We start from the raw sequence: 118,159 nt of genomic DNA, 5'->3' as shown, positions 1-118,159 counted from the left end.
GTCTAGTCATAGTCTAGTCATAGTCTAGTCATAGTCTAGTCATAGTCTAGTCATAGTCTAGTCATAGTCTAGTCATAGTCTAGTCATACTCTAGTCATAGTCTAGTCAAAGTCTCTTCTTCGAGAAACATGCATATAGAACTCATAGAAGAACGAGTCCTTTATAAAGGATTTACGAAAGCTCTTTAATACCGAACAACAAAACCAAAGAGTCCTCTCTGCAAATGTGTGTGTTGTATGTTTTTTTAACTAAACAACAAAACAACTGATAAACTGTTCACTGCACATATGTATGTGTGCATTGCAAAAGCGGAAACGGATGTCCCTAAGCTTAAAGCAGTGTTCAAATTTCAATATGGTTAGAAAAAATAACAGTAGTAAGAAATAGAAATTATTTTTAGATATACAATTGAAGATTTCTATAGTGTAAATACGAACTAAAATTACAACTAAACATACTGAAATATACATATTCTTAGACATATGCATACATTTGATATTTTCGAGTACACACAGACACATGTGTATATAAATATAAAGAAATAAATACTAATTTGCCAAGGAAATGTGTGGGAAGAGCTTGCATAAAAATGCAAGTATTTTCCATAAAAAATCCCTTTAGGATTATGTCACACTCATGTCCTTTTTTTCTCTGCATACAAGAGTATGCTATTATGTTGTTGGTTGAATTATTTATAAACTCTTGTCCTTTTAGTCATTTTAATTAGCTTGACATTAAATATGCGTGTATACATGCTGGCGCGTACATGCTTAACAATATTCAATTTATTTTAATAATTTTTCTTTTTCCCGTTTTTTTTTTTTCGTTTTAGGTTGCACTATGTGACAATCTTGAATTACCCTTTCGGGATGAATCATTTGATGCGGTTCTCTCCATAGCAGTGGTCCATCATTTTGCCACCACCGAGAGGAGAGTAAACGCCTTAAGAGAATTGGCACGCATTTTACGTATTGGTGGTCGTGTTGTTATTACTGTTTGGGCTTTAGAACAACGTCATAGACGTTTTGAATCACAAGATGTACTGATACCTTGGCAACCGCCTAAAAATCGTAATTTCAACTATTCGGATGAGGAAGATGATGAAGACTTTTTGCCTCCATATCATGCATATACAGAGGATTCAACGAATTCCAGTCGTTCGGCTGGAGATGGTGATAGTTCGAGTTTGTCTTCTTCATCACCGGGCGAATCGTGTTATAGTTTCGTTCGTAGAGCCATACAGGTAAGTTTTAGAGAGTTATTGAATCTCTGAATGAAATTATTAGGCTTTAGTTTTGTTGGCTAATTTCTAGGAAAGAAGTTGGATCATTTGAAACATCGATGTAATTTCGGATCATACTGATCGACCGAAATAGTTGAAAGTTGTCATCACAAGTAGAAGTTTTAAGATCTTCTGTTGTATATAATTTCTGGAGTATATGATCCATTTAGAAAATCCCAAAACCACTTCCTTCCAAACATTATTAAAATTTATGATCAGTTTAGAACCAAGTGTAGTGCAGACATAGACCTATTTCATAGGACATCTAAGCAAAGGAATAGTTTTGAGTTTAGTCTGATGTTTTTTTATATATTTGGATTAGGTTTGGACCAGCCCTAGTCCGTTGCTAGGTACTTTTTTCAAGCGTATGAAAAGTTGTCTGGTTATTAAACAGATCCGATATCGAAGATCTGGAAACCTCGATCGAAAACCTCAATAGAATCTTAGGAAATTTTATTAGAAATTTCGTTCGCTTTCGAATTTGGCCCCTGAACTTCGATTCAACTTCAGATGGCTTGAAGGAATGATCAATTGCAAAAATTTTAAACTTTGGTATAGAAGAGTTTTGGGAGAGTGAAAATGCAGAGTAAAAACCAAACCACAATTTAATTTTCTATAATTTCAACAAATTCTTCCCTTATCCTTTTTCAGAAACTAGCTGGTGGCCGTAAACATGCCTGGTTCCTTGACTCCTGGACCTCTAAGGATACTAAAAACGACAGTAGTTTAGATTATGAAGATGCAAAAGATTTACCCATAGAATTGCGTCGTTTAGAAGACTTTGAAGATTTTACAGATCCACCGTTATCGGCGGGTCTTAAATCTCGCAGTCTAGGTAGTATACTCAATCCACCACCACGACAAATTGTACGCTCACGTTCAAGTGTACCAAGTCTCGGTGGTCCATTACTGCATGTCGATAAGAATACAAACGCTACACAACTCTTAGATGCTCATGCAGCCGGACAAGTAGTCAATGTATCTTCCGCCAATTCCATTAATCACACAAATGGTCATTCACCCACAAATCATACATTAATAAATACTAATAGCTCTACGACTACTGTTACCACAACACATGCATCATCGAATCTTAGTCGCCGTCCTAAACTCATTAAGCAAAAACAATCTCTTTGTGATGAAGACTATCAACTGCCAGATATGCCATTTCACATGTTAAGTCAGTATAATGTAAATACGAATGGTGTCACCAGTACATTGTTTGCCAAACAGCAATCGCTGCCCGGGCAAAATTTGACCACCCGCCAAATGCGTAAGCAGAGTTCATTGAATGAAGAACTAATGGCTGGCAATAGAATACGGGAAAAGGAGCGTGTACGCAAGAGAATACAAAAACAAATGTCGCTCAATGAAGCATTTCTCTGTCGTTCGGCCTTGTTTTCCAAACGTTTGCAGGTCATACGTGAAGGTTTTACCAGCAAAATTAAAAGTTCTACTGGTAGTTTGGAAAGAGTTACTAAAACGGGCATAAATAAAATAATGCAAAATTTAAAAACCACACCAGAAGAGAAAACGCCCTCAGCGGCTCAAGTTAATAGTAAAACGCCTAAAGGTAAAATATGCACACATGAGCATCATCATCATCACCATCATTATTATCAACAACAGCAGCACTCTCCTTTGGTGAGTAATTTTCAAACTCATCTACATCATTTGCTGCATCGCCAGAATACCGCCAACAAGTTTTCTGGTCCCGTAACTATGTGTAAAAGTTTGGACTGTACCACCACGGCCTGCTATTGTCAGACCTATCATCAAGCCTGCTCACAATGTACCAATGCAGGTGATGAGGAAAAGGCTAGAAGACATTCCCGAGAATCGGGTTCAGACTCTTCCAAAGATAGCAGTTTACAGTCGGACACTAGCATAGAGTCCGAAGATAGTTTTGCCTCGGTTATATTTATACCCAAACCCGAGCAGCATCAGCAACAACTGAACTATCAGAAACAACATCAAAATTCCAATTCCAGTTCGAGTAATTCCTCGTCCAGCAATGGCGGTGGTTGTCATGTCCACAAAACGTGTTGCCAGAGTAAGTGCGTATCCTCTTCCTCCAACTTGGGCCAGTGTTGTAAATTAGATATAAATGGTCATCGTATATCATCAGTGCCAACATCTCCACTTATAATGCCCTGCCCTCCCACACCCGCTCATTCGCCAGCAGCGGCCCAAACAGCCGTAACTTCCCCGCCCCAATCAATGCCTGCTGTTATAGCAGCCATGGCCATGTTTACACCTCCCGCCAAGAGTAATCTACCAGAAAAAAGTGCTGAGGAACAAAATTCCTTGAATAGTGTTAACAAGACTAGATTTAATTTCGATGAAGCTCATATAAAGCAACAAGAGTCCAAGGATTTACAGCAGCAAGAAGAACTTAAACAAAAGCAACAGCAAAATAATCAAGAAATTAAACCGGAACTAAAAAAAGAACTAGAACAACCAATTGAAATAAAAATCACTAGACAAATAATTAAAGATTTGCCACCCATACCGAAGTTCCGCAAACAGCAATCTTTACAAATAACACGGCAAAGTTTTCCCATAGTAAGAAGAACTACCACGGCTGGTGGTGGTGCAGCCATAGCTACCATACCAAAACTAATGTCATTAGAACTATTTAACCCGGCTACGGATGATTTAGATAGTGATTCTAGCGAACCCTCTTCACCCGACTCGGTAGATAGTGTTATAAGTGCGCCCAGATCCAGTAATTTGACAACAGCTCCCAGTTTGGATCAGGCCAAAGATGTTACACCCAATGAGGAGAAACTACCAGAATCAGAAACTAAAGCTGAAGCTGAAGAAACCGAAAATGAAATGATAGTTAATGATGACAAATCCGATATATTACCCAACAAATATGGCGGAGGTATGCAAACGAATCAACCACAAGATTGTCAAGAATTTGCTGAACAATTAAGTGCCCAATTGTTGCGTGAATTGGAAGAGAAAAATAATAAAGCCGAAACAAGATCTTTAGAAGCTAGTGAAGAATTCTTTGAAGATCCTTTCTCACAGCCACGCAAACGTAATGGTGAAAAAGATTTGGCCGCCTTAAGGGATGAGCTAAGAGAACGTAGACTTATGTTGGCTAATTTATCAACACAACCCAGCCTTAATCAATCGCCAAATTCTTCCTCTACATCATCGCTCTCCTCACAGACCAGAAGTTTTACCATACACGAAGAAGATGAGGACGAGGATGAGGAGGAAAATGAACGCAGCTACACTTTACAATTATATGAAAATTGTAAAATATCGAAATTTAATTATAAAAGACATTTACACAATAATTTACATCCCGAAACGGCTTATTTGCTACAAGATGAAGATTCCTCCATAAAGGATGATGAGGAAGATGGTTTAGAAGAAATTGAACATGATGTTATACTCGAAGAAGATGAAGACGAGGTAGAAGCTGAAGAAACTTTAACTCAACAACAACAAACGACCAATCAAATTAAAAACGAAAAATCTGATTCTCTCGACGACAAGGAGGAAGAAACTACAACAACGAAAAAGAGTTCGGGCGAAGAAACTACCATAACAAATAATACAACGACCACCTCTACTAATACCATGCAAAATCGTAATCAATCGACCGAATCTTGGGAGCATTCAAATAGCTCAACCACTTCACTTGATAGTCCATCACAAGGTGGCGCCACCACACACCATCGCTACTATCACGTCTTTCGCGAAGGTGAACTTGATGCATTAATCAATCATCATGTAGCCAGTTTGCATATAGTATCATCGTACTATGAACGTGCCAGTTGGTGTGTGGTAGCTGAAAAAGTGCAAGTATGGACAATTTGAGTGGTTGGTTGGATAGAGTTTATGAATTTAAAAGATAAAATATATACATACTACTAATAAATTTATAAAACTAAAATCGCATTACATGGAATCTATGTATACTTATTAGAATATTTTCTTTTTTTTTATCTTTTGGCAAAATAATATATATAGTATATGCTGTATGTAAATAGTACGGATATATAGCAAAAATTTTTAAATAAAAGCTCAAATATATACAATTCATATATATAGATTTATATACTCATTATTTAAGAATCAAAAAAAAATAAACATTAAAGAAGTATCATTAAGATTAATGTTTAAATAAGATGTTTTTTTCTAGTATAAAGTCAATGCTGATAAAGTGTTTTAATATAAGATTTTGAAAACGGTTTGAAAGTTCTATTGTTCTATGTTCAAAAGCTTTTTCTGTTAAAGTCTTTTTTATGTACTAACTTAACAATAAGAATTGGAAAATGATTTCTATGAAAATTGGTTTTATACAAAAGGTTTCTTATGAAAAGCGTTTTTGTAAAAAACTTTTTTTTGAAAAGCGTTTTTGTAAAAAAAACTTTTTTTGAAAAGCTTTTTTTACAAAAGCTTTTGTATGAAAAGACTTTTTTTGCAAAGGCTTTTTTATGAAAAGCTATTTTTACTAAAGCTTTTTTATTAAAAGCTTTTTTACAAAAGTTTTTTATAAAAAGCTTTTTACAAAAGCTTTTTTAAAAAGTTTTTTATGAAACGTTTTTTAAAAATTTTTTTATGAAAAGCTTATTACAAAAGCCTTTTTACGAAAAGCGTTAAAAAATAATTAATTTTTTATGAAAAGCGTTTTTTCTATTAAAAACTTTTTTATGAAAAGCTTTAACAAAAATTAGTTAAATTTGTTATGAAAAGTATTTATTCTATCAAGAGCTTTTTAACTATAGCAAAAAGATTACTTTAAAAAACGTTTCTTACAAAAGTTTTTTTTAAATATTTTATTTCAATATTTTACGAAAAGCGTTTATTTTATTAAAAGCTTTTTAACTTTTGCAAAAACAATTGAAAAAAGATTTCCTTGAAAAACGTTTCTTACAAAGGCTTTTTTTAACAAAAATATTTAAATATTTTATAAAAAATGTTTATTTTATTAAAAGCTTTTTAACTTTTGCAAAAACAATTGAACAAATATTTACAAAAGCTATAAAAATATTAATCTTTTTTGGAAATCTTTTTTTTTATTAAAAGCTTTTTAAAACTTTTTGTATTAAAAAAAGTTGTAAAAATTCTTTTAAAAGAAATATTTCTTAAGCTTTTTTAGGAAAAGTTTTTTTTTAAGATTTTACACTTCCTTTTTATATAATACTTTTTTTTTACTTCAAAAGCCTCTTCATGCTTTAAATGTTGTTTTGTATGAGTAGATTAATTGTATGAAAACTTTTCTGTAAAAAAGCTTTTTCAAAAAAAATTCTTCTTATCGGTAGCTTTGTTATGAGAACTTCTATAGTGGAAAGTTTATAAAAAAATAGTTTTTTATGACTATCAATTGTATTAAATCCTTTAAACAGTTTTCTTCATTAAAAGCTTTTCCTATATAAAACTTCTTAAAAAAATCGTAAAATTCTTTTAAGAAAAAATACATATAGAATCAATTGTATGAAAAGCATTTCTGTTAAATTTTTTACAAAAGATTTTTTGTATAAAATCATTTGTATGAAAAGCTTTTCTTTAAAAAATTGCTTTTCTTTAAAAAAAAAGAAGCTTTTCTTAAAAAAAAAACTTCTTTTATAAAAAAATAACTTCTTTGTATAAAAGCATTTTTCTTACGGAAAGCTTTTTGGTATTTAAGGTTACAGTGAAAGCTTTTATATAAAATGTTCTTTGAAAAAAGCTTTTTTTTTAAATCAGCCAACTATCAAAATCTTATATTAAACAAACTTATAAATTAAACAAAAAAAACAAATAAAACTTTTCTCAATTTAAAAAAACTAATCTATAAATTGGACCAATTAATTGGTAAATTAAAAAAAAAACAAGAAAAACTAAATTACAAATTTAGAAAAGTTTTACACGGCCATCGAATTTCATTATAAATAAATCCATGGCAAAACTAAAATTTAATATAAAAGTAATAAGAAAATCTTCACTAAAGTTCATGCCTTTAAAGGAATGACTTTCAAATAACTATAAGTTTAAATATAACAAAAAGATATATTCAAAATATACATATAATTAATATATTTAGGAAAAAGAATTATCTAAAAGCATAATTTAAAAAAAAAAACAAAAACAAACATTTTAAAAAGGTTCAAAAAGGAATTGCAAAAAATTTTAAATTTTTTTTTTAGCATATAAATAACATTTATTTAAGTAACTAATTAATTAATTATAATTATAAAATAAAAATAATATAAACAAGAAAAAAATTAAACAAAAAATTCAAAAAATAACTAACTTTAAACTTGTTATTAACATTTTTTATACTTTTAACTAAAAAAATTAAAAAAAAAAATATAAATAATTTTCAAATTGTATAGATTTTGAAATTAGCTGGATTTGAATAAAACTTATGTTGCAGAAGTTTAGGATTTTTGGTTTGGTTTTGAGGAAAATATATAGTTTATTAATCAGTTCTAATAATAAAATTTACTTTCTTACTAAATAATTGATCAACTGAAACAAATTCGTATGAAAAGTTTAAGCTTTTTGTTGAAAAAAAGCTTTTTAAAAAAATATATATATTTTTGTTTAATACAAGAACAGTTTTTTTGCTAAAATTAACTTTTTGTAAAAAAAATATAAAAAAATCTTTTTGGCAAAAAGAGCTTTTTGATAAAAAAAAGCATTTTGGTAAAATGTGATTTTTGGTAAAAAGATCATTTTGGTAAAAATTGTATTTTTTTTTGCTCAAAAAATCATGTGCTACACAGTAATCTATTAAAAATACTTTTTTGTAAATGAGCTTTTTTTATTAAAAAAGCTTATTATTATTTTTTTATTTATTTAATTTTTTTTTTTTTGTGAAAAGCTTTTTATAACAAAAACGGGTCTTTCTAAAAGAGCTTTTTATTTGAAAAGCTTTTTTATTAAAAATAACAATATATAATAACAAAATCTAATTCTAACTAAATAAATCATAAACTAAAACAAATTCGAAGGAAAAATTAGAGCTTTTATGTACAAAAAGCTTTTTAAAAAAGAGTATTTTGTAAAAGACAAAAGCATTTTTAGTAAAAAGAGCTTTTTTCTAAAGGAAAAGCTTTTTAGTGAAAGTGTATTTTTTTTTTTTTTTGCTCAAAAATCTTGCGCTAAACAGTTAAAAAAAAAGCTTTTTTATTATAAAAGCTTGTTTGTAAAAGAGCTTTTTATTACATTTTCTTGGAATTTGGGTTTTTTGTATGAAAAGATCTTTCCTAAAAAGTGATTTATAAAAAAAGCTTTTATTGTTAAAAATAACAATTTTTAACAAAAAAAAGTTTTTTTTTAAGAAAATCATCAATTAAAACAAATTCGAAGGAAAAATTTGAGATTTTATGTACAAAAAGCCTTTTAAAAAGAGTATTTGGTTAAAGACAAAAGCATTTTTGGATAAAATAGCTTTTTGGTAAAGGAAGCTTTTTGGTAAAAAGTTTTTTTGGCTCAAAAATCTTGCACTAAACAGTTATCTGATAAAAACTACTTTTTTATTATAAAAGCTTGTTTTAAGCTCTAATTTTTCCTTCGAATTTGTTTTAGTTGATGATTTTCTAAAAAAAAGCTTTTTTTGTTTAAAATAACAATTTTGCCCGGTTAGTTTACAACAATAAACTAAATCAATATTATATTCGAATTTATTTACATAAGTATATTTTTTTAATAGATAATTTTTTTCATTAATTTATAAAAAAGTTTAATTAATACCTTTCTATTTAATTTATTTTCTTTACAATCTACAACCCTCTTGTATAAACAACAACGACTTGTTACATAGAAAAATTAATGTAAAAAAGAAAACATTAAAACAAGTTATATCTTGTAGTCTACTAACTAAAAAATATATAAATTTTAAACGTCCATAAGCTCATCTCTATGAAAATTGAAAATATATAAAACAAAAATCTAAACTCTAAATAGAAACCTTTAATGAAAATTATCGAGAAACATGAATAAAAGTTAGAAATTTCACGTTAAATAATCAGACATGTCACAGTTTATTATAAGACATATTATTTTAGTAGCTAAAACCGACTTAACCCTTTGACGACCAATCCTTTTTGGTTTAGTCAATTTTATTTTTTTGTTTGTTTGTCGATATCTATGGCCTCATAATAGTTACGATAAGGAAATTCCTTCTCCTAGATAACTTTTAAGTCTTATGTATCGTCTAGAAAATAAAGTTATCAAGATCTGTTGACAGTTTCGCTCACTAAAAAGGATATATATATTGCCTATGGGTTAAAGGGTTAAAACAAATGTCTAAAGATGTCGTGCTGGATTTTCTTAAATTAAAGAACTTAAAATAGTGGGCGTGGCCTTTCCCATATAATGTAAGTACTAAAATTGCTATAGGTATTAGGGACAATAGAACAACCAAAGAACTAAAAAAGAGCCAAATACCAAAAGATGTCTTGGCACCTCTGACATGTAGTAAATATGTACTAAAATTCTTGATATTTATAGCACGGTAGCGAAGCATACTGGGTATAGCTAGTTTTAAAATAAATACAAAGTTCTTTATTATAGTCCATATTATGTTTCCTTTTGTTCAATCATTTTCGAAAGTACAATTTCTATGAAAAGGTTTATTTTCTAAGGATCTATTTGGAAAGCTATAACAGAATAGTAGAGCATACTGAACACATCTACATACAGCGTAGAATTTATTAGAATAAAATCCTAAATTTCTATTTAACAACGATCTATCAAAAGCTACATTTTGCAAATTGCATTATTATCATAATATGAAAAAAGAACTTTGACCTTTGTGAGCAATTGAACAATTACAACATTTACACACAATTACCTAATGTTTATAAAAACGGAAAATCTCCTATTTCACTATATAGTCAAAATGTTATATATATAGGTCCACAAAAGCTTCTCTAGCCATATCGGTGCGTCCGTATGTTAGACAATCGGTTTATTAAAACACACTTATGTTCCTGTTCAAAAATCATATTTATATCAATAGATGATTTTTATAATTTTTTAATTCTTTTATTTATTATGCCAAAAGTTTGTTTGTTACCACTATATGAATCTATGTGGCATGACTGATTAAATCCAATAGTAATAAATAGCAAATCCCTAGAAACTTTTACACCTACGGCCATATAAAAAAAAGAGTCTAATAGAAAACACCCGCACATTCACAAACGATTAAATAAATGTCAAAGTATTGCTGACATTTAACTAACATACTAAATGAGCAAGTGCTTTTTAAACCATTGACATTTAATTACCCTGCAGTTGTGGCGAAAGAGTCCCGTACAAACCAGGATACCGCATGAATGTCGTACTTGGAGATCGTTCGCCCCCTATAGTAGATGCCAAAGAAAAGGTGGCGTGTCATATTGTCCATGGACGTAATAACAATGTTTAAAAGTAATGTCCATGGACATTTCGGGTGTTTCTTATACCGGCTTTGGTGAGTTAAGCCTTTTTTGATAAAAAGACTTTATGTCTACTGGTCACGTAAAGACCATGCCGTCCTCAACGAATGTCCGACATGTGGTCAAGGTCACTCTTATGACACCCAACACATATTCAACTGCTCAGCCAACCCTACTTCACTTTGTCCAGTGAATTTATGGACGTATTAAGTTGAAGTTGCCCAATTGTTAGGCCTGAACATTGATGTAGAACTCCCCAATCTAGATTATTTTAGATTTGGCTTTTACAACAACAAAGAAACAGCTTATTAATGGACATTTTTATTACTCTCTAGATTGTGTCTAATCTCTAGATTGTGCCCACTCTCTAGATTACTATGAGACCAAAGTGGCGATTGTCTTTACTTTCGTTAACAAAAAGCACATTTTTAATAAAAGTCGAAACAAGAGTAGTTGTGGTACAAAAATAACAGGACCGTACCGTCCTCAACGAATGTCCTGCATATAATCATGGTCAAGCTTATGACAACCGCCACATTTTCAACTGCTCAGCCAACTCTACTTAATTTTGTCCAATGGATTTATGGACGCAACCAGTTAAAGTTGTCCATTGATGTAGAATTCCCCAAAGTAGATTATTCTATAGTTTTAAATATTACAAGATTGTTACTTTTTTTAACTGTCTACTCTATAGATTACTAGGGAACTATAAAGTGGCAACTGTCATTACTCTCTCTTTTAAAAGGGTAGAATAAAGTGATTACTGTCTCTACTCTCCTTAACAACGAGTACATTTGTAACAAAAGCCAAAAATAGAATAGTTCTGCTCCAGAAACAAGAATAATTCTGATACAACTTAGACCGGGACCGTACCGTCCGCACGAATGACTTGCATATGTTTAAGGTCAAAACACATGACACCCTCCCACATATTCGACTGCTCAGCCAAACCTATCAATTCGCTTTGTTCAACAGCTTATTAATGGACATTATTATGTCCACATTGTGCATACTTTCTAGATTACTAGGGGCATGGCGACTGGCTCCTTCCTCGCTTTTAATGGGTGGACCAAAGTAACGACAGTCTTTACTCTCGTTTACAAAAAATACATACATACAAGAGTAGTTCTAGTACAAATACAAGAGTAGTGCTGGTACATCTTAGATTGGCACCGTGCCGTCCCCAACGAATGTCCTGCATGTGGTCCAGATCCTCATGACACCCACCCGCTTTATGGACGCAAACAGTTGAAATTAACTAATTATAAGTCCTTGTCATGGATGTAGAATCCCCCAACTAAATTATTGTATAGATTTAGCTGATAGAACAACAGCAACAAAGAAACAGCTTGTTAATGGACATTGTACTTTCTTTATTGTGTCAACTCTCTAGATTACTAGGGGACTATAACATGGCGACGAACTCCTCTCACGCTTTTAAGGGGTAGAGTAAAGTGACGACTGTTTTAACTCCTGGTAACCAGAGCCAATAAGGTTATTAGACGTTAGTGAAAATGTCTAGAGTATTTTTGGATGCATTGACTGTTTAACGAACTGTTGGGCAAATATCCGCATACATATGTTCATTAAAAAGTTTGTAAAAGTAATAAGGTTTAGTGGTGCCTCCGGTAGGTTTTTGGATCGAAGGCAATTGGTCCAATTCCCACTTGAGGTACAGGTTAAAGAGTGCACAAAAGTAAACGATAGAGGCCTAGTTGTATTTCTTCGGATTTGTGGCCTTCGGTAAGAAAGAAAATGGGTCCAATTCCCACTTGAGGTACTGGTTAAAGAGTGCACAAACGGAAACTATAGACGCCTAGTTATATTTCTTCGGATTTGTTAGATATACATCCTACTTTCAAACCAACTAATTAGATTTGTAAGATGGAAATGGTTAAAAAAAATCGGGGATTTAAAAACTTTCACTGATTTTAATATCAAATAAATATAAATATTTTTTTTTTTTTAATAATTAACATAAAAAATAAACTTTGAAGATCGTTAAATTTAAAATAAAATTATAAATAATACATTTATACAAAACTTGCTTTAAAATTAAAACAAAAACCTTAACAAATTATAAATATTTAATTAAAGCAAATAAAATAAAAACCACTCCCAAAAAAATTACACAACTACAAAATACATGTATTTCAGAAATAAAACAAAATATCAATAAAATGCATTTACACTTAAAGAAAAAATTAAAAAAAAAAATGATGAAAATCAAGCGAAAAACAAGCATAAAATAAAAAGTTTAAAAGAAAAACAAAACATTTAAGTGCAAAGAAATTAAAAACAATAAATTAAATTCTATTTGCTGCCATACATCTCAAATAATAAGAAACCCTAAGAAAAAACACTACAAAAATAAATAATTAATACATTTAAAAAAAAATTAAATAAAATATTCCCCTTAATTCCTTAAAATAAACATCATCAAATAGCAAAACATAGAACAGGCAAAAAACAAAATATTTAAGATATTCTTAAAGACAAATTGAAATCCCTAAATATAAAAAACAACAATAAAAATAAACTATTAAATATTTTATATGGTATTTGCAAAATACTCTACACTTATAAAACATTACATTATACAAAGTATAGTTAAAAAGAACAAGAAAAATAAATAAATTTCAAAATATTTAAATTAAAAAAAAATAAGAAATCAATGAAATTGTCTGACTGTGAAAGAGTTTTTATGTAGCTAGCCAAAAAAAAAAACAAAAAAAACAAAAACCAAAACTAAACTATTAATATTAATAAATTAGAAGAAATAAAGAAAACATAGAACATTAAATAAAAATTGCATAAAAAGAAAACATGTTTGAATATACTCATGAAAAAATATCTAGATTTAAATCTAAATTATAACTTTGTAAAAACCTAAAAGATCCTGAAAATAATATTATATGCTTTTTTTATATATACATATAATAAATACATACTTATTATTAGTCTAAATTATATATTTATTATTATTCAAAATAATATAATTATAATATTAGGTTCTTCTTATAATTTAGTTCAAAATGATAAATCAAATAAAACATTGAAATTATTATTCCAGATTCAGATACTGAACATTAAAATATATATAAATTAAAAAAAAAAAACAAAGTATTCACAAATTTATTTGTATGGTGTTTTATTTAAAATGAAGTAGGAATAAAAGCAAGTAAGAATCTATAGTCGGGTCTAGTCCACCATATGATACCCTACACTAGTGAATCGTATGTATATGGATTAAGTATTTAATAATAATAAAGCGATTAAGTTCTTTTATGTTTATTGATTTCTAAATCATTTTCAAATTAAGCCCGATCATTACCAGGAACATTCAGACTTCAGACAAAACTAAGTTGTGAAAATTTTGGAAGAGATATTAGAACATCTAACATAATAATGGGCTAATTGAAATAATGAGCCGAATTTCATCAAATTATCTTAATAATTGCGACCTGTAGTTTGATTACAAGGTTTACATTGCATATCTAAATCTAGAACTGAAGTAGAACTGAACAAGAACTGAACTAGAACTGAACTAGAAGTGAACTAGAACTGTACTAGAACTGAACTAGAACTGAACTAGAACTGAACTAGAACTGAACTAGAACTGAACTAGAAATAAACTAGAACTGAACTAGAACTGAACTAGAACTGAACTAGAACTGATCTAGAACTGAATCAGAACAGAACTAAATATTGATTTAAATTTTTTGTGAATGGTTTTTGTACCAAAATTACCCAAGAAACTAGTATGCGTTATTAGAACACTTTTGGTTATCAGCCTACCCTACTACACATACGTATGTATACCTGTCAACCCAGCGACATCTGTATCAACCAAAAAGTAAGAACTAATGGCCAAAATCGAACTGTTAAAGCAGAATAATAAATGTTATAAAACTTATCTTTGTCCAATAAGAAAAGCAACAACAACCTACAGCCGTTTCCACAACAATTGAATCTCGGCTAAAGATTATCAAAACAGCGACATGTGTATGAACCAAAAGAATAGAACTGTCGGCCACAGTCGAACTTTTACAGCAGCACCAACAAATGTTACAAAACCCAATTTTGTCCAATTAGAAAAGCAACAACAACTTGCTGACAATATTTGCAATAAAACAATTAACAAAGTATTCCAGAAAAGAATTATAAGCCACATCCCATATTAGAAAAGCAACAACAACAATATTTGCAACAAAACAATTAACAAAGTATTCCGAAAAAAAAAATCCCCCAGTAGTAACAACAAATGTTACAAAACTCATCTTTCTCTCATTAGAAAAGCAACAACAACCTGCTTTCAATATTTGCAACAAAACAATTAACAAAGTATACCAGAAATGAACTATCGGCAACAGCAACAACAACTGTTACAAAACTCAACTTTGTCCAATTAGAAAAGCAACAAACAACAACCACCTGCCAATAAGTGCAACAAAACAATTAACAAAGTATTTCAGCGTGAGGTCAGTTCGGACCGCATATAGCTGGACCATACATAATTCACATTTTCTAAACTTAATAAAGCTCTTAAACAATTTAATATATATAAAAACTAAAATTTCCACAATACCTGCATCATGCACTTGTTGCCCCAGCTTTTTTTCTTAATTTCTTTTTATTTTTCACAATTTACACTTTTATTTTACATTGCCTGTATAACAAACAATTTAATAAACTAATTTTTATTAACAACACTTTACACTTTTAACTATAAATAGGAAATTTTAACAAATTACTAAAATTTTCACTTTATTAACAAACCGAACGGAAAAAGCGCGTAAATGAACTAGCATCCAAAGTGTTGTATTTGACAGTAGCAGTGTTGTATTATGTGGCAATGACTTTTTTAGGCAGAGTTGGAAAATTGATGTACTTAGTTTTTAGTACACAAAATAAACAAATATACATGAAGCGGAAACAGGAAATAAAGGTAAACTAAGCAATTTTTTCAGCGATAACAAGAAAATTTTATGTGATAGTTATTTTAAATTCCTTTAAATAAATATAAAATATACTTTAAATGATATTTTTATTTGGATTAAAGTCATATTTGAATGTAAATTCTAAATTATCAATTATAACGAAACGGAAAAGGACGTATAATATAAATAATACAAAGTTGTACTTATCACTAACAGAGTTGTATTTTAGAGTATAATATTTTTTGACAAATGGCTGGAAAAGGTTGAAGGAAAGTTCCAAATGATGGTTATTTAAATAATAATCAAAATCGGTATACGACTTTTAATAGACTTTTTAAAAAAAAGGAAATTTTGCACAAAAATTTTTGTGAAAAATTTTTTAGGAAAAAAATATTTACAAATTCAAATTTATGTTGAGGGTTTTCAATATTTCGGTTCGTAAGAAAAATCTATTATAGTCTATTCAGGATAAAAAGAAATTACAAATTGACATTAAAATCGAGGATTTTCGATATTTCGGTTCGTAAGAAAATTCTTGCATAATTAGTTAAAATGCTTTTTATTGAGTACAAAAATTAATTGTCAATTTAATAAACAAGTTTAATAAACAAATACAAAACTGTGATTGAGTTGTTGTCAATACTATCTGCATTAAACCTATACATCTTGTACTAAAACAAAATCTAGGTTTTTAAACTTTCTTCACATAACTTTCACTAAACACGCAATTATTAGCGCAACACTTTTTTAGTCTTTTTTATTCACTTGTTTTTCACCATTAGCATGTTTTCGTCTAACGTGTTTATTACGATTTGAACTATCGGCAAATGTTTTATCACAATACTCACATGAATAAGGTTTAACGCCCGTATGTATCTTAATGTGAGCATTAAGAGCGCTAAGAAAACGAAAACGTTTATCACACTGACCGCAGGGAAAAGGCATTTCGCCGGTATGTGTACGTTCATGGGCAATTTTTTGGATTTTTGTGCGAAAATCTTTATCACAAAATTCACATTTGAATGGTTTCTCTTCACGATGCAATGCCAGATGTTGATCGAGGGATAGGTATGTTTTAAAACTGTAAATATATTATTTAATTAAAAATTTATATAATTTTTCAAAATTTTCACTTCTGTACCTTTTATTACATATATTACATTTATAGGTCTTTTCATCTACATGAGAATAAAGATGAAACTCCAAACTACTTTTATTGTTAAATGTACGATCACAATAACTACAGGCAAATTTCTTATTACCTGTAAATAATATTAAGTTATAAAGTTTTCCTATTTATATGTATATCGGTTATTGTACTTACGATTATGAACTTGTTTATGTACTTTTAAACAACTTTTATACTGAAACTCTTTATCACACTCTGTACATTGATATTTTGACTTGGGTTTAATGTGCGTATGTTGTACTTTATAATGATTTTGTAAACCATACAGACTTTGAAAACTTTTAAAACATTTATTACAGGGTACTATGTGAGCATATTTATTAGCATTTGGGCAATTAACACTACGATGATAGGAGAGTTCTTCATAGTTCTGATAACTTAAGTCGCAGATTTCGCATTTTAATTTTAAGCTGGGATGATGTTTTGAACGTATGTGATTGAGAAAGTAATTATAATGTGGTATTACTTTTTGACAATCAAAACATTTATAATATAATTTATCGATTTCCGTTTGCTGATGTTGGTCGGCTAGATGTGCGTACAAATCCAAGAAGTTGTTGAAATTGTTGTCACAAAGATAACATAAGTAATTATAGGATTTCCATGAATTTATTTGCTAAAAAAGGAAAAGGAAGAAGTTTTTAATATCAAGTTTTAATATATTTCCATAATTTTCAGATTTTTATTCATAAAGTGAAACGATTTAAAGTCGACTTACCATTATTTCCCCTCCTGACCCTTTAGATTGATCTCTATCCACATTGGATAGTAATTGATCATCTTCCTCTTCATCCTCCTCATAATTATCCACATATTCAAATTGTATATTGATTTCTTTATCCGGTAATATAATAACGTCTGTCTGCTTATCTTCTAAAACCTCTATAGGATTTTTACTAACATTACTATCTTCCAAAACATGATGTTCTTCTATTAATGGTTCCGGCTGTCCAGAAGTCTCTTCATAATTGAGATATTTGTCACTACTATCCTCAGTTAAGTCTTCAGCATTTTCTTCTATAGTTTCGAGTATTTCATAGGAATTCTCCATGATAGCTTCTTCTTTGGTCATATCTAGCATATTGTAAACTTCTTGTAGAAAGTTTTCGGGGGAATTTTTACACTTGGGTTCCTTGTTTGTTTTAACTGCTAGAAGTTTTTCAAGTTTGATTTGTTTTAAAGGAATTTCTGGCTTTTTAATTTCTTGTTTATCGTTTTCATTAATAATTATCACTTTATCATGTTTTCTCTTCATGGGATTTTCCTTATGGGCAGACAAAGTTTTTAATAAAGTTGACTGTGTAGATTCCAAGTCCTTATTAGATTCTTCTGATAACGAGTTATTTGGATACAATGCTTGCAAAGTTTCTTGCGCCTCTGTTACTTTTATAAAAAATTTATGTGATTTATTTAAATTTCCAAGACATTCCTGGCATATAGTTTTAGGTAGAGCATCCTGCATATTTATATTAAGCTGACAACATTTTTGTAACTTTTCACAGATTTCATCTGTAATGGAGACTAAAAAGTCCATCTTACGTAGTGAAGCACATAGACGACATAAGTCTACCATGGTATTTAATTTATTATAATTTATTTATTTTATTTATATTTACTACACAAAATGCTGAAAAAGTTTGTTTACAAAAATAAATGCTTCTTCTTGTTGTTTAAATCATTCACAGTGTATAGATGACATCAATTTTAAAAGGCTGCCAGATATTAAATTAAGTTTTAGTACTATATTAGCAAAGTTGCCAATTTACTAGTAAATAAAAAATATTTTTTATTTGAAGGCAAAATTTAAAGTTTTGTTTACAATAGTAATAAATTAAAACATAATAATCACTAATACTCCTTGACGACACATCAAATTGTTAAGCGACATGGCCACACATCAATTGTTCAAGTAAAAAAACTCACATGTATATATGTGGTGTGAGTTTTTCTACTAACACATCAAAATTTTTGACTTGTTTCTACAATTTTCGATTTTTCTACTTTTTCCGACTTTTCGACTTTTTCCGACTTTTCGACGTTTTTCGACTTTTTACGACTTTATTCGACTTATCGACTTTCAGAATTTTCAGCTTTTTTTCGACTTTTATTCACAAAGTCGACTTTTGACTTTTTCACAGACGATAGTCGAGTTATCGACTTTTTTGGAACAAAATAGTCGACTTCGACTTTTCGATTTTTTTCAACAAAAAGTCGATTGTTCGATTATTCGAAAGTCGATTTATAGAACCCTAGTTTGAAATAAATATTAGGAAAGCCCGTTTATTTAATATCTACTAGAGATAAGTATGGCAGCATTGTGAACAGCTGTAATGCAGAGCGGAAAATGTGTTTTAGTACTTTACCTTTTTAAAAGTTATATTTACAGTTTCCTTAAAAATGGACTCTTTTTTGAGAAAATTACCAAAAATTGAATTACATGCCCATTTAAATGGCTCATTGAATACACAATCAATCAAGGAACTTGGACTACAGTTGTACGGTGAAAATAGTGAAGAGTTTTTAAGATTGTGTGAAAAATTCACTGAATTCAATAACACTGATTTGGATTATTGTTTTCAAAAGTTTGCCTTTATGCATGAGTTGACGGCGACTAAAAAAGGACTAAAACTTGCTTGTGAAATGGTTATACGAGATTTTGCTCTCGATAATGTCATCTATTTAGAATTAAGGACTACTCCCAAAGTCAATGAGCAAATGACACGCCGGCAATATATACAACTTATAATTGAAGCTATACAGGAGTGTAATGTAAAGTACAATATAATGGTTAAACTTTTATTATCTGTGGATCGAGCTCAAACTCTCCAAAGTGCAGAGGAAATCGTGTTATTAGCACAGCAATTTAAGGAGTCGCATCCCGACATTGTTAAAGGAATGGATTTAAGTGGAAATCCCAATAAAGGCAAGTTTAATGATTTTATACCAGTTTTAAATAAAGCCAAACAATCAAAGCTGAATTTAGCACTACACTGTGCTGAAGTCTCAAATCCCCAAGAGATTCAGGAAATGTTAGACTTTGGTTTTGAACGTTGTGGTCATGGCACTTTTCTAAGCCCACAACAACTTGAACAATGTCTTAAAAGAAACATAACCATTGAATGCTGCTTAACTAGTAATGTTAAATGCGGCACAGTGTCAAGTTATGATAGTCATCATTTTAGACATGTGTTTCTTAAAAATATTAAAGCAGTTTTATGTACAGATGATAGTGGGGTTTTTGATACCTCCTTGACACAAGAATTTAAATTAGCTTGTAAATATTATGAACTAAACATGTATGATATAAAAATATTAACGTTAAATGCTATTGAAGCTTGTTTTGCCAGTTCAGAGGAAAAGTCTGTTTTAAGACAACAGGTTGAAAAGTATTTTAAAGAAACTAATGAAAATTTTTAATAAATAAACCAAATTTATTAACTGGATTCCTCCATTTGTGAGCTAACATCTTCACTTTCTATAATCTCATCAAAATTATAAAGAATTTCGGGATTTTGTACATAATTTTGAAGATTATCAGTAGCCGTATTTAGTTCCTCTGTGCTAGGCTCATTTTCATAAAATGCAGCTTCCACAGTTTCTACACCATCGGCAGCTGTGTGTAGCTGATGTTTCCGCATATGTTGCACTAAATGTGAACGTTTTATATAAGATTTACCACATAAAATACAAATGTGTTGTTTTTGGCCCGTATGTATGGTCAAGTGACTACGTAAATCGGTATGCTGGCGAAAACTTTTATCACAATAAGTACATTTATAAGGTTTTTCCCCCGTATGTGTTCTCATATGAAATTGCAAGAGAAAAACACGAGTAAAAGTTTTATTGCAAACTGTACAAACATGAGGACGTTCTCCGGTATGAGAACGCATATGAACCGTAAGGTTACTCTGTTCATAAAAGGTTTTATTGCAAATTGTGCAAATAAAGTCTGCCTGGCCAGTGTGCCTGTAAAATGAAATAAAAAGAAAAAAAAAATATTTCAAACTAAAGTATTATAGTAGCAGTATTTACCTTTTATGATGAACATTTAGTTGTGATTGTGTTTTAAAGGATTTTGTGCAATATTTACATTGAAATGGACGCTCTCCTGTGTGAGTTCTTAAATGCATACGCAAAGCGAATGGAGTAGGAAAATCACGTTCACAATACACACATTTACGATTTGGATCTTGTTCATATACTGTTGCTGGAGTTTTAGCAGTTTTAGCAGTTTTTTGGTTGTTATTTTCCGCAATAACTTCGTTGTTTATATCTAAATAATTACAGTTTTCAACATGTTTATTAAACTCTGTTTCTAAAGAGAACCAATGTTCACATTTACTACATGTAAAACAATGTATGGGATCGTGTGATTTTTGTAAATGCTTTTGTAGATTAATTGCCTGTTTAAATATGGCTCCACATATATCACATTTATACATATGAGATCTTTTCAGTTTTTCATTAAATGCTTTAGTTGAACTTGTTAGCATAGATTCTGCTTCCTGCGCCTCCGCTACAGCGGTATCATTCCAAGAAACTATAATAGGAATTATGTCTCCGGTCTCGGTTTCTTCTTCTATTAAAGGTAAACTTTCGCTATTATTGTCTAATGTTGCAGTATCTTCTATGTTAGTTTCCAGTTGTTGATTTATCTCAATTTCATTCCTTTTTTCAGTAACGTTTTTCCTTAGTAGAGATAAAGTACTTTCTTGCTGCTCATTTATTTCTACATCTTGTATTGTTTCTATCTCAGCTGTTTCCTTGTCTACAGATTCCTCTTCAATTATTAAATCTTCTTCAACTAAATCACTTAAATCATCTGCGCAATATTCTATTATATCATTGGAGTTAGCTGAGGTCTCCTCAATTTCTATAATCCTTGAGTTTTCTAATAATTCATAAAGTATTTCTTTGGATTTATTACATTTTTCACGAAATTTTGATGTTATTAAAAGTTCTCTAGTACAATTCTCACATAAATATTTGGGAAATATATCACTTTCAATAATCTGTAAAGGAAGATGTTGTTTAGAAACTTTAATTCGTTTAAATATTTAATGTTATCCACCTGCAGATCAGCACATGTTTCCAAAAGTTTGCTTAGGTTTGTATGCAATTCTTCCAACTCATCGTAGATGTTTATGAGAACATTTTGTTCTTCCAAACAAACACGACATGTTAATTCAGTAATATTTAACATTTTATGTGGTAAATTTTAAAAATTTATTAAAAGTTTTCCATTTTATCAAAATTGTCGTAAAAGAAATTTATTTGTAAACAAACAGATGTCATTTCTTCTTTTACCCCTAAACAATTGCCAGACTGTGTCTATCTGTTTGTTATGCTTTTCACACCTTAAACTAATCAATAAAATCTCCCTGGGGAAGTTTTTTTTAATTTTTTTTTTAAATTTAGTTTATGTTAATCTTTTTTTATTTATTATTTACACTTTTTATGAAGTGTAAGACAATTTTTTTTATTATGTTTGTTTAAATACAGTAAACAAATACCAGTAAGGGGAATTAAAACCGTTATATACATACGGTTACCTTATAAAAGGAAACTTTAGTGTGGCAACCTTGTTGTTTGTTTGATATTTGTTGACAAGCATATGGACAAATTAATTTGGTGAAAAATTTTAAAGTTTAACTTTTTATTAAAGTTTTTCTTTAAAAAACACATTAAGAAGTAGAAGCTATACATTTACTTTTACAAAATGAATACCAAACAAATATGTAGATGCTGCCTGGTAATGGATGTGCCTCTCTTGTCCATATACGATGGTGGTTCACCTGGAGTGAGTTGTGTTGCTGACATGCTTAAACAAATAGCAAAATTAAAGGTAATTTAAGTTAAACTATGTTTCCATGGATATCGTTTTTTCGCTTTGAGTGTACTCGGAGTTCATTCAACAATCATCAAGGATTATTAACTCAGCTACACAGAATTTTACCTGTATTGCTGCTACAACAAATAAAATGGTCGTGCATAACCGACTCTAGGAAAATATATTTCAACTTTACCTATTTTTCACTAACAGTTGTGTCTCAGCTAAAACCATACATATAATTTACTAATCTCCTCTATTTACAGCCTCAATCCGGTGACAATATGCCCGACAAAGCCTGTCAGCAATGCATAAGTGAAATCAATCGTTGTTATATCTTCAAAATGAAATGTGAAAATGCAAATAGAACGCTTAGACAAATATTTACAGATGCAGTACCTGAACCTTTAGATTGCGTGCCAAAGAAAGTTGAATTGGTCTCATCCTCAATGCAGACAGAAGATAAAATACTTATATCATCTATGGTACAAACAATAGCAGAAGTGAAACCTCTTTTAGCCCATAGTAGTGCCCAAACTATTAATGTCAAAAAACCATCCTTAATACACAACATCGTACAGACAATTATAGAAGATAAGCCACTTGTAAGTCATAAAGAAATACAAACTGAATATGAGATTCTACCAACTGATGTAGCAATCCCTGACAATTCCTTACCCGAGAGCATTATTATATATGAAGAAATTGATAATAGTAATACAAATGTGAAAAAGAGATTGCCCACTTCGCCGCTAAATAAGCAGGTTTCAAAGAAAATATGTCTCGAAACAAGAAAAACAAATAATTTACAAACTTTAACGGAAACAGAAACTAATGCTCAATCATCAAATACCTATATATTATATGAAGATTCTCATGCAGATTCAAATAGTTCAGAAGCAGAGGAACTTTACATACCTACCACAGAACAAACACAAGAAGAAGGTGAAAGTAATCGTTTTGAATACTATGAAAATGAAATAGAAGATACGCAAGATGAACAAGACGATAGCCAGTTGTATCAAGATAATATTATGGTCTATAATGAAAACTTCAAAAGCAATAGTGAATATGAAATTGATATTTCACAAACCATCGAAAAGTCTCCTGAGCAATCTGAGGAATATTTAAAATCTCAAAAAACAACTAAAACATCGTACAAATCAAAAGGTCAATACAAATGTTCACAATGTATAATGACATTTGTTAGTATTAAAGTTTTAAAACGACATTTAGCTAATCGTCATAATATTAAAGATGCTGAACTTATAATAGATTATTTGCCGAATCCCGAGACAGATGAAGCATCACAAGATGAACAGCCTTCGTCTTCGGATAATGTTAGCAAATCAATTAATTCCAGCATAGAATTAACAGCTGAGAATGTTCCAAAGCCGCAGTTATTGCCTAGAGAAAAAGTAACATCTTCGGTTAATGAAGAATTACTGACAAACATGAAGTATTTTTGTGATTATTGTCAAGCTGGATTTGCTCAACGTAAAACTTTAACATCACATATAAAAAATCAAATCTGTATGACAAACAATTTTAAGGTAAGTTTAAAACATTCAATTTTTTTATAATTATTGATGCAATCAATTTTATTCTCAATATATAATGAAAACTAAAAACAATAAAAAAATATTAGAATCCCAAAGTTTTAATGTTAATTATTAGTATATCCAAAATGGATTTTAAAACAATTTTACTAATGTCCTTAAGTTGTATAAAAACAAATACGTTTTTTTTATTATTTTTTAGTGCAATAAATGTGAGCGCATTTTCATTTCTGAGGAAAATTTGGAAACTCATAAACTAACACATGAAAATCCACACAAATGTTTAGAATGTGATACTGTATTCAAAACCATAGAGGAACTTAGTGAACATATGATTGAGAATCATAATCGAAATGCTCGTAATCAATGTCATGTTTGCAAAAAAGGTAAATTTATATAGTTAATATCATAATAGAGCTATATTTTATATATCCATATGTATGTATGTATTGCAGTTTTTACCATGAAAACATCTTTAATGGATCACCTGCGCATACATAGTGGAGAAAAACCATTTCTCTGTACAATATGCGGCAAAAGTTTTAATCAAAATTCAAATCTACGACAGCATTTGACACGTCATAATAATGAGAAAAACTTTAAATGTGATATGTGTCCAAATGCCTATGTCACAAAAGCAGAACTATTTTCCCATAAACGCACACATACAGGTGATCAGCCTTTTAAATGTGATATTTGTGAGGCACGCTTTACTTCAAATTGTTCATTGAAAAAACATGTACGTAAACATACAGGTGAAAGACCTTATGCTTGTGAATTTTGTCCCATGCGTTTTGCCGCTTTAAATGTTTTGAAAAATCATCGACGTATTCATACGGGAGAAAAACCTTTTAAATGCAACTATTGTTCAAAATCCTTTGCGCAAAAAGGTGATTGTGAAATGCACAAAAAAACTCATCTCAATAATGATTTTAAATGTGTTTGTGAATCGAAATTTTCGAAAAAATCCAATTTTCGTCATCACATTAAAACTCAACATCCGGATTTTAGTGATAAAGAAGTGCATGCTTTACTAAATAAATCAAATAAGGGCAATGATAGTCAAGAAGAATATCAAATAACATTAATAGATGATTCTAGTGAGAAATTTGTTAATAGTCCTACTGATGACAATGAAAATGATGGTGAATCATCGTTTGTAACGATAGCTCATGTTAGTAAAAATGTTACAAAAACTGATGCCAGTGCTTCTAATGATAATGATGATTTTATGGAAATTGAAATGGAAGAGATGTAGGTTTAATAGTATTACTAATGGTAATGTTTCAATTATCTAATATTTTTTAAATTTTTTATATTTTAAGGTAAGGTTAGAAAGAAATAATGCAATTAAATTTATTCAAAATCAAGATACATATCAAGATCAAGCAAGATACACACTAACACAAGTTTGGCTAATGGTAAGTTAATTTATTTTGTTTTTATTATTTATTCATATTATTATTTTAAACGACAATCAAGTCTTCTTCTCAATAACTCAAATTTCTGAAAATGTTCAAATCAAAATAGAACTTTTTTTAAATTTCTTGAAATTTTTTTTTCAAGTTTTCTTTAAATTGAGTTTTTGTTGAATTTCTTATAAAATAGAAATTTCTGAAAAAATTTTATCATAAAATTTTTTTTTAAAAAACTATTTTTAAATATCTTTTTAAAAATTTTATAAAAAATAGAATTTTCCTAAAGAAATTCGCAAGAAAATCTATAAAAAGGAATTTTTTTTAAGGATACAAATTCTTCTTCTTTTAAATAATAATTACAAATACTCCAACATTGTTCCGCAAATAACGCGGGACAAAACCGCCATCTCAAAATCAAACTCATTTTCAAGTTTTCAAATATTACCCAAAATCATTTTTTTAGAGTTTTTTAAAAGACTTCTTTATTTCATCACTTTCTTTCTTCACTTCTTTCCACTTAAAACTATTAAAAAAATGTAATAGGCTGCATTTTGAAGTATTTTTTTTGTTTGTTTTCTTAGAAACTTAAACCACAAACTGTATTTCTGTTATCTTAACTTTACACGAAATAAAATATCTAAAAAAAAACACACACACACAACAAAACTAATAGTACTGGCCAAATTGTTGTTGTTGCACTTGAGGACCAATTTGTTGGTGTATATATTGTACAGTTTGTTGAGGATGATTCATAATCACCTGAGGCTGCGGCGGAGGCAGTTGATGCATACTCATTTGCGGCTGCGGCGTTAACATTTGTTGTTGCTGTTGCAGTTGTGTGGAAGTTGAAGCAATAGGTTGTTGTTGTTGTTGCAGTTGTGTTAAAGGTTGATGTTGTTGTATAACAGTTTGTGCTGGTATATGAAGGGTGGTGGGATTTGTTGTTAGTGGTTGAATTTGTTGAAGCTGTTGTGGCTGATGTAGTTGTTGCGGCAGAGGAGTATGTGAGGCTGGTAGATGCATAGCAGCCATTTGTTGAGGTTGAGTTTGCTGTAACACTTGTTGATTAGTTGCTAATGCTTGATTAGTAGTGGCAATAACAGTATTAACACTATTACTGGGACCAGCTGTTATGGCGGCAACACCTCCAGTGGCAGGCGGTGGTCCCTTTAGCCAATCGATTAAGGAATGATGTATACATTGTACACATTTTAATTGATCTGCTATAAGATTTTCCGAATATTTGACATGATTGGCGTAGGCTTCTTTTTCGTGAAGGACATCCTTTGACATACGATGTAAATCTTTAAGTATGGCTGAACCCCATAGTTGAACATGAATATCGGGTATTTTCGAAGCTAATTGCATAGCTGGTGTTACCATATTCATACTCTCTTTCGAGTTGCCTATACTAAGGAAGACATGAGACAAGAGAACCAATGAACAAGATGTTAAACGATTTAAGTCCTCCGCATTGGCCATTTTTAAAGTTTCACGCAGAAAACGCCTAAAAATTGCAATAAAAGAATAATATTCAAATGTTTTAGGATATTGTTTTCCAAAAATCTACTTACTTCGCCTCATGGAAACTTGCCTTGTGAAAGGCATGAAGACCTTGAACATAATAGAATCCACCCATTAATGCTTGAGAACTATACGTGTGAGTATTTTCTGTAGAGACGGCATCCAATATTTGCTTTAAATCCTGATCCCTTTTTGTTCTTAAGTATATTATAGCCAAATTTAAATTAGCAAATAATTTCAAATCTCTTTCACTTGTCTCGGCCACACAAGTTAAAAATTGCCTTTCGGCATGCTCAAAAAAACTAGTGGACATGGCATACAAACCCACTAAACAGTGCAGCTGGGCTGAATGACGTTTAAGTAATTGACCATTTGGACCTGAGGCCAAACATACATCACGACAGGCGGCTATTTCTCGTATGGCTAATTCACGATTTCCCATAACCATACGACACATAACAATATGTTCCAGTAGTATGACCTTAAAAACGGACAATATGGGTTTGTCATCTTGTGCTTTCAGCTTTTCAATTTGTGTTAAAGCCTTTTCAGTGTATTTTTGTGCTTTATCCATGTAGCCCGCCATCATGGAATGTGATACCGTTACCAAGTAGACTAAAACATAAAGCTGCTCTTTTGGCAGCCAACCAAACATATCCAAAGGATTTTGTCCAAATATTACTACAAAAAAATGAGAACATATTAAATACAATATAATTCATGTAGATATATAACTCTACTCACCCTCATCGGCCGGCCAATTGGGCGCCATAATTGTTTGTATAGACATTTGCAATTGCTTTAAACTTGGTTTCACCGTTTTAACCTGACCTAAAGCCAGATAATAACACACTTGCAGCACCAAGAAAAACACCTTCAAGTACTCCTTATGATGAGGATTTGTTATATGATTATCTATTATAGCACCAGCGGAATTTAGTAATGCCAATACATCGTTAGTTTTTCGCTCTATCATCAAGATCATGGCTCTTGATAGCAGGAACAAAACTTTCAAATACGTGGCACTGGCTTCATCAGCCGATTCAGCACCCACCGCCAATAGTTCCGAGGCCAAGGTATATTCTTTATCATTGGCATGCAGTTGTGCCAACTGCAATAATAGTTTACAATGCCAGTAAACATTGTTTTGCGACAGCTCAATGGCCTTTCGCAACATGGCCTTGGCCAAAGAACTCTGTTCCGTTTGCCTATACAATTCCGAGAGCAGTGATGCAGTATCAAATTTTACATCATCAAAATTCATCAAAGGCTCTGATAATTTCCAGGCCGTCTCTAAATGCGTTCGCGCCAAATCAGTATTATAGGTGTATGCCATTAGCATTTGTCCCATTTGCAGATGTGTTCTGGCCTCTACTTTGGAAGGTGGATGAAACGTAAACAATGCTTGTAGACATTGTATACATTTTTTGATGTTTGGTGGTTGTGAGGTACGAAAATATTCGGCCAGGCCTAAGAGTGAGATATAGCAAGCATCCTGGGAAGTTGTTGGAGTTTGGGCAGTAGCCGGTTGCAAACTCATGGTTTTTGTCTGTTTTGTATTCTTTTCGCTAATGTATTAATATAATTTTCCTGGTAAATTGCACAAAAATTGTATATTTTTCCATAAAAAAACCCGTCCGCCTTGTTTACTTTCGCTAAATGTCAAAATGGTTAATGAGTGTTGCCAGTATGTATTTTTTATGTATAAGTAGGGCTACGCCACGCTAGATGGCGATATTGTGCAATAGAGTTGTATTTGATTAAGACGTAAGAGGAAAGCAATGCTGCCAGATGAATGCAGTTTTAATAGGGATTTTCTAGTATTAGATATAAACGGACAAAAAACTAGACTATACTAGAGAATAATCTAGATTAAAGGTTAGACAATAGATAAGCATATAGATTAGACTATTATTAAGCACATAGATTAGACTATATACTAGACTAAAGAATAGACTATTGATAATAATGTAAATTAGATTTGATTCTCCACACTTTTTATACTCATTTGCTTTTAAAATTATTTATTAAAATTTATTTTTCTTACATAAACAAATAAATTATTAAATTATATAAATATGTATTAAGCAATTAAATTCTTTACACAAATATGTAACACTTAAATTAAAAAAAGAGTAAAAACAAAATCACTTTAAACAAAATTAATACATTTATTCCCCTCAATTACACTTTCGGGAATTCACTCAAATAATTTCAATTCCCTAGCAATTTTTTTAATTTTATTATCTAAGCTTTTGTCTTCATGTTCACATATATAATGATGTCTCGTAGTACATTCTTGTCCATAATAATTGTAACTATGTTTGGCAGAATTATAAGACAATCTTAGACATCTACCTTGACCTTCGATTTCCAAAGTATTATTCAAAATATCGGTATTATCAGATTTTTTCTTGTCATCCTTCTCATCCACATCAATGGTATTCGATTCGGTTTCTTTGTCATGTTTTTCCTTGTGAGACATAGCAATGGAGGTTAAATTCATATTGGGATTAACAGGTTTAGCAGAATTTGACCAGATCCATAGAAGGCCAGGATTTAAACCACCTAACCAATAATCACGACCACGATGATTTGGTTGATTTAATAAATATGCCATGATTTCTTCATTTTCCGAAGGTTTTTCGAATTCTGCCAAATGGGAATTTAAAGCTTTACAAGCGGAATTAGCCGTTTTCCAATTGACCGCCTGATAACTGTTAATATAATAACAAGTATCACTAATACGTGTAAAGTTTGTCGGGCAGGGATCACGTACTGAAAGTAAAGAAAGTAAACCTTTATTATTCGTTCCATAAACTAACTTATATCTACATACCTTCAGTTTGTTGCTTATTACCCGCCATTAGATAATAAATCAATTGTTCTGTTCTTCTCACTCTACTCTCCAAATAGTCTACACGATAGACTAATTTCTCTATGGCACCCAATAGATATAAATCATTTTCCGATACTGCTCTAAATGTTTGCGGTCCATTGTGTACTACATGCTGTTGTTGCTGCAATGGTAATGGTCTTATATGTTGTGGTATTTGTGATCCTCCTGGTGATGTGGGTATATTTGATGTTGGTCTTGTAATACCTGTTTCCGATCCACCTAAACCAAACAATTGTTGCAATAGACCAGGTTGTTGATGTTGTGACATTTGATTTGTCATTGGTCGAAATTGTGGATTAACCACTTGTTGTGGTGGTCTTTTATGTGGTTCCAATTCTACACCCACTTCTCCAATACGTTTATTTATATAAATAGCTGGTCTTTTGTAGGCCGAAGAATGATAGTTAATGGGTGGTTGAGGATTTGTGGGATTCGGCCCCATTCCGGGATTTATCATCATTTGATAGGGTGGACCGCCACCAGGACCAGACATTTCGTTATAGTAGGGTAGATCTTTGGAAGTGCGGCTACTAGGACTTTGGCTAAAATACATATTGGAAATATGGTATTAGTTGGAAAATATTTAAAAAAAAGTCTATGCACTAATATATTGACACTCTTAGCAACTATTATATTGTCTAGTGTATATACTTGCCAACTGACTAATATATGGAATGGTCTTAACTATTCTGTTTACTTTTCTATGGACTTTATAGTATTTGAGAAAGTTATTAATGTATCGTGGGGGTACTTTAAACCACAGTACCTTCACCTCTCTGAGATGGTTGTATATGTATAAAGTTGTCATTTAAAACTACTTTTCGCGCCGTTGCAAGCCTTCGATTGGTCATGTGAACTTTACACGTAAAGAATTATATAAACTCAAATTTTAAAATGGCTAATCGCTTTATGTGTAATTGACAGAAAACTAAAACTCTGACACCATCTGTCAGACAAATTTAAAACTTTAAACGACAAATTTGAAAAGTGTACTTGCCAGATAGATAGATAGATAGATTGATAGTTAGATAGATAGATAGATAGATAGATAGATAGATAGATAGATAGATAGATAGATAGATAGATAGATAGATAGATAGATAGATAGATAGATAGATAGATAGATATATATATAGATAGATAGATAGATAGATAGATAGATAGATAGATAGATAGATAGATAGATAGAAAGAAACACAGAAAGATAGATGTGGCCTCCGGTAGGTTAGTGGTTAGTGATCTAGTCTGGTAGACCGGAGGTGGTGAATTCGATTCCCACCCGTGGCTCTAGTTAAATAGTGTACAACAGGCCCAATAAAGGCCTAGGTGTATTTCTTCGGATTTGATGTGTATACATCCTCCTTTCAAACTAACTAACTAACTAGATAGATAGATATGTAGATGTACACATACTTATATTCTAAATCCTTATAGATAGCAGAGTATATTATGTTATATCCGGCTGTTTGTACGTTTGTTTAAATCAATTTTCTGATGACCCCAGATATCTTTTTTATACTTTTCGTTCTTCAAAAGGTTCTTTAAAGAAAAGGTAATTATGCATGTAGAGGCCGTATGACTTTATGAGAACGTTCTTCTCCTTAGAAACATTAGAAATTAGGCATGTAGAGCCCGAACTATTAATTTTTCAACTGGTGCTTTACAGGTAATAAATCTTAATCTTAAAAAAAGACGCAAAAATGGAAATTTATTAAAGAAGAGTTTCTAGTACTTTTTCGTCATTCAAAAGGTACTTTTTTGATACTGTTAGGATTATGAGGGAATAAATAAATATAAGGGTAAACTTTTTTTCGGTACTTTTTCGTTCATCAATTGGTACTTTTTTTAAATTAAAGCATCCGAGTTAAATGGAAATCTAAAGGTGATCTTCTGGTACATTTTGTTTTTCATCTTATGCTCACACAATTTTTAAGAATGCTATTGAAAATAGTTGAAATCGAAACATTATTTTACTAACCCGTACCCCTACTAAGAACTCATCAGCTCATTATAATGTAAAATGTTTTAGTATCTCTTAAACAAATAGGCACAACTTAGATCGGGTTTTTATGAAAAAGATAATCTACATTCTTTGTTTAAACCTAGTTTAATCTCATTATCTTAGTTTAACTCAGTGTTATTGTTATAAGTGAGAAAGCACAATAACAAAATAATAAATTCGAAAGAACAAATCTTAATATTTTAAGTATATAGTAATTTTTGATTTGTTTTATCAATATTATTATTATTGTTTTAAACGTTTATTTTAAATTTTTCTAAAATTTTTATTTTACAAAAATAATATTTGCAAAAAACAGCTGTTCATTGTTTATATTTTTCTGTGATAAGTTGGCAATACTAACAAAGTTAACTGATCTTAAATACATAACTGAAAAACACAGTCATCGGTTAAAGTTGGCCTTTGTTCCGATTTTAATCTAACATCAAGTTAAGCCTAGTTTAACTGATTAGTAAAAAATCTGCCCTTAGTTTTCTATATGCATCAATGTTACTGCCGGGACTTTAATATAAAAGTAATTCCATATACCTTTTTTTTTGTCAAACAAATTGTTACAATATTTCGGAATTAAGGCAAGAAACAACTTTAATGCTTTATTTATAAAAAAATCCGCATTTTTACATGCTATTTACTGGTGTAGAGTATCGTATGGTTCGTCAGGCACGACTATATATTCCTACTTGTTTTTATACCCTACACCACTGTAGTGGAGAGGGTACCTATATTGGATTTGTACTAATCATTGTAACGCACAATTATATTGGTCCTATACCCTATAACTTAAAGTATACCAATCGGCTCAGAATCATTTTCTGAGTCAATTCTGTCCGTCCATGTAAACCTTATAATCAAACTACAGGTCGCAATTTTGAAGATAATTCAATAATTCAATGATATTCTATTGTCCCAAGAACGAAGCCTATTGAATATGGTTAAGATCGGTCCATTATATCACCTAGCCCCCATACAACTAAACCACCGAATAGGGCTTGTATATCTTGTAATCAAACTATAGGTCGCAATTTTGGGGATAATTCAAATTTTGCACATGATCTTCTTTGGTACCGTAGGCGAGGACTGCCGATGGTTAACATCGTTCCATTATTTCACCTAGCCCCCATACAACTGAACCCGCTGAATAGAGCTTTTAAGTTCATAATTATGTTTAGTATTCTCGTATCTCGACAAAAAGTTTCACTTAAATGTCCACAATTTTATTCAACAATAAAGTATGTCTGAGGCAAGGTACAATTCAACTAAAATGCTTTATTATGACAACTAAATCAGATTTTATTTTTGTAAAAAGTGTAGGGTATCATATGGTTAGCTTGTTTTGTTTTTTTTTATTATTTTGTTTTTATGATTTCTTTATTACCTTATAACATAATCCTCTAGAAATTCCGACCACACCATACCACTTGAATCTTCAAATAATTCGCGTGCCTCCAATAATGATTCATTCGCATATTTATTAGTAGTCTGTTCAATATTCGTTGTAGCCATTGTTGTTGCTGTTGACGTTAATTTAATTTCACTATCGTTTTCAACATTTACATTATTACATAATGTTAAATTAAATAAGTTTATAAATAAAAACACAAAAATATACGACGACATAATTATATTATTTTTATGATAATTATGATGATGATAATAATGATATTTGTTGATTGACATTGTTTGTAGATGGTTCGAAGAAGTCTTTATTTTTCGCATAATTGTTAATAATTTCATTTTCATTTGCAACTTTTTAGAATACACATTTAAAAATTTTAAATAAATATCTATTTTTCGAAATAAACTAATTTAAATAATTAACACTTTGTTAGTTTAAATTATAAAGAAATTTTCAACTTTAGATCAATAAACTTAAGAGATTTATTTTGTGTTTTTTTCCTAATAATTTCTTATTTAAAGTCGTTATTTTAAAATGTCTTTCTTTGCAGTTTAACGTTTACAAAATTATTAATTTTATTTTTCTTTTATTATTTTATGTATTTTGTTGTTTTATGCGTTTTGTTTTATTTTTTTTTTGTCTTTATTCAAAATATGTAATCCGTTTGTTTATTTTGCTTCGTATGTGTGTTGTTTATTTCTTCACTGTTTCAAGTCAACTGCACGCATGCGCATTATTTTTAAGTTAACACAGCAGTGATTGGTGTGTTGTTTGGTGTTTCTTAACTTTGTTTTTTTAATTTACATTAACCAACATTTGTTTAATACCGACGACCGGTGTTGATGCGAAAAACTTTAAAAAACTTTCTCCAGCTAAGTTTTTTGTTAAATGTTAAAACATGCACATTGTGTTATTATTATTATTGAATGTTGTTGATGTTGTCGTTTATGTTGTTGTCTTTTCTTATCCAAAAGATATCTGTTTTTGTTTAAAAACCCTTTTTATCGTAACACTATAACACATATACATATTTACCTATATTTTCTAAAAAAAGGGTTTTACATCTCTTGTTAGTTAAGTTTAACTTTAAAAGTTAATACTTTAACTTTATTATTTTAATGATTAATTATTTATTTATATTAAAAAAAGACCCTGAATCTTTATTTACTTTGCAATTATTCCATCATCAGCCCACATATTTAAATATTCCTTATTTTTTATTATTTATTTAAATTTTTTTTAAAAAATTCATATTTAAGTGTAAATTTTTTTGGTTTATTTTAGTTTTGTTAGTCTGTTTCTTATACCCAGTAAACATATCATTCTATATTTTGGAATTACTTACTGTAAAATTTCTATAGCTAATAAAATTTCTTGTAAAAAGTTTGAGTCGATTATCGAGAGTAAATGAATCTCAGTTGAGATGTTAGTTGTGAAATTACAGATATCAACTGGCAACTGACAGCTGCAAATTTCAGTTATCGATTTGGCAACTAGAAAAACCTGAAATGTTATTGTTTGTTTACATTTTGCTAGTCTGTCAACCACAGATGACACAATATCGATAACTTTTTTGCAGCTAACGGAAGCTGTCGTTCATAATATCAAGTATTATAAACAGTTTCAATTCAGGTCAGAATTAGGGAACAACTCTAGCTTCATTGTTTTTATTTCTTAAGGACGGTCCAGACCAAAAAAAAGTTGTTTTGAACCCCACTAGATACACTGGTAAAGGTCCGGTGGGGATCTAGGTGTATTTCTTAAGATTTTATGTAACATACATCCTCCTTTCAAAATAACTAATTAATAAGTACCTAGACTACATCGGTTTCTATAAAACTTTCTACATCGGCTTAAAAAAGAATGCTGATTGTTCCGAGAAACTAAACCCTTCCATTAAAGGTAATGTTATTGTAGATACGATTGGAAATAATTAATTTCTACTTCAAACTATTAGAACTAATAGTATATCAATAGTCGCTGTTAATGTCTTAACATAACTCAAAACCTCAGGTCGGTCTAAAGATTTAGCTAGACTTACCGCTGCTTGACACTCATATTAAATGAGTGTGAGATACATCGAGTCTTATACTCTGAGACATAGAAAGCTCAAAATATATGTATATGTATTTCTTTAATTGTTTATTGGGTTATTTTTTCATATACAAACATACTTACGCTTTTATTTAAGCCACATACAATACGGTTAACATATTTTAAAGTTTCATTGAAAACTATTGTGACGCATTCGTACGTTATTGTGCGTTAATAGGGATTTCCCAATAAATAATCAAAAAATCTTTAAACAATTTTATTAACTCAACACTATACTTGGAAATTGCTCAAATAAAACGACAACAAAATATATTTTTATAAGAAAAATATATTAAGTGACCTTTTTAACTAAACATATGTTTAATATAAGATGACTGTATTCCATTCCATATTTTTTTTTTTTGTCATTTTTAAGATGTTGAAATAGTAAGAAGTGAAAGAAAATAAAGTTTCTCAATCGAGTCATATGCGTAAGTTCGGAAGTTTGTTGGGGAGCCTTATAAACTTGATATCACATTAGGATTGAAGGCATTTGGATTAGTAACGGATCAAAATTGTGTAACTGAAATTTCCATAATTAAAGATTAGACTATAGACTAGACTATAGACTAGACTATAGACTAGACTATAGACTAGACTATAGACTAGACTATAGACTAGACTATAGACTAGACTATAGACTATACTATAGACTATACTATAGACTAGACTATATACTAGGCTATAGACTAGACTATAGACTAGACTATAGACTAGACTATAGACTAGACTATAGACTAGACTATAGACCAGACTATAGACTAGACTATAGACCAGACTATAGACTAGGCTATAGACTAGACTATATGCTCGACTATGAAGTATATAACAGACTAGACCGGACTACAGACTAGATTACGGACTAGATTATAGATTACACTATAGACTACACTATAGACCAGACTATAGACTAGGCTATGGACTAGAATATATGCTCGACTATAAAGTAGATAATAGACTAGACTGGACTATAGACTAGATTAGAGACTAGACTATATATTAGACTATGGGTTAGACTATAGACTAGGCAATAGATTATAGGCTATATTAAGGACTGAACTTCTGTCCGCAATCTACTTTTAGAATGTACAGTTCGAAAAATCGGTCTGTCACCCCAGATGTTGTGGGTTCCTTCGGATTCGAAGTAACCATATATCCTTTTTTCAAATAATCTGGTAATAAAACATTCAATTTGAAACTAATACTCCTGCTTATATCCAAGAAAACTTCATATACTGTACCTGTTACTACTTTAAATCTTCTTAGACTATAGTTTTCTTTATTTGTTTAAATGTTTTAATTGTTAAGTTTTTAATTGTTAATACATATAATTCGTTTCAATATATGTTTTTTTTTAATTTGTCTAAACGCTCTCTCATTATTATTGATCTTACAAAACTCTCTTTCAACCACTTTGAATGACATTCATATTTGACAGCTCTATCTCTCTCGTGATTATTCTCTTATACCCTCATAGTAGTATACACAAAAATATAAATCATATTTTATAATTTTTTTAGTTACTATTATTTTAAATAATTTATAATCATTTTTTTTTGTTTGAAAATAAATAGCATTATGGTGTTTTTTTTTTTTGTTGTTTTTTTGGTATTTTTTTTTAATTAAAAAAAGATGAAATTAAAATTAAAAATTGTATTAAATTATGTACGAGTATAAATTATGAATTTTCTTTTTCAAAAAAAGTTTATTATCGATATTTGGCATTTTCAATTCACATTAAAAAAACGTTTGCAGAAGAAACACACATGATATTATGAGTGCGTTCACACTACACACAGATACTTAAGACTGCTACCGGGAAAAATTAATTAAGGATTTACCATTAGAAAAAATCTTTTGGAGCAATTATATAGTATATTTTGTTCAGGATCATGTGTGCGAGTGTGTAGTAATAATCTGCTTGCTGGGAGCATCATGCAGTGTGATGGTGGTAACTTATGAAGATGATGGTGTTGTTGTTGTTTAAATTTTGATTTTTTTAAGTTTTTTGTTTTGTTTTTTATTTTTTTTTTTACAAGATGATGGAAAACATATTCAAATTATAAAGAGACCAACAATTTAATAACCAGCCAATTCGGCGAATGTGGAGTCCATCTCGTCGGCCAAAGACTTGTATCTGTCCTTGTTGATGCCCAATTCGTCTATAAAAATGGTAGAAAAAAAGAAAAGATAAATTAATAATTTGTGGATTAAAAAGATAAAAGACAAAAAACATTTAAAAAAATTTTCGTGTAGTGGTGCTTTAACAAATACATATTTTGTTTTATTTTCTTTTGATTTTCTTTTTTTTGGTTAGTAAAATTATATAAGAATATTGTGCAGAAAAAAATTTCTTTCAGTGCATACAAAAAATATGTAGTAGACAAACACTTAAAGAAACATTTACCATGAAAAGAATGTGTCCCATACATTTTTCAATACAAAATTCCCTAAAAGAAATCTTAAGTTTTGTTTTTGGTTTCTTCAAAAGGGGGAAAATTGATGGAAGGAGGGAAATTTATATATATTTTTTAGAAATATTTTAACAATTAGGAAGGTTAAAGGCAACACATATAAATGTGTGTTTTTTTGTATTGTATTTTGTTTGTTTTGGAATACACAGCGTCTTTTAGTAGTGGACCCATATCTTTTATATCCAGTGTCTCTAAGACAGAGAGTTTATTTGCCACTAACTGTCAAAAGAGTTTAAGAGAATATTTGCTTATTCTTTGTTCAGAAATTACAGTTAGATGACATTTTTAAAAAGCTTGGTTAAATTTCGGATGCAACTTAATGTTTTTTAAACAAAAAATGTTTGAAAATTAATAATTCCCTCTACATTGTTTCATTACTTCAAAACGATGGGTTTTTTTCAAAAAATCTAGTATCCATGTTAAGATTTGGGTTCCATAAACCTAAAAAAGTTTAAAAGTCATACTGCGGACCAGTCTGAAGTCTTGACTATAGGTCATTCTTGATTATAAAAGTCTTCAGTCTTGCGAATAGATCAGTTTACAATCTCGGACAATATCTAGTCAGATCAGTCTATAGTTTTGACTACAGATCAGTTTATAGCTTTGACTATAGATCAGTCTATAGTCTTTACTATAGATATGTCTATAGTCTCAGTTATAGTCTTGGCTATAGATCAGTTATGGTCTTGGCTATAGATCAGTCTCTAGTCTGACTGTAGATAAATCTGTAGCCTTGACTACAGATCAGTCTATAGTCTTGACTAAAGATCAGTCTATAGTTTTGAATTTAGATCAGTCTGCATAGTTTTGACTACAGATCAGTATATAGTCTTGACTATAGATTAACCTCTAGTCCTGACTATAGATCAGTCTATTGTCTTGACTATAGATCAGTCTATCAGTCTTTAGTCTTGACTAAAGATCAGTCTATAGTCTTGACTATAGATCAGACTTTAGTCTTGACTAAAAATCAGTCTATAGTCTTGACTATAGATCAATCTATAGTCTTGACTATAGATCAGTCTTTAGTGTTGACTAAAGATCAGTCTATAGTCTTGACTATAGATCAGTCTATAGTCTTTACTGTAGATCAGTCTATAATCTTGACTAAAGATCAGATTATAGTCTTAACTATAGATCAGTATATAGTCTTGACTATAGATCAGTTTAGAGTTTTTACTATAGATCAGTCCATAGTCTTGACTATAGATCAGTCTATAAATTTGACATAGTCTTAACTTAAGATCAGCCTATAGTCTTGACTATAGATCAACCTCTAGTCTTGACTATAGATAAGTCCCTAGATTTGACTAATGTTCAGTCTATAGTATTGACTAAAGTTCAGTCTGTAGTCTTACCTATAGATCAGTCTATAGTCTTGACTATAGAACAATCTCTAGTCTTGACTATGTATCAACCTTAAGTCTTGACTATAGATAAGTCTCTAGATCAGTCTATACTAAAAAGTTTTGTCTACAGATTAGTCTATAGTTTAAACTATAAATTAATCTATAGTTTTGACTACAGATAAGTCTTCAGTCATAACTGCTGATCGGACTTTAGTCTTCATAGCTACATATATAGTTTCGACTGTATAAACACTAATAATTTAAAATTGTAAATTTCATAATCTTTTCAATTCAAATCTACATAAGAAAGAGAGAGGGAAATGACATCACTGTTTAACGTCAAATGTCAAACATTTTGGAAAATCGAATTGGTAAAATCAAATATTTAATAACCTACTGCTTCAATTCATTAAACTGAACTTTTAAATTATAAAAATTAAAACTAAAACTAGAAAAATAATTATTAAATAACTAGAACGTGTGCTTATTGTGTGACCAAGGGTGTTTTTTTGTTTGGAATCAATATCATGCCACATCAAACATTTAAAAAAAAATCATTATATATATAAAATACAACTCAAAATTATATGATAAAAAAGATAAATTACTTAAAAGCTTACAACAAAATATTTATAATATTTGTAATTGACAGGCGCGATTATACAATCACCTCACTCTATTGGTTGGTTGGACTGACTCTTTTTTCTTTCTAATTTACAAAAGTCGTAGAAGGCAGGTCAGGTTGTTTGTTTAAAAATAAACGCTGTTTGAAATTCTTTTTACAATGTCGTTTTTTTTCAGTGTGTTTTGTGTTTGTTATATATATACACTTAAAGAAAAAATGTATTTTTTAAGGATAAAAGCACAAAATTGTATAAAATGTGTAATGAGCGAGTGTTGGTTTTCAAATGATTGATTTGCAAAAAAAGAAGAATTGAAATTATTTAAAACAATGAAAATATATTATTAAAAGTATTTACAGGGCTGGAGAAAATCAGTTTAATAAAAATATGATTTGGAGGGATAAAAAAGTAGGAAATCTTTCCAAAATATTTGTTAATTTACAAAAACGTTATGGAATAGAGGTTTTAAAAATTGTTTAAAAAAGAAGGGGGAAAACAGAGGAAACAAGTGTAAATTGTCTTTTTTTTGTATGTATATGTGGCAATAGTATTGAAAAGTGTTTTTGTAATTTGTTTGAATTGTTTTTGTTTGTTTGGTTTTTTTAATATCCGGTAAGTTCGGCGAAGGTGGAGTCCAAATCATCGCAGATTGCTTTGTATTTTTCTTTTTCATGGAAGAGACGGTCTGCAAAAGGCATTTTTATGTTTGTTTTTGGTTAAATAATATTAAAAAAGCATTTTTTTAGCATATTTTTATAATAATAAAAATTTGTAATTATAAAAATATTAATATATACAAAAAGTAATAAAAAAGAGAATTTTATAAAAAAAATTTCTTTTCAGTTTATCAATTTGGTTAGTGTTTAATATTTAAAGCAATATTTTCCTGAAATTATTTCCCTGTCACCTAATATTAATTACAAACTTACCTTCTAGCCTGTCGACTTCCTTTTGGAGGCGCTTGACATGCTTCTCAGCATGTTCGGCACGTTGTTCGGCTTCCTTCAATTTAACGGTCAAAGTCTTCATTTCACGTTTGAATTCTTCAACACGTTGGTTGGCCTTTTCTTCGGATACTTCCAAAGATTTCAAAGAGTTACCGACAACCTGAGTTTTAAACAAATTTTATGAGTTTTTTTCTTTCGATTTTTTTCAAATTTTATCTAAAGTACCTTCAATTCTTCTTCAAGTTCCATGATCTTGGCTTCACCGGACCTGACACGATCTTCAGCAACTTCCAATTCATCTTCAACGAAGGCCAACTTGCGGGATACTTCATCGGATTTGGTATCAGCATCTTCAGCCAACATACGGGCTTCCTTCAATTGGTTGGTCAATTGATCCATACGTTCTTCATCTTGTTGAGAACGGTTTTCCAATACTTTGCACATACTGTTATAGGGAATAAAAAGAGAATTAATTAATATGGATTTTGATTTTTTTAAAGGCTTTAGTTTGTTTATTTTTAAAAATTTAACTTTTGATCCGAAATTTTTTCGTTCCCACTACAATTGGACCTTTTCTCTGGAACGGCTTGAGTCATACTCGGCCAAAGATTGTCAACCCATTGACAGCTCAACCGAAAGTTTTTTTCCCCAGGAAACAACTATCGGGCAAAGCCGATCTGTTACAACAACAACCCGATATTTTAGAATAAACTTTATGAAAATATCGTTTAAGTTTTCTTAGAGAGACGGAGCCTCAAAAGCCAATAGAGTATTATCTGAATAAACCTCCTATTTCTATTATCAAACTTTGATATTTTTATACAAATTTTTCTAATTTTATCCAGTTTATCGATGTAGATTAGAGCTTGTAAAAGCACCTTTATTTTAAAACAAAAAAGGAGTGAAAGAAAGCTTTAAATGTGCTTAAAGATTGAAATATTAAAACTCCCTTGAACGACGTCATTTTTTGCCTCAATTAGGTTTATATTTGTTTCAAATTGAAATAAAGATAACGAAAATCATAAACTGCTAAATGTCATTCGAAAAGAGAATCTAATCTCTTAAGCTTTTCTAAGAAAAACAAGCTTAAAAAAGCTCAAAAAGATCATTACAGATTGAAGTTGTTACAGCCTCTTGAAAACCATTAACTTTTCCTCTATTAGGTTTATATCTTTTATATCAAACTCTTTAAAAGATCATGAAAACTTGAAATTGTTGGAGCTAATGAAAGCACAAACTTATCAAAGCTATTCCGAAAGTTTTTGTTATTTCTTACAACATTTTTAAAGGAACATAACTTAAAAAGCTTTTTTTTGTGATCGAAAAAATGAATGAGAGCTAACAAAAGCACATGTTGATTAAAGCTTTCACAAGTAAGTTAGTTCCACCTAGCCCTCTATCGGGCCTGTTGTGCGCCCTTTAATCGAACGTAACACCTTCGGTCTAGCATACTGGAACCCAAACCTTCCGGAGGTTACTGTTCACAAAGTTCATGTTGTTTTAAAGCTTTTATGAATGAATTATAGCTTAAAAAAGTTCTATATATAAACCGAAGCTTAATATCGAAAAACCTTTTCAGATTCAGATTCTATTACTAAAAAAACTATCAATTACATCATTCAATTTCACCAACTTACCGGTTGTTTTCATCAGCAGCTTGGGTAGCTTCCAACAACTTTTGTTGAGCACTGGTTGAGCGTTCTTCAGATTTTTCCAAATCTTCTTCAATTTGTTGTACCTTACGATTCAAAGTGGCTACTTCGGATTCGGTGGCGGTCAACAATTTCTCTTTCTCGTCCAATTCTTGGTTGGCCTTTTCCAATTGTTCCTTGGATGAAACTAAATCGGCTTCAACTTGAACCAATTTTTTCTCCAAATCACGTACTTCTTCCTTCAATTTATCGGCACGGGAATTGGCATCTTTAGCTTGATTTTCACAGGTATCGGCCTTATCAACGGCGTTATCCTTTTCAAGCTTCATCGCTTGCATCTTCTTCTTGATGGCATCCATGTTTGTGTTTTTTTATTTGTTTTTACTACTAAACGGGAAGGAAAAAAATTAAAGAAGATATTACACTGTAAAGAAAGAATGAAAGAAAAATGTTTAATTAATATTAAAACATTAAAATTTGAAGGAAAAATTTAATCTTAATATTTTGAGAATATTTAAAAGATTTACAAAATGTTTACTTTAAAACTAATTGGAATTGTTATCAAATCTCTAAAACTATTTAACAAAGTTTTAAACAAATATTGTGAAATAAATTCCATAAATATTGAATTTGCCTTGAAACTGTTAACATATAGCTTTCCTCCTACTGTTTATCATATCCTACACTTAAAAAAATTTTATGTTATAGTTCTGTACCATCTGTTTAATGTTATTATATTTTTAGTTAACAAAATATAAACAAACATTTTTTTTGTTCATTTGCAGCCTCATTTGGCCTCAAAATCGAAAAATTCTCTATGCCCACACACTATTTTCTCCAAATACATACAAATAGCTTTTTTGTTTGTGTTAAAAGAAAAAGCTTTTTTCAAATATTTTAAAAATAACTTTTGCCCAGATTAAATGCATTAGAATATTTGGAAATTTGTGTATTTCGATATTTGAAATATAAAATTTTAACTAAAAACAACTGTGTGGGCGTCTTTTTTTTAATTTCTTCTCTTATTTCTTATACAAATAATTTGTTTATTTTAAATTCTACATAAAAAATGGGTTAAACTTTTATTCATTATAAGATATATTTAGCTTGTTTATTGAGGCCATTTTGGAATTATTTTTAAATTGAAACTGTTGGCATTAGTTTTTGCTATTTTATTGAAATATAGTTTTCTAGGTTTCTTAGAAAATATAAAAATAATCAGATGGTTGTGATATGCAATATATGTAATATGACCTTTAACCACTAATATATAATGTGTGGGATATTAGTTGTGGAATAACCTTATTTGGTATTTTAATATTTATCAAAACTTTAGCTAATAATTATTCGTAAATTTCTCTCAGTGTCTTGCAAAAAAAAAACTTTCTATTCCAAAGTAATAATATTGAATAATTACATTAAAAGGTACATTTAATAAGTTTTTCTATGTTAGACCTGCACCGGAAAAAAAGTAAACTGAAAGTATTAACTCACACAACTAACTTTGGTCCTTCGAGAGAGATCTGTTTATGAAAAGAACTTTTCATTACTACCTTTTATAGAATGTTTATTAAAAATGGTCCTGCGAACTATATTGAGCTAATAAGTTATTTTAATTATTATTAAATTGTCAATTTAATGTTTCTCTGCAAACTATTCGTTTTCTTTTTTACTTTATAAATGTAAAATTTTAAATGGTCCTTCGAGCTTTAATGAAATACATTAAATTTAAAGCTTTTAAAATAGTGCAAACCATAGGTTTGTTATTAAAGCTATCTTTAAACGCAATCTGTAATGAAATCATTGCACAAAGAGAAAAAATACGGATGGAAATTTTGACAGTCGTATGACACTCTTCATTTTTTTGAAATTATTAAAAGAACAAACTTGTCGCATTAGATCAGGAATGTATTTTTATGTAAACACAAGAAACAGCTGTTTCTATTTTACTTTGTATCTTATACCAGCCGCGGATCCAGTTCAAGTGTTTGGGGGGACAACTTTTGTTTTTTTTCACGCATTTCATTTTTTCTTCTTTTTATGTTTTGTTTTAAAAAATTTCCGGTTTTGGAAGGGGAAATTTCCCTTTTAAACCTTTATCTTATTATCTATTCATCTTTCTTTCTATTTATCTATCAATCTATCTATCTATCTATCTATCTATCTATCTATCTATCTATCTATCTATCTATCTATCTATCTATCTATCTATCTATCTATCTATCTTTCTATCTTTCTATCTATCTATCTATCTATCTATCTATCTATCTATCTATCTATCTATCTATCTATCTATCTATCTATCTATCTATCTATCTATCTATCTATCTATCTATCTATCTATCTATCTATCTATCGATCTATTTCCCTCACTTTGACAATTCTTTTAAATTGTCTTTACTAAAGAATCATGGTTTTTCTTTTTCATTCACGAATGAAGCTTTGAAGAGAAATTGTGAGAATATACTAATTAAATATTACGATTTTAACAAGTTTCTGACCTAAATGATTAAAGCTTTAAGGGTCGTATTAAATTGTTATATTTAATATATAAAAAATTTTAATATATTAATTTATTTGCATTTGTTTTAATTAATTAAATATTTAAAAACAAAATTCAAATATTTATTAAAAGCTTTGGAAAAAATATTTATATCTTTTAAACATAAATTCATATAACTAATTGGAATTGGAATTATTTCAATTTATTTAAAAATTTTAAATTCTTTTTTAAAATTAAAAAAAAAATCCAAAATAAATTTTCCAAAAAAAGCTTTTAACGCAATAATCCAAAAGTAATTTTTAATTTAAATTTAAAAAAAGAAGTTCATATTAAAAATCTTTTTTCATAATTTAATTTTAAATAAAAAAGAAAATGGTTTTGTGGGCGTAATAACTCAAGGCTGTTTATTTAAAACTTTAGTATATAGAAAAAGCTTTTTTTTAAAAAAGCTTTATTTTCTAAACTTTTTTTGTAAAATATCTTTTAAAAATTCTCAAAATATGCATATTTATAAAAATAAACTCAAAAAATATTTTTATTAAATTTTATATAAAGAATTTTTTTTCTTCAACTTTTTTTTTCTAAAAACTTTTATACATAAGCTTATATGTATGTATGCATGTGTGCGTGCTTGTGTGTGTGTTTTTAAATAAGTTTATGTGTGTGTGTGTGAGCATATAAAGTTTTAAATGTTTGAGTATAAGTAAAAATTTGTATATGTGTGTATATATATACATATATATACAAATATTAACATATACACTCATCACAGTTTTGAAAGTATTTTTTATATATATATGTATATCTTTTTTGTAGAGATTCAATTACAAAATGCCTTATTTGTAAAATATCGAAAATATATGTAGTTTTTGGGTTGTTTTTCATTAAGTTATTTTTAATTTTCTTTTAACACTTGCATTGACAACACTGTTTTTTTTATTATATATTTTTTTAAATATTACGTTATTTTTTTTTTTTTTAATTTTTGTTTATAATTTTATAAAGTTTGAAAATTATTTTTAAAAATTCTTTTTTTTTGCAAAAGTTTATTATGTCATATTTCTTAGGATTTTAATTTTAAATATTTTTTTTGTAAATTACATTTTTATTAAAATTATTTTTTTTATTACACACACACACGTCTACACATATAAGCTTAATTTTTGTATTTTTTTAATTTTTTTTAATATTTCTTTTTTTGAAATATTACAATAAATTCCAGTTTATATTTTTGGATTTTTTGAAATTTTCTTTAAAAAATTATTTTTTTTTTTAATTTGAGTCTTTAATTTTTCTTTTTATGAAATATTAATTATTTTTAATAAAATATTTTTTTTGAGGTTATCCTTTTTTTTTTCTTTTGCTGTTAGTAGAACAGCAACTAACCTTAGCGTTCCAACACACACTATACGCTGTCAAAACCCCGAGAACACTGATGCAGACCAACTTTCTAGCCACACAAAGCCCCCGACGCAAAAAAAAAAATTATTTCATTTCACTTACACATTCATACACACGTTTAGCAAACATACAACAATGTTTCAATGTGTGTGCATATTTTCAATATTTTTTCTTCTTCATCTTCTACTTATTTTCATTTTATTGAAAATCTCATGATGAAAAAAATTTCCCCCTAAATTTTTTCTTACTCTCATCTTAGCCTTCCTTAAGCATATTGCTAAAACTTCCCAATTATTGTTGCACCTACTCATTTTCCTAAACATTTTAATTGTATGTGTGTATACGTGTAGATTATGTTGTGTATCCATATAAACATATACATTCTTAAATCATATACATATAGTACACCGATTTTCTTCTATATGTATATAAATGTATCCGATATATGTGTGTGAGGAAAACACCTCTTATATTCTTTAACATTTTTTCCTATTATGCTTTTCATTTCATTCTTAAAAAAAGCAACACACACAAAAACAAGTTCATTCCTTTTTAAATTCTTCTAGTTCCTATATACGATCACTCAATTACACACTCTCTCTCAACGGCTCTCTTCATATTAAGAAAATGTTCTCTATTTCTTTTCACATTTGAAAATTATTTCAAAATTATAAATAGATCCTCTTAAAATGTGTGTATCTAATGAAGCTTTTTTTTTGTATTTCTATATATTTGAAATATATTCCATTTTTTTCAATTCAAATCTATCTAATTTTTGGAATATTTGTATATTTCAACTAATTTCATAGCTATTGTTTTCCAAGGCAGGTCATTCTTTAACTAAGTGTTAAATATTTTCAAAATTTGACCTACATTTTCTTTAAAAAAAACTCCTTAAAATTGTGTAAAAATTTCTTGTAAAATCTTGTAAATTATTTGCTTTTTTGAATATTTCATATATATACATATCTGTATATATACAAACTTAATATATATTTTTAAAATTTTGTTTATAGAAATACGATCTACATATATATTTTTATTATTATCATAATCATTCTTAGTCTTTTTCCATCATAAATGTGGGTGTTTATTCATACATGTATATATCTATTTTTTTTTAAATACAAATATGTATTTATATATCGTTTGTCTATATATTCAATTTTTTTATTATTATCTTTTAAAAAGTTGTGTTTATGTTATGGCCAATATTAAAATCGTTTTTATTTTGAAAAGATATTTTGAAATTTTCATGTGCATTATTATTTTCTAACGTCAACACAACTTTAATTGCTTAAGTTCCCTAGAAGTTATATAAATCTAAACAATATAGATTTTATTTAATATATTAACTTGGCACTTCCAAACCGTTTAACAGATTTTGTATACTCCTGAAAAATAAGAATCGTGAAATCGTGAGAAATAATAAAAAATCTTTTTTTTATAAAAATTTGGGAACAATTTGCAAAAAAATTATAAAACTTATTTATATCGCTTAACAGAATATAATTTTTGATCTACATATGTTCAAAGTTCATCCCTATAAGGTATAAAACGACATCGAAGGGTATGAGCAATTCTAAACTATTGCATTTATTGACAACGATTAGAAACTGCATGAGATTTTTTATATATAATTCTAGTAAACATATATTACTACTGGATTAGTTCATAGACTAGTCAATAGTCTTGGTCATAGACTAGTCCATAGTATAATCTATAGACTATTCAATAGACTAAATCAGAGACTAGTAAATAGTCTTATTCATAGACTAGTCAATAGAAAAGTTAGTATACAAGACAGAGACTATTTAATAGATTAGTCCAGCTACTAGCAAATAGACTAGTTCAGAGTCTTATTCATAAACTAGTTAATAGAAAAGTTCATATACTATACAATAGACTAGTCCATATAATCCTTAGACTAATGCACATACTAGTCCATAAAGCAATTCACCGACTAGTCACAATACTACTACACAGATTAATCCATAGACAAGTCCATATAGGGACGGTTTCAGAACATATGCATACTTTTTTTTAACCTAAACTTATCCTTGGTCCAACAAATTATACTTTTTTTTATCACGTTAGCTTTAAAACATATGTCAAATGTTGTCATTTCTATTTCGAACAAAATGACAATTTTGTATCACGATAAAACTCTACAAAACTCTTTAGAACTTCGACCTTAGATTATAGGAAATGACTTCATGACTGCCGATATTCTAAATTTGACTCTGTCATTCTTATTTTCCTTAAAAATTTTTTATCATAATTGTACAATATTTGTTTATCGGACGTAATAATATTTAATTTAAGGGATCATTTTTCTATAGTTCATTTCAAAGATAATTGAAGTGTGTCTCCGGAACAATGACAATCTGTACTAAAAAAATCTTACTAAAAATATATAAAAGTTGAAACAATCGGTGGTAATGTCCTAAAGAGATAGAGAAGTGCTAGAAGTGCCGAAGCTGACTTGACACATCACATTAAGTTTTCCAGATATTGTGTAAGACATTTTGAAAAAAAACTCCTTTATGGGCATATATGGGCTTGTGCTGATTTATGTAATGCATAGAAATATTGGCTCTACCTCCAATTTAAAGTATACAAGTCGACTCGGAATCGATTTATGTTCGTCCATCTATGTAAACCTGGTAACCAAACTACATGTCACAATTTTCAAGATAATTTGATGAAATTTGGCACGAACGTTTCATTTGTTTCAAGGACCGAAGTCTATTGATGTTTAAATCGTTCAATTCTACTCCTAAGGCCATAATTATGTAAAATATTGTAATATTTTTAAAAATATAAGCAAAACTTTGTTTTATATAAATCTAAATAATACTACCGATTATCATAAATATCGAGCCTCTTCAGAAAATGTCTTGAGCATAATCACTAGTATTGCGATGAAATTTTGCTTAAAAATGTAGCATTATATGGTCCCGACCATGATTGACTACATGTTCTCACTTGTTTATATTTTCTGAAAGCTGCCCTATAAGGGCTTACTTTTTGGACTAGTACTAGAACATATGAATCAATATTTCTCCACTTACATTAACAAACAGTCCCTCCGTCTAGCTGGCTGTCCATGTAGCCTTATGCGCAAGGTACAGGTCGAAATTTTCAAGATAATTGCTTTTTTAGCCGAAAATGGCTCAAATCGGTCCATTATTTCGACTAGCCCCCCTTCCACCGTACCCCACGAATAGGGCCTTTGGGCTTATAATTAAGTTAAAAGATCTATTATGTCAACAAAAGTCGACATAACTTTGTGTTATAGAACATTAAATGACCTTACAGATTTTTAAAATGATAGGGCCTTATTTGACCCTAGCCCCCATACAAACAAACTCCCCTTTAGAAATCTGACTTGAAGGTCAAAATTCTCTTGTAAACACTATTAACACTTTTAAAATTCTACATTAATATCTTTAAAGTAAACGTAACTTCCTATATCTACATTTATAAGAATAGATCCATATTTACATCTACTCCACTAAGAGGTCTCTTGTAATTTTTTTTATTTTATTTTTTTATACCCACCTTAAAGTATACCAATCGGCTTAAAATCATTTTTTGAGTCGATTAAGCTATGTCCGTCCGTCTGTCTGGCTGGCTGTCCATGTAAACCTTGTGCGCAAGGTACAGGCCGCAATTTTCAAGATAATTGGATGAAATTTGGCACACACGCTTCTCTTGACCCAAGGATTGGTTAAAATCGGTCCATTATTTCGACTAGACCCATTAAAACCGTACCCCCAAATAGGGCCTTTTGGCTTATAATTAATTTAAATGATCTATTATGTTAACAAAAGTCGACAAAACTTAGTTTTATAGAACTTTAAGTGATACTACCGATTTTTGTAATGATCGGGCTTCGTTTGACCCTATCCCCCATACAAACTCCCCTTCAGAAAATGACTTAAAGGTCAAAATTCGCTTACAAACACTAATAATACTTTTAAATTCTACATAAATAATATTGAAGAAGACTTAACTCCCCCTACCAACATTTTTAAGGATAGGGCCATAATTTGCCCTACTCCCCTTTGAGCCCTCTTAAAAAATCTCTTTTTTTGCCAAAAAAAAAGTAAAAATATTCCGAAATAAAGTTAAAAAAACAAACCAAATGCTTTATTTTTTTAAATAATCCCCATTTTTAACATACATACTGACTGGTGTAGGGTATCATATGGTCGGCTACGCCCGACTATACATTCATACTTGTTTGTTTTTCAAAAATAACTAGATATATTCTGGAATAATGTTAAAAACAAATCAAATGTTTTACTTTTTAAAAATCTACCTTTTTAACATACTGACAGGTGTAGACTATCATATGGTCGGCTATGTCCGACTGAACATTCATACTTGTTAAATTTTATTTTTTTTAAGTTGTAGATTCTTGCAAGTCCTTTTGATTCCACTAAAAAAAAGACTTTTTGTTTGTAAAATAATTGATTTTATTTATTTGTGAAAAAAACTAAAAGTAATTTGTCATAAAAATAGTTTAATGCTTTTAAATATTTGTTTGTTATTAATTTAAAGCTAATACTATATTTTAATTTTTTTTTTTTATAAAAAAAAGGCAAAAATGCATAATTACATTTACACATTTAGTTATTAATTACTGCTAAAAAACAAACTGAAAAAGTAAATAGAATTTAATTTTGGAAAAAATGCTTAAAAAATAATAAATTGTTTAGAATAAAGATTAAAAAAATAAAAACATTGGTGGGGTTTATGTTGAGGAAAAAAAATTAAATTGCAACGGATCTTTAGCGGAAGTGTAATTAATAAGTGATGTACATATGTTATGATGGGTGTAAGAGAGCGTTTTACATTTGTTTTTTTTATTTTTTTTTTTTAAATATGGAATTTAATTAGGCAGTTTAAGTTTTAATTTTAAAAATATAATTTCTTTGTTAATATTTTTAATATGGAATGTGTTTTTTTTAATTTTCTTTGTAAATTATCATTGTTTTTAGTTTTTTTTTTTAAATAAATAAAATTTGTATTTGTTGTAAGGTTGTTTTTGAAAACTAATTTAGGGATTAGTTATTAAATCAGGTTATCTGGGCTAGCCATCATCCCTTCTGTTTAAATCAAATTTAGTAATTATTTAATTCAGCATATTCCAATTCTTGGGCAATATTTTTGTACTTCTCTTTGCTTTTGCTTACTTCCTCTGTAAGAAAATTGTTAATTTATTTATTATTAAAATTTTGTATTGAAAATAAATATGTTTATATTCGACTTTGCCGAATTTAATATACCCTTCACCATAGGCTGTTAAAAAAACAGTTAAACAACAAAAAAGTTCCTCTTTATAGATTTTTCTATCAACAGGTTTGAGTTTAATTCTATTTTTCATGGTGTAATATTAAAACGTTTTCAAAAAGTATCAATTGAAGCGATAAATGTACCAAAAAGTTTATTTTTAAAAATTTGCATTCTACCAGGATCCTAAGTGTCTCTCAGGCAAAATCAAAAGTTTCCCAAAAAAGATTCCTAGTGTGAACCTACACTTAGACTCTGAATGTTGAATTTTATGCTTATAGATTCAATAATATAAAAAAAATCAAAAAGTACCTTTTATAGAACAAAAAAAGTACTAAAAACATAATTTTACTCCGTACAGCGAAAGAGAAGAATGATATTCTTTCTCTCTTATGCAAAATGAAAAGTTACCCAAAAAAATCCTAGTGTGGACCGGTACTTTGGACTCTGAATGTTAATTTTATGATTATACATTCAATAATATAAAAAATTCAAAAAGTATCTTTTATAGAACAAAAAACAATTCAAAACATAACTTTATTGGTTCTCATTTAGTAATAAATTCCTACAGATTCTCATTCATATTTCTAGATTCAAAAATCTTAAAAAATACCGTTTGAAGAACAAGAAAAGTACTAACTAGTTCCTTTTATAGCTTCTCATCTTCTTTGTGGTCTACATGATTAACTTCATGTTATAGAAAATGCAAAAAGTACCTTTTTTCAAGAACGAAAAAGTACAAGTAGAATCTCATTAAGTTCCAAATTCCAACAGATTTTCATTCACTCAGAACTCAGAATGTTTAATATTATGTTTCTAGATACAAAAAAAAACCTTAAAAGTACCTTTGGTAAAACAAAAAAGTACCAACAAGTTTCTTTTATAGGTTTTCATTTACTTTGTGGTCTACATGCTTAATTTCATGTTATAGAAAATGCAAAAAGTACCTTTTTCAAGAACGAAAAAGTAACAAAATGTCGCTTTTATAGGAATTTCAATTACTTCGGGCTCTATAAACTTAATTTTATGTTTCTAGGTTTAATATATTCAAGAAATTCAAAAAGTACATTTGAAGAACGAAAAATTAACAAAAAGTCCCTTTACTCTGGGTCTACAAGTTTAATTTTATGTTTCTTGGCCTAATATTATAGAAAATTCAAAAATCTCCTATTTAATGATTCTCACTTACTCCAGCCATTAATATCATGTTTGTAATTTCAGTATTTCAAAAAACAATTAAAAACCAAAAAAGTACAAAAAAATCCTTTGGGAATCGAGTCGCTCCAGAGCGAAGATGCAATTGTTATGAGAACTACCTTACTTGTAAGTAAGCTAAGTAAAAGAAAGCATATCTAACACAATTGTAGATGATTTGGGTTTCGCAGATATCTAGGGTCTTTAGAAAATTGATTTCAACAAACCTACAAACAAACGAACTCGTTACTCTTTTAAATTTGGACCGATTTTGTTAATTTTAAATAGGAAACTATTGAAAAGTATGTCAAACGGAATTGTTGAATATTTGAGTCACAAAGGCTTAGGTTACGCATTTAGTTACGCAAAGATCGAAAAAAGGTATTCTAACAAAAAACTGAATCATAAGAAAAAGGAGAAGCAATTCTATTCCATAGTTTCAATGCTTTACGAACGTGTGTATCGTACCTAGGTTTTTGTAAGACTTGGTTCACATTGGGAAACTTGTAATTTTTGTGTGTATGAGAGAGAAAGAGATAGAAATATCAACCATCTCTTTCTCTCACACACAAAATCCAAAGTTTCCAAGTGTGAACCAGGTCTAAGTTGTTGTTTTTATGTTGCGGAGAGTCGAATCGAAATGCAAAATACCAAAGTCAATTCCAAACGGAGAAAATTTCGATTCGAATTGAATGCAGAATACGGGCCATAGATATAATTATGAAGTCGTTACAGCAAATATTAAAAAGATCAGAGATACAATATTTGCCCGCCTATAAAGCCCAGTCGTAAAAAATGACTTATTCCCTTGACAAAACCCAGCAAAGTTCAAGGTTCAAAACCCCCAAGCCTGAGATTCTGTATCCTTAGACAGTATCAAATTATATGTTTCATATTTGCTTCTTATCTCCGCAAAACCTACAATAATTGAGCAGTCCCCCGTTAGCGTTCCTATCAGGATGCTTATAATGCGTCTATCTAGTTCTATAAGTATTTTGGTAGCCCTCATATCATGTTTTGGCCATAAGGCCTTTGATACTTTGCAATCCAGTCTACTGTTTATCCAGTCTGGTTTATGATTGACGAAATTTTCTGATGTCTATAGAAAATTGATTCAACAAACATACAGATAGACATAGCTTAATTTATAAGAACACGAACTTATCTTAATCCTCTTCGCTTTTTCTAAAAGAACTCCGGATACTTTATTTACAAAACGATTTAATTCTCTTGACAAAACCAAGTAAACTAGCCATTTAAGCCTGAGATTCCGCACCTTGGACAGTAGCAAAATATATGCTCGATCGACACTATTTCCTCCTAATCTACACATAACCTGCAATAGTCCAGTATGTTGCTGTCCCATATACCAACAAAGGCCCCTTTAGCATTCGTATCAGAATCCTTAGACTGCGTCTATCCAGTCCTATTAGTATTTTGGTAGCCCCCATATCTAGTTTTGGCAATAGGACCTTTGATACTTTTCAATTCAGTCTACTATTTATCCATTCTGCTTTATTCATCACGAAATTATCTGAAGTCTATAGAAAATTGATTTCAACAAACATACAGACAGACATTACTTAATTTATAAGGACACGGACTTATCTTAATTCTCTTCGCTTTCTAAAAGGACTCCAGATTTAATTCTCTTAACAAAACCTAACAAACTGCGAGGGTCAAGACAATATTCCCAATGGAACCTATTTCTTAGCCATTCAAGCCTAATATTCCGCATCTTTGGACAGTAGCAAATTATATACTCAATCGACTCTATTACCTCCTTATCTACGCATAACCTGCAATAGTCCAGTATGTTGCTGTCCCATCTACCGACAAAGGCCCCGTTCGCATTCGTATCAGAATCCTTAGACTGTGTCTATCCAGTCTTATTAGTATTTTGGTAGCCCCCATCTAGTTTTGGCCGTAAAGCCTTTGATACTTTTCGATTCAGTCTACTTTATTCGTCACGAAATTATCTGAAGTCTATAGAAAATTGATTTCAACAAACATACAGACAGACATAGCTTAATTTATAAGGACAGAGACTTTCTTAATTCTCTCCGCTTTCTAAAAGGACTCCGGATCCTTTATTTACGAAACGATTTAATTCTCTTGACAAAAAACTAAACTGCAAGAGTCCAGACATTACAGTAGGAAATTATATGCTCGATGGACTCTATTTCCGGTATATTGCTGTCCCATCTACCAACAAAGGCCCCATTGGCATTCGTATCAGAATTCTTAGACTGCGTCTATCCAGTCCTATTAATATGTTGCTGTCGCATCTACCGACAAAGGCCCTTTAGCATTCTTGTCAGAATCTTTAGACTGCGTCTATCCAGTCCTATTAGTATTTTGGTAGCCCCCATTTCTAGTTTTGGCCATAGGGCCTTTGATACTTTTCTATTCAGTCTACTTTATACATCACGAACTTATCCCGAGTCTATAGAAAATTGATTTCAACAAACATACAGACAGACATAGCTTAATTTATAAGGACAGAGACTCTCTTAATCCTCTCCGCTTTCTAAAAGGAATCCGAATCCTTAATTTACGAAACGATTTAGATGATATTAAAAGAGCAAAATTTTCAAAACATACATATCTGTCAGAATTGTTGAAGATTTCCTCAAAAACAACTGCCGTCTTTAGAACTTAAATACCTACAGGTCTGGGAATATACATATATGTATGTTTCTATATATAAACGGACTGACAAATTTATGCACAAAAGGTGAAGGGTATAAAAACATAATTTACTACTTTTTTTCTACAGAAAAAAAAAACAAATTTACTTTATTAAACTAAAAATTAAAAAAATAAATTTAGATAAAATTAACTAAAAATAAATTGAAATAAAAAAACACAAAGATAATTTTTTTTATTAAATAAATATTATGCTGAAAACTATTTATTTTATTTTTTCTTCATTAATTACACAAAAAATACATTGTAGCTAAATAGAAAGATAAATAAATACGAGTTAAACAACAAAAATCCAAAATAAAGAATATAGTTTAGCAACTAATGATATATAAATAAAGGTTTAAAGGGGGGAGGGAAGTTTCTGTTTTGCAAATAAATTTCTTTATTTTAATTTTTTTTCATTAATTTGTAATTACTACTCTAAAACCAAAGTTTCAATGCTGCTACTGCACTGCCACTGCAATAATAATTGCAGAACAGAGGGGCGGCATTTGCCAGGGACTTAGAGTGTTTAAGGCATGATTGTATGAAGTTATTCCTTGAGGATAAGTTCGACGAAGGCGGTATCGAGATCGTCGCCAATATCCTTGTATCTTTCCTTCTCCAAGACAAGGTCGTCTATTTAAATTAAGAGAAAAATAAAAAAAAAAATAAAACAAAAAATAAAATTAATAAATAAAATAATTTAAACAATAAACATAAAAACAATTTTCCTAAATTACAAAACTTCTTGTTCAACAAACACTTGTCTGACATTAACTTGTTCGGGACATTTTAACAAAAACTTTTTTTTTTTTTAATAAAATATAAAATTTACCTTTTTTGTAGCAAATAAAAAATAAAGCTTGTTGTTGTAAAGCATCAGCGCAGCTGTTATAAATTCTGGAGCTTAAGTTTTGTTTTAGTTTTTGTTTTCATTGTTAATAAAATAAAAAATTTGCTAGACTTTTGTTTAAGTTAAAAAAAATATATATTTTATAAAATCATGCTTATGAAAAAAAAACATAACAGTTTGCATAGCTTTTTGTTTGTTTTCTGGCAGCATAGTGTTAGCGATTGTAATAATTGTTTTCCGATGTTAGATTATTTCACAAAAAGGGTCATTTAACACGTTCAAGATGCGGGTGCTTCAGCTGGGGCGGCTTCTGCTGGTGCGGGAGCAGCTTCCGCGGGTGCTGGGGCAGCTTCTGCAGGTGCTGGGGCGGCTTCTGCGGGTGCGGCAGCAGCTTCTGCAGCTGGTGCTGGTGGTGCAGCTTCCGCAGGAGCAGCACCTTCAGCAGCAGGAGCTGCAGCATCAGCGGGTGCGGCTGGTGCAGCAGCACCTTCAGCAGCTGGAGCCGCGGGAGCAGCAGCACCCTCAGCAGCAGGAGCCGCTGGTGCAGCAGCGCCATCAGCAGCAGGAGCCGCGGGTGCAGCACCTTCAGCTGGTGGTGCGGCTCCCTCGGCTGGTGGTGCTGGAGCAGCACCTTCAGCCGGTGGAGCAGCACCCTCAGCAGCTGGTGCTGGTTCAGAGCCAGGTGGTGGAGGTTCATAATTCTTAACGAATGGTACTTCAGCACCTTCTGGTGGCAAATCAATGGCATATTCAAATGGTGGTGGAGGTGGTGGTGGCGGTGTTGGTTCCTTAGGTGGTTCTGGAGCAGCTGCTGCTTCTCCCTCGGCAGCTGGAGCGCCTTCAGCAGCACCCTCAGCAGCAGGTTTAGGTGAACCGCCTCCAGCAGCAGCTGCTGCAGCAGCGGTGGCTTCAGCTTCAATAGCAGCTGCTGCGGCAGCTTCCGCTTCAGCCTTGGCCGCTTCCTGGGCGGCAATTTCTTCGGGTGTAGGTGTGGGCAATTTTGGTGTAGGTGGCTTTGGATTGCGTGGTGTATAGAAAGGTTCTAAACCTGGAATCAAATCCATAAAAGCCAAATCCAAACTGTCTCCAATCAAACAATAACGTTCCTTTTCAACAATGATATCGTCTTTTATGTTCATAATCCCAATTTTATTTGTTTGTTAATTTTTAATTTAAGGTTTTTTTAATGATTTTGTTTTTGTTTTTACAATATGAAGCACAGAAGCAAATTATAATTAAAATATGTTTTATAAAAAAAGAAGAAAAGAATGAAAAAAAAGAAGTTATAGAGGGAATAAAGAGCGAGATAGAAAGAAAGTATAGAGAGTAGTAGTAGTAGTAAAGCTAAGAGAATTGAATTTAACGGAAATTCAAGTAGGAAATAGAGAAAATTCGGGATACTGGGGCCAATAAGACATAAAACAATAGAGAGAAAGAATGGGAAACACTGACATGTTTTAGGGGAGAAGTTTATAGAAAATTAGTCAATATTCGATGAAATGAATGAAATTTTCAATTCACACACATTTTGTTGGCATAATTTAGAACAAAAAAATCACAGCTTTATTGTACAGCATTTGAAGAGAGTGAAGAGATTGTTTGAAAATAATTAATAATTAAGGCAGCCTTTTTAAGCTGGTGGAGCTTCGGCAGGTGGAGCAGTTTCAGCTGGGGCAGGAGCTGCACCTTCAGCTGGTGGAGCGGGGGCAGCAGCTTCAGCAGGTGCTGGGGCAGGAGCACCTTCAGCTGGTGCTGGCGCTCCTTCAGCTGGAGCTGAGGCAGCAGCACCCTCAGTTGGAGCTGGGGCAGGTGCTCCTTCAGCTGGTGCTGCTCCCTCGGCTGATGCAGGAGCACCCTCAGCAGGTGCTGCTCCCTCGACTGGTGCAGGAGCACCTTCAACAGCAGGGGCTCCTTCGGCTGGGACTGCACCTTCAGCTGGTGGTGGTGGCTCTTGACCAGGTTCATAATTCTTAACATATGGTACTTCAGCACCTTCTGGTGGTAAATCAATGGCATATTCAAATGGTGGTGGAGGTGGTGGTGGGGGAGTTGGTTCTTTGGGTGGTGGTGCAGCAGTTTCCGCTGGTGCACCCTCTGCGCCAGGAGCAGCTCCTTCTGCAGTAGCCGCCGCATCTCCCTCACCAGCCGCTGCAGCTGCTTCGGCAGCAGCTTGAGCCTCCGCGGCTGCCACAGCCTCAGCTGCAGCAGCTTCTGCAGCAGCCACTTCTTCAGCTGTTGGTGTTGGCAGTTTTGGTGTTGGTGGTTTAGGATTACGATCAGTATAGAATGGTGGCATTCCCATCAATTCGACAAATGTTGCATCCAAACTGTCGCCTATAATGGCGTAATGTTCTTTTTCCGTTATAATTTCATCTGCTCGGCAGTATTTAAGTTTTTATCATTTCATGGCGTCGTCGTAGATCGTTTTACATAGAAAAGGTGTGGTAGTGGTGTACATGGTAGTTGAGGTGTGACATAAATTTTTTGGTTTTTAAATCAAGGGTTGGGTCGCATTTCGTTTTTTTTTTTATTTATTAATTTTATTATTTTATTTTATGGTTAGCAGAGCATTTATTTATTGTTATTAGGCAGGAGAGCGTAGTAATATTTTAATAAATTCAAAAATAAGAATAAAAAAATAAGAAAATTTTAATTAAAATGAAGGAATTTTAATAAAGAAAGAAAGGAATTATTATTTTTTAACTAATCTTTTAAAAAAAATGGCCAATAAATGAACTTTATAGGAAGAGTAATGATTGAAAGAGGAAGTTGGAAAATTGCACTTCTTTTAAGGAAAATCAAAAACAGTTAAAACAGTTTTCATGTACATAAACTTTTTACAAATAAAAACACAAGTACAGTTTACATACATACATCTGTTAATAGTCAAACTTATAATTTAGTGTGTAGTTTAGAATAGAGTACACTCTGTAGTCCAGATTATAGTCCACTTTGTGGTCTAGTCAATAGACAATTGCCAAGTAATTATAATAATCTATAGTCTTGTTAATAGTATTACATATATTCTAGTATTTGGTCTAGTCTATGATCTTCTCTATAGTTTAGTCTATATTCTAGTCAAGTCCATAGTGTAGTCTTATATCCTAGTCTAGTTTAAAGTGTAATCTATAGTTTAGTATATATTCATCTTTAGCCTAGTCTATTGTATATTCTTTAGTCTATAGTTTAGTCTGTAATTTTGAGATTAGTTGTCTATAGTCTAGTATGGAATTTAGTATAATGTCATCTATAATCTAGTCTGTTATGTCTACAGCTTAGTCAATATCCTGGTCTATAGTCTAGTCTGTGTTATAGTCTAAAATCGGCTCTATCTATAGTTTAGTCTATATTATAATATAAAGTTTAGTCTATGGTCTAGTGAATAGTCTAGTCCATACTCTAGTCTATACTCTCGTCTATAGTCTAGTCTATACTGTAGTTAATAGTCTGGTCTATAGTCTTGTCCTTAGTCTAGTCTATCGTCCAGTTTATAGTCTAGTTTATAGTCTAGTTTATAGTCTATAGTATATTTTATCGTCTAGTCTATAGTGTAGTCTATAGTGTAGTCTATAGTGTAGTCTATAGTCTAGTCTATAGTCTAGTCTATAGTCTAGTCTATAGTCAAGTCTAGTCTATAGTCTAGTCTATAGTCTAGTCTAGTCTATAGTCTAGTCTATAGTCTAGTCTATAGTCTAGTCTATAGTCTAGTCTATAGTCTAGTCTATAGTCTAGTCTAGTCTATAGTCTAGTCTATAGTCTAGCCTATAGTCTAGTCTATAATCTAGTCTATAGTCTAGTCTATAGTCTAGTCTATAGTCTAGTCTATAGTCTAGTCTATAGTCTAGTCTAAAGTCTAGTCTATAGTCTAGTCTATAGTCTAGTCTATAGTCTAGTCTATAGTCTAGTCTATAGTCTAGTCTATAGTCTAGTATATAGTCTAGTCTATAGTCTAGTCTATAGTCTAGTCTAGTCTATAGTCTAGTCTATAGTCTAGTCTATAGTCTAGTCTATAGTCTAGTCTATAGTCTAGTCTATAGTCTAGTCTATAGTCTAGTCTATAGTCTAGTCTATAGTCTAGTCTATAGTCTAGTCTATAGTCTAGCCTATAGTCTAGTCTATAATCTAGTCTATAGTCTAGTCTATAGTCTAGTCTATAGTCTAGTCTATAGTCTAGTCTATAGTCTAGTCTATAGTCTAGTCTATAGTCTAGTCTATAGTCTAGTCTATAGTCTAGTCTATAGTCTAGTCTATAGTCTAGTCTATAGTCTAGTCTATAGTCTAGTCTATAGTCTAGTCTATAGTCTAGTCTATAGTCTAGTCTATAGTCTAGTCTATAGTCTAGTCTATAGTCTAGTCTATAGTCTAGTCTATAGTCTAGTCTATAGTCTAGTCTAGTCTAGTCTATAGTCTAGTCTATAGTCTAGTCTATAGTCTAGTCTTTAGTCTAGTCTATAGTCTAGTCTATAGTCTAGTCTATAGTCTAGTTTATAGTCTAGTCTAAAGTCTAGTCTATAGTCTAGTCTATAGTCTAGTCTATAGTCTAGTTTATAGTCTAGTCTAAAGTCTAGTCTATAGTCTAGTCTGAAGTTAAGTCTGTTGTCTGGTCTAGCCTGTAGTCTTGTCTATAGTCTATTATAGAGTTCAGTTAAACATATAGTTTAGTCTACAGTCTAGTGCATAATCAACTTTATATTCTACTTTTTAGTTTAGTCTATTGCCTATTGTATAGTCTAGTCTAGTTTATTGTGTAAACTTTAGCAAAATTATTTTTAAATTTTTTATTATTCTGAAAATACTTTTTATTTTTTTTGTGCAAACTGCAGCGAAATTTGTTTTTGTTTTTTTATATTTGTTTTGTAGTTTATTTTTGTAAATAATAGTTATATATAAATAATAATTAAAAAAAAGTAGTTGTAAATAATGAAAATATACTATATTGTTGTTGTTTTTTGTTTTAATTTTTTTTTTTGCAAAATAATTACTATTTTAATATCTTTAGAAATATATTTTAAAAGAAATACATTAATAAAGTATAAATTATTATATGTATTATTATAAAAATCAAAAAATTGTTTTTTTTGTTTTGTTTTAAGAAATTAATTTGCTTAAAAAAGGAATGCTAGTTTTTTTATAAATCTTGTTTTTTTGATTGCTTAGTTGTCATAGTAATAATTGGAAGTGTGTGGGGGGGGGTTTTTTCTAAAGAAAAAAATTTTGATTTAAACAAAAAAAAATTAAATAACTTAAAAAATATTACACAATGAAATTAAAAAAAATGGAATTGTATATTTTTACAACATTTAAAAAAAAAAAAGAAAAATATTAATACAGGAAAAATACATACAAATCTTAACCAAAAAAAAAGAAAAGAAAACAAAATTAGAAACTTGTTTTGTTTAATTTTTCATGATAGAAAGAAAGAAAAATATTTAAAATTTACTGGCAAATACTACAAAAGTTTAGATTTTTTATTTTTGTTTAAATGGAATGCTTTTTTTTAAACAGAGAAATTAAAAAAAGAATGTTTAATGTGATAATAGAAGAAAGAAAATACCGCGGCTTGTATTTCTTTTTTTTTAAATTAACATCATAGAAGTTAAAATATATAATTAAAGCAAACTTTAAAGTAAATCTCTTTAAAAGAATTGAGAATTTAAGTTTAGGCTGCATTTTCTTTAATAGTTTTCTTTTTTTTTTCTTTTCTTATTACAAAAAAAAAAAAAATATTTATAAAAAGGAATCATTTAAATTTGTCTGTCTGTCTTGTTGTTGTTGGAATTAGGTTTTATTTTAATAAAATTTAAATGAAACCTTTTGGGCTAGTATGGTAGTTTTGTTTTTTTTTTCTTTTTGTTGTTGTTGTTGCAATAATTATATAATGTTATTAATAATTTAAAAGTGTGTGTTTTCACATATTTTGAATATCATGCAGAGTGGCTTCCATTTCTTCTTGTAATAGTTTATTTTTGGAGCGTTCGTTCATCAAGTCATCTGATTAAGTTTAATAACAAATGTTATTTAAACAACAATTATGTTATTTTTTTTTTATTAAAAAAAGGCAAAACAGCAGCAGCAGGACATCACACAGGATATTAATTGAGTTTTGGTTTTTTTTTAGCAGGTTTTTTTTATTAGTAAAAACAACATAAAACAAAAGGTTTTTTTTGGCAGGCAGGCAAGTTTGAAAATTTAAGCGTTTTTATATAAAAAAAATAAAAAATAAAAAAAAATTATTAATAAAACATAAAAAATTAAAAAAGAAAAATTAAATAAAAATTAAAATAAAAAATACTTAAATTTTTAGCTAAAAACACTAAACAAAAGGATAAATTTCAATTTTTCCTACTCAAATTAAACTTTTTTTAAACTAAAAGTTTTTATTTTTATATTTAAAAAATAATAAACTAAAAAAAATCCTACTTTTTTTCTAAAAATTTAAAAAAAAATGTTTTCTTTAAAGTTTAAAAAAATCTTAAGAAAAACTTACCTTCGAGCCTGTCGACTTCCTTTTGCAATTTTTGAACGGAACGTTCGGCGAATTCAGCACGAGCTTCAGCCTTTATATTTTAAATAAATAGAAAAAATTGTATAAGTATTTTGTTTACTACGAAAAAATAGCTTGAAAAACAAAACTTTTTCTTTAAAGAAACTAAAGACCATATATTTTTATATAATATAAAAGATTTATTTTGTTCAATTATAAGTTCAAAATAATTTTTAAGATTTTATACAAATTTTAATAGAAAATTCTGTCTTTATTTTCTTTATAAAAAGTTTTGTTTTTTTATTGAAAAAAGATAACATAAGCTTCCCAAAATTATTTTTTTATAATAATAATTTACTACCAAAACCATTGTTAAACATACACATTTTTAAATTCACTTTTTGTTGTTTTTTTCGTTTTCAAAATTCTATTATAAGATTAATTAAAATTAAAACAAGCTTAAAGCAATATTATAAAGTTAATATTTAATGCATAAAGAGTCAGTTCATTAGTGTTGTATTCTGTCTCTGTTCTAATCTATAAACTAATCTATAGTCAATACTATAGTCTAGTCTATAATCAAGAATAAACTAAATTCCATAGTTTAGTTTATAGGATAGTTTATAAGCTAGTTTATAGTCTAGTTTATAGGCTAGTTTAGAGTATAGTCCATTATCCTGTTTGTAAACAATTCTATAGTTCTGTTATAGTCTAGCTTAGAGTGTTCTGAATAGTCCATAGACTAGTCTAGTCTCTTGTCTAGACTATAGTCTACCCTAACTATTCTATAGGCTTTCCTATAGTCTAGTAGTTTACAGTGTTATACATAGTATATAGACTAGACTAGTATTTTGTCTGGCTGATAGACTAGTCTTGCCTCTTGTCTAGCCGATAGTATTTCCTATAGTCTAGCCTATAGGCTATTCTATAATCTAGCTTTTAGACTAGTCTACAATCTATTTTTTAATCTATTCTAGTGTAAAGTCTAGTCTCTAGTCTAGTTTATAATCTAGTCTACAATCTACTCTATAGTTTAGTCCATAATCTAATCTATAGTATAGTAAACAGTCTAGTGTATAGTCTAGTCTAGAGTCAAGTGTATAGTCTTGTCTATAGTCTAGTCTATAGTCTTGTCTATATCCTAGTCTATAGTCTAGTCTATAGCCTAGTCTATAATCTTGTTTATAGTCTAGTCTATAATCTTGTCTATAGTCTAGTCTATAGTCTAGTCTATAGTCTAGTCTATAGTCTAGTCTATAATCTAGTCTATAATCTGGTCTATAGTCTAGTCTATAGTCTAGTATATAGTCTAGTCTATAGTCTAGTTTATAATCTAGTCTACAATCTAGTCTATAGTTTAGTCTATAATCTAATCTATAGTATAGTAAACAGTCTAGTGTATAGTCTAGTCTAGAGTCAAGTGTATAGTCTAGTCTATAGTCTAGTCTATAGTCTAGTCTATAATCTAGTCTATATTCTAGTCTATTATCTAGTCTATAGTCTATTCTATAGTCTAGTCTATAGTCTAGTCTATAGTCTAGTCTATAGTCTAGTCTATAGTCTAGTCTATAGTCTAGTCTATAGTCTAGTCTATAGTCTAGTCAATAGTCTGGTCTATAGTACAGTCTATTACCTAGTCTATAGTTTGGTCTTTAGTCCAGTCTGTAGTGTAGTATATAGTCTACTCTATAGTCTAGTCTTTAGTCTATCCTGTAGTCAAGTCCATAGTCTAGGTTATAGTCAATAAAAAAATCAAGTCTTTAGACTAATTATTCATATAGAAAAGCTTATAACTAAAGCAATAGATAATATAATTTAAGCTTTAACTAGCATTTAAACAAAAAATTAAACATGCATTATAAAATATTAAAACTAAACAAAATACTAAATAATGCTGTAAAAAAAATAAAACAATAAAAATAAATAATTAAATATATAAAAATATCGTTCAAGTTGCTATTATATTTAACATTACTTTGTCATACTTTACTATGTATTTAGTTTAATACACTGTTTTACGTTTAAGATATTTAAATTTTATTTTGGAGGGGATTTTTTTTTTGCTTTTTTTAATCCTATAATAAAGAAATTATTAATTAAATTATTATATTAACTACTCAGCTAATATAAGCAATTATGGTTTTTTTGTTTTTTTTTTTAATTTGCTTTTGTTTAGAAACAATTCTTTACAATTTGTAGTAAACTTACTATGGCTAAAGTTTCTTTTTCTTTTTTCATTTCCTGTTCGATAAGACTTTGGGCTTCACGGGCCTAAAGTAATGTTAAAAGAAAACATGAGTATTTTTGTTTTTTTAAGAAAATTTTCTTTACAAAACAACTACCGATTTGAGTTTAATTATTTAAAGTACTTTTGTTTTCGCAAGACCAAAATTAGAAAAATTAAATTCCAAATACTTAACAAGATTTATAGTAGATTTATATGTATGCATATTCACATTCCTTTTTATTTATTACATTCCTGCTACAGAAAAAGGTTTTGTTTAATATTTTATTAGAAAAAAAATGATCTCTTGCAATCAATGCACAAAAAGTTGTTTTCAATTTTACATTTAGGCAACAAAAAAAGTGTACATTACTTAAAGAAATTTAAATGAGTTTAAAAAGAGATACAAGGTGCTTAATTAAAGAGTTTTGTTGTTTTCTTTTTTTTAATCTTTGGTTTTTGAATTTCTTATAATTTATTATAAATACTCATGTTTCTTTGTCATGACTTTATCTTTTAGAAGGGTCCGTGTTATGGTTAATTTTATTTCAAAAAAATAAAAAGAAAATATCAAATAATTTTTTTTAGATTTATACATTAACAATAGGTTTTGCGTTTTTTTGTTTAATTAAATATTTTCATATGTACATTTTTTATTAAAATTGAGAATAACAATTTGTGCAATTTAATATTTTCTTTTTTCTTTTGTTTTTTTTTTTTTGTTAATTAGGAATAAGGTTCTATGTTTTATAGGATTTTAATTATAATAATTTCTATGTTCATAGCGATTATATGTAAACTAAAGGGTAATTAGAGGAAATCTAAGGGATATGCTTAGACTATATAGAAGAATTGGGTTTTAAAAACGTATCACAGTTTTAAACCTTCCCTGCTTATTTTCTATTAATGCCTTCCACAAAGATGCCTTAATGGACTTTAACAATAGTCTAGTAAATTCTATAGTCTAGTCTATAGTTAAGTTTATAGACTATACTATAGTCTACTCTATAGTCTGGTCTTTAGTCTAGTCTATAATCTAGTCTAGTTTGTAGTTTAGTCTATAGTCTTGTCTATAGTCTAGTCTATAGTCTAGTCTATAGTCTAGTCTATAGTCTAGTCTATAGTCTAGTCTATAGTCTAGTCTATAGTCTAGTCTATAGTCTAGTCTATAGTCTAGTCTATAGTCTAGTCTATAGTCTAGTCTATAGTCTAGTCTATAGTCTAGTCTATAGTCTAGTCTATAGTCTAGTCTAAAGTCCAGTCTATAGTCTAGTCTATAGTCTAGTCTGTAGTCTAGTCTATAGTTTAATCTATAGTCTAGTCTAAAGTCTAGTCTATAATATATTCTAAAGTCTAGTCTATAGTATAATCTATAGTCTAGTCTATAGTCTAGTATATAGTCTAGTATATAGTCTAGCCTATAGTCTAGTCTATAGTCTAGTCTGTAGTCTAGTATATAATATATTCTATAGTCTAGTCTATAGTATAATATATAGTCTAATCTATAGTCTAATCTTTAGTCTAGTCTATAGACTAGTCTATAGTCTAGACTATAGTCTAGTCTATATTCTAGTCTATAGTATGATCTATAGTCTAGTCTACAGTCTAGTCTGTAGTCTAGTCTAAAGTTTAGTCTAGCCTATAGTCTAGTCTATAGTCTAATCTATAGTCTAGTCTATAGTCTAGTGTATAGTCTAGTCTATAGTTTAGTCTATAGTTTAGTCTATTGTCTAGTCTATAGTCTAGTCTATAGTCTAGTCTATAGTCTAGTCTATAGTCTTGTCTATAGTCTAGTCTATAGTCTAGTCTATAGTCTTGTCTATAGTCTAGTCTATAGTCTAGTCTATAGTCTAGTCTATAGTGTAGTCTATAATCTAGTCTATAGTCTACTCTATAGTCTAGGCTATAGACTAGTCAAGGCTATATTCTAGTCTATAATCTAGTCCATAGTCTAGTCTATAGTTTAGTGTATGGTCTAGTCTATAGTCCAATGTATAGTATAGTTTATAGTCTATACTGTATCTACAGTATAGTCTATTCTATATTTTAATCTAAATTCTATTCTGAAACTCTAATACTAAACATTACTACCATCACCAAATTAAATAATATAAACTAAATATTTTATAACTTATAAACTAAAAACTACCACACACACCACCTTAAAAACTATTAAAATAAGTGAAATGAAATCGTTTATCGATTCGATACCTCTTTTAATTGATGATCCAAAACTCTGATTTGTGTTTCAAAAGTTTCCTCTTTTTGTGTGGCCTTTTTTTTATTTACGTTTAAGTTAAATAAACATTTAAATAGGTGGTAACGTGTTGGATTGATTGATTGATAGGTTGTTGGTTGGTGTGGTTTTGGGGTGTAATAACAACAACACATATAACAAATATGTTTTTTGGTTGGCAGCAATGTGTTTTTTTTTTTGCATTTAACAAATTGTATTTGCATACAAAAATATGGGTTAATTTTCAAAAAGCATGCACAATTAGGAGAAGTTATAACCACAAGCAATAAATTTTAGATTTATCGTTGGCAAAAATGCGTTTCAAAAATTTGTTTGTTGATTAATTTTTTAATTAACAAACAAATTTAGTATTTTTTCACAAAGCAGCAAACAAAATATGAAAATAAAAAAATGCAAAATTTATATTAAATTTTATTAATTTTTTAATTATATATAAAAAAACATCGGTAGATATTTTATAAATATTTTATAGTTTTTTATATAAATATAAATATAAATATAAGATAAGGGTTAAAATATATAATAATTATAAAAGGATAGATAAAAGATGATTAAAAGAAAGAAAGAAATAAAGAAGTGAAATAAAAATGAGCAATTTAATAAAAATCAAAAAAGAAATGTTTAACGGTTTTGTGCGTTTCTTCTTTTTTTTAAAGTTTTTCATTAACAAAAACATTAAAAAGAATTTTCATATTTTCTTTTTGTACATCCAACAACAATAAAAACATTTATGTAATATTTTTTTTCTTGGTTAGAACATTTAAACCAAACCCCTAGACTTTGGGAGAACCAATATTATTTTGTTATAGAAAAATAAATTGGTTCTAGAGATTAAAAAAAATTCATTCATTTTAAGACATTCTTTTCAATACTTGTGTAGAGTGTAAAGAAAGTGTTTTCTTTTTTCTTTTGGGAAGTTTGTTACTTTTTTTGCATCAGCTTTTCTTATGTCAATAATAAGAAAAGTGATTGAGTTTTCATTTCAGATATATACCTCCTTGAGACGGGTGTTCAAGGTCTTGATTTGGTTCTTGTATTCTTCTTCACGTTGGTTAGCCTATTTATTGTTGTTGTTTATTTTTGTGGTTTTTACAGCAGGTGTTGGTCGGTCGGTTGGATTGGGGATATAGTTATTTTTTGTATAATATACAATGTTTTATGGAAGTTAATGGAGTTTTTGTTGGATTTGATATTTATAAATGTAAGTGGTACAAGTAGGAGTAGATGGTGTTTTATATATTTTAAGAGGAGTAGGAATAAATAAAAAATATAATAGTTAATAAATAATATATAATGAACATAAAGAATTTTCAATGAAATCTTAAGTTTTTAAAAGGAAATCTTTTAAAATAAGGAAATTTAAAGTGAAATTTTATAAAATTTGTTGAGATTAACTAACTAGAACTGAACTAGCACAGAACTAGAACTGAACTAGAACTGAACTAGAACTGAACTAGAACTGAACTAGAACTGAACTAGAACTGAACTAGAACTGAACTAGAACTGAACTAGAACTGAACTAGAACTGAACTAGAACTGAACTAGAACTGAACTAGAACTGAACTAGAACTGAACTAGAACTGAACTAGAACTGAACTAGAACTGAACTAGAACTGAACTAGAACTGAACTAGAACTGAAATAGAACTGAACTAGAACTGAACTAGAACTGAACTAGAACTAAACTAGAACTGAACAGGAACTACACTACAACTGAACCAGAACTAAACTAAAACTGAATTAGAACTGAAATAGAACTGAACTAGAACTGAACCAGAACTGAACTAGAACTGAACTAGAACTGAAATGGAACTGAACTAGAACTGAACTAGAACTGAACTAGAACTGAACTAGAACTGAACTAGAACTGAACTAGAACTGAACTAGAACTGAACTAGAACTGAACTAGAACTGAACTAGAACTGAACTAGAACTGAACTAGAACTGAACTAGAACTGAACTAGAACTGAACTAGAACTGAACTAGAACTGAACTAGAACTGAACTAGAACTGAACTAGAACTGAACTAGAACTGAACTAGAACTGAACTAGAACTGAAATAGAACTGAACTAGAACTGAACTAGAACTGAACTAGAACTGAACTAGAACTGAACTAGAACTGAACTAGAACTGAACTAGAACTAGAACTGAACTAGAACTGAACTAAAACTGAACTAAAACTGAACTAAAACTGAACTAGAACTGAACTAGAACTGAACTAGAACTGAACTAAAAGTGAACTAGAACAGAACTGAACTAGAACTGAACTAGAACTGAACTAGAACTGAACTAGAACTGAACTAGAACTGAACTAGAAGTGAACTAGAAGTGAACTAGAAGTGAACTAGAAGTGAACTAGAACTGAACTAGAACTGAACTAGAACTGAACTAGAACTGAACTAGAACTGAACTAGAACTGAACTAGAACTGAACTAGAACTGAACTAGAACTGAACTAGAACTGAACTAGAACTGAACTAGAACTGAACTAGAACTGAACTAGAACTGAACTAGAACTGAACTAGAACTGAACTAGAACTGAACTAGAACTGAACTAGAACTGAACTAGAACTGAACTAGAACTGAACTAGAACTGAACTAGAACTGAACTAAAACTGAACTAGAACTGAACTAAACTAGATGTGAGTTAGAACTGAACTAGAACTGAACTAGAACTGAACTAGAACTGAACTAGAACTGAACTAGAACTGAACTAGAACTGAACTAGAACTGAACTAGAACTGAACTAGAACTGAACTAGAACTGAACTAGAACTGAACTAGAACTGAACTAGAACTGAACTAGAACTGAACTAGAACTGAGCTAGAACTGAGCTAGAACTGAACTAGAACTAAACTAGAACTGAACTGGAACTAGAACTAAACTGGAACTGAACTAAGTTTTACTTTAAAATATTTCAAAACATTTTCAAATTCTTTCTTAAGATTTCACTAAACAATTATATTATATTACAATATGAAGTTGATAATTATTTACAAGTTTGATATAAAATTTGCATACTGACCTTTTCTTCAGAAACTTCGAGGGATTTCAAGTTGTTACCAACGACGCGGAGTTCTTCTTCAAGTTCAACAATTTTGCTAAGAAAATTTAAAAGTTTTCAATTAATATAAAAAGAATTATACAAATGTTTATAAGTTAATGTAAAAAAAAAGTAAAATAAATAGATAAAAGAAAGTGTTTAATTCTAATTTTTTTTTAACTTTTATCAAATATTTTAAGTTTTTTTTACAACAAAAATAAAAAGAATTAATTAATAGTTAGTTTTGAACAACAATAGCAACAAACCTTTCAGCAAGTTCAACTTTTTCCTCAGAACGTTCTAAATCTTGTTCCATGAGGACTAGTTTTCTGGCCACCTTTATATTCGGTTGTTTTTTTTTTTTTTTTTTTTGGTTAGTTTATGGTATTTGAACAAAGAAAACATGGCAAGGCATCATCACATCAAATACACGAGCAAATCCCATTAACAAATTGTTTTAATAATTACAAATATTAAAGAATTTGTAATTAAAAACATATTTGTTAAGAAATTGTATTTGTTATGGTTATAAACAAGTTAGCACACACAGGAGCAGGGTATTTTTGTTTAAGGTTAGAGCAGCGCATTTAAAACATAACAAAATTTAATTTTGTAAATGTTTTATAGAAAGCATTCAAAAAATAAAACAAATAAAAAATAATATATTAGTTAAAGAAATTTCATTTAAGGAAATTATTTAATTACAACTTGATTTTTATGGAGAAAAAATGTGAATGTAATTATTTGTTTGAAAACGATTTTCTTTTACAAAAAACTAATGAAGTAAAATGTTTTTTTTTACAAAATTTTATACATATTTATATTAAACAAAAGAAAAACAAACATGCTTTTGCTATAAACTAAAAGTTTATTATTCACATTTTTTTATACAAAAACAAGTTGTTAATAAATTATTTATAAACAAAATAAACTAGCTAGCTAAATTTTTCTTTAATTTTTGAGGTTAGGTTTTTTTTAAATATAAAAAATAAAACAACAATTATCATATTGAATTGGTTTTTTTAGTCCAGGCTTTTTAAACGTCAACATTGAAAAATAAACATTTTATTTTCTAAACCTACTTTTCTCCTTGTTCGGCACGTTCTTCAGCACGTTCCAAATCAGCTTCAACCATGGCCAATTTACGGGCAACCTTTTAATATTCATATGTGTAAATTAAATAACAAAATTTTCACACAATTCAATGGTGGTTCAAATATAATGCGCGTTCAAAACATTGCAGAGAGGTTGTTTGGTGTGGGGTAAAACAAAAAGTGGGGAAAATGAAACAAAACAAAAAACATTTATAAGTAAACATGAAAATTCTTTCCAGGTGGGTGGTTTGTGGCAGGCAAGTAACGCAACATCCATCAACAACATTAACAGAAATATAAACGCTGATATTTTGTTTTTCTTGGCAACAATCAATGATGATGATGATAAACAATGTAGCAGAGCAGCGTTTAACATACAATTATAAATTAAGTAACACTGCTTGTTTTTTCTTTACATTTTTCTTTGTGTTTACAGCAGCAGCAGTAGCCGTTTGGTTAATAGCATTAGTTGTTTATAGGTTTATTGGGAGCACAGCTAGCATCTTAGCTGTTGTTATGGTTTATGATTTACATGATGTACAAATTACACATAGTAGTATTTTGTTGAGAGAAGTGAGGTGAGTTTTTTGTTTAAAGAGTTTTATTGAAAACTTGTGCTTAAATATTAAGATATTTCTTTTTTTTAATGGCATAACCTTAAAATAATATTAAAAAATATTTCCTATTTTTCTTTTTAATTTTAAATATTGATTTTATATATTTCTTAGCATTTTCTTAGAGAGTTTAAGAGTTGTTTTGAGTTTGTTTTTAAGCTTAGTAATTTAAAAAATAATAAAAAATGTTCTTGAAAGTTTAAAAAATTTTAAAATAAAATTCCATTAATTAATATTTTAATGACTTTATAATTGATTCAAAATAGTCGTTCCATTTTGTAAAAATTCTAGCCAATTTTAGATAATTTTAAATAAATGTTAAATTAAATTCAAACTGAACTAAAACCGAGCAAGAACTGAACTAGGACTGAGCTAGAACTAGAATTGCATTGAACTGTAACTACACTTAACTAGAATTGAACTAGAGCAGAACTAGAACAAAACTAGAACAGAACTAGAACAGAACTAGAATAGAACTAGAATAGAACTAGAACAGAACTAGAACAGAACTAGATAGAACTAGAACAGAACTAGAACAGAACTAGAACAGAACCAGAACAGAACTAGAACAGAACTAGAACAGAACTAGAACAGAACTAGAACTAGAACAGAACTAGAACAGAACTAGCAAAGAACTAGAACTGAACTAGAACAGAACTGAACTGGAGCAGAACTAGAACTGAACGAGGACAGAACTGAACTGAACTCGATCCTGAACTGAACTCGATCCCGAACTGAACAAGAACTGAACTAGAACTGAACTAAAACTGAACTAGAACTGAACTAGAACTGAACTAGAACTGAACAAAAACTGAACTAGAACTGAACTAGAACTGAACTAGAACTGAACTAGAACTGAACTAGAACTGAACTAGAACTGAACTAGAACTGAACTAGAACTGAACTAGAACTGAACTAGAACTGAACTAGAACTGAACTAGAACTGAACTAGAACTGAACTAGAACTTAACTAGAACTGAAGTAGAACTGAACTAGAACTGAACTAGAACCGAACTAGAACTGAACTAGAACTGAACTAGAACTGAACTAGAACTGAACTAGAACTGAACTAGAACTGAACTAGAACTGAACTAGAACTGAACTAGAACTGAACTAGAACTAGAACTGAACTAGAACTGAACTAGAACTAGAACTGAACTAGAACTGAACTAGAACTGAACTAGAACTGAACTAGAACTGAACTAGAACTGAACTAGAACTGAACTAGAACTGAACTAGAACTGAACTAGAACTGAACTAGAACTGAACAAGAACTGAACTACAACTTTACTCGATCTAGAACTGAACTAAAAAAGAACTAGAACAGAACTAAAACTAGAACAGAACTAGAACAAAACTAGAACAGAACTGGAACAGAACTAGAACTAGAACAGAACTAGAACAAAACTAGAACTGAACTCGATTCCGAACTGAACTCAATCTAGAACTGAATTAGAACTGAACAAGAACTGAACTAGAAATGAACTAAAACTGAACTAAAACTAAACTAGAACTGAACTTAAAATAAACTAGTTATGATCATATTTGCTTCAAGTAAAATAAGGCAATTTAAGAGCAGAAAAATTTTCGCTTTACAATTTAAGGCAATATTTTTCCGTTCCAGGGCGAATTCCAAAAAGCTAAGGAAATAATAAAATATAACGACTTTTTTTTGTCTTAAAAAAGTTTCACGAAATGCAAAAAAAAAATGGTCCGAGAAGTGAATGAGACAGTCTTTAGTATTCAGTCCGACCTTTAACTGTAGTTTGCAATCAGAGAAATAAACATTTAAAAATTTGCTAAACTCAGCGAAAAAAAAAGTATAAACAATAAATCAAATAGAATGTGTAGATCTAATATATTTATAATTAATATTAATATACTTTTTAACACCTTGTCATTTTTAATTAATAATAAAAAAATAGAAAACAAAAACTTTGCGCTCTGTGATCTAAAGCAGATAATTTTTTTATTTATAGTTAACAACAAGAGCAAAACCTTTACTATTCTTATGAAACAAAAAGTATATTTATACAAATATAAATGTATGCCTATAAAATGTGATCATTAATGTGCAGTTAGAGCATTCCTTTACTTTTATATTTTAATAATAGAAAATGTAAAGGTATTAAATGTTTAAAAACAAAAAAATAGTTTTGAAAAATTTGGAAATTTTTTAAAGATTTTAATTAAAGTTAGCAATGTTGCCATTTGGGTAATGTTACTTTATGTCTTTAATTTATAGTAGCCTCCAGTAGGTTAGTGGTTAGTGATCTAGTCTGGTAGACTGGAGGTGGTGGGTTCGATTCCCATCCGTGGCACTGGTTAAGGAGCGCACAACAGGCCCGATAGAGGCCTAGTCGTATTTCTTCGGATTTGATGTGTATACATCCTCCTTTCAAACTAACTAACTAATTTATAGTATATAGATTAAATTCTTTTAAATATTGGCTTTAGCTAAATCAATAATTAACTAATTAACTATTTGTGGTTATTGCAATAAAATGCAAAATTTATAATGAACTGGCCTCTACAATAAAGTATTTTTAAACTACTTTGTTTTAAATTCAAACAATTTTAAAACTAAACAATTAAATATTATTAATTTCAATCTTTGTTTTATTTTTATTTATATAGAAAAAAGTGAAATTTATACAATTTAAATGAATCATTTCAATCATTACTTCATTTGGCTATGATAACAAGAAACATATAAATCAAAATCAAACATAGTGTATAATGTAAGAGGTACGAGGTAGTACTAGTAGTCCAACCATTAAAATCTATATAAATAATGAATATATATGGAATTTATCTACACACAGCTGCTAAGAGAGCTGTTGTTAGTGGTCAATCATTCATGGCCAAATATAGTATTTTTGTTGTTGTTTTTTTTTTTGTTCCTCTTAACATATGCATGTTTAAGATTTGTTGTTATTTTTTGCATATTTTTTTTAAATACAAACATGAAAATATTTTCTTAAAGCACATACAGCTCCAGAGCTTTCTTTTACTTTATTGTTTATAAAAATTTTTTAAATAAAAAAAAACAAAATTTCAGTCACTCAACCAACCAACTAACGAGCCAGTCATTCAGTTCAGTTATCAAGTGGTGTGGTGGTATGAATCATTTAATAAACAAATTTTTGTATGATTGTTTCAAGAAATATTTGATGATGATACTTATAAACAGTAAAAGAAAAAAATTTGTTGCTTTTTTGAAAATTAGGTAACAACTTTGTTGTTTTTTTTTTAAATTCCCAGAATAAATTTTTACTCAATTATGTTACATATAAATCGAAAAGGGAGGGAAGGTTATGTATTTACTCATATACTTTTTGATAAGTTTGTGTCGAAAAGAAGTCATTTATTAGGGAGTTTTTCTTTATTATTGATAAGCAACTTTTATTTATATACTTTGGGGGAAAAAGTTGACGTCATTATTAGAAAAAAAGTATTATAAACAAGTATTTTATAAAGAAATTACTATTAACAAGCATTATTTGTTTATTTAAGGCTTTTAAAGAAAACATGAAACATTGCGGTTAATGTATTCAGTGAAAAATATTTGTCCAATTCACAATCGATGTCGTATCGTTGTAAGTCATAATAAAAATTTCCAACGAAATTTTTTGAAATAAAAACAATTTAATAATAAAAAAAAAATTACGACATACAACGTTACAACCTACAACACCAATTGTGAATTGGACAATAATTGAATAACTTTATTTGTTTTATTAAAATAAATTTCTTTAAAATTCTTGAGAAATAAATAACAATTGAATTTTTATGCTCAAGTGAAAAGCTAAATCATTCGTGTTAAATTTATGACAAATTCTTATAAAAATTCGTCAACTATAAACATTAGGCTTTAAGGTTTGAATATAACACAGGCGATGATGTTAACGTTTATCGCTATTGGGATAATTTTGAATTTAATAAGGGCCAACGCTAACGTTTCTTTTTGTATGAAAATTTTGCATTCAATTTGAAATAAAAAGATTGATTAAAGAAAATTCAGTTGTCATGATAATGGGATCATCGCTCAGGAACGTATCGAATCATATTCGGCCAAAGATTGGAAACTTCAAGACAACTTAAATGACTCTATAAAGCTTTAAAAAGAGAGTCCTCGAATCTTCATTTAAATGACCTCTGTAGAAGTTGTTACGGTGAAAACGAAAAGGAAATAGTTAACCATCTTCATAACATCCTTACTACTTTGTTGGAGTTAGAGAAAAGCGACGTTACTTGTAAAATTTCCTACAATTCAAAAGCCCTATTAATGTTTTATCATAGATATGTTAATTTCCAGCTTAGGTTAGTTCTATTTAGTGTTAGTGCTATTCACCCCTATTGCCAATAGAAGTGATGATTTTGATCCCTTGAAGTTTTCATTTCTCTCTTGTGAACATGTTGTGAAAAATTCATTCTCAATAGTTGATTTTGTATGAAACAGCTGTTCAATATTTACAAAATTCTATCAACAACTTCCACAACAGGGGAGTCTTTATCATGACAAAAAAAGTTCGTGAACGAAAAAAGTGAAAAAGGAATATATTTTACGTGAAATTATGATTGGCGATAGCTGTTATTGAAATCATAGATTTGAAATTCTAAAATGTTTTTGGTTACCAATCTATAAAATTAGTGACAAAATATTGTCAAATATTTTTATTTCACGATCTTGAGACCAGTAAAGTTGCAATTACTTTTAGAATTCATTCTCCAACACATTAAAGAGTGATTCTCAAGTAGACATTAGTTCCTTTCTAGTCCCATGGAAGCGCTTTAAAGAGTAAATTTGCGAAAATTTTAATTAATGCAAAATGTTAAACATCTTGCTATCAAATGACTCATTATAACTTCCTTGTATATTTTGCATATTTTTTAATAAAAATGACAAAATCGTTTAATATTTCAAACCTTTTTGAGCTGTTTAGTTATAACAATGAATCACGGTTTAATAATTTTTTTTTTTAATTTAAATGTAAAAGATATTAACAAAATTAATAAATATAAGGGACAGTTAGTTGTTAAACAACTATATAATTTGACAACTATTACGTCAGTGTTTTAATCTAATTAAAAAAGTAAAAAAAATCATATATTATGTCAGCAAATTAATGGTATGTAGCAGGCATGGATACTTCGGTACTTTAGTACTTTTTGATTTCCTACAACACTGGGGGGAACTTATTGGATAATTTTTGTTTTATAAGTAGTCGATAAAGTAGTTAGTCCGTAGACTTATGACTAGAACATAGTCTAGTCTATAGACTAGCCTTTGGTTCAGTTTAGTCTATAACCTAGCCTTTAGTCCAGTCTTGTTTCTAATCTAAAGCCTAGTCTATAGACTATTCTATAGTCTAGCCTTTATTCTAGTCTTTAGACTATACTATAGTCCATTCTATAGTCTAGTTTAGTCAATAGTCTAGTATATAATCTAGTCTGTAGTCTAGTCTATAATTAGTCCATAGTCTATAGTCTAGTCTATAGTCTAGTCTATAGTCTATTCTATAGTCTAGTCTATAGTCTAGTCTATAGTCTAGTCTATAGTCTAGTCAATAGTCTAGTCTATAGTCTAGTCTATAGTCTAGTCTAGTCTATAGTCTTGTCTATAGTCTAGTCTATAGTCTATTCTATAGTCCAGTCTATAGTCTAGTCTATAGTCTAGTCTATAGTCTAGTCAATAGTCTAGTCTATAGTCTAGTCAATAGTCTAGTCTATAGTCTAGTCTATAGTCTAGTCTATAGTCTAGTCTATAGTCTTGTCTATAGTCTAGTCTATAGTCTAGTCTATAGTCTCGTCTATAGTCTAGTCTATAGTCTAGTCTATAGTCTAGTCTATAGTCTAGTCTATTGTGTAGTCTATATTCTAGTCAATAGTCTAGTCTATAGTAGTCTATAGGCTAGTATGTAGTTTAGTCTATAGTCTAGTCTGTAGTTTAGTCTATAGTCTAGTCTATAGTCTAGTCTATAGTCTAGTCTATAGTCTAGTCTATAGTCTAGTCTATAGTCTAGTCTATAGTCTAGTCTATAGTCTAGTCTATAGTCTAGTCTATAGTCTAGTCTATAGTCTAGTCTATAGTCTAGTCTATAGTCTAGTCTATAGTCTAGCTAGTCTATAGTCTAGTCTATAGTCTAGTCTATAGTCTAGTCTATAATCTAGTCTATAGTCTAGTCTATAGTCTAGTCTATAGTCTAGTCTATAGTCTAGTCTATTGTGTAGTCTATTGTGTAGTCTATAGTCTAGTCTATAGTCTAGTCTATAGTCTAGTCTATAGTCTAGTCTATAGTAGTCTATAGGCTAGTCTGTAGTTTAGTCTATAGTCTAGTCTATAGTCTAGTCTATAGTCTAGTCTATAGTCTAGTCTATAGTCTAGTCTATAGTCTAGTCTATTGTCTAGTCTATAGGCTAGTCTATAGTCTAGTCTGCAGTCTAGTCAATAGTCTAGTATGTAGTCTAGTCTATAGTCTAGTCTACAGTGAAGTCTTTATCAATATCAATTTTCCATGACTGGCCTAATACAATAAAGATCGTCAAACTTGTATAATAGTTAAACTATAGACATTTTCATACGTTCACAGGTTTTTAAAAACCTAAAAGTCATTATTTAGTGTAAAATTTTATAAAACAAATATTTGATTGATAAAATAGAAAAAAATAAATAAATTGATAAAGTAATAAAATGAAAAAAAGTAAATAAGTTATCAGTATTACAAAGTTCCCTTTAATAAAACAAACTCTCAAGAACTTTTCTTCTATTTGAGAAAAAAAACGCACTTAAACTCAAACTCTCTTACTCTTTACTCTCTTTGTTGTGTAATAATGCTCCATTTGTTTTTCTTTTAAGAAATAATACAAAATTCAATATAGATTTTTTGCTTTTTCATTATATGAAGATCATTGTTTTTTTTTAAATCTTTATTTAAATATAATTTTCTTTATAATTAAACTTATTTTAGTTTATAGAAAAAAAAAATAAATTTAAATTATAATAATTAAAGCAAAAAAAGGGATTTTTTTAATATAAATATGCTGAGAATAAATATGTTTTTATAGACAATAATAATAATAATTAAATTTGAAAAAAAAAGAAAAAAAAGACACTTTACCAAAAAAATAATAGAAATAAGTGGGAGAAAAATACAATTTAACAAGAGACAATTTAAAATAACAAAAATACAGTTTTTTAAAATTTTGTTAGTTATTTTTCAGTTGTTTTTTTTTTGTTTTATAGAAAAGTTTTTTAAACTTTTTTACAATTTTTTTTTCTTGTGGTTTTTTAAATTTTTAATATAATTTTTTTTTATAAATTTGTTTTAAGAATTTCTTTAAATAATTTAAAATTCTTTTATTACATTTTAAGGCTTTGCCATTGTTTATAATATTTAGATTTTTTTGAATTTTAGTTTTTTTTACTTTTATATCAATATTTTAATCAATTATAATTATATACAACTGATAAGAATTTGTGTTTTTTTTAAGATACATTTTTGATAACAAATTAAAATAATTTTGTTTTTTACAAAAATTTTTTTCATTTTATAAGCAGCACAAGTTTTCAATAGGTAAGGTAAAAACACACCTTTTATGTTTTTTTTGGGGGGGGGGGGGACGATAGATAATTAGTTAATAGTACATTTATTGCTTCTTTCTTAAATCATAAGAAACCAACAACTCCTTGTATTAACGCTTAACAAACTTGTGAATCCTTAAAGGATATTTGTTTATTAATTTTCTAAAGTTAAGTTTGTTCTAAAGTTTATTTTACAAAGCTTTACAGTATTTAAGACATGCTCGTGCAGTGTTGCTGTTGTTGTTTTAACAAACAAACTCTATTTGCTAAAAGAGTCTGTATAAACGAGTATGAATTTAATTTTTTAAATTAACAGTGATGATCGTTTTTTCTAATATTTTTTTTGATTTCAAAACAAAACTGTTTTTCTAGTTTGTTTAAGATTGCAGAGTAAAATCTACAATTAAGTTTAAAGAAACAAAAACAAAATCAAAAAATCAAGTTTGTTGCAAAGTTTCAGGAGTTGCTGGTGGTACAATCAATTCTGAATCCTTATTAGTTTTGGTATTAGTACAAACTGAATCATCATTATTATTATTATTAGTAGTAGTAGAAGTGATAGTAGTATTGGTAGCACATTGATTTGCATCAGTATTATCATTGTTATTATTATTATTGTTGGTAGATGATGAACAACTAGCATCGGCAATAAGTAAATGTTTTAAATTGGTTATAATTTGCACCTCATCGTATTTCTTGTCAGCCTCCTCAGCAAGGAAACGAGCTTCCTTCAATTGATTCTCAAGAGCGTCCATGCGTTCTTCATCGGCAAGGGCGCGGTTCTCAAGGATCTTGCGAGCACTGTTGATTGATAATCACATCATCGTTTAGAATTGCCCATAGAAGACATCCAAGATTAATAGCGGAGTATATTGCAATTGTTAAACCATTATTTTTTTCCGGATGTTGTGTCATTCATCGTCCACAAGACAGATTTGATGAAAAGACATTTGACGTAGGATATATATATGGAGGCGACACAGACAATGGAGACACATACACACACACAGATATATATATTGTATAGAAAACATAGACAAGAAATTTTGTTGGTGTTTGATTGGTTGGTTGTTTGGTTGCGGTGCACAGTAGTGGTTGGCGGCATTTTGTGATTTGGTTTTTTTTATAAATATTTATAGTTTCATGGTGATAATTTGCCATTCACATGGTTGTATATGTAGCAGACGGTAGTAGTAATAGTAGTGGTAGCAGTAGTTTTATTTTTATAGCATCCAAATAAAATGTTGACGGTGGAAAACAAGAAAATTTTTGCAAATTTTTAAACTAAGTTTTTAAGCCATTTTCTCTAAAGATTTATATGTTTTTCTTGTCGTGTTTAAAACAAAAAAGGTAAATTTTTTTTTAGAATTCTCTAGGATAATCCCAATATCAGACCGACTGAAATCATGTTCGAAACCAATTTCTTAAGGATTCTAAACATGCAATTTAAAAATTAAATCTGTTGGAAAATATCATGAGGTTAATCATAATGTTATTTCCATTTTATTTACTAATTTCTTAAATTTTCGAATTTCGAAATTGCAAATTTTGAAAATTATTTTAAAATTTTTACAAAATTTGTATATATATATGTATACGATTTTTAAGTTATATACGGAAATTCGATCGTCTTAGGACATTTTCGAAAAATTCGAACTTAAGTTCGAAAAACTTTGAAAGCTTTTAAAATTTCTTCTAAAAACTATTTACTTTAAAATTTAGTTTAAGTTTTATGTATTTTTTGTTAAATTTTTGAAATTTAAACTTTTTTGAACTTTTTAGCACATTTTCGAAAATTCGAACTTAAATTCGAAAAATGCCTTCTAAAAACTATTTACATTAAAATGCAGTTTAAGTTTTATGTATTTTTTTGGTAAATTTCATACATTTTCGAAATTTAAACTTTTTCTAACTTCTTAGGTCATCTTCGAAAATTCAAACTTATGTTCGAAAAGCTTTTAAAGCTATTGAAATGACTTTTGGAAAAAACTTTTTACTTTAAAATGCGGTTCCAGTTTAATGTAATTCTTGGTCAATTTCTTATATTTTCGAATTAGTACTTCTCAAGATTTTTTCGAAAATTCGAACTTATGTTCGAAAACTAAATTTATGTTCGAAATAAAGTTTTATTATATGTACATGATTTTTAAGTTTTATTCAAGAATTAGAACTTATTTAGAGATTTTCGAAAAATTCGAAATAATGTTCGAAATGACCTAAAAAGGGAATTTTATATTCGAACTCGTATTTTTTGAAATGAATTTAAAAAATTTCTTGAAAATCTAAAAAATTATCAATCAAATTTTGGAATTTATAATTTTTAAGTTATAATCGAATATTCGAACTTAAGTTCGAAAAAAAAAAATTTAAAAAACTCTCAAAATGATCTTTAAAACAAGAGCATTCATAAAAAATTAATTTTGTTTACATTTAAAAGCAATTTTTGGCATTTTCTCAATTTCGAAGATTGATTTTGAAATGTATGAATTTTAAGTTATGAATATTCGAACTTATGTTCGAAAAAACTTTAAAACTCTTAAAATTACCTTAAAAACAAGATCATTCATAAAAATTAAGTTTCGTTTAGATTTAAGAGCAATTTCTGGCATTTACTCAATTTCGAAGATTAATTTTGGAATTTATGAATTTTTAAGTTATTTTCGAATATTCGAACTTATGTTCGAAAAAAATTTAAAACTCTTAAAATGATCTTTAAAACAAAAGCATTCTTTAAAAATTAAATTTCTTTTAAATTTTAGAGCAATTTCGGGCGTTTTCTCAATTTTGAAGTCAAAAGATTTCGAAAATAGTACTTTTAATTAAACTTTTTTTTAGCTTTTAAACTTTTACTTTTTTATGGAAAAACAAATGGAAAAATGTACCTTTTTTGTTGCTATTTTGTTTTGCAAGAAAAACATATAAATCTACAACTACAGAGCACTTTTATGTTAACAGACATTTAACATAAACATACTAAATATTTCAGATAATAAATAAATAGATAATTATACTTAAACTAAAATGGTGATATAATACGATCGAGACATAATATAAAAATAGAAACTTAGGTGTGCAACAATCTTTTTAATTGATTAAATAATATGATTAATAATTAAAAAAAAGGAATTTAATATTATTATTTGGCAGCTCTAAAATTTGTACTACAATTAGCTGAGAGGGTGTTGTAAGGAAATAGGAAATAATAATAATTTTCTAAGAAAACACTACTTTTAAAACATTTGCCAGGAAACAAAATAAAAAGTTATAAATTGTTGCATGCCTAGTACTTTAAACTTAAACATAAGATACATACTTAAATATAAATTAAATAAAACTTTATTTTTTGTTAATTTAAACAAAAACTAAAGTTTTTTACAGTTTACAAATAAAATAAAACTTAAAATTTAATTAAATTTAATATAACAACACTTTAAAGGAGCATTTAAAGTGTTGGAGCGGTGGTTACCTTTTCATTTACACAAGTTACAAAAAAAGAGAGCATTATTACCCAGTTTTACCTAACCTCAATTTTAAATAATTCCACAAAAGAAAACCCTAATACCCTACAGTAAACAAAAGAAAAATTTTGTATATTGTATTGTATACCTCTTCATATTTCTTATCGGCTTCTTCGGCAATTAATTTAGCCTGTGCCAATTGGGCTTCCAAAACAGCTACTCTGTCATCTTCCATATTTGTACGATTTTCAAGAGCCTTTCGTATCCTAATTTATTTGATTATATATATATTTTTTTTTAAATATTATTACTCTTAGTTTGGGATATTTTTTAAAAAAACAATAATCAACCCAAAATAATAAAAACCTTCACCTTGATAACTTAAAATTTAAACTTAATTTGTTTTTTTCTTTTTCGCACTTTAAAAGAATTGTAAAATAAATAATTTGTAATAATTATATAATAAAAAAATAAATATTTCAATACAATTCGCATTGAAATGGAATACTAACCGTTCACTTTCATCAGCAGCTTGGGAAGCTTCAGAGAGCTTAGCTGTGGCGGAACCCAAACGTTCTTCTGAACGTTCCAAGTCTTCTTCGAGCAATTGAATACGACGGTTCAAAGCAGCAACTTCAGATTCAGCCTAAAATTTTGTTTTTTTTTTTTTAATTGTTAAAAAAGAAAAAATAAATATTTTTTTGGTTTTATATAAAATAACTTAAATTTAACCTTAAAATCTTAATAAATAAACTCAAATATATGCTCCTTTATAGTTTTATATATAAAATATACTTTTAATAGTGTTTTGAAAGCCCAAAATTTACTAAAAATCTCTATAATCTATAACTGGGTTTTAATTATGCTCTCTTTTTGTTTACTAAAACTTTTATACAAAAGTTTAGTTTAATTAGAAATTCTTTAAAATTTCTCCAGATCTTTTTGTCCTTTTTTTATCCTGTAGAGCTGTAAAAGAAACTTTTAGAAAAGAAAACTATGCTTTTTTTCCTTTTTTTCGATTTAACATAATTATGCAAACATTGTTTTACAAAACAGCCCCTAAAAGAGAAGCTGACATCATCCTTTTAATGAAATCTTTTAGTTCTTTATTTCCTTTAATATATTCTCCCTTTATATATATATAAAAGTTTAATAAAGTTGTATTAACATTTTATTTTCAAGAAAATTCATAAAGAAAAACTGTTTAATAAACCCAAAATAAGTTATTAATAACTTTATGAATATGGGGGAATAAGACAAAAGTTAATTTTGTTTAAATAGCTGCCTTTACAAACTTTTTAAAAAGACTGAGATTTTAAGTAATTAAAGAAAAATCTTTAAAAATATTCCTTCTTTCTTTTTCATTTTTTCTTTATTTTATTTGTAAAATTAAAAAAAAATGATTAATAAAAGGCCTGTATTTAAAACAAAATATTAGCGCAAAATTACGTCATCATTATAACAAGCTTGCTTGCTAGCTGGCTGTTTACTTTTTAGAGGGTCGAGAGAGAGAGAGAAAGAGGAACAAAAAATATTTGTATGTCTGTAAACATACTCAAAGTATAGAAATTTTTAATAAAATTTCATTTTTGTTGTTGTTCTCGAATAACAAAATTAAAAAAAAAAAATAAGTCATTGACAAAAAGGGAGTGAAGTGTATGTACATATATGCTGAAAAATATTTGAATGATTAACTACATATAAGCGGTATGTATGTATATACGTATAAAACGTTGCCATGGGGCAGCAGCAAAATTTTGGAACTTATGTTATTCAGCCACAACTAGTCTCATATAGTATTACAAACAAAACAAAAAAACAAACAGAAAACAGAAAAGATAGTCAGCCAACAAAATCCCCCAACAAAAACAATATAAACAGGAAAAAAAATGAGCAAACATATACGGTCTTCATTTAAATAGATATTAAAGAAAGCAAGTAAGAGAATAAGTTATGTTAAGAACGACTTGCTGATACTGTACACTTTTGATAGTTTTTTTTTTTTAAAGAGAACTATATATAAAAGTTATGACTTATTATAGTGTGAGAGTATCACTTAATGTCGTAATACATTATAATTATACAGAAAATAAGTTTAATTTAATTAGGAAACTTAGGAACTTGCTGCCTTATAACAATTTATCAAAAGTTAATAAACCTTTGATAAATTGTTATGAATAAGGCGTTTAGTATATACCCCGGTATTCATAAAGATATTAAACCCTATCGGCAATTATCGTTTCACGTGAAATATGTTCCCTTTTTACTTTTTTCGTTCACTAACTTTTTTGTCGTAAAAAAAATCCATTGATGTGATATTTGTTGTTGAAATTTTGTAAACATTCAACAGCTGTTAACATTCAACAGCTGTTCCATATAAAAATCACTATTGTGATTGAATTCTTCACAACAAGTTCTCGATAGCAATTTTCCCTTCGAGGGAAATGAAAATTGAACGGGAACAAAACTTTCACTTCTATTACGCACATTTTTCATACAAGATTCCCGCAATAAATCATCAATAACTTTATTAAACATTTATGTATATGGGGGATAGAAGATTTAGAAACAGAGAAGGATATTAGGGCCAAAAGGTAGTACTTCTATTGACCATAATAAACATGATTAAAATACCAATACCAGAAATACAGAGAGTTAAAACCAAACATTCTTTTTCTAGAGCAACGAAATGCAATGAGCTGCCTTGTACTCTCTCTTTCACTCGGTGAGAATACACCCAAACAAAATCATTTGGAGAACTAATTTTTTACTCTCTGCCTTGCGATGTTCTAAAGCAGCAAAGCGGAATGAGCTCTCAAATGAGCTGCCTTGTACTCTTTCTTAATAAATCCGTTTAGAGAACTATTTTTTTACTCTCTGATATTCGCTGTTCTAGAACAACGAAACGCAAAGAGCTGCCTTGTACTCTCTCTTTCAATCGGTAAGAATACACCCAAACAGTTCCTTAGTTTATTTAGAAGATTGTAACTTCGATATTGCAATCTCTACTAAAAATCCAGCAGGATGTTAAGACCAAAAGTTCTACTTCTTTTGACAATAATAAACATGAATAAGTGAGCTTTTTAACCAATACTAGAAACACAGATTGTTGTGAGCAATGAGCTCTCAAATAAGCTGCCTTGTATTCATTCTTTCACTCATACGTATGCTCACACTAACAAAACCGTTTAGAGAACTATTTTTTTACTCTCTGCCTTTCACTGTTCTAGAACAACAAAACGCAAAGAGCTGTCTTGTACTCTTTCTATTACACTTACGTATGCTCACACTAACAAAACCGTTTAGAGAAAAAAATTTTTCTCACTGTATTTCACGGTTCTAGAGTGCACTATATAAAGTCGTTATAATTATACAGGAACTTAGATTGACAATTCAGCAACAGCTGTATCAACCGATAAAAAACTATTTTTTAACTTTTTCTGCTTTACTAATATTTCTTCTTTCTTTTACTTTTTTGTTTTTGGATGAGCAACAGTGGTGTGGTTTATATGTTATTCATTATATTCTTTTTTTTTTGTTATTCATTGATAACACGAGAGTAAAATTTATGAAACAAAACATAGCTAAACTGTTTTTTCAGATTTGCATAATATTTAAATATAGAAGAAAAAAATTATTATTTAGCTACTAACAGTTTAAATCATAAATATTATAAATAATATAATACGAAATAAAACAGTTAAATTTAAAAACAAATGTCTTTTTAAACAAAGATTTAAAAAAAAATCATATTTATTAAGAAGAATATAATTCTTTGGAAAACATATTATAAGTATTAAGTCAAATTTAGTTTAAATTTATTACAATAGAATTCTAAAGTTTATATTGTAACAAAATGGAAATTAAAGTTTCATTTAGGATAAAAAGAAAACTGTTTTCTAATGGAAGGATAAACCCAAACTTGTTTATGAAGTAAAGAATTTAAAAAGTAATATAGAAAACATTTTTAATGTATTTGTCAATATTTTGCAAAGAAATTTATAAAACTTGTCACTAAAAGTCCATTTATGATCTTAAGAAACTGGATTTCGATCATTCTAAGGACTTTTATAGAAAGTTTTGTTTCATTTTGGGATCTTAAGAAATGTGTTTTCCCTTTCTTGAACAAATTTTATTGGAAATCTAAAATTTGTATAGTTTTACTATAAAAATCTGTAATTACTTTCTTTCCCTCTTTAATCCTGTCTAAATTTGGAAATCTTTTTCTCAAACAATTTTAGTTAAAAAGGAAAGCAAGTTTCAAACGCTTTAATTACTTTTAAAAAGAAGTTTTGTAAAAGTTTCGAATAGTTTTATTTACACAATTGTAAATCCAAATTTGTAAAGTTTTACTATAAAAGACTGTATTTACTGTCTTCCCTTTTAATTCTGTCTAAATTTGGAAACCTTTTCTTAAACTATTTTAATTGAAAACTTAAATTAAAAAGATTTCTCTAAAGAATTGTCTTCGTTTTTAACCTTTAGCAATCTAAAAATCAGAAAAATTTTGTTGAAAACCATTTAACAGCTGTAAAAATCGTTAATTATTTGAATCGACTCTTTTAGAAACCTAATTGCCGGTACAGATGAAAAGTTTAATCCATTTCCGTTCTCACGACAATTGGATCTCGCTCCGGAACAACTCGATTCTCAATCGGTCAACTCAGATTTTTCCCAACAACAACAAGTTTAATCCCTTAACACGACAACCGGTTCTTTGCACCGGAGTTTGACTGGGAGTTCAATGAAGAATTGCCTAATATTGTCAACTCAGCCAAACCAACATTGCACCTGTTGCTGCCACAACAACAACAAGTTAAATTTATAAAAGGATTCATTTAAAGTGTAAACAAACAAAGAAGCTAAGTACAATTGAACTTAAACTATGGATAACATAAAGAATATCAATAAACCAATAATTTAACAAAAAGTCTTATAAAAACTGTGTGCAATAATTATAAGAAAACTATGAACAGCCTAAATGTTTTCAAAATCCAACAAAAAAACAAACTCATGTGACTACTTTCCCCCCAAAAAAAATAGATAAAATTAAATCAATAAAATTACATATTTTTAATGGGCCAATTGACAAATTCAATTAATTGTCAAATGACGAAAAAAACAAATAGACAAACACACAGTTAAAAATTTCCCATTGTGTTCTTTTTTTTTTTTTTTTTTTTTTTGGGTTTTGATTAGGATGGCGGTGCATCAAGCACTCATATTGCCAGGTTATCACACGTTTGTCCAGAGAAAACCCCACCAACCGACCTATACCTTCATATAGGAAGTTGGAGCATCCGGACTTGATTTCATCAAAAGTATTAATGGTCTCCACCAGTATATATTTGAGTTTAAATGGTCTCCACCAGGTTATATCGTGAGTATTTTATGGTCTCCACCAGTTAAAAACGTTTGAGTATTCTATGGTCTCCACCAATAAAACATAACCTCACTTGAGGTAAAACGAAAGCACGAGGTTAATGTAGACAACATGTAACTTTGAACAGTTACATGAAGTAATACATTACACCAGTGCGAGCGAGACGCAAAACTGTCGAAAGCCAGGCAACAAACACAAGCCTGAACGCGTTTAAGAAATAATCGCGATGACGCGAGAGTTGTTCCCCAACTCAGACCTGAATTGCGACTGCCCATTGTGTTCAGTGATATAAAAATGAAAATAGAAAAATTTTTTGTTATAAAAATATACGCTAATTATAGCAAAATTAAACAAACTACACAATACAACTACGTTTAGGGGGAGAATGATGAACATAATAAAATTTAAAAAAAAATAACATTGAACTTTTTTTCTATATTTGAACATGATACAAACATGGTTTATTTTAATGTTTCCCATTTATAATAGACTTGGATTATAAAGAATAAAACAAATGGCCGTAAAAGGTAAAGAATTCATTTTACTTTTTTTTTTGTTGTCCATTTTTTACTCAATGAGTACACTAGCTGGCTTAGTGGCGACTGACTAGTGTGATGTTAGTTGGTCATACAATAATATTAAAACACACAGTGTCAAGTATAAAACGCACATCACAGAGACACATACAAAACAGAAAAAAAAACACCCCCAACAACAATAATAATACAAATATGAGTAGAATATTAAAGAAAATAAGGAAATGCAAATGAAAACAAAGTGAACAAAAAAATGTAGTCGGTTAATGATCAACTATAATGACTGTTTGAGAAGGCCTAGTATAAGCAGAATTATTGGATGAGTCTGTGTAGTAGTTTATTGAATGGTCTAGGTACTAGTTTATTGACTCATCTATAGGATAGTGTGATGACTAGTTTATGGACTAGTCTATGGGCTAGTGTAGTGACTAGCCTATTGACTACTCTGTAGTGTATTGAATAGTCTATTTACTAGTCTATAGATTAGTAGGTTAATGATCAACTATAATGACTGTTTGAGAAGGCCTTATATAAGCAAATTAATAGATGAATCTGGGTACTAGTCTATTGATGGTCTAGGGACTAGCTTATTGACTAATCTATAGGATAGTGTGATGACTAGTATATGGACTAGTGTAGTGTAGATATGAACATCCATATGGACTAGTTTATGAACTCGCCTATGCACTAGTCAACTGAATAGTCTATGCACTAGTCTACTGACTTGCCTATGCACTAGTATACTGACTAGTTTATAGACTAGTATAAAAACTAGTCTATGAACTAGTGTAATGACTAGGTTTATCACTAGTCTTTGGACTAGTCTAATAACTAGCCTATTGAATAGTCTATAGACTAGTAATGCGACAAATCTATATACTAGTCTATTGCCTAATCTATGGACCGCTATTGATTACTCTATGGGCTAGCCTATACACTAGTCTATGCACTAGCCTACTGACCAGTTTATTAACTAGCTTAATGAATAGTTAATAGACTAGTTTTTAGACAACTCTATTTACTAATCCAAAGATTAGATTTTTCAACACACTTGAACTGGACTATTGTCCGTTCCACAAGTTTACAACCAATTAATGGACTCTATACTGAATTTTCCAACCCTGCTTAACACCCTGTTAATTTCAAAACTCTTAAATATTAAAATTACAACAAATTTTCAAAGAGCAATAACAAATGAAACTCTTCAAAAAAAAAAAAAACTCGCTCTCTCTCCCTCTAGCTCTCTTGAGCGAAATGTTTCTTGTTCTTTTTTCTACTCAAATTTCTTGGCAACTATACAGTTATCCTTATCTCTCATTACTAACCGAAATATTTTACAAAAAGAATACAACTAATATAATTGTAATTAATATGTAAATATCTAGGTTTTTTTCTTTTTACCAAAAAAAAAAAAAAGAAATGTTCTGGGATTTTTGTCCAAAAATGAAAACTATTAAAAGTATATTTTTTAAAAAAGAAATAAAACTATTTTGGAGCTGGTTTTTTACACATAAAGTCTAGGGCCAACTTACTTCCTCTCGTCTTACAACTTCTAATTGCAAGCGCTTGTGATATTCTTCACATTCGTCTTTATATTTTTCCATTTCTTCTTTGGTCTGACGCATTTTCTTCTTCAGCACATCCAATAAAGTGCCTTGTGGAATGTTGGTGGTCATTTTTGTGTAGTTTGGGTTTTTGTTTTCCGGTTTAGTACTTTTTTTAAATAAATGAACAATTAGGGCTTTTAGCACTTGTTTTCCTTTATTTCTTACTTTCTTTTTACTTTAAACAAGTAGTTTTAATTTCTTTTCTAAGCACCTTTTTTTATTTGAAAAATTTTCTTCTTTTTTTCTAAAGAAATAGCAGAATGTGAACACAAAGTGTAGTGTTGAAGACAGACTGAGACAACGAATAAATTTTTAAAGCGGAACGTTAGATAAAAAAAACGACCACCGGTTTTTCTGCTTCTTCTTCTACTTTTCTTTAATTTTTTTTATCTTATGGAGTGGTTTTTTATTTCACGTTTTTTTTTCTTCTTTCTTACTTTTGTTAAACTATTTTCTTTTTAATAAATAACTATCCACTTTATAATTTTTAACAATTATATGTTATTTTTTTATAAATAAATTTTAGATATTTTCTATTTCTTTTTGTTAAAAAAAAATTATAAAATTTCTTTTTCAAAATGCCAACAACATAAAAACTCTACACACAAAACGAAGCTTACGTCTCGAACTTTTTGCAGCGAATGAGCTCATTTACTGAAATTTTTTTCTTTGAGTGGCGGCGGCGTTGACAAACGATTACGTTGACAAAACATATCGGCTTTTTGCTTGGAAAAAATATGTGAAAAAAGAGCAAAAAAAAGAGTAAACTAGGAAGGTATGTGAGTATGTGCGCGAGTATGAGTTAAAACTACAACAAAAAGCCTCGCCTAGATTTTGTACTCCAAACTCTTTGCTTGTTTTGTCTGTCTATCTGTCTGTTTAATTTCTTAGTAAAACACTTGTTTTTCGTATAAATTTCTATGAGAGAGAAAGAGATAACTGTATAGTTGTTTTTTTCGGCAGGTATTATGTTATACAAAAGCATGCATTAACTCAAAAAAATAATTTTGTATTAATGCCGCTTGAAAAGTTGTGGTTTTTTTTTTAATATTTATATAAAATTTTCTAATAAACATAAATTTTAAAATAAATTTTATATTTGAAATAATTAAATGAAATTGTACTTGTTATTTAACTAATTGGCAAAATTGAGTTAATTGTAATTAGATTTTTTTTGTTTAATTGTTAAGTTAATCTTATTGGAATTTTTTATTTTAAAGAGAAGAGTAAAACATTTAAGTTCTCTTTTATTGGTGAAAGAAATATAAAAGAGAAAAAATGAGTGTAATTAAGAATACACTGAAAAAATTAAAGTTAAAACTGAATTTAAAGATCAGAATCTATAAAAGATTGTAGACTAGACTGTAGACTAGATTATAGACTAGGCTAAAGACTAGACTATATAAAAGACAAAAGTCTAGACTATAGAGTAGACAAAAGCCTGGTGCAGTATAGACCAAATTATAGACCAGATTATAGACTAGACTCTAGACAAGATTATAGACTAGACTATATACTAAACTATTCTGTAGACTATAGACAAGACTAACAACTTTACTAAATACTACACTATAGACTAGTAGAGTAGACTTATTATAGACTACTATATAGACTAGACTATAGTCAAAACTATTGACTAGACTATAGGCTAGGCTATAAACTATACTATAGACTAGACTATGACCAGATTCTAGGCAAGATTATAGACTATATACTAAATTATAGACTAGACTATATGCTAAACTAAAGACTTGACTATAGACAAGGCTATTGACTAGACTAAAGACTAGACTATAGACCAGAGCAGTCTATAGACTAAATTATAAACTACATTATAGACTACACTATACTATAGACTAACCTATAAACTAGACAAACGACAAGAGTATAGTATAGTCACTACACTACTTAAGCCTAGACTATAGATTAGACTATATACCAGACCGTAGACTAGACTATAGACTAAACTATAGACAAGGCAATAGAGAAGACTGTATATTAGACTATAGACTACTATAAACTAAATACTAGACTGGACTATAAGTTAGACTATAGACTGTTCTATAAGTTAGACTATAGATTGAACTATATACTAAACTCTGGACTAGTTTATCGACCAAATTTTCGTCCAGATTTGAAAACCTTAACCTTTAAAGAAATTTTCAAAATATTTCTTTCTTTAAATAAATAAAGGTTGAACTTTTTGTTTAATTAATCTTATCAAATTTAGTCAAAGGTAGTAAAAAAGGAAATAAAAACATGACTAATCATTAGTATAAAATGTGACGCGTCTGCAGCGAAACAAAAAACAAACAAAAAATAACCGTTTAAAGTTTCAAAACTTTAAACATATTGAATACTAAAAAAAAATACTGATAAATTTAGCCAAATAAGGTATACTTGGCTCGCTTTTTTAATGAAAAAAAAAAAATGCAAAAGTGTGTAAATACACAACACAACGAGCAAAACCATAAAAAGCTTTTCATAGAAAATAGTATAGAAAAGTATTTTAAATTATGATTAAATAAAACAACAATTAATTACACTTGACTGGCAATGAAAAGAAATTAAAAGTGAATTCCTCATATGTATTGTTATGGAACTAAAGAAAAAAACGAAACAGCAGCAAAAATCATACACACCATTTAGTATTTATAATAAATAAATTAAAAAAAAAAAAATAAACAAATTGAGTAAATTGCAACAAATATGGTTACAAGCGTCATTAGGAAGGTCGTTGACAAAACACTACTATTTATGTTTGCCAGTGACATATAAAAACAAACACGTTTTTTATTTCTTTTAAATTATTTATAATAATTTTTTTTTTTTTTTTGGTTTTTGTAAACATTTTGTAAGAATTATTAGTTACTTTTTTTTGTAATTGTTTATTTTATTGCCATAAAAGGATAAAAATAATAATTGTTGTAAAAAAAAACGTTTTAAACATATTAAACCAAAAACAGTTTATTAGTTATGTTGGGTATTGAAAATTTTTAAAACAAATTAATAGTCGTAAGAAAAAATTTAAAATAAATTTTATATATTTTTTTTCAAAAATTTTTTTAAGAGAATTAAAATTTTTAATAAATTTTGAAATTTGAAGAAATCTCTGTAAACATTTAAACAATTTGCTGAAACAAAGTTGTGTCTTTATAAAACCTCAAACTTAATTGTTTATTTGTGGTTAATATATGATTTTTTTATATAAAAAATATGTATATAAATAAGTACAAAAATAATGACCGATCTTAGGCGAAATATGACAATTGAAGACCTCATTTAATACTGTGATCAATTAAAGATTGTTTAAAATAAACTTAAGCTTTATTTTTATATAAAACTTAATTTATGTAGAATTTTAAAGAAAATTATAGAAGAGAAGTTCTTCAATAGAAAATTGTATGTATAACAGTTTGTTTTTATTACAAATGTTTGTATAGAACTTTTTTAGTTGTTTAAAACAGCTTTTACATGGAAAGCTTTATGCATAACACTTTTTTTCGATAGAAAAATTAGTGTATAACAGTGTTTTCCTATTAAAAATTTGTGTGTAACAAATTTTTCGATAAAATGTTATGTTTCATATTAATAACAAGTATAACACTTTTTTCTTCTATACAAACTTGGGCGTATAACAGTTTTCTTTTAAAAATTGTATTACACTTGATTGGTAATGCGTTTTTTTTTTTATAGAAATTATAGAAAAAAAGTTATTCTATGGAAAATTGTATGTATAACAGTTTGTTTTTATTACAAATGTTTGTATAGAACTTATTTAGTTGTTTAAAACAGCTTTTACATATAAAGCTTTATGTATAACACTTTTTTTCGATTGGAAAATTATTGTATAACAGTGTTTTCCTATTAAAAAATTGTGAGTAACAAGTTTTTCGATAGAAAGTTGTTTGTAAAGATATAAAGTTGTATTCATAACAAGTTTTTTGATAAAATTTTTATGTGTAACACTTTTTTCTTCTATACAAACTTGGGCGTATAATAGTTTTTATTTTTTGAAAAAAATTGTGTGTATAACAGTAATTTCCTATTGAAAATGTATACATAACAAGTTTTTCGGTGGAAATTTATGTTTATAACACATTTTTCTTTAGAAAATTGGGTATATAACAGTTTTTTTTTGAGAAAAATTTATGTATAACACTTTTTTAAATAAAAAAAATGTGTGTATAATAGTCTTGTCATACAAAAAAATTTGTACAAAATAAGTTTTTCGGTAGTAAATTGTGTGTATAACACTCTTTTCTTTGAAAAATTGACGGTAGAACAGTTTTATTTTTGAGTATTTTCCTTTTGAAAATGTGTTTATAACAAGCTTTTCGTTAGAAATTTATGTGTATAACACTTTTTTCTATAGATAATTGGATGTATAACAGTTTTTTTTTAAACAGTTTTAATTTTGATAAATTGTGTGTATAACACTTTTTCTATAGAAAATTGGTTGCATAAAAGATTTATTTTTGAGAAAATTTTGTATATAACACTTTTTTCTCTACAGAATTGATTGTATAAGAGTTTTATTTTTGAGAAATTGCGTGTATAACACTTTTTCTGTATAAAATTCGTTGCATAACAGTTTTTTTTAGAAAATTGTTTATATAACACTTTTTCTAAAGAAAATTGGTTGTATAAGAGTTTTATTTTTGAGAAAATTGTGTGTATAACACTCTTTTTTTGTACAAAATTGGTTGTATAAGAGTTTTATTTTTGAGAAATTGTGTGTACAACACTTTTTTCTGTCCAAAATTGTTTGTATAACAGTTTTTTTTTAGAAAATTGTTATATACTTTTTCTATAGGAAATTGGTTGTATAAGAGTTTTATTTTTATGAAAATTTTGTGTATAACACTTTTATTTGGTAAAATGTGTATATCACCAGTTTTGTCAATAGAAAATTATGTGTACAACACTTTTTTGTATAGGAAATTATGTGTATATCACTTTTTTTTATAGAAAATTGTGTGTATAACACTTTTTTCTATAAAAAAAATGGGTGCATAACACTTTTTTCTATTGAAAATAGTATGTTGACTTGTTTTTACTTTTGTAAAATGTGTATGAGTATATGTATAACAGTTTTTTTCTGTGTATAACAGTTAAATTTTTTGGAGTATAACAGTTTTTTTTTCTAGAAAATTTTGTGTATAACACTATTTTAAGCTGAAAATTATGTTTATAAAATTTTTTTATACATAATTATGTGTATAACACATTTTCTTAAGAAAATAATAAGTTTAATAGTTTTTCATTTTAGATAATTTTCTTTATAACACTTTTTCTATTAAAATATTAGTATAACAGTTTTCTCTTAAGCATATTCAGTGTATTTAAAGAGTATTCTAGTAGAAGAAAGTTTGTAAAGTGGTTAGCTATAGCTCTGTTTAAGAACCGACAAATTTGCAAAAGAAGACTAATATTTCTAGACTTTACAGACATTATAAAGAATTAACTCTTTTTGCTATTAGAGTTGTAAGCTATTAAATAAGTAAAAAAACTAACAATTAACTAGAAAATGTAGTTTTTAAAAAAAATTTGATTTAAATTTTTATTAAATCATTAGTTTAATTAAATTATTTTTGTTAATTAACAGAATTCTTCTAACTATTGCGTAAGTGTTTTAAATATAAAACTTAGGCAGCAGAAGAAAACAAAAATGTTAATTAAACACACAAATTTATATTTATGCAATCATTGTACATAGAGAGTCAAAATTCTAAAAAAAAAATCCACAAGATCTTAAGCTCTTTCAATAACTATACAAAAGTTTAATGCAAAATTATCTCTACAATGAAAAAAGAATGAGAAGGTCATTTCTTTACGAGTGTTGATTAAGAAAAAGTATTTTTCTTTTTTTTTTTTTTTGCCAGGGAAGCGAAATGTTTTTGATATTGAAAATTATACAAAAAAAGACCTTAAGAAGACTGCTGAAAGAAAAGAATGTCTAGAGAAGAGTATAACTGCAGATTGTGTTTTGTATCTGCTCTTTTATATATAAATATTTTTTAAAATTCTAAAGAAATAATATAACGCTTACAAGTGTGACAAAAGAATGTAGCGAAAAAAAGCAAAAAAAAAAAAAACTATCTAGAAGTATACAAATAAAGTGGGTCATTGTACAAATAATAAATGTAGAAAATAAAGAAACGAGTTCAAAGACAAAAATAGCTATATATACTATATAACACAATTCAATGTAGTTAAACAGCATACTGAAAGAAATTGCTAAACCAATAATAATAATAATAATAAGAAACTAGCCAAGACTAAGAAGAATGTTAAATGAAAATAAAAATAAAATAAAACCAAAAGAAAGACATGTTAACGAAAGCCATAATAACAAATGAATACTTTTTTTTAAGTATTGTTCTGCCAATATTATATGTATATAACTATAAACTTATCTTTTGTTTAATTGTATTAAAAAAAGAAAGAAAAACGTTTAAAGAGTAAAAAAGAAACAACAATTTTTGCTTTACCGGCAAATTGTTTATACAATTTTTTTCTTTAAACTTAAACAAAACTAAAAAAAAAAATCTTTATACATACAAGTACATTATATTTCAAGAGTATATTGTATATTGTATATTGTATATTATTGAAATGAGTAGCAAAGAGCTCAATTATATAGAGCAAAAAAAAAAAAAAAACTGAAAATTCTTTTAAATACTACGTAATCATTTGCAAAAATAATTTATTGTGTAGTAAATATTTAAAAGATAAAAGCCACTACAATAAAAGTTGGAATTGTAAAAAGGGGAAAATGTTTTAGGAATATAAATTAATTGTAAAGTTTATTACTTATTGCAACAACTTGGCAATTGTTCAATAGTTAAGGAAATGTTATGATTAACAATTTAATTTTCCTAATTTTATTAATTATTTAAAAATAGAACAATTAGTTTTAGTCGAACAGTTTTAATTTAAACTAAATATTTAAACATTTGTTTCTTTTTTTAATTGATATTTAACAAAACTTTTTTCCTTTTTGCTTAATTTGGAAAAAGTTTTTAAATGTTTAAATTTCTTTAGAATTTAAAGTTTTTCTTTTTGCTAAATTTGAAAAAAGTTTTTAAATTTTTAATTTGTTCAAATTAAATTTTTAAATTTTTTGCTAAATTTAAAATTTTTTTTAAATTAGAAATTTAATAAAAAAAATAATTTAAATTTTGAATTTTTTAAATTTAAACTTTTAAAAAATTTAAAAAAAAACTTTAATTTTTGTTAAAAATTTATTAATTTTCAATTATTTTTTCAAATATTTATTTTTTAAAATTGTAAAATATTTTCCTTTTAAATTGTGAAAATTGTAAAAATATATGTATATTTTTTCAAAATTATAATTGATTCATTTTATAATCGATTTATGTGATTTTTCTATAGAAAATTGTTTGTAAAAATTGTTTTCCTATAAAAAATATGCGTATACCACTTTTTCTTTGTGTGTATAACAGTTTTAATATAAGAAATTTTTATGTATTCGATAGAAAATTGTGTTTAGAACACTTTTCTGGAAAAAATTTCTGTATAACACTTTTTTTCTAAAGAAAGTTATGTGTATAACACTTTCTACTATAGAAAATTGGGTATATAATACTTTTTCGATGGAAACTTATATGTATAACCCTTTTGGAACTTAGTTCATTTTTTTCAAAATTTTTAAAATTTGTTACCGATTTGATTTATAATCGATTTATGCGTTTTTCTACAGAAAATTCTGTGTAAAAGAAGGTTTTCCTATTAAAAATATGCGTATAACACTTTTTCTTTGTGTGTATAACAGTTTTTATATAAGAAATTTAATGTATTCGAAAGAAAATTGTATGTATAACACTTTTCAAGGAAAAAAATTTGTGTATAACACTTTTTTCTAAAGAAAATTATGTGTATAACACTTTCTACTATAGAAAATTGTGTTTATAACACTTTTCGGTAAAAAATTATGTGTATAACACTTTCTACTATAGAACTTGGTGAATGAAATGGTGTGTAAACCACATTTCTGGTAAAAAGTGAGTGTATAACACTTTTTTCAAAAAAAAAAAACTTTTTAAAAAAGTTTTTCTTTGTGTGTATTACAGTTTTTATGTAGGAATTTTAATGTATTCGCAAGAAAATTATGTGTATAACACTTTTCTAGGAAATAAAATTCGTATATAACACTTTCTACTATAGAAAATTGTGTTTATAAAACTTTTCGGTAGAAAATTATGTGTATAACACTTTTCACTATAAAACTTGGTAAATGAAATTGTGTGTATAACACTTTTCTGTTAAATAGTAAGAGTATAACACTTTTTTCGATAGAAAAAATCTTGTGTATAACACTTTTTAACATAAAAAATTTTACGTATAACACTTTTTTCTGTAAACAAATTTTCAATATTCGATTGAAAATTATGTGTTTAACACTTATTTCGGAAATAAAATTTGTGTATAACACTTTTTTTTTATAGAAAATTGTGCGTATAACACTTTTTACTATAGAAAATATAAACAAATTTACGTATAACACTATTTTCTGTAAAAAAATTTTCTATATTCAATAGAAAAATGTGTGTATAACACTTTTCTCTGTAAAAAAATTTGTGTATAACACTTTTATATGTAGAAAAATGTGTGTATAACACAATCTACTGTAGATATAACACTTTTTCGGTGGAAACACTTTTTACTATATAACTGAGTGAAGGAAATTGTGTGTATAACACTTTTCCGGTAAAAAGTGTAAGAATAACACATTTCTGGTAAAAAGTGTGAGAATAACATTTTTCTGGTAAAAAGTATGTGAATAACATTTTTTCGGAAAAAAATATCTTGTGTATAACACTTTTTGACGTATAACACTTTTTGGTAGAAAATTTTGTATAAACACTTTCTCAAGAGAAAATTTGACCGTATAACACTTTTTTCAGAGAAAATTTTGTGTATGACACTTTTGAATATAACACTTTATCACTGTAGAAAATTGTGCCTATAATACTTTTTCGGGTGAAAATTTATTCGTATAATAGTTTTCACTGTAGAAAAAAAAATTTGTAAATTTAAGAAAATTTCAAAAATTTTGAAAAAAATTCCAAAATGAAAAGAAAAATTAAAATTCTATAGTTTTTAAATCTTAAAGATTTTGAAATGCTCAAATTGTTTAATCAATGTTAACATTTTTAAAGATTTTTAAATAGCGAATTGAAAATATTTCAAACAAAGACAAATTTGAACTTAAAATTAAAACCTTCACAACTTTAATTGTGCCCATATGAGTGAATGAGTGTATGCATGGACAAATGTAATCATAATTTTTAAATTATTAATTTTCATTTTTTTTAATTGTCTTAACATGCAAAACATGTACAACAGACAAAGAAGACGAAAACAATAATAATGACATTGAATTGTTCTTAAGAAAAAAAAAATAACAAATAACAACTAAATATGTTTTCAAAACTTCTAAAAAAAAGTTGTTCGTCATTAGCACTGTGAACTAATCTTATCGTAGGGAATAATCTTTCTTTTTAAAAAATCCTAATAAATGTTTGCATAGTTTTGTTAAATTACCGAAAAATAATAGAATTTTTAAGCATAGTTTTCAAAAATATTAATAAAATGTAAAAATTTGTTATAGAACACAAACTTATTTTGTTTCGAAACTATTAAAAATAGTGAGTTTATAAAACAAATGCTAAAGATTTAAGAATATCGAATACATTTTCACTTTTAGAAAAAATTTCATCTTTTTTTGCATTTTCAAAGCATTTGTTTTTTCAAACACACACACATTTTTTTCTATGATTTCGAAAACAAAATAAAATTGTGTTATTTCTTCAATTAGATTTTTTCCAATTACCCTTTTCAATTGTGTATTCATGATGTTGTGTAGTTCATTGCGTATTATATTGAATTTCATCATAGTATCCGATGAAAATATCGAACGACCAAAAGCCAAACCGGGATAATCAGCACAACGATTTTTATTACGTCTTGCCTCACGTTCAGCAACAATTTCGGCCGCCTCACTAGTACAGCGCAATTTAGCCCATTCGGCCGATTGCACATCATCATCATCGATGGCTATGCCTTCATCGGTGGCAGCAGAGGCGGCATCGTTTAGAGTCTCTGTGGACTCTAGACAGGCGGAAGAACGTTTTGATTTATCTTTTTTGGATTTTTTTGATTTCTTTTGTTCTTTGTTTGTTGATTCTGTTTTATCAGACTTATCACGTTTTGATTTGGATTTTTTCTCTTTGGGTGCCTGGCCACTGGCAGCTGAGGTAGGTGTTTGAGCTACTGATATAACTCCTTCGTCCAGCATACTGCTATCGTCAGTAGGCGTGGGACTATTACTACCCATAGAGGTGGTTACCGATTCGGTTAAAGGCAAGTTTAATGAGGCTTTAATACGTTGAGCTGTTATAGGATCATCTTCCGGTTCATCGTTGTAATCATGCGTATAGGAATCGTCCATTGCAACTGTATCCAGTGTATTGCTATTAGAATCATTTTGTGTTGATTCTGCTGTTTCTTCTTCTTTTTTGTATAAGGCTGCTAAGATTTCCTGAACATTGGGCGGTACATTGGGTCGTCTTGTACCCGAAAAGCGGGGATGATGTTGATGACCACGTCGTTTAAGAGAGGACGGCACCAGAGATGAGTTGCACGACGAGGCCGATGATGTAAGGCTACTGTTGCTTATGGTAGACTGAGCATCCTCATTTTGAGTTGCTGCTACTGCTGCTGTTGTGGAAGAGGAGGACATAATGTCACTCCAACTCCAATCACAATCACTTAATGAGTCGGGTTCTTCTTCTGCTTCACCACCGGAAGAATAGTTTTCTTTATTTATAGAATCGTACCACTCTTTCAGTGCTGCATTCTCATCTTCATCACAATAATACAATAATTTATCCAATAAATCTAGTTGTTCTTCTATGGAACACCAACGCGATGATATTATCGACTCTTGATCATTAAATTTTTTTCCTTTTAATTTCTTTTGTTGTTGCTGTTGTTTACTAACGCAGGATAAGGGTGATGATGATGAATTTTTATTCTTTTGTTTACTTTGTAATTTTTTATTTTTATTATTATTTAATTCTAAAGAGTTTTTATTATTGCCACTGCTAAGTTTTAATTTTTTTTGTGTTTTCTTTAGTGCAGAGGAGGAGGTTGACGAAGAAGAAGAAGACGACGATGATGATGTTGGTGAGCAGCTGTTATTTTGACAGTTCGTTTGTTTTTGTTGTTGTTGCGTTTTCTGTTGTTTATCATAACCTCCACTCGTCAATAGATGGCGGTGAGCACGTTTAATTTGACGTATCTCTTGTTGATTCGAGCGCCGTCTACGTGCTTGTTGTTGCTGCTGCTGTATTGCTTTGGTATTGCCAACTGCCGTTAAGCATATTGTGGTTTTCTTCAATTGTAATTGTTGTTGGCTATTCTCTTTGTGTTTTTGTTTTGTTTGCAGTGTTGCCACACGATTATTTTTGTTATTATTATGATTATTTACCGCTAATTTTTTGGGTGTTAACGTTTTTTGCTTGGGTATAATAGTCTTTGTTGTTGTTTTACTATTAATGTATATGTCTTTTTTACAACTTTTATTGTTATTATTATTATTTGTATTTGTTGTTGTTATTTGTTTTGTTTTGCCATTTGTCACAATATGCCATTTATTGTAATAATTATTTGTTTTTGTTTCTTGTAATATTTTCTCCACCATATTAATTCAAAATAAATTTGACAGTTATATTTTGTTTTGTGTTAGTTTTTAAAACTAGAGTTTTTCTTTTTCAATATTTCAATTAAAAACCTAATGCTAACACATTTTTATCAAACATTATTTTTGATATTGTGAAATTTTAAAGCAATGTCAAGTTTTTGGCAAATGTTCAATTTTATAGATTTAATTAAATTGATGTTACAAAATGTTCTTTATTTGGTTTTTATAGGGTTTTTCATTATTTTTTTTTTTTTTTTTTTGTTTAAAATATATAAAAAATTAAACTTATTTTAAATTGTATAACAAAATTATGGAAAAAATTATGGAATATGTTTCTAGTCCATTGATTTTTTTGTAAAAAAAAAACTTATAAAAATTAAGTGATGATTTATGTTTTTATGTATGTAGTGTTTTGGGAAACTTTTATTTAAACTTAAATTTTGCAAATTAATTACTTTAATTTTAGCAATAACTGGAAAATTAAGTTTTAATTTATTTTTCGTATTTAATTTGTTTCTTTAAAAAAACTTGTTATTTTATTTTTAAAATCCAAAAATAAAAGCAAGTTTTTGTGTAATTTTCGTAGTTTCTTTCAAAAGTTTATAACATTATATATAACATCATCATCATCACTACACGCTGTGAGTTTTTTTGTTTAATTTCTATATATTTTGTGTATTATTAATTTCTTTTTATAACATTTTTTTGCTTTTTTCACTTTTTTTGCGTTTTTAATGGTTTTTTATGTGTGTTATTACAACATAGCGTAAAAAGTTTAATTATATTTTGTTGTATTTTGGCTTTCCGGCTTGCTTATATAGATAGAGACTCATCATCCATTTGCGTCAATTGTTAAAAGAAAATTTTGTATTTTTATTTTTGGCAAAATTATTTTATTTATAATTTGTAATTATTTAAAAGTTTGTTGCTTTAATTATTAATTTATTATTAATTATTATTTTTATAATAGTTCAGCAGGGGTAAGTTGTTGGAAAAGTTGTTTAACTTATTTTAGTTAATTGTAGACAAATAGTGTGTTAAAGATTGTCTGCTCTGCGCTGCCTTGTTGTGTTTTAAATTTGGTATATATGATTTTTTTTTATATTAGCAGCCAACTAACAATGTGCTCCCCCAAAAAATTAAAAAAAAAACACACACACACAAAAAATCTGATCGACCGATCGTCTAAGCTATAAAACGTTGCCGTATTCTTTTACTTTAAGTTAACCATGACACTCACTCATTACACTCATGCGTTAGAAAGAGTAAACTAACAAGAAAAAAAGTCATGCTCCCCCCAAATACTAAAGGCGCACAATCTCTTTTCTCTTTTTCAAATACAATTTCCTCGTAAGTGCGCGCTCTAATTACCGATCTTCACAATACATTATACAACCCACACATTTAGCTTTTTTTTTGTACTTTTACTCTCTGTTCTTTAATAAAACTATACAAACTCTCACTATTTTTTTGGGGTGTTGTTCATTGTATACAATATTCAAATTTAAATGAAAAAAAAAGAATCACCGGAAAATTAAAACATATTTTCTGTATATGAAAAATCTATTACTCATCTAAACACGTAATATTTATTTCTGGAGTAAATGAATATATAGCCTATCAAAGTATAAACGATTTTTTATTAAATGCTAAAAGACATTTTTAATTAAACCGCTACATATTATAGAAAATTTGTTTTTACCTTGAAAAATAATTTCCTTAACATTTACTAATAAATATGTTTGCATATGTTATGATTTTACGGCTGAGATTATTATGTTAAAATGACCCATTTTAAATTTGCATATTATAATATTTAATCATCAATACTAAATTCCAAATTATGAATACTTTCGTTAAAAACTGAACATTCTACTGCAATTTTTAGAAATATTTTTTTGGAAATCATCCAAATTACCTATCAAAATAAAATTCCTAACAATTAGTCAGAGGCTAGTCTAAACATTTTGCATATTTCTTTTAAATATTATCCAAAAAAATACATTTTGTTTGCAACGCATGCTCTTTTTTTCAACACATTTTTGTTTTATTACTGCTTTTTCATTCATTTTCACTATTTGTTTTAGTTGTTGTAGGTTATTTGATATATTCAATACACAAAAAAAAGTACATTTTTTTCTATTTGAACTCTATACTGTATATATTTTCAAAGTACTTGGCTAGATACATACATTTTTGTGTAGGAAAATAAGAAACAAACAAAAATAAATGTGCAAAAATGTGTGATTATGTCTTATAACTTTTTGTGAGTGTAAAAATAGCAAATATTTGAAAAATTTTCACAGTTGGCAACATTAAATGTATGACATGCAGAGCTAAGAATGATGCCATATGTTTAGTTAAAATATTAAAAACCGTTAGTTAAAAAAAAGAGCTACCATATGTTGATATTAGGTAAATAACGTTATTTTAGTAAAAATTTACAGTTGGCAACTTTTAACGTGTGACAACTAACTTGGAATGATGCCACATGTATAAAATGCTATTAGCTTTAATATTTTTATATATTTCCTTATAACAATTAAGATAATTGTTTATGTAGAGTTTTTTTCAAACATAATTAAAGTAAGAAAAATAGAAAAACTAGTTTTTTCTTATAAAATATTTGTATATATTTACCTAAGGGCTTTATTTTTTAGATTTGTTTAGAAATTGAATCCATTCCTATACACTTGCATATATTTGAGTTTTTATTAAGATTTATTTTAAAACTAAACACCGCATAGGTGTTAAATATTTAATTACTTAAGTGTACGTGTTGAAATATATACAATCATGAGATAATACATATTTCATCACTTACTTTTAGAACTAGGGAAACAATTATGTTTTTACAAACAAAATATATAATATAATATATATATATATATATATATATATATATATATATATATATATATATATAATATATATATATATATTATATATAATATATATATATATATCATGGGCAACAACAAAAAAGTATATAGTTTTAATACATATTACATTTTTCAAATTTCTAAAAATTTTAAAAATATAAAAATATTATTAAAACATAAATTTTTCTTAATTGCCTTTAGATTCATACATATGTTACATATTTAAACATATTATTTCCCTAGTTCTTTACTATATACTTAAAAAAAGTAATTAACAATAAAAAATAGGACTCAAATTAACTTACATTTTGCAAAGCCTTGTTCTTTTCTTCCAATTTGCCGGTGACCAAAGTCAAAGCTTCTTGTGTTTGATCCAATTCGTTTTCAACAGTCTGGATCTTCTTTTGCAATTGGCGAGCTTCTTCTTCGGCCTATATTTATAGAAAATACAAAAACAAAGTTAACAATGAACAAAAAAAAAAAACAATTAGGAAAGTATAGTCGAGCATGTCCGACCATATAATATCCTACACCATGAGCATATTTTTGAAATTTTTCCTTTTTATAAAGAAACTTTTATGTTGAACATTATTCCAAAATATTTAAGCAATTTATTGGTAAAAAAACCAAAATTTCTAAATGAGGCTTTATATAGGTCAAATATGGGCCGAGTCTCGGTAAATTTGGGAAAAGGATATATTTTTAAATAACAGTTAGTTTTGTTGAGTTTCATTGCGATACAAATGGTTACAAATCAATTTTAGACGTTTAATACATTTTTTGAAGGGGGGTTTGTATGGGGGCTAGGGTCAAATAAGGGCCGATCCTTACAAAAATCTGCAGTGACATTTATACTTATATAAAACTTATTTGTACCAATTTTTAGAGAGATAATAGAATATTTGACGTAATTATGACATAAAAAGTTCAAATCGGGAGGTACGGTTGTATGGGGGCTAGGTGGAATAATGGACCGATTTCAACCATTTTCAATAGGCTTCGTCCCTGTGCCAAAAAACATGCTTTTGGTTCAAATTTCATCAAATTATCTTGAAAATTGCGGCCTGTACCTTGCGCACAAGGTTTTCATGGACAGCCAGCCGGACAGACGGACGGACCGACATGTCTTAATCGACTCAAAAAATGATTCTGAATCGATCGGTATACTTTAAGGTGGGTATTGGACCAATATTTTTGTATGTTACAAACATCAGCACAAACCCAATATACCCTCCCCACTAAAGTGGTGTAGGGTATAAAAACACAAATTTGTTGTAACTATTTGATAAATTTTATAGTTTTTTATTTTTTGTTTAAATATATTATTTAGTTTTTGTTATTATTACCTTTTCGGCACGAATGTTGGCATCGCGTGCTTCTTGTTCGCAAGTAGCAGCACGTTCCAAAGCTGCGTCCTTGTCGATTTTCATCGCTTGCATCTTCTTCTTGATGGCATCCATGGCTGTTGGTTTTTTGTGTGTTTACTCGAGAAGAAACTGCAAATAAATAATTAAAGCAATGTTTAATTAGTGTTTTTTTTTTTTTGTAATTATGTATTACAAAACTATTATTACTTTTCATTTTGTTTTTATTGAAAAAAAAAATGAAGTAATTCGGTGCGTTAACATTTTTTAATATAATTTAAATGTTTAAATTGTTTCTATGCTTTATAATTTTTATATAAAATAATTAACAAATAATTAATTTGTATGGCAAAAATCAGTGGCATATTTCAAAGTATTTTTATTCGATGTTCATGATTTGACACCTTGTAAACAGAGATGGGAATAGCGATAGACAGACACGTTTAAAATGCATGACAAATATAAATGTGAAATAGTGCAATTTATGTATAAACGTCACACAAATAACATTTTTTGACAGTACATGCACTTGTACATGAAATTGTTGTCAAGTTTTTTTTTTTTAATTGGCTCTGTTTTCATTAAGCATGACTAGACAATAGTCTTAACTATAGAATAGACTTTAATCTCAACTAAGCAGTACACTATAATATAAACTAAAGAACATATACTGGTCCACACTATAGTTTCGAATATAGACTACACTGTAGTCTCGTATGGACTATAGTATGAACTATAGACTAGATTTTAATTTGAGTTGTAGACTGGAATATAACCTCTACTTCATTCTGAACTTTAGACGAAACTAGAGTTGTAATTATATCCTTAACTATAGCCTAAACAACAGACTATCGCCCTAACTATATGCTATGATATACTCATAACTTTAGACAAGAAAAAACATTAAACAGGTCAAGTTTAATTATAACGAAAATATTCTATAATATTATTTGGTATTTTCATACATAATGTAGCTATCAAACTACTAGAAGCTGTCAGACATTTATCATTTTCCCTGCCATATAAGGGTCACTGCTATTTATTTACACACATACATATATGACTAATACATACAAAATGACTATCAATCAAACACACTAAATTTCTGTTAAGCCTAAATTTTACGAAAAACAAAAATTCAAGCTTAAATTTTATAAACACATGCTCGCTCCATAAATTTAAATTTCACCTTGTTGCAGTTAATTTTTTTTTTCACTTTATTTTTCTTGCAAAACCAAACAAAAAATGCAATTTTTTTCGTGTGAATAACGAAAAATAATAACAAGAAAAAAAGTTGAAGTTCAACAAAATTATTTTATGAATCAAAACTTTGGTATGTGTGCAGAGGCCCTACTGTAAGTAAAAAAACGATATTCGTTATCTCAAGCAAAAAAAAATTATGTTGAAATTTGTAAATGGGAGTGTTAGAATGGGAACACTAAAGTTTAAACTATAGACCAGATAATAAACTGAAGAGTTTACTATACTGTAGCCTCAACTATAGTCTAAGTTGTAGTCTCAACTATAAATTAGGCTAAATTGTAGATCAAACTATAGTCTGAACTATAGATCAGACTTTTATCTAAACTATAGACCAAAGTTAAGTCTAAACTGTAGAAAATACAATAGTCTGACTATAGACTAAGTTGTAGTCTCAACTATAACCCAGACTAAACTGTAGATTAAACCATAGTCTTAACTATAGATCAGACTTTTGTCTAATCTATAGACCAAACTTTAGTCTAAACTATAGACTAGACTATTGTGTGAATTATGAACCTAAACTATAGAAAATACTATAGTCTGACTAAGGACTAAGTTGTAGTCTCAACTATAACCGAGACTAAACTATAGATCAGACTATAGTCTGAACTATAGATCGGTCTTTTATCTTAACTATAGACCAAACTTTAGTCTAAACTATAAAAAATACTATAATCTGAACTATAGATCAGATTATAGTCTGAATTATAGACCAGACTATAAGCTGAACTACATACTAGAATATAGTCTTAACTATAGACTACACTAAAGATTATACTATATATTTAAATCTGAACTATAGACTAGACTATAGTCTGAATTATAGACTAGACTATAGTCTGAACTATAGTCTGAACTATAGTCTGACCTATAGACTGGACTATAGTCTGAACTATAGACTAGACTATAGTCTGAACTATATACTAGACTATAGTCTGAACTGTAGACTATACTATAGTCTGAATTATAGACTGGACTATAGTCTGAACTATAGACTAGACTATAGTCTAAACTATAGACTAGACTATAGTCAGAACTATAGACTAGACTATAGTCTGAACTATAGACTAGACTATAGTCTGAACTATAGACTAGACTATAGTCTGAACTATAAACTAGACTATAATCTGAACTAGACTATAGTCTGAACTATAGACTAGAATATAGTCTGAACTATAGACTAGACTATAGTCTGAACTATAGACTAGACTATAGTCAGAACTATAGACTAGACTATATTCTGAACTATAGACTAGACTATAGTCTGAACTAGACTATAGTTAGAAATATAGACTAGACTATAGACTATTCTCTTAACTATAAACGAGATTATACTCTGAACTATTGTCTATTTTATAGTTTAAACAATAGACTATAAACTTAACTATAATTCCAACAATAAACTAGATTATAGGTTGAACTATAAGCTTGACTATAGTCTAGATTATATACTTCATTTTATACTAGACCATAGCCGGAACGGTAGATTAAACTTTTGTGTGATAGATTAAACTTTAGTCTGATAGCTTAAGTGTTTTAATCTGATAGACTGGAGGTGGTGGGTTCGATTCCCATCTGAGAAACTGGTTAAGAAGCACCTAATATGCCCGATAGAGGCGAAGTTGCCTGTACTTCCTACATACAAACTACCTAACTAATTAACTTAACTAATCTATAGTCTAAATTCTTAAATCAATCGACTTTTAATAACAAATCTGACAGTATTATTTATTTAGGGTATGTAGGGTACATAAAACGCGACCTTAGCCATGTAAATTGTTTTCTTTTTAATATAATTTATAAAAATATTTAATGACAATGCAAATAAGAAATAACTTAAGCTAAGATCAGCAAAAAAAACTTTGTTTAAAAAAAGAAAAAAGCAAAGACAAAACAAACTTGACAAATTAAATTGCAAATACAATTTCTTGTCAAACCCCCCAATATGGGTTAATTTTCATACTACCAGAACATTTTTAAGTGGAGGGGGGGGGGGTGTTGCGGTGCTATTGGCATTTTTAACTTATTGTCAGTCAAAAAACGCATAATTTTGTTGTATAAAACGTACGTATTTACTATATGTATAGAGTATGTCTGATTTTTTTTTTTTGATGTTGTTGTATTTTAAATGTTTGTTAAGCAAATATTGTAAATTTATATTTTGTCAATTTAATTCCAATCACATACATTTAATACCATATCATCGTAATACATAATGATTCAATTTTAATTTCAATCAAGAGAAGGTTCTTTCTTCTTTAAACGAAATTCATATTAAGAATAAGATTTAACAAAAAAAAAAACTGTCGATTTATTCTCTATAAAGTGTGTCAAATTCTTTAAACAAGTGTACTACATATACATAACGAAATTATGTATATGTATGTATAATATGTTTGTATGTATGTATAAAAAAATATCATGGAATAATTTTAAATGAAACAAACAAATTCGAAAAAAAAATACAAAATATAATGCTGGCGATATTTTTAGAATCGTTTTTTATATAGTCACACACACATAGAGCGAGAGAGAGAGAGAGAAAGACTTTTGTTAGAAAGAAAGCTTTTTTTATCTTCTTTCTCCTTTTCTAACACTTATGGGGCATTATGCTGAGACCACATTATACACATTTATCCAATACATACATACATAGACAGAAATTCACCTTTTTGAATTTTCAAAATAATTTTGAAATAGATATTGTGTGTTTTCTTCGTTATTTTTCGCTAAATAGCTAAAAATAATATAAATTAAAGGCATCTGTTTTTTTTCTTTTAAATTATTTAACGCTATTGGTGTGTTTATAAAGAAAAATTTGGTCTATATATATAGAATGTTTGAAAGAAAATAAAGCTTTTTTCCCAAATGTAGCTAGGTTGGGTTTTCCTTTTGCTTCCTCTCTCGCTCTATCTCTTTGTTCGCTCTCATTTTATTGCGTTTTATCTCGTTTTTCATTCAATGAAAAATTACGTAATTATTGAAAATTTTTTGTTTATAAATAAAATTTTCCTTTAAGATGTACAGATTTGCTTTTTTCTTAACCTAATTTAAAAGAAAATTGAAAAAATTCTTTTAGTTACAGCAGAATTTTGAAAATTTTTAAAGATTGTGTTTAATTTTCTTTAAATATTAAAACAATTGTTAAATATTATTTCAAAACTTGCAAAGGTTTTTGTAATTAACTCTTATTACTTTTGTTAAAAATTTCAATTCAAAACTCAAAGTTGGAGGCAAGTTCGAGCCATCTAAAGTGTTTGAAATCTTCAGTAAGATTATATTCGAATTTCTATCCTTATTTTTGCTAGTCTTTCGATATTAAAAATCATTTTAATTAAAAGCCCTTCCAGAAGAAATTTACTGGAAGGGCAAACTGCGTCCATCTAAATTTTCATTTAAATTCAAAACTTCTCTTCTTTAAATTTATTTTTATATTCATATTTTATTAAAAAAAATTGAATTCTAAAGGGATTTCTAACGACATAGAGAATAACTTAAAGTGAAGGAATAATCTTGAATAATGGGAGGCCAAACTATGGCCCTTTAAATCGAACGAAATCTTTATATAATATAAAGTCTATTTCGAATTCTAAAGGGATTTCTATCGACACGGAAAATAACTTAAAGAGAAGGAGTTATTGCAGTAATCTTGAATAATAAGAGGCTTTAAATGGATCAAAATTTTTATATAATATAAAGTCTATTTTGTATTCTAAAGGGATTTTTATGGGCATGAAGAATAACTTCAAGTGAAGGAGTTATTATTGAATAATTAGAGGTCTAAGTATGGTCTTTTAAAACGATCGAAATCTTTATAATAGAGTATCGATCTAACGATATTGAAAGTTACTTTAAATTAATATTATTATTGCAATAATCTTGAATTCAGGAAGATACATTTCGACATTCTAAAACTATCGTTATCAGTAGTACAATCCTTTTAAAATGTCCCAGTATTACGATCATTGATAAAATATTTTTTATTAAAATTTCTTTAAAAATTGATAATCGCTTTATTTTGAAATATTTTTAACAATATTCGAACAATTTCGAATACAAACAAATTATCAAAAACTGTCTAGACTAAAACCGGCAAATTGATCTTTTCCATTAACTGAAAGATCGCATTTAAACAAAAATTCAAACAATCTGAGACGATTGTGATCAAAAAAGTAACACATGATCACTTTGCAAAGAACATAATTATTATTATCAATACAAATTGTTGTGACTTTTTCAAATTTTATAAGAAAATATTTCCAAATATGAGTGTAAATATTTTGAAACAAAAACAGAGATTTTGTAATATAAAAATCTCTCTAATGCTAGACTCCTTTACAGTTAGAATTTTCAGGTGAGAATTGAAATTTCAAAACTTTGTTAAACCACCCTTACAACTGTTATTAACATTTTTTTTAACTTATATTACAATTTTTTTTAAGTTTTCTTCTTTTTTTGCCCAACAAATTTGGAAACTTTAAACTACAACTTGTGGTTACTTCTTTACCATTAAAAATTATTGAAAATGACATCAATTTCAATATTTATGGTTGGTTGTTGTTTTTTGTTTGAGAAAAAAACAACTAAGGTTTTTAACCTCAATTAAACTAGTTTAAGTTCTTTAACAAAATCATGTAAATATACAAAATAATATAAGTTACCTGTGGTTTTAGTAATAAACAGTTTAGATTTAAAAAAAAATTACAAAAAAACAAAAATAATTCCAAAAAATAATCAATTTTTTGTGAACAAAATATTACTTAAAATAATAAAACACTTTACAACACTGTTTTCTTTTAAAACAGGAAATATGAAAAACCGTTAGTATACAACACTGTCCCACTAAAAACCTTTTTTTAACTGTCAAACACTGAAATATTGCCACTTTCTTAATAATCCTTTAACGTTTTTTTTTTTTTGCATTTGTTATATATTTTATAAATTAGTTTGTTTTTAAATAACTTTTTCTTAAAAATTCTTATATTTTTCATAAAAAAATATGTTCTTTATTATGTTCATAAATTTTTTTCAATTTTTTTCTTTTACTTACAATAAAAAAATACTAAATATCGGAGTTATCCGCGACTTGAACGGATTGTGATGTTCAACTAAAATTTGTGTGCTAACGGTTGACTCAACTGGCTGCGATCTCAGTGGCTGGTCGTTATGTGTTAGTGCATGCAGATGTATAAGTGTGCGTTTGTATAAATGTATTAGTAGCGATCAATTTTTTTTATTTTTTGTAGAAGAAACTAAAGAAGAAAATTAAATATATATATTTGTATGTATTTGCGCATGTGTTAAATTTGTTATTTATTTTATAAAAATCTGTTTCTTCTTTGATTCGTTTTGATCTTTAGCTAGGCCAACAACTGCTTAGCCAAAATGCAATACTGCTCAACAAAAATAACAAAAACAAAAAAAAAGAATCATCTCAAAGCATCTCAGCAGCTGTTCTATTCTCTTTTACTCCCCACCACCCACATTTATTCTATAACCTCTATCCACCCATTTAGCTGCTACATACGTTTTTTTGTTGTTGTACATAAATAAGTTGGGGGTAATTCTCTATCTAATCCAATGCACTGTTGTTCGAGTGCATTTAGCTTAATTTATGATTTTTTAAGTCCAAACAAATTTCTTTTTGACACACAACTTTTTAGACTTAAGTTTTTTTCTCTTTCTTACTCTCTCATTTTTCTACCATTTCCTTTTCATCTCATCTTACCTGTGATTTTTCCTAAGATCACTCATACTTTTACATTTTGCAAGAGTATTTGTGAATTTGTCTAGGTATTAGTGCTACTCTCCTTCTTCTTTTTCTTTTCAAGTGAAAATTCTAAAATTTGAAAATAGTTTGTATTTGAAAAATTTCCCTTTATTTATTTCATTTTTTGGTTTCTTTCTTCTCTATTCATGGTGTCCCCGTATTTATATTTTTACTAAATAATTCTACCCGGTCTTGCCCGGGCGTAACATGTAGCCAGCTTAAGTTTGTTTATAGACTTTGAATGGAAAATCCCTATAAAAATTAAAATCTTCATTTGATGGAAAATGGGTCAAAAACCGATGTATTAGGCCTTTCACAGAATTTCATTAGGATCGAAAGTGGACTTATCTTTCCTATGATATCTATCTATCTATCTATCTATCTATCTATCTATCTATCTATCTATCTATCTATCTATCTATCTATCTATCTATCTATCTATCTATCTATCAATCTATCTATCTATCTATCTATCTATCTATCTATCTATCTATCTATCTATCTATCTATCTATCTATCTATTTATCTATCTATCTATCTATCTATCTATCTATCTATCTATCTATCTATCTATCTATCTATCTATACATACATATATCTAATTGTTTTACTCACAAACACTCTTATATTGAAATCTATGTGGGATTTTCTTCTTGCAAAATACTATTTTATTTGTTTTATATACTAAATACATACAAGTAGATTTTTTCAGGTTATTAAATTTTTTTTGTACTCGAATTTGTTATTATTAAAATTTATTTTTAAATTCCCGTTATCGATACCAAAATTTTAGATAAAAAATAGAAAAAATAACAAATGAATTCATGTCATAACTTTGTTTTTGGAAATTTAAAAAAAATATTTTTTTTTGTAATATTTGTTTATTCAAAACAATTTCTTTATTAAATGTAACATATATAATTTAAAACTTTATTAAATTAATTAACAACGAATAATTCGGAGTAATATGTATTAAGATTAGACAATATTCTGTCTTTAAGTTAAAATAAAAATTTCTCAAATATTTTTTTTTTAATTTGAAAATCTGATTAAATTTAATCCTTTAGGGCCAATCTTCAGATGAAGTCTTAAGGATTAAATTAAAATTTATTCTTGAAAGATGTTTTTAAGTATTCAATTTGCTAATTTTGTTTGCCAGCTTTAGTGGCAAATGGAGGTGGTTTAAACTTAAGCAGGAAATGCAAAAACATGAGCATGAAATGCAAAAGTGTAAACAGCTGTTGCAAAAAAAATGAATGTATGGCAACACTGCGAAGTTTAATCTTGTACTTAATTGGTATTTGTTTGTCAATTTATAATCAATAATGGTCCGTATAAAAAATAGAGAATAAAACAAATCATTTTTGTCGAATTTTATCTTAATTATGAAAAAATTATTTATAATAAATTGATTTTACGTCTAGTAAAGATATTTTTAATTTCTATATATCAATCTAGGTTAAAATATGAGCCGATGTTCGCCATACTTATGTATGTACGTAACTGTATGATATTGCTAATTTCTAATAGCAATTTCAGTCCAAAATAGAGAAAATTTTAAGAAAGCACCTATAGTGTTTTCAACAGATATACAGACGGACATAGATCGCCTTTTAATCACTTTTAAGATTAAAATTTTATAATTCAAAAATACTATATATAATGTGCTTTTATTTTAAATACAAAAAAGCTTTTCTATTATTTTTTTAATTCAATGTAGAAATATTTGCTTCTAACAAAATGATTTCTTCTATATTTGAAGTCCTAAAATAAAAAAATAAAATGACAATGACCATACCACAGTAAAAATCTTGTAATTTATATTTACATTTCCTGGCAGCTGATCTCTACTAGCTTGATTCAATTTGATATTATTCATAAAACAAAATAAATAAATATTTGTCTACAACAAATGTTTGAAAAGTTTTTTTTGTTTTATTTTACAAAACCTTGAAATGTTAAAAAAATATATATATTAAAAGCGAAAAAGTTAAATTAAATTTTATAAGAATATTGATCGAAATTTTACATAAAGAAAATATTTTATAAATTTTAAGTTGTTGAAATATTATTTTTTTTTTTTAATTTTAAACAAATTAATATTTAAGATTTGTGTAAAATGTTAAGATATGATTCTTTCTAAAATAACTCTATTATCAAATTTTTCATTATATCCTACACCACTATAGTGGGGAGGGTATTATACGTTTGTGCTGATGTTTGTAACATACAAAAAATATTGGTCCAATACCCACCTTAAAGTATACCGATCGATTCAGAATCATTTTTTGAGTCGATTAAGACATGTCCGTCCGTCTGTCCGGCTGGCTGGCTGTCCATGTAAACCTTGTGCGCAAGGTACAGGCCGCAATTTTCAAGATAATTTGATGAAATTTGGACCAAGCATGTTTTTTGGCACAGGGACGAAGCCTATTAACCGTACCTCCCGATTTGAACTTTTTATACCATAATTACGTCAAATATTCTTTTATCTCTCTAAAAATTGGCACAAATAAAATTTTTATAATTATAAATGACACTGCAGATTTTCGTAAGGATCGGCCCTTATTTGACCCTAGCCCCACATACAAACCCCCCTTCAAAAAATGTCTTAAACGTCTAAAATTGACTTGTAACCATTTGTATCGCAATGAAACTCAACAAAATTAACTGTTATTTAAAAATATATCCTTTTTCCAAATTTATCGAGGATCGGCCCATATTTGACCTATATAAAGACTCATTTAGACATTTTTGCTTAATATTTGCTTAAATATTTTGGAATTATGGTAATATTCAACATAAAAGATTCTTTATAAAAAATAAAAATTTTTAAAATATAGTCATGGTGTAGGGTATTATATGGTCGGCCATGACCGACTATCCCATTTGTTTTTTATATAAAAATAAAAAAATTACAAAAATTTCTAAAGCCGCAAAAATGTTTTCCAAAAACTGAGTTTTTTATAAAACTGCCCAATGTAAAGTTACTTAGCGTGTGAAAGTAAAAATAATTTGGATATTTTTATAGAATATATAGGGCTATATGAACCTATTATGGGTGTCAGTGCTTTGTGTTTTTTAGAACTTTTTAGTTGAAGAAATAACAAGTTTTTTTCAAAATTGACCAAGTTTGAATGAGGCTGCTGGAGACAGTGATCTCTTTTCGAGTCCAATAAAGAATACCACATGTTTAGCAATGTATATACGATTGTCAGATCTTACAACACTTGCAGAAAATTATGGGAAATGTTGCTAAATCTTACAATGTTAAAAGTTTAAGCAATGTACTGACAGTGAAAAATTGTTATCAACAGGTACACTTTTATCGCCCTATAATTTCATTGTCAGGTAATAAATTAATCTGCCAACCAAAATTGTCAGAACACACTGTTGTCGTATTTTCGTATTCCCTCTTAATGTATAATGGTTTCCCATCCGTACTCTTCTACATACAATTTTCACAGATCATTATACTTGTGTGATCGTGTAAAGCCGGCTTTAGTCGGTCCACGGGATCTTTTGTCAAGTCCCGTGAAAGATATTTCCTCTAATATGGACACGGTGTTAACATAATGTAACAACGTATTTTTGTATCATCACAAACACTTATATTCCAAAAAAATACAAAATAGTAAATGGAAAAGATAAAAACAACATGGCGATGAACTGTCAAAACGAATTAAGAATGTGTCGTAGAAACGGTTTAATTGTAATTCAACTGTTCATGGAAACATGGTGTTGGTAAACTCTTGGTGTGAACTTGGTATAACAATTTTTCATTCTCCACTTTGCCAGCTGTGCTCACGTTGTAAGATCTGATTTATTATTAAATAAAACTGTGGATATTTAAGTAAAATTTTGATGGGGCATTTTTATAGGGGCTAGGATCAAATGAGTCCCTATATTTATAATGTTCATGAGGGTCATCAAGGCTAGTATAGAACATGGTTTTGTAGCGAGTATATTAAACATAATTATGAACTTATGTGAAATAATAGATTGATGTTAACTATTTTCAATAAGCTTCGTCTAGGGTATCATAAAAGATCATGTACCATTTTTGATTGAATTATCCCCAAAATTGCGACCTGTAGTTTGGTTACAAGGTTTACAAGCCCTATTTGGGGGTAAAGTTGCCTGGGGGCCAGGTGAAATAATGGAGCGATCTTAACCATTTTCAATAGACTTCGTCTACGATACCATAGAAGATCATGTGCCATATTTCATTGAATTATCTCCAAAATTGCGACCCATAGTTTGATTACAAGGTTTACAAGCCCTTAAGTGGTGTAGGTTATAAATATACATATTGTGAAGTCCCTATAATT

The 118,159-nt window shown here is 28.6% G+C and overlaps 9 protein-coding genes across 25 annotated transcripts; 3 read left to right on the top strand and 6 right to left on the bottom strand.

Annotated features, from left to right (window-relative positions):
* The first annotated feature begins 589 nt into the window (after positions 1-589).
* Positions 590-5,616, top strand: LOC111678815. The gene is made up of 3 exons (XM_046947968.1): positions 590-595; positions 833-1,243; positions 1,934-5,616. Exons 1-3 carry the CDS (start codon positions 590-592, stop codon positions 5,120-5,122), a joined length of 3,606 nt encoding a protein of 1,201 aa, XP_046803924.1. The 3' UTR covers positions 5,123-5,616.
* A 10,632-nt stretch (positions 5,617-16,248) lies between these two features.
* Positions 16,249-18,511, bottom strand: LOC111678813 (zinc finger protein 695-like). Its single transcript, XM_023440224.2, has 4 exons — positions 17,525-18,511; positions 16,942-17,422; positions 16,759-16,879; positions 16,249-16,698 (listed from the first exon to the last, which is right to left on the bottom strand). The coding sequence occupies exons 1-4, from the start codon at positions 18,377-18,379 to the stop codon at positions 16,365-16,367; spliced, it is 1,791 nt and encodes a 596-aa protein (XP_023295992.2). The 5' UTR covers positions 18,380-18,511; the 3' UTR covers positions 16,249-16,364.
* A 624-nt stretch (positions 18,512-19,135) lies between these two features.
* On the top strand, positions 19,136-20,249 carry LOC111678818 (adenosine deaminase-like protein). The gene has a single exon (XM_023440229.2). It carries the CDS (start codon positions 19,204-19,206, stop codon positions 20,221-20,223), a length of 1,020 nt encoding a protein of 339 aa, XP_023295997.2. The 5' UTR covers positions 19,136-19,203; the 3' UTR covers positions 20,224-20,249.
* Positions 20,217-22,186, bottom strand: LOC124419716 (zinc finger protein 2-like). The gene is made up of 3 exons (XM_046950175.1): positions 21,878-22,186; positions 20,839-21,818; positions 20,217-20,772 (listed from the first exon to the last, which is right to left on the bottom strand). Exons 1-3 carry the CDS (start codon positions 22,007-22,009, stop codon positions 20,241-20,243), a joined length of 1,644 nt encoding a protein of 547 aa, XP_046806131.1. The 5' UTR covers positions 22,010-22,186; the 3' UTR covers positions 20,217-20,240.
* Positions 22,187-22,393: 207 nt separating this feature from the next.
* On the top strand, positions 22,394-88,319 carry LOC111678816 (zinc finger protein 568). Of its 2 annotated transcripts, XR_006940787.1 has the most exons (6): positions 22,394-22,651; positions 22,903-24,189; positions 24,398-24,581; positions 24,651-25,449; positions 25,521-25,616; positions 87,859-88,319. XR_006940787.1 is itself a non-coding variant. In XM_046950267.1 (5 exons), exons 1-5 carry the CDS (start codon positions 22,526-22,528, stop codon positions 25,522-25,524), a joined length of 2,400 nt encoding a protein of 799 aa, XP_046806223.1. In that variant the 5' UTR covers positions 22,394-22,525; the 3' UTR covers positions 25,525-25,631. The 2 variants fall into 2 exon arrangements, 1 of the variants encoding a protein (XP_046806223.1); XM_046950267.1 differs by lacking the exon at positions 87,859-88,319 and having other exon boundaries at positions 25,521-25,631.
* LOC111678817 (MAU2 chromatid cohesion factor homolog) lies at positions 26,124-28,909 on the bottom strand. The gene is made up of 3 exons (XM_023440228.2): positions 27,882-28,909; positions 27,188-27,818; positions 26,124-27,120 (listed from the first exon to the last, which is right to left on the bottom strand). Exons 1-3 carry the CDS (start codon positions 28,675-28,677, stop codon positions 26,280-26,282), a joined length of 2,268 nt encoding a protein of 755 aa, XP_023295996.2. The 5' UTR covers positions 28,678-28,909; the 3' UTR covers positions 26,124-26,279.
* On the bottom strand, positions 29,150-34,345 carry LOC111678821. Its single transcript, XM_023440239.2, has 3 exons — positions 33,432-34,345; positions 29,977-30,578; positions 29,150-29,915 (listed from the first exon to the last, which is right to left on the bottom strand). The coding sequence occupies exons 1-3, from the start codon at positions 33,794-33,796 to the stop codon at positions 29,338-29,340; spliced, it is 1,545 nt and encodes a 514-aa protein (XP_023296007.2). The 5' UTR covers positions 33,797-34,345; the 3' UTR covers positions 29,150-29,337.
* On the bottom strand, positions 37,225-46,621 carry LOC111678820 (tropomyosin-2). Of its 2 annotated transcripts, none has more exons than XM_023440237.2 (5): positions 46,481-46,621; positions 42,577-43,015; positions 41,165-41,384; positions 40,922-41,099; positions 37,225-37,708 (listed from the first exon to the last, which is right to left on the bottom strand). In XM_023440237.2, exons 2-5 carry the CDS (start codon positions 42,948-42,950, stop codon positions 37,626-37,628), a joined length of 855 nt encoding a protein of 284 aa, XP_023296005.1. In that variant the 5' UTR covers positions 42,951-43,015; positions 46,481-46,621; the 3' UTR covers positions 37,225-37,625. The 2 variants fall into 2 exon arrangements, with proteins under 2 accessions (XP_023296005.1, XP_023296006.1); XM_023440238.2 differs by lacking the exon at positions 37,225-37,708 and adding an exon at positions 40,559-40,677 and having other exon boundaries at positions 46,481-46,620.
* Positions 51,485-113,264, bottom strand: LOC111678819 (tropomyosin-2). 15 transcript variants are annotated; one of them, XM_046950263.1, is made up of 10 exons: positions 113,109-113,264; positions 106,778-106,927; positions 105,737-105,862; positions 83,805-83,938; positions 83,441-83,558; positions 70,808-70,878; positions 70,524-70,599; positions 67,454-67,516; positions 63,022-63,091; positions 51,485-51,704 (listed from the first exon to the last, which is right to left on the bottom strand). In XM_046950263.1, exons 2-10 carry the CDS (start codon positions 106,889-106,891, stop codon positions 51,628-51,630), a joined length of 849 nt encoding a protein of 282 aa, XP_046806219.1. In that variant the 5' UTR covers positions 106,892-106,927; positions 113,109-113,264; the 3' UTR covers positions 51,485-51,627. The 15 variants fall into 15 exon arrangements, with proteins under 15 accessions (XP_046806219.1, XP_046806212.1, XP_046806213.1 ...); XM_046950261.1 differs by lacking the exons at positions 51,485-51,704; positions 67,454-67,516 and adding exons at positions 56,064-56,317; positions 68,494-68,556 and having other exon boundaries at positions 113,109-113,262; XM_046950260.1 differs by lacking the exons at positions 51,485-51,704; positions 67,454-67,516; positions 70,808-70,878; positions 83,441-83,558 and adding exons at positions 56,064-56,317; positions 68,494-68,556; positions 71,624-71,694; positions 80,518-80,635 and having other exon boundaries at positions 113,109-113,261.
* Between the last annotated feature and the right edge of the window lie 4,895 nt (positions 113,265-118,159).

Source organism: Lucilia cuprina, chromosome 4, assembly GCF_022045245.1.
Source record: "Lucilia cuprina isolate Lc7/37 chromosome 4, ASM2204524v1, whole genome shotgun sequence".
Taxonomy (NCBI): Eukaryota; Metazoa; Arthropoda; class Insecta; order Diptera; family Calliphoridae; genus Lucilia; species Lucilia cuprina.
Note: the sequence above shows the minus strand (reverse complement) of the source record. Positions and strands in the feature narration are given on the sequence as shown.

Bases quoted from the DNA above. Each gene is read 5' to 3' on its own strand.
- LOC111678815 (XM_046947968.1), top strand. The intron at 1,244-1,933 runs GTAAGTTTTAGA...ATCCTTTTTCAG, and splicing joins TCGTTCGTAGAGCCATACAG to AAACTAGCTGGTGGCCGTAA.
- LOC111678813 (XM_023440224.2), bottom strand. From the start codon at position 18,379: ATGGTAGACTTATGTCGTCTATGTGCTTCACTACGTAAGATGGACTTT. The intron at 17,423-17,524 runs GTAAGTCGACTT...TTCCTTTTTTAG, and splicing joins GGTCAGGAGGGGAAATAATG to CAAATAAATTCATGGAAATC. The intron at 16,880-16,941 runs GTAAGTACAATA...TATTATTTACAG, and splicing joins ACATAAACAAGTTCATAATC to GTAATAAGAAATTTGCCTGT.
- LOC111678818 (XM_023440229.2), top strand. From the start codon at position 19,204: ATGGACTCTTTTTTGAGAAAATTACCAAAAATTGAATTACATGCCCAT.
- LOC124419716 (XM_046950175.1), bottom strand. From the start codon at position 22,009: ATGTTAAATATTACTGAATTAACATGTCGTGTTTGTTTGGAAGAACAA. The intron at 21,819-21,877 runs GTGGATAACATT...CTTCCTTTACAG, and splicing joins AAACATGTGCTGATCTGCAG to ATTATTGAAAGTGATATATT. The intron at 20,773-20,838 runs GTAAATACTGCT...TTCATTTTACAG, and splicing joins CTAAATGTTCATCATAAAAG to GCACACTGGCCAGGCAGACT.
- LOC111678816 (XM_046950267.1), top strand. From the start codon at position 22,526: ATGAATACCAAACAAATATGTAGATGCTGCCTGGTAATGGATGTGCCT. The intron at 22,652-22,902 runs GTAATTTAAGTT...CTCTATTTACAG, and splicing joins AACAAATAGCAAAATTAAAG to CCTCAATCCGGTGACAATAT. The intron at 24,582-24,650 runs GTAAATTTATAT...TATGTATTGCAG, and splicing joins ATGTCATGTTTGCAAAAAAG to TTTTTACCATGAAAACATCT.
- LOC111678817 (XM_023440228.2), bottom strand. From the start codon at position 28,677: ATGAGTTTGCAACCGGCTACTGCCCAAACTCCAACAACTTCCCAGGAT. The intron at 27,819-27,881 runs GTGAGTAGAGTT...ATTTTTTTGTAG, and splicing joins CAATTGGCCGGCCGATGAGG to TAATATTTGGACAAAATCCT. The intron at 27,121-27,187 runs GTAAGTAGATTT...TGCAATTTTTAG, and splicing joins GCAAGTTTCCATGAGGCGAA to GCGTTTTCTGCGTGAAACTT.
- LOC111678821 (XM_023440239.2), bottom strand. From the start codon at position 33,796: ATGAAAATGAAATTATTAACAATTATGCGAAAAATAAAGACTTCTTCG. The intron at 30,579-33,431 runs GTAATAAAGAAA...TATGTATTTTAG, and splicing joins CTAGAGGATTATGTTATAAG to CCAAAGTCCTAGTAGCCGCA. The intron at 29,916-29,976 runs GTATGTAGATAT...CTTTACTTTCAG, and splicing joins TAATAAGCAACAAACTGAAG to TACGTGATCCCTGCCCGACA.
- LOC111678820 (XM_023440237.2), bottom strand. From the start codon at position 42,950: ATGGATGCCATCAAGAAGAAGATGCAAGCGATGAAGCTTGAAAAGGAT. The intron at 41,385-42,576 runs GTAAGTTGGTGA...TCCCTATAACAG, and splicing joins GCTGCTGATGAAAACAACCG to TATGTGCAAAGTATTGGAAA. The intron at 41,100-41,164 runs GTACTTTAGATA...TTTAAAACTCAG, and splicing joins AACTTGAAGAAGAATTGAAG to GTTGTCGGTAACTCTTTGAA.
- LOC111678819 (XM_046950251.1), bottom strand. From the start codon at position 101,586: ATGTCCTCCTCTTCCACAACAGCAGCAGTAGCAGCAACTCAAAATGAG. The intron at 71,695-80,517 runs GTGCAAATTATA...GAATATTAAAAG, and splicing joins CTGACAAGAAATACGATGAG to GTTGCCCGTAAATTGGCCAT. The intron at 68,557-70,523 runs GTCAGTATGCAA...AACAATAAATAG, and splicing joins TCGAAGTTTCTGAAGAAAAG to GCTAACCAACGTGAAGAAGA.